The following is a 144,179-nucleotide window of genomic DNA, read 5'->3' as shown; positions in this document are numbered from 1 at the left end:
GGTTATTGGTAAGGGCAGGTAGGTACCTACACTTAGCAATAGGCCACTAACCTCCACTAAGGTTCAGTTGGGTCTCAGTAAATTAACCCCAGCTCAACCCTTGGTAGCTTGGCAACGAGCGTCAAGGCTTAACTTAGGTGACAGAGTGTAAAGCATTCAAATATCACAAAACAGTAATTGAATAAAACACAGGAAACAGTTTAAAAATCCAAAACCAATTAATAAAAATAGATTATATTTTTCTTTAAAATGACACCAAAACAAATAAAATCAGATAAGGGGAACCGGAGATATGAATTTTTAAAGAATTATTTTTTTTTTAGCGCCTAGAAACAAAAAGCGCCAATCGGGTCATCTGGTTGCACCTCGACAGGGGCAAACTCAAAGTTTCCGGCCGACCGCGATGGAGCCCTGCTCAGCTACAGGCCGCGGAAGGCCTCGGTTAAAAGTTTACCTTCACACTTAGGGGGTGATTCTCACCCTGGCGGGCGGCGGAGGCCGCCCGCCAGAGTTCCCCCCTCCAAAATACCGCTCCGCGGTCGAAAGACCGCTGAGGGTATTTTGGCTTTTGCACTGGGCTGGCGGGCGACCGCCAAAAGGCCGCCCGCCAGCCCAGTGCAAAAGACCCTTCCCACGAGGACGCCGGCTCAGAATTGAGCCGGCGGAGTGGGAAGGTGCGACGGGTGCAGTGGCACCCGTCGCGTATTTCAGTGTCTGCAAAGCAGACACTGAAATACAAAGTGGGGACCTCTTACGGGGGCCCCTGCAGTGCCCATGCCATTTGCATGGGCACTGCAGGGGCCCCCAGGGGCCCCACGATAACCCATACCGCCATCCTGTTCCTCGCGGGAGAACCGCCAGGAACAGGATGGCGGTATGGGCAGTCAGAATCCCCATGGCGCTGCCGCGGTCAGAATGCCCTGCGGGGCACCGCCAGCCTGTTGGCGGTGCTCCCGCCAACCCTGGCCCCGGCGGTCCATGACCGCCGGGGTCAGAATGACCCCCTTAGTCTTTTTTTTGAAGATTTTCTTCAGCGGGACGAACCTACCAGTCCAATCCGACCTCCTGGAGCCCTTCTCCAGATACGCGATGCTGGAATCCTCTGTGGAGATTTTTACCTTCGGACTTAGTCATTTTTTCGAGGTGAAAATCCTTCGACCGGGGTAAACCTGGATCTTGATCCGACGTCCATGGAGCCCTCCTCGGATACGCTGGCTGGGAGGTCCCGGTCAACTTTTTACCTTCGGACTTAGTCTCTTTTTCGGAGATTTTCTTTACCGGGGCGAACCAGCAAATCAGGCCGGGTCGCGGTTGAGGCAAGCCGGCTAGAGTTGCCGCAGCGGGTTGGTCCCTCTATTTAGCTTTTTTACAAAAGTTGTCCAAACTTCTCCAAACTTCTGGGGCTTCTCCCAGATGTCCTTTTAAGGTTCTTTTGAGGTCCACAGCTCACCCTAAGGGTCCAGAAGTTCTGAGATGGTCCTTGGGGGTGCGGACTACAACTCCCAGAATGCACCTGGCGCAAACTCCTTTGTGGCCACTGGACAGTGGTCAGCTGGTCGCTTTCTTCAGGAGTTGGTGCAGGGGACTCTGGTTAGCAATTTTTCACCTGTAGCAAACAGGGAGTCCCTCCTTGAACCAGTTGAAGCCAGGCAAAGTCCTTCTTGTGGTGAAGCCCAAGAGTGCAGCTGGTGCAGTCCTTCTGAGTGCAGGTTCCAGGTGCAGGCCAGGGGTCCAGCAGGGCAGTCCTTCTTCTTCTGTTGTTCTTCCTTGTTGGATGTGGTAGGGAACTGAGGTGTGGGTGCAGGTCTGCCAGTTTTATCCTTGCTCCTGGGTGAAAAGCAGGGGGGTCCTGGTTCACCATTCAGGTGCAGGGTCCTTCCCCCTGTGATGACCACTTCCTGGGAAGTGTGGCAAAAATCAATCCCAGGAGGCAACATTCTCTAAAAATCCATCATGTCTGAATCTGATTTTTGGAGGTTACATCTGGCTGAGCCCACCCACTGGTGTGGCTAAAAATCATAAACACACCCCTCTCCTGCCCTCTCCTAATCCAATCAAGGGGGCACCTAGTTGTCTGGGGTTGCAGGATGTGGGGGTGTTGCTGGTTGCTCCAAATGTCCTTCTCTGCCTTTGAAGACCGGTTTGGCAGCCCTCCCCTTCCTGCCTCACCATCTGCTGAGGGGAGATTCTCTCCCACAGGCACATTCCTTTGTGTGAAGCCAGGCCACTTCACACCTCATCAAGGCAGCCTGGCCAGGCTGCTGGAGGCTGGCCAATCAGAGCACAGCAGCAAAAACAATGCAGGGCTGAAATGGGCAACTTTTCAGGTAAAGTTTAAAACTCTTTACCTGAACAAGTTATATTTAATCCAACAACTGGAAGTTGTGGGATTTATTACAACAATTAATTTGATACCAAACTCTTGGTATGCATCATTTAAGGAGACTTAAAAAATTAAAATAAAGTCTCCCCATTCTAGCCTATAAAGGCCATTTACTACAATGAGGGAAAAACAAATTTGGCTGTTTTTACCTCACCACGGCTTATAAAACTATTTTTATAAAGTCCCTGCTTATAGTTACATGGCACCCAGCCCTAGGGGCACATAGGGCACACCTTAGGGGTGGATTATATGTAAAAATAAGGTAGTTTAAGACTTTGGAACTACTTTTAATTCCAAAGTCGAATTTGCATATCACTTTAATTTAAAAGCAACTAGCAAGGCAGGCCTGCCTTTAAAATGACACTGGGCACCTCAGCAGTGCACCTATGGGTGCACCACCTATGCTGTGGTCCCTAAACCTACATGCCCTACCATATACTAGGGACTTATAGGTAGGTTAACTTAGCCAATTATAATTAGCCTAATTTGCATATCCATTTTACACAGAGCACAGGCCCTGGGACTAGTTAGCAGTACCCAGGGCACCATCAGAGTCAGGAAAACACCCGCAAAAAGTGGAAAATGGGGGCAAAAAGTTAGGGGCCTCTGCAATCATTCCTGTTTTCTCACACAAGCCCCCCCCCCCCAGCCCACACGCCCAGGAGACTCAGCCCAACCCTGGGAGAGTCTTCCTCACTTGTTAGGCGAGGAAGACAGTGAAGTAAAGTGGCTGTCCCTTTGCAGGGCCTACTCTGCCTTACATCCTCCTGTCATGGTCACTCCCTCTGGGTAGTGAACCCATCCCAACAGTGAAAGGACCCATCTCAAACTGAAACTTCCCTCTAGGGGGTCTTCCTCCTCTCTCTCTGCCAACTTGGGTAGTGAGGTGCCCACCTCCCCTACTCCTAACTTTGCTAGGGCAGCACCTAGCTTACCCAAAGAGGTCACCCAACACTTGAGCAACCCCACCATGACCAACAGGGTCAGGGGGCCTACTTTGCTATTGGCCCTGGGGTCTGCCTCCCAGGCCAAGTACAGTGCTGCCAGGAAGACTAGCACCCAGCAGAGGCTGCTGACAGCTGTCAGTACCCAGAACCACACCCTAAGCTCTCCACTGACAAGTGGCTGAGCTGCTTTAGGGGCAACTGTGGGGTCCAGGCACCTCTCTTGCTGTCTAGAGTGGGGGGCTACCACCTCCTGTGGCAGACACCCTCCTTCCACTCTCCCTTCTGACAGTGCAGGGGCAACACCCTGCATCTGGACAGCTGCCTGACTACTCAGGACTTCCTTGGGGTCAGGTGAGGCCTCACCAGTGCCAACTCTGGGCTCCCCCCCTACTGGGGCAGAAGGCCTTTGGCTCCCTGGAACTCTCTTTAAGAGTGGCCTACCCTTCCTTTTCTTCTTTCCTTTTCTTGGGGACCCCTGTCTCCTAACTGTAGGGACTGACTCCCCAGGACTTTGGTTTGGGGGGGCGCCCTGTGCAACCGCCCCATCTAGGACCAGACTCACCTCTGGGAGGTCATTGCCCAGGATACAATCTAGGGGGAGGTCAGCACTGACTACCACCCTAATCCAGTCAAGGATACCCTCCCTCTCTAGGGGCACTATGGCTACAGGTTTGGAGGTGACCTCCCCTGTGGCTATCCTGGCTTTCCTAGTCTCTCCTGGGACATACATGTCTGGGGTCACTAACCGCTCACTCACTATAGTGTGACTGTCACAGGTGTCTCTCAGGCCAGTGGTAGGGATCCCATTCACCTCAATGGGGTGGAAGTGCCTACTTCCACCCCCAGGGATCACCAGCTTACCATCTGGTCCTGTCTCCCAGCTCAATGCTAGGAGGACTTCATCATCTGAGGAGTCCTCCTCCATGGCTACACTGGACAGCCGAGTACTAACCACCTTTTTTGGACAGGCTGCATCTCCTCTGAAGTGACCTGTCTGCTGACAGTCAAAGCAAGCCTTACTGTCCAAGAGCTTTTTAACCCTGGGTCTCCCTATCTCTGCTTGTCAGAGTGGGAGTGGGATTTACTCTCCTCCTTCTTAGGGTTCTGGGGTACAGAGGGAGTCTCTGTGGTGGGCTCCTTAGGTTTTTGGGAACCCGATCCCCCCTTCTTGGAGTCTCCCCCCTGGGACTTGACAACCACCCTGGTTCTCAACCACTCATCAGCTGCCTCCCCTAGCTCTCTAGGGTTGGTCAGCTTAGAGTCCACTAGATGCTGGCGTAACCTTTCTTGGATACAATTGGTCAAGATGTGCTCTCTCATGATCAGATTGTATAACCCCTCATAAGTATTTACTTTGTTACCAATAATCCAGCCCTCTAGTGCCTTAAGTGAGGTGTCTACAAAGTCAACCCAAGACTGGGTACTGACCTTCTGGGTGTCCCTGAACTTCATTCTATACTGCTCTGGGGTCAGACCAAACTTCTTGGCTAAGCACCTCTTCATACTAGGGTATGAATCTGCCTCCTCCCCCCTTAAGGTCAAAAGCCTATCCCTCCCTGAGTTGGGGATCAACCAACTCCCACAAAAGGGAACCCCAGTATTGAGGCCTACCCCTTCTCATTTGGAGTGCCCTCTCAAAGGCCTCCAACCTCTTGTCTATGTCATCCCCCTCTACATAAGCAGGAACCACCACTTTGGGTAATCTGGGGCAAAACCCCCCACCCAGGGACACCTCAGCTTCTCTGTCGCTGCCACCATCTCTTTTCACTCTCTTTGCCCACTTTTTCTTTTCTAGGGCCAGCTTCTCTGCCTCCAAAGCTATGAATGCTAGCTGGCCCTCCAGCTCTCTTTCTCTGAGGGACAGGTTCTCTCCTCCTGAAGGGACCCCCTTCCCCCAACTAGCTTTGGGACTGCCCCTAGTGACTGTGTGTAATGAGGACCGGTCTTCATCATCCTCACTTAGGCTCAGATGCCCTCCCTCCCCTGAGTGGTTAGAGCTAGCATCTTCCCCTTTTTCTTCCTCCTCTGGAGCTTCCTCTGTGCCTAGCTCTTGGGTCTCAGCCCATGCTGTCACGGATTTGATCAGGACTTGCTTCCTGAGGTCAGTGGTTGCAGGCAACCCTCTTTCAGTACACAACCCCCTAAGCCGGACTACTGTCAGTGTGGGTAGGCTAGCCAGATCAAGCTCCATGGTTCCCTAGTTTTGTGTCAACAAAAACTTTTTGCAAAAATTGGAAACAAGAATTTAGACAAATCACAAAAATTCAATAATTGAATTTAATCCAAATTAAAAATTAAAAACAATTTTTGCACTAGGACAATTTAAAGGATTTTTAATTTGTTTAACTTAAAACTGTAACGTGATACTGAACACAAGTACAGGATCCCACCACTGCTCACCAAAAATGTTGGAAAATGGGTTATTGGTAAGGGCAGGTAGGTACCTACACTTAGAAATAGGCCACTAACCTCCACTAAGGTTCAGTTAGGTCTCAGTAAATTAACCCCAGCTCAACCCTTGGTAGCTTGGCAACGAGCGTCAAGGCTTAACTTAACAGACAGAGTGTAAAGCATTCAAATATCACAAAACAGTAATTAAACAAAACACAGGAAACAGTTTAAAAATCCAAAACCAATTTATACAAATAGATTATATTTTTATCTTTAAAATGACACCAAAATGAATAAAAAGGGGAACCGGAGATATACATTTTGAAAGAATTATTATTTTTTTAGCGCCTAGAAACAAAAAGCGCCAATCGGGTCATCTGGTTGCACCTCGACCGGGGCAAAGTCAAAGTTTCCGGCCGACCACGATGGAGCCCTGCTCGGCTACAGGCCGCGGGAGGCCTCGGTAAAACGTTTACCTTCACACTTAGTCTTTTTTTTTGAAGATTTTCTTCAGCGGGACGAACCTGCCAGTCCAATCCGACCTCCGGGAGCCCTTCTCCGGATAGGCGATGCTGGAATCCTCGGTGGAGATTTTTACCTTCGGACTTAGTCGTTTTTTCGAGGTGAAAATCCTTCGACCGGGGTAAACCTGGATCTTGATCCGACGTCCATGGAGCCCTCCTCGGATACCGTGGCTGGGAGGTCCCGGTCAACTTTTTACCTTCGGACTTAGTCTCTTTTTCGGAGATTTTCTTTACCGGGACGAACCAGCAAATCAGGCCGGGTCGCGGTTGAGGAAAGCTGGCTGGAGTTGCCGCGGCGGGTCGGTCCCTCTATGGAGCTTTTTTACAAAAGTTGTCCAAACTTCTTCAAACTTCTGGGGCTTCTCCCAGATGTCCTTTTAAGGTTCTTTTGAGGTCCACAGCTCACCCCAAGGGTCCAGAAGTTCTGAGATGGTCCTTGGGGGTGCGGACTACAACTCCCAGAATGCACCTGGCACAAACTCCTTTTTGGCCACTGGACAGTGGTCAGCTGGTCGCTTTCTTCAGGAGTTGGTGCAGGGGACTCTGGTTAGCAATTTTTCACCTGTAGCAAACAGGGAGTCCCTCTTTGAACCAGTTGAAGCCAGGCAAAGTCCTTCTTGTGGTGAAGCCCAAGAGTGCAGCTGGTGCAGTCCTTCTGAGTGCAGCTTCCAGGTGCAGGACAGGGGTCCAGCAGGGCAGTCCTTCTTCTTCTGTTGTTCTTCCTTGTTGGATGTGGTAGGGAACTGAGGTGTGGGTGCAGGTCTGCCAGTTTTATCCTTGCTCCTTGGTGAAAAGCAGGGGGGTCCTGGTTCTCCAATCAGGTGCAGGATCCTTCCCCCTGTGATGACCACTTCCTGGGAAGTGTGGCAAAAATCAATCCCAGGAGGCAACATTCTCTAAAAATCCATCATGTCTGAATCTGATTTTTGGAGGTTACATCTGGCTGAGCCCACCGACTGGTGTGGCTAAAAATCATAAACACACCCCTCTCCTGCCCTCTCCTAATCCAATCAAGGGGGCACCTAGTTGTCTGAGGTTGCAGGATGTGGGGGTGTTGCTGGTTGCTCCAAATGTCCTTCTCTGCCTTTAAAGACCAGTTTGGCAGCCCTCCCCCTTCCTGCCTCACCATCTGCTGAGGGGAGATTCCCTCCCACAGGCACATTCCCTTGTGTGAAGCCAGGCCACTTCACACCTCAACAAACAGCCTGGCCAGGCTGCTAGAGGCTGGCCAATCAGAGCACAGCAGCAAAAACAACGCAGGGCTGAAATTGGCAACTTTTCAGGTAAAGTTTAAAACTCTTTACCTGAACAAGTTATATTTAATCCAACAACTGGAAGTTGTGGGATTTATTACAACAATTAATTTGATACCAAACTCTTGGTATGCATCATTTAAGGAGACTTAAAAAATTAAAATAAAGTCTCCCCATTCTAGCCTATGAAGGCCATTTACTACAATGAGGGAAAAACGAATTTGGCTGTTTTTACCTCACCAGGGCTTATAAAACTATTTTTATAAAGTCCCTGCTTATAGTTACATGGCACCCAGCCCTAGGGTCACATAGGGCACACCTTAGGGGTGACCTATATGTAAAAATAAGGTAGTTTAAGACTTTGGAACTACTTTTAATTCCAAAGTCGAATTTGCATATCACTTTAATTTAAAAGCAACTAGCAAGGCAGGCCTGACTTTAAAATGACACTGGGCACCTCAGCAGTGCACCGATGGGTGCACCACCTATGCTGTGGTCCCTAAACCTACATGCCCTACCATATACTAGGGACTTATAGGTAGGTTAACGTAGCCAATTATAATTAGCCTAATTTGCATATCCATTTTACACAGAGCACAGGCCCTGGGACTGGTTAGCAGTACCCAGGGCACCATCAGAGTCAGGAAAACACCAGCAAAAAGTGGAAAATGGGGGTAAAAAGTTAGGGAGCCTCTGCAATCAGCCCTGTTTTCTCACACATAGGTTTGGGGTCCATTCGTGGTTCGCATTCCACTTTTGGAGTATATGGTTTGTGTTGCCCATATACCTATGTGCTCTCATTGCAATCTATTGTGACTGTACATTGCTTGCATTGCTTTCTATTGCTATTACTGCATATTTTTGGTATTGTGTACATATATCTTGTGTATATTTTCTATCCTCATACCGAGAGTACTCACTGAGACCCCTTTGGCATATTGTCATAAAAATAAAGTACCTTTATTTTTAGTATATCTGGGTATTGTGTTTTCTTATGATATTGTGCATATGACACCAGTGGTATAGTAGGAGCTTTGCATGTCTCCTAGTTCATCCTAAGCTGCTTTGCCATAGCTACCTTCTCCTTCTATCAGCCTAAGCTGCTAGAAACACCTCTTCTACACTAATAAGGGATAACTGGACTTGGTGCAGAGTGTAAGTACCCCTTGGTACCCACTACAAACCAGACCACCCTCCTACACATGGCGGCTCTGAATTCAGCACCATCATGCTGATCACAACTCCACTTTTTGCCAGCCCTTCCATGGCGGAGACCTGCCATGAAAAGGCTTATAGACAGCAAGTGCTGAGGGCCACAGGGGGCCCATGACCATGTGCAGAGCATGGGGCCCTCGTGCCCAGCACACCCAGAATGCACACTCTCTGCAGTGTACATTCCTAGGGTGCTGGGACAATCCTCTGTGCAACGGCATTAGTCTTGGCTCCACAATGAGCTGAGTCAATGCCGCAGCTCGATTTCCACTTGACTGATTGGCGGAAACCTCCGATTTCTGAGATCTCCACTGGTCAGCTCAATGGAAACTTGTAATGGGGCTGGTGGGAGACTGACAAATCTGCAGCGGTCTCCTGCCCATAGGGCTGGTGGGCCTACGGTCAGCACTCCAACCTCAGAATGAGGCCCTAAACCTGCCCATAGGGCTGGTGGGCCTACGGTCGGCACTCCAACCTCAGAATGAGGCCCTAAACCTTTTAGCTATCTGGGAATCACTTTTAGTTCATTTTGTAGTTGGGTCCCGTTATTAACCTTAAGATGATAATAACATAATGGGATTATTGTGGCCATTTCTAGACGAAAAGTCAAGCAGTGGCGCTGAGACTTCTGCTCGAACAAGTGCTTGGAGATGGCCCAGCAAGAGGAGAATGCCGTGAGGTATCCGCTGCTTTCAACAACTCGGATCATGGAACCCTATCTAGCCTGGTGTCCGAAGGCTTCTGAGCGCTTCGTAAGAGAGGCTTTTAACTTTAGAAAACGCTATGAATCTTTATGCTTGTGATGTTAGTATGCTCTATTAAATGACCTTTTGTGTTTGTTGAAATAGTTTTACATGTATGCACTTTCAGATTGCATTGCATTTTTATGTGTGTGTTTCTTTTATGGCATTGGCCGAATAAAGATTTGAATTGACTTGACTTAACGTGAATAATATAACCAATTCTGTTTTAATTGAAGCAAAAATAATGTTCAAAATAATAAACAGTGTCAAACTTTCAGAAACAACAAAAACAGTGAAAGATGTCTTGCAGGGGCCAATAAATCCCCATGGTTACATTGAAGAGGGGGCGAGGATGAGAATAGAAGTAGGTAATATATAGAGATCGCAAACTCATGGGCTCTTTTAAAGTTGGGTCCATGAACAGTTGCTCACTTTGTCAATGCCTTAAACCACCTCAGCATCCTACACTACATTAGTTCATATTGCACTACCCTTGTGAACACATCTCGTTGTCAGAAGTTTGCATCTTATTGTTTCAAACTCAGGCCCGTCAAAACCGGACTGAAATAGGCATCTGCTGTTCTCAAAACCTGGCTGATATAGGTATCTGCTGTCCTCAAAACCTGACTGCAATAGGCATCTGCTGTCCTCAAAACCTGGCTGAAATAGATATCTGCTGTCCTCAAAACCTGGCTGAAATAGGCATCTGCTGTCCTCAAAACCTGACTGCAATAGGCATCTGCTGTCCTCAAAACCGGATTGCAACAGGCATCTGCTGTCCTCAAAACCGGACTGCAATAGGCATCTGCTGTCCTCAAAACCGGACTGCAATAGGCATCTGCTGTCCTCAAAACCTGGCTGATATAGGTATCTGCTGTCCTCAAAACCGGACTGAAATAGGCATCTGCTGTCCTCACAACCATCTGCTGTCCTCAAAACGTGGCTGGAATAAGCATCTGTTGTCCTCAAAACATGACCGAAATAAGCATCTGCTGTCCTCAAAAACGTACTGAAATAGGCATCTGCTGTCCTCAAAACCGGACTGAAATAGTCCTCTGCTGTACTGAAAACCGGATTGAAATAGTCCTCTGCTGTACTGAAAACCGGACTGAAATAGGCATCTGCTGTCCACAAAACCATCTGCTGTCCTCAAAACCTGGCTGGAATAGTCATCTGCTGTCCTCAAAACCATCTGCTGTCCTCAAAACCTGGCTGGAATAGGCATCTGCTGTCCTCAAAACCGGACTGAAATAGGCATCTGCTGTCCTCAAAACCAGACTGAAATAGTTATCTGCTGTCCTCAAAACCATCTGCTGTCCTCAAAACCTGGCTGGAATAGGCATCTGCTGTCCTTAAAACCGGACTGCAATAGGCATCTGCTGTCCTCAAAACCTGGCTGATATAGGTATCTGCTGTCCTCAAAACCTGACTGAAATAGGCATCTGCTGTCCTCAAAACCATCTGCTGTCCTCAAAACCTGGCTGGAATAGGTATCTGCTGTCCTCAAAACCAGACTGAAATAGTCATCTGCTGTCCTCAAAACCGGACTGAAATAGGCATCTGCTGTCCACAAAACCATCTGCTGTCCTCAAAACCTGGCTGCTGTCCTGAAACCCGGACTGCAATAGGCATTTGCTGTCCTCAAAACCTGGCTGAAATAGGGATCTGCTGTCCTCAAAACCATCTGCTGTCCTCAAAACCTGGCTGGAATAGGTATCTGCTGTCCTCAAAACCAGACTGAAATAGTCATCTGCTGTCCTCAAAACCATCTGCTATCCTCAAAACCTGGATGGAATAAGCATCTGTTGTCCTCAGAGCATGACCGAAATAAGCATCTGCTGACCTCAAAACCAGACTGAAATAAACACATAGCTGAAATATGCATCTGCTGTCCTCGACCACACCAACAACTGTCCCCCCTTAACTCATTTGTCTTTCCTGTCCAAGGACAGCAAGAGTTGTGTGCATCTCAACTGGTAAATGACATCTCAGAAAATAACTTTCCAACAACTTCCACTGTGGCTGCAGGCTGAGCACTGAAACAGTTGTGTTCCATACTGCAGATCTTGCCATCTTACTGGACACCTTTAGGAAGTGCTCCTTTAAAAGGTCCCTTCCAAGGATTTGCAGAGAGGGACAGGCGCCCCTATGTAATGTACGTAACCTGCATGTTAACCAGACCCCCTCTCCTTTGGTCCATCTGGGAGGAGTCCTTGCAGGCTCGGAGAGGCGAGGGACCAGTGCATGTGAACATGGATTGAACATGTCTGTTAGAGTCACACATTTAACAAAGAGCTTTCTGAAGTTCCATATGGACACAACCCTGTAAATAATTCTACTAACGCTGTCTCTCTTTTACTTCCTTTTAGGGTAACCTTCCTGTTGTGGTAAGTCATGACCCCCCCAACCACTGAGCTGTAAGTACAGACCTGAGGAATCAGGAACAAGGCTGTCAGCTCAAAATGACTCTTGCAAATTCTAGAAATGACTAATCTGTATGCGCAGTTCTGATCATGCCGCCTCACTAAGTGTACTGGTCATGGGATTTGTTAATTACTTTCAGTGTACAGACTAAAAAAATCCAGGTAGATTTTCCATAACTCTTTTGAATGTTCTTTATCCTCAATACCTCAATCCAATCAATTTATTATGTTGATGTGTGTAAAATCATATCCACACCGCCATCGGATTCTTCCCTTCACTTGGTCTAGTTCTTATTCTGTTATGTAGATTTGTTAAGTGCATTTGTCACCAGCGAGGGTGTCCAAGAGCCCAGCTGTGTCTTCCAAGTACCTTGGGTTTAGATGAAAAGCCAGGTTTTCTGTTTCTCAGAGTTCAAGAAGCAATGGAGGGCCTGCTGTGTTGGACAAGGTCCTTCCAGGTCTTGGCAGCGATGTATGAAAATAAACAAACTCTGACTCTACTTCTGTGGAGTGCAGGGTGCGCACGAGTGACGCCGAGCACAACTGTCTCATAGGTTTGTGATAGTGTGGAGAGTGGTTGAGGTAGGCAGGTCCTATGTTGGGAAGAGACTTGAATTTGTGGGTGAGAAGATTGAACAGATTGTATTTCTGGATGGGGAGCCAATGGAACTCCCTGAAGTGAGACGAAATGTGGGAGCAGAACAACTAGGGAGTAGATTTATCATAAATTTATCATTTATCACAATGCAACACAGCAAGACAATTCCCTGCTCTGCATTGCATGCCAGGGAGTGGGCAGGAACGCGCCATATCTAGGAAGATATGACGTATCCCTGCTCTCTCCCTTCACTGGCACACTAAGGGCCACATTTACAAGCCCCAAGTGCCTTGCTGTACTGCCCTGCACCACCAGGAAAGGGCAGAAATGCACCATATCTCCAATATACAGCACATTTGTGTCTTCTCCTCATGCTAGCGCACAAATGCCTGTCATGCGCCAATGCGAGTGTGTCTGCATTGTGGGGATGATTTTCTTTATGCCGAAAGGGACATCTTCCTGCACAAAATCAATCAATGGAGGCAATTTGGTCCAAAATGCACCACACATAGAAAGAGGAAAAAACAAGAAGAAATAAGGGGGCAGATTTCAGAAAAATGCAGCCCAGCGCCGATGCAAACACTATTGCACCGTGGTGCGAGAGTGTCTGCATTAGAAGCAGAATTGTTTTTGCGCATGTTCCTGCATGAAGCCATTCCCTCTATATGTGTTTCATGATACAGCACATGTAGCAAGAGGAGATAACAAGGGGAAACATACAAATATTTCTCCTCATTTTGCCTCTGCTGGGAAGGTGTACGATTTTGATGCATTCTTAGGCTTATAAGTCTTTGCAAATCTGTAAATGAACCAGAATCCATGTGTGAATGCATGAGAACGCCCATGCTCCACCGCTGCAATGCTTTCCCAATGCAGAGTAACATAAGGAAGCAGGTCACGCTACCTTCCCTTGCGCTAGATTTCCTAAGCCATGAAGGGCCTAGTCGGCAGGCACATCGAAGGCGGCCGTGAGACATTCATATGCATCAAGCCAGTGGTTAATCTCTCTGTAAGTCAAATTCAGGGGAAGTCACAAAATATTACTTGTCCCTACTAAGGATAATGTGAACGTCACCCTCAATGAAGCTAAACTGAGAATATAAAGGGTTTAATAGCTATGCTACAGCAGGGGTGTCCAACCACGGTCCATTAGAGCCACATCAGGCCTTCTCAGATTCCCACATGTGGCAATGGTATCAGGTTGGAACTGAGAGTCATCACCACATATATGAAACCAATTTTATTTCGGTGTAGGAGGACAGCCATGAGCCAACACAAGCGCTGAATGGTACTGACGAGAAAGCGAAGCCTGGGGTAAAGCCTAGGTGATGATGGTGGATCTCAAGAGGAATGGGCCCCATTTCACCAGACTCATGCAGTTGTGCAGGAAGGAGGAGAACCATGCCAGCGTGGTACCACTGATTCCCACTGATGAGGACAGTCTATCAGTACTCGATGGCTAAAGGCATCAAAGACAGTTGAACGAGTCGCAGTGCACGGAGGCGGCCTCGATCATCTGACTGTAGGAGCTCTTCTTGTATGTTGGTGAGTTCCGTGCACCTCGAGTGTATAAGTCCAGAAGAGACATTAATGGGAAGGACAGTAGACTCAAGATGGTTGGACAGTTGACAATCTAAGACTTCCTTCCAATGCCTTGTCAACACAAGGAAGCCCAGGGGGGCTCTCTAATTCTTCCTGTTATCAGAGTCTACATTGGTTTTCTTTAATGCAGGGCAGCAAGCAAAGTTTCTGAGCTTCGTTGCTTTAAAAGGAGAGATTGGAAATATTTACATTGATATGGAGCGTCTTTGCTGCCTTCTTGCGCCTGTACACCGAGGGGCGTATTTACAGCCCTTGCAATGCAGGTGCGTCAGTGTTCATATGGGAAAGAGTTACGCCCCAGCGGTTGAAGGGGCTTGTAAATACGCCCGAGTTCTGCCAAGCACGAACACAGTCACCCTTGCACCGTAGTTGAAGGATGACCGGGTTACGCTCCTGACTGTTTCTGTGCAGAAAGGGACACTCTCCTGCGCGGCAATCCTTGGAGGCGTTTTCCTCTTTCTACGTGTGTTGCAGACTTAAAGGCGTCGCCCCCCTCAGCAGCTCCTCTCAGACGAACCAAAATGCCTCCTAAGTCACTGGGAATATGTTTACAAAAATAAACCAGAGTGGAAGGTAGGTCGCTTGACACTCAGCGGGATTCTCTCTGGCTCCGGGCCACAACCCACAATTCAGCTCGCCACGGGGAACAGTTCAGACTCGGGCATCCCGCGCTCTGGGGGACCTCCGGGCCACCAAGGACAGTGGGGAGCATCCTCTACTGCAATGTTTTACCACACAATGCTGTTGCAATTCATTTATTACATTAAAGGTACTTTCCCCATGCAAGTCTAGGGGTGTTTGGGGATTCTTCCCCCAAAATTATAAAATGTAAAAATAGTACTAAACATGTAATGAACATAGATGTAGTTCTTTAAGTATGTATAATATGTTTACAATGACAAATGAAGATTTATGGTATAATTTCATAGGTTTTGCTAATATTATTTACATGGAACATTAGATAGCAGTGTTAGACTGACTGGCTTTTTCAGTAACTACTATCACTGTAATTTTAAGTCTTTTAATTAACATTTAAAAAATAACAATGTAACAGTAAGCATGGTAACATCATGTGTGTGCCCTAAAAAGATCATTTATTGCTACATTTAACAACAGTGTCACATTTATGTAATGATACAAATGACAATGTAACAGTAAGCGTGGTAAGAGTATGTGTGGTAGTGGGTTGAGGGGTAACTGTATTTCACATGTGAGTGAATGTAAGTGGGTGGTAGCCTTGTAATATCTGCGTTGTTTACACGCGCATGAGGGGTTCACCGGGATCTGTTGTCATATCCCACTATAACCCCCAACCACTAATCCACACTGGGGCCCACATGCGCCGCTGCCCCACCTCAGCAGAGGCAAGACCACAACTGCATCCATGTGTAAAGCATTTTACATACATGATTTAGCATTACTAAGCGGTGTATCTCAGTGTCTGACCTCTGCGTCATCTGAAGTCTAGAGAACTCACCATCCACCATGTGTTCATAAATTAGCGAAAAGTGAGAACATACATAAGTGGTACTTCAGAGACCTATAGTACCCTGAAAATACCATATATTGCTAAATTTCACAACTGTGCCACATTTATGTAATGATAAACACCAGAACTCATTAATAACAGCAAAACCATTGTTCTCCCTCTGATTCAAGTTCTAAGTATGTGTGAAATATGATGTCATTGTAAACATTTGATTGACAATGTAACTGGTGATTCAAATGTGTTCACTTCACTTGATTGACCCCCCTTGTATTCCTTCCCAGATCTCCCATGAACATTCACACATACAGTTCTGAGTTCCTCCCAAGTTATTTTCAAAACGATATAAATATCACCACATATATGTGTCCATATATAGTCTGCGATTCCACACTGCTCCTGATACAGCGGTAGCTCACATGTGTAGACAGGCGTGATCCCCAGCAGAGGAGTACTTACCTTTACAATGACTCAGTTACATAGAGTTACATTTACTACATTAACGTTGCATTTTTTACAACGTATTGTAATTTCGTGTTTCGTTTTCGTTGCATGCTTTGACGGTCATTACTTATTAAAACCATGGGGTATATTTACAAAGCATTGGTGCAAGTCAGCGCAGGAAATCCTTTTGCTGCACTGCCTTACGCCAATTTGAAAAGGCAGGAATGCACCATATTTATGAGGTACGGCGCACTCCCGTCCTTCCAGAGCGGGTGCACAATTTGGTGCGTAGCGCCATGAAGGCTTTCTCCTCTTTCCATGTGTGCTGCAGAATGCAGAATGCAGCACACACGGAAAGAGGAAAAACAAGGCGAAATAAAGATATTTCTCCTCATTATGCCTCCCCTGAGGAGGCTCACGGTTTTGAGGTATTTCAAGGTTTACACGTCCTTGTAAATCTTGGAAGGGGTCAAAAACCATAGTTGTTGCACGGTAAAACCTACCAATGCCCATGAAACTCCCCCCTGGCACAGAGTACGGCATTGCAGAGACTTGCGCAGTGTTGCCATACACTATTGGCCTCATTACGAGTTTGGTGGTCCCACAGTGGGACCCCCAAACTCGCAGGGAGGACGCCACAACCATGGCAGTGGAGTCCCCCCGCCCTATTACAACGCATACATTGCGACAGAGTATTCCCACCAGTCAGACCGGCAGGAACAGTGCTACGAGATTGCACTTGACTCCCTTAAAGAAGACAAGTGCTATCTTAAAGCAGAGAGGCGGCACAGTAGCACCCGCGGAATGCGCATTCTGAGGGTGGGGGGCAAGGGGTTCCCTGCACTGGCCTGTCCTGTGGCCCCCATCACACCCTCACTGCAGCCTTTCCATGTCAGTGAAACCGCCATGGAAAGGCTGCCGGTGAGGGGAGTTGCAATCAGCCAGGCGGCGCTGAATTCCACACAGCCCTGGCCGAGTACAACTCTGACCGCAGTCATGCCATAAGCCGTGTTCCTGGCTGGGACGGAGGTCCCCTTGCGGGTCTTTCTGCCAGGGTTGTAATTGGGCAGTCAGACTACCCAGGGTGCAGCGGTCCAACAGTCAACACGAGGCCGAGAAAAGCCACCCAATTTGGTTTTGTGTGGCCTCGAATATATGGGTCGGCACTCAGCGTCACCAGATCGTCAAAAAAAGTGATCGACCAGTTGCAGAAGCCGCTTGTATACATGCCCCTAAGTTTGCTTTCTATTTATAGGAGAAATGTGATCTGTTTAATACATTTTTATTTATTTATATAACCTAGTTATTAAAGAATACCTTTTATTTTAGAACAGGGTTCAGAAAAGTGATATGGGCAAAGAGTGGGAATTGGAAATTTGTTTTTTTTGTTTATTATAAGCTTTTATCTTCTACAATTGACTTAAGAAAGAGTCAAGTAACATTTTGGGGGCAAACGGTGTGAAGCAATTTATTTACCAAAGTTAAGGTAAAAGTAGTCACTTTATTTATTATTTATTAAATGATCGTTCTATTTTAAAATAGGTAATTATTATTTTATTTTTTTAAATTGCAAGCACTTTAAGCTTGAGTAACTAAATTGCTATAGGGGCTAAGTGTGTGTAGTCATTTATTTAGAAAAACAAGTATAATAAAAATTCAAATAACATCACATTTTAATTCACATGAATTTATTCTATGTTAAATATATAATTTGTTCAAATATATTTTAACAAATGTTGCACTGTTTATGAAGTGGTTGATCAATTGGTTTAGGTGCAAAGAGTGGGTAGTAATTTAAATATAAATATGTAGAGAATGTATTATCACAATGTACATCAAAGGCATGTTAATGTGTGTAGTGGGAATGTCATTTCCATAGAAGTATATGACAATACAGTGTTATTGCTGTATTGAATGTGTTGTGATGTATCTTGATGTGAATGTTTTCATTGAAAGTTCTGTATATGTGCCCATGTCTCGTCCGCTCCTGATACACACAGCAGCTCACACGTGTGATACCAGCAAAGCCATAAACTGGGAACCAGGATCTGTCTGGTGGTCATCTTAACAACTTTCAAACAAGGAAGCATTCAAGGAGCAACACAGAAACCTCTCTTATACATGATGTCCTGCAAATGTTAAGCATTGGTAAAAGCACTACTCCTCACATTGATGCATCTGAAAGCAGGGAACTTGAATTTCTGCAAATATCCCACCTCTCAGGCCCAGATTTCAGCTCAGATTCACAAACATGTTGCTCTGGGTTTCCATTAACACAGACCCACTGCTGAGTGTTTGGTGGATTTTTACAATCCAACGGAAATCATGGTTTGCATTGGATTGTAACCGAAAGGAAAGCCGCACAGTGCCAAGCACCGGCTTACGCGACTGTGAGTCAATGATGTGTTCCATGGGGGGACGTGGGCGTTCCCAGGCGTCCCCCACTGGGTGCTAAATCAGATCTATGGCTACAAAGGCTTGTAGACATTAACTTGTTACAAACCCTGAGCCCCCCCGAGGCGGGTGCACTGAGTAGAAGTATTGTCATTTCTCCTGGTTTTTCCCTCTTTTCTTGAGTATTGCATTCTGCAGCACACACACACAGAGGACGTTGACCTTCAGCACAGTTTTCGTGCAGGGATGGTCAGCTTCCCATGGGCATGGGGAGCTCTGGCCCAGGGCCTCCAGCCTTTCAGGGCCCCTGATGGAGCCAGCTCTGTTCTGCAGAAGAACTTGAACAATTCTTAAACAGCTGTGCATTTACTTGTAGTGTGGGTCATGCGTGAGAGTCTGTTTCAGACATTTTGCAAAGAAAGTTGTTTATATTTCAGGCAAAATCCATTGAAAAGTTTAAAGCAGAGGACCTCATATATGAGAAGTGGTAGGGAGTCAAAGACATTATTTGCAGTGATATTTGTGAGCTGCTGCTGTGTTACAGCATTAAAAGAACATGTCACTATACCTGACTATTAGGTGTAAACACAATAATAACTTGGATGTGCCTGTGCACTGCCAGTGACTGGCCAAAGAGGGCATGAAAGAGTGGAAAAAAGATCATAAACCCAAAGCTATTCAGAACAGGGGCCCACAAAATAAGTGTCACCCAGGGACCCTATGGGAGTCTGGCCCTCTATGTAGTGTGCAAAGCTGGGCACACTGTGCAGGGGTCCAGGCAACCACATGTTGGTTTACAGAAGTAAAAACTAGACCACCTAATGCTGTAATTTCATAATAGCTTGATCGGGCGGTTAGGCCAATCCTGGGGAAGTGCTCACAGCATCAATCTTGCAACTCACACACTCAAAGGAATGACTTGAGACCAATTTATAAAAATACTTCAGATTTTTATATACATTTTAAAACCAAGATCATCAGAATTACTTAAGTACTTTTCGAGATATTAATTTTTGAATTTTAATAAAGTTGGTCTTTCTGTGCATAGAGACCCACCATAGGTATCAATTAAAAATACACAGAAAATCACACAGTGGGTTTACCAAGTTTTTGTTTTGCAGGTTGGTGGAAGTCATTGGTGGGCACTTTGTGCCAGCAGAAGAAGTTCAGGTGGCTCCTGGTTCCGGTGAAAGCAGCGTGAAAAGGTCTTTAAAGCAGGCGCAGGGCCACTGCGAGGAACCACTTGGAATAGCACTGCACAGGTAAGTTTAAAGGTGAATCCTGGGTGTCCCCTTGAACTGTCGAAGTTGCAAGAGGTGGGGGAACCTTAGGGCTTAGCAGGTTCTTTGGTGCAGGGCACAGGGTGGCAGAGTGAAGAGCGAATTGGTGAGACGAGTGCTGTGCACAAAGGCACCCTCAGAGCCACATGTTCCGCTGGGTCAAGGGTCATTTTCAGGACAACGGGGGCACTCTAGTGGGAGGTCCAGGTTGTTTCTGAAGTCCTTTGATTGGGGCTTCGTCCTGATATTTTTCAACCCTGGGTGGGCTGTCCTTCTTGATGTCTGAAGTGGGCTGACCAAAACCCCTAGTATTGGCATGGTTTGGCCGCTGGAGGTCACACTGGCAAGGTTCATTTTCGCAGTTGTCGGGTTGCAGTTTGGTCCAGCTGTGGTGTCTGGTTTGGGAGTTAGCAGCTGGTCAGCGAGGTGACCCATACTGGCTTGATGGTTTATTGTGGTTTTAGAGTGGTACCTCCACTCAGAAGAGGGTTCTCTGGCAATCCGTGAATACTGGAGGTCCTCTGGGGTTTCTTTAGAGTTGTCCACTCTTCCAGCAGCTCTTTAGCTGTGATTGTTGGGTCCTGGGTGCAACAGGCAGAGTTTGGTGCCTTTTCTTTGTGCACCAGGTCCACAGTTCTCAGGCCAATGGATCTTCTTGTTGGAGGTCTTGGAATCTGAATCTCTGGTCTACGGTTGCCCACTAAATACTTATTTATTGGGAGTTTTAGGGGGCCTTGTAGTGACCAATAGGTCATTCACCTTAGGGTAGCTTCACCCCTAAAGTGACCACTTCCGGTGGGCAAAGGTCACATCCCTACACCTGATTGGCTATGTTCCTCCCATCCAAGATAGGCGAAACTGAAATGGAGTGTCCACCTCGTCAAACACCTCAGGGGTGGTGTATGATAGGTAGGGGCACTCCCCCGTCCTAGGTTTGAATTTCTCATTGTTGCTCCCTCCAAAAGTGGGGATTTGAAACAGGACAGTCCTCTGCTGCTAGCAGTGGGCCCGGAGGTCAAGTTTCAATGGCGGTAAGCCCTTTAAAGCTCGCCAACAAGGCAGTGCACATTCCTGAGGGACTGGGGTTAGCACCTCCACCCAAGAAGGGCTTTGTCTTGTATCCCAGAGGACTGAAGCCATCAACCCAGGGGTACAGACTTGTGTCTGGAAGTGGCAGGCTGGATAGAATCAGTCAGCAACTAGGTCAGGGTACTTCGCTTTTGCAGGGGACACCTCTAAATTGACCCCTGGGTACATTTAGGGATAAATCCAATACTGGTACTAGTTTGGATTTATCATTCTGAGTTGTTTGATACCAAACAACTCAGGGCTCAGAGTGGACATCAGGTAGCTCTGTTCACTCACTGTGACCAAGAATTGGCAAAGAGACAGTGGAGGCATATTACTCATGCAGCTATGTCTTCACATACATTTTGGTGCACCCTGCCTTTTTGTGCTGGAAGGCCGCCACCCAGTGTCTTACCCATAGTGCATGCAGTGTACTGTGGACAGGGCACACAAGCAGTGTGACATGTCGAGTTTGTGTTTTTGATTTGCACCAGAGCTCTTAGTCTAAAATATTATGACTGGGTGCCTGACCCTTGAGGGTGGCACAATCAGTGCTGGTGCCCTCAGGGGTTTACCTTAGTACCTCATGCCCTGGGTACCTAAGTACCATTTGCTAGGGGCTTATAGTGGCAGTTAAAGGTATTGCCAATTGTGCCAATACATCACAACGGTTTAGGGAAAGAGCTCTGGCCCAGAGAAGCTGGTTAGAAGAGGCCCTGGGCACTACAACTTCTAGGCTACATCATACATCAGGCAAAACGTGGGGGCTAGCCATGTCAGAATGAGGATACTCCACATAGACCCAACAATTCTTAAGATAGCCCTGCTGCTTCCTTCACAAGATCTATGCTGATCACACCACAGACATCCTTGCCTTATGGAACAAAGGTGCCTGCATTGCCGTGTAGCTGCCAAAACTGCATCAATGCAGGGAGAGAGCAGAACAATGCCACATCTTAGTAGGTGTTATGCTCGTTCCCTTGCTGTGCTGTGTTGCATGATTTGTTTGTAGATTTGGGCCTCTGTGTGTATGGATGGGTTTAATGCACTGCAAAGGGACTGTGGAGTCCTATGTCAACTTCTTTTGGCTAGATACCTTTGCCGAAACCTGCAGGGACCAGGAGCCTCCAGAGACCAGGAGCTTGCATGGACCAGGAGCCTTGAGGCACCAGGAGTAGGGGTCAGGAGTGTGCAGGGACCATCAGGAAGCCTGCAGGGATAATGACCCTGCATGGAGCAGAAGCCTGCAGGGACCAGGAGTCTGAATGGATTAGGAGCCTGCAGGTGCCTTGAGCCAGCAGGGACGAGGGGCCTGCAGGGAGCAGGAGAGATCCTGCAGGGACCACAATCCTGCATGGAGCAGGAGCCTGCAGGGGCCAAGAGCCTGCATGGAGCAGGAGCATGCAGGGGCCAGGAGCCTGTATGGAGCAGGAGTCTGCAGGGGCCAAGAGCCTGCATGGAGCAGGAGTCTGCAGGGGCCAGAAGCCTGCAGGATCCAGGAGTTTGCAGGGATCAGGAGCTAGCAGGGACCAGGAGCCAGCAGAGACCAGGAGAAGCCGCAGTTGTTCACTGACAGGTGACTGTTTGAGGTGCATTTGACTGCAGCATGGATGTGTCACGCTCCAAAAGTAGTTGGTGCTTGATAGAAGCCTGCGCTGGCCACCGCCTTCCTTGTTTTCAATCCATCATGAATGTAAAGCTTCATTGGGAGGGCATGTGTACTTGTGCACACACCCCAGCTCCTGCTGCCCTTGTGACCAGCAGGCTGGAGAGCTGTGTGACCCATGAAGCACCCCCTCCCTGTGCAGGATCTCTGTTGCTACAGAAGTGACCCTGCAAGCACTGTTTATGGATTGAACTGTGTATTAACTGTGTATAAACAAAGGATGATTGCAAGCAGTCTGCTTAGCTATTGACCCGAAGTAGCAATGGTGATGTCACCTTTAACATATCTGTATACGTTGAGGACACACTACAGTCACAGAGTAACCAGAGATACGTGGTCGAAGATAAAGTGTTAATGACCACTCATGGAGTAGTCTGAAGTAGAGAAGTTTAAGGCTGTACTCTGAGGGACTCTATCTTGGCTCTGCAGTAGGGACCCCCAGTCACTTGGGTCTATTCCCTGTCGAGGGCCATCCACCACGTGATGCAGGTCTGGCTGAAGTTTCACCCTGAGTGCGTTCTGTTTAGAAGGACCCCAAATAATGCAGAGTCCAGTCTTATCTATCCCTCCAGAGCAGTGGCGTGACAAAACGTGAGAGGCCTTCCTGCAAGATATGCTGAAGGGACTCCCATGCTTACATGAGTAGGGGCTGAGGGGGGCCCCTCCAGTATAGGTAACCCTGGGGGCCTCCCTGTCCTGCAGGGGTTGTGGGAGACCTCTGTTACTTCTGTCGGTGGCCACTGTTCACATGAATAGCAAGATATCAAAGCCCCTCCGATTCCCACCTCATGCATCCACCACAGAGCCACACATGATAGCCACTCTGCACCCTGGGATGTTTGAAATCAAACAACTCAGAATGATTATATCCAAACTGTTACCAGTATTGGATTTATCCCTATTGTACTTAGGGGTCACCTTAGAGGTGCCCCCTACAAAAGCTAACAACCCTGGCATGGTTGCTGACTGGTCCTATCTAGCCTGCCACCTACAGGCACCCAATCTACAAACCTTGGGGGAGAGATCCGTCTCTCTCTCTGGGTTGTAGAACAATGTTCTCCCTCAGTATTGTGCACAGCCCTGGCGGCGTGCTTCAAAGGACTTACCACCTCTGAAACTTGAACCCTAGGCCTGCTGCTAGTAGCAGATGGTCAACTCCTTTGCAGACCCCAACTTTTGGTGATGGCGAAGGTGGGAAACGACTCAAAGGGTAGGAGGAATGGCCCTACCTTGCATGCACCGCCCCTAAGGTGTTGCCTGCGACGTGAACACTCCATTTCATTTTCCTCCATTATAGATGGAAAGAAAATAGGCAATCAAGGATAAGGAAGTGACCCTTACCACAGGAAGTGATCACTGGAGTGGCTGTAGCCACCCACAGGTAGGTGCCCATTGGAAACTGCCAGGTTCCCCCTAAAATGCAAACTGAATTCATTATTTTGTGTGAATTCCTAGACCAGGTAATCCGATTTGACAGACAAAAGAAGACCAGCACCAAGAAGATCCAAGGCCTGAGAATTGTAGAACTGCTACAACAAGAAAAAGGTGCCAAACCCTGCTTGCTGCACCCAGGACCCGACAATCTCCGCTGAGGAGCTGTTGGAAAACTAGAAAAACTCTAAGATATCCCAGAGGATCTCCAGGCTTCAGAAATCACCCAAGAACCCCCTCCAGAGTGAAGGTACCACTCTGCAACAAGAAGAAACCAGCAAACGAGTGAGGATCACTTCACTGACCAGCTGCTAACTCCTGAACCAGAAGTCACAACTGGGCCCAACAACAAACTCACGACCGCGAGGGAAAACCCTGAAAGTATGCTAACTTTGGTGGCACTGTGCCTTCTAATAGTCAGACCATACCAATATCCTGTGTAGTGGTCATCTCACGTCGAACACAGGAAAACCAGCTCGCCCGGGGCTGAAAAAAGACCAGGAGAAAACCCCAGTCCAGGGACCTCAGGAACACCCCAGACCTACTGCCAGAGTGCCCCTGTTGTCTTGCAAACGGCCCTTGAACTGACGTACCTCCAGCCCCAAAGGGCATCTTTGCGCACAGCTCCTGGCTCACCGATTCGCCCTGCACCTGGCTGCCCTGGGCCCTGCAACGAAGAACCTGCTGAGCCCTCAAGGGTCCCTCATCCCTTGTAAGCTCGACACGCCAAGGGGAACCCAAGTAATCACCTCTAAACTTACCTGTGTAGTCCTTTTCCAAGTGGTCCCTCGCAGTGGCCCTGCACCAGCCACCAGAATCAGGAGCCATCCAAACTTCTCCAGTTAGCTCAGTGTGCCCACCGACGACCTCAACCAACCTGCAAAAGAAGAACCTGGTAAAATAACTGTACGATTTTATATGTATTTTTAAAGGTGACTTTCCATTGATTCCTATGGTGCATAATTACGCACAAAAACACTATGGGCCATATGTACAAACACTTTTTTCCATAGACACAGAATGGGTAAAAACCTTTGCTACATATGGTCCTATATTTATTAAACTCCAAAAATCCATATCTTAAAAAGTACTTAAACAACTTTGATAATCGTGGTCTTAAAAATTACATAAAAATCTGAAGTGTTTTTTTTAAATTAGTCTTGAGTTATTCTTTTGAGTGTGTCAGTTGCAAGATTTGTCCTGTGAGTACAACAAATGCTTTGCACTTCTCCAAGATTAGCCTAACTCTTGGAAGAAGCTACCTTAAAAATGAGTGCATTAGTTGATCTAGTTTTTACCCCTGTAAGCCAATGTGTGGTTGCCTGGACGACCTGCACAGTGTGCCTAGCTGTAGAGGACCAGCCTCCTATAATGTCGCAGTAAAATTTACTAGATTACACGGTTCCATTTTTCCCATAATTTTTAACGCCTGCCCAAGGCAGGTGTTAAAGTGACTCTCCCATTGTTTTCAATGGGCCTCCCCAGGCATTGCTGGACTAGCACCATCATTTTTGGTGCTAGTCAACCAATGCACCACAATGGCGTCAACAATTTTGGCGCTATTGAGCTAATGTGCACCGTATTGTATTTTGACGTTAGGGGGTGCGGGGCGCAGGAAAAGTGCTGCATCATAGATGATGTGCCACTTTCTTGTAAATCTGCCCCTAAGTGCTCATGTCGGTTTGGCCAGCTGTCTTAGGCCAGCCAAACCGACATGAACACTTGAGCTCTCCACCCGGGCTGTATTGCACAGCCGAGTGGAGAACCAGCACAGGCTCTAAGGCCTTAACAGAGTGGCATTTAAGCCTGCTCAGACCTATCCCGGTGATTCTCTCATGCTGGGTAACAGCATGAGAGTAGAGTTTGGATTGGGTGGGGAGAGGAGCAAGCACAGAAGTACCGAGGGGGCGGGAGCAGAGGCACACTGAGGCGGCAGGTAAGCATCTGCTTTTTTATTATTTCTCCTTCTCCCTTCTACCCCGCTCTGCGTGCTGCTCCTCCAAGAGTTAATGGCGGCAGCCGCCACTGAAAGAGATTTTCATAAAAAAGAGTAAATGTTTGAGTGACATATTCAACGCTGAACACTGTGATGCTTTTCACCAGTGCCTGTATGCCTGCAGCACAGTCACATTGGGTCTCAAGAACTTGGTCTTATGTTTGATTTTCAGTGTCTTGTTTTCTGTTCCTAACGTTTCTGCTTGTCTGTTCTCCCTTTCTAGGGTGACCTCCTTGTAAGTACAGACCCTTCTTTATCTCTCTCAGCTGTGGCTTAGCAACTGATTAGCAATGTGAGGTGTTTCACTTACTGCGGCGGAGATAAGATCCAGATGACTAGCATGAGAAACGTTGACACAAATTCAAATTAGGGGGCGTATTTATTAAATATTCACACACAGCAGCAAGACATCTTGCTGCATGATAGAGAGAGGGAAGATGTGCACCATATTTAACATTAGACGGTGCATTTCCCCCTGCGCTGGTGCACACTGTACTGCCATGCGCCAACGCAGGCACTCTTCCACCATGGTGCAAGGGTGTCTGCGTTGTAGGGTTGATTGTTATTGTGCAGAAATGTGCACCTTCCTGCACAAAAACCATCATAGGAGGATGCAGCACACATAGAGGAAATAATGAGGACAAGTAAAGATGTTTCACCTTGTCACGTCACGCCTTACCCAGGGAGGTACAGGATTTTGACGCATTCCTAGGTCTACAAGTAATGGTAACTCTGGAAATGCACCAAAATCCATGGGTGGATGCATGGGGACACCCATGCTCCACCCATGGAACATCTTCCCAGGATGCAACGCAGAGACTTGCCCTCCATAGCATTATTTTAGGATTTATCAAGCCACACACCAGGGCCATGCAAGGTGGCCTTGTGAGGCTTGGTAAGTCTCACTTAGGTTTTGCCTCACCTCTGTGCCAGTTACGCGGCACAAGAGTGACACAAAACTCTTGATAAATATGCCCCTAAGTTACTAAAAAGGTTTTGTGCTGGTTTGAGTCACTTTTGTGATGGAAAACTAGCACAAAATGTTAGTAAACTTGGAGCCACGACTCACTGAGGCATCGCTATGGATTGGATGATGTCCAGCAGCGGAGGTGTGCTAAGCAAGTCTTGTCACATTCTGAGGTTGTGAAAAGTAGAGATAGGATTCTGAGGAATTCTCTGGTACCTAAAGAAGTGGGAAAAAATAATAGTAAACATTTCCCACAAATCATTTCTGCCATGAGGTGCTGAGCAGCTGATAACACAACACAAGGTACCTGGTCAGAGCTGCTTCCCGCCCCCTTCCCGTTCCCTTGTGAGTGATGAGTTTGCCTCACGTGTGACTCCATCATCCTGTTTCCTTCCATGTGTGATTGTGATTGTTTGGTGGTCGTTGATGTGGTGGCATCCACAGGGAAAGGATTGATGGGTTACCTTTGTGGGGCTGGAGTCCTTCCGGTGAAGACCTTTACCTAACACTGTTCTCTTCATCCTTCTAGGGTGGAAGAGCTGGTTATGCGGTTAAGTCTGGTTTTAAAGCTCCCTAATGGTGCATTCGGTGCATCTCTCATCATTGAATGAGATACGCATGAGCCGTCTGTAGGTGAGGGGGTCCCAAGCGCGCCTTTGGTAATGACCAGACTCAACGGGTACAAAGAGGAGGCCTGATTTAGACTTTGGCGGACAGTGTGGTGAAGGATTCCCCCCGCCACCCTGACGGACAAGCACCTGCCACATGTGGGTGGTCGTCGGGCCACGTCAGCTCTGTTTGGCAGCTCCCGTAAGGTTTTAAACGTTTTTAGGACACTGCTATTGGTTTCAACGGTCAACCACCAAACGTTTCACATTTTTGTTTTTCGAAAAAAATTCCCACAGTGAAAGCTTGTTTTGGAAAACAAAAACCTAATGCCCCCCACCCTCTTTGGAGCCTTCTCCCAGAGTGTGGGGGTGTCACTATTTTTTTTTTTCTTTCCCTCATTGATAGATTTCTAGGCAGTGATAGACAAAAAAAAGGGCATAAAACCATCCATCCTAAAAAGGACAGCCCATGTAATATCCTTCCTCTGACGGCCTCCACAGTGTCGGATCATCAGAGGTAGCTCTGTCCACAGACACAATGGCGGTTCCCGTGGCAGAAGGTTTAGACTCCACTGTGTGCTAGTTACACTGCTGCAAGGCTGTGATCTTTCTATCGTATGCGCAGAGGCTGATCTGCAACCTGCCTGCGCCGCCGTGCGTCACTTCTTGTGATATAAAGTGGAGACCCATATCCACAAGGCCACATAAAAGCACTTTGCATTGCTTTTCGTGGCCTTGTAGATATGGTGCAAGGCAATGCAGCGCAAATCACTACGTTCCCTTACACTGCGTAAGGGAGGCGTGCCATGGCCTTTGGGATGGCTGTTTCCACACAACATCCGTGGGTCTTGAAACAGTCTCAAATTTACAAGAATCTGTAAATCTAGGAATCGGCACAAACTGTACGCCTCTCTAGGGCAGGCGCAGCGAGGAAAAATCCCTTTACTTCTTCCATGGATTGTTTTTGTGCAGGAAGATCTACCTTCCTGCACAACAACAATTCTACTGACAACGCAAGGGTGTCTGCAACGGAGTTAGAGTTTGTGCACCAGCACAGGGGGAATGGACAGAAATGCACCATGGCCTGGAAGTACCGTGCATCTCTGCCCTTTGCCTGTGGTGCACGAGACTGCAGCATGGCACTAGCTGCGATGCCCTGCGCCATGGGTCTTGTGAATATGCCCCACAGTGCTCTGCTGGTGATAAAGGCAGACTCACAGAAAGTTCTGATTCCTATGATATCAGACTTACTCACACCACAGGTGTTGGTTGCATGAAGGGAGATGTCTTGCATTGTGGGTGTTTTTGTCGATCCACATCTGGAATGGGACATTTGATTGAAATCAGTAGAAATTCGGAGGAGGTGGAAAACAGAGTCAGAGTTCTCAGTCATCCACAGTGACTTGGAAGGGTAGACAAAAGACCTCTGTATGGCGTCCTCTAAAGCAGTGGTTTCCATCCTGTGATCCAGGGACTCCTGGGATCCACAAAGCCTCCTTAGGGGGACAGCAACTGCTTAGAAAATTAAATAATATTAACAGATTAGGTCCCCAGCTTTCAGTAGTGACTCAGTGAGGGGGTCCCGGGCTCCAGTAAAGATAAAGTGGGGGTCCACAGAAGTCAAAAGGTTGGGAACCACTGCCCTAAAGCATGTCTGCCATGACACATGCACAACAGAGAAGAGATTAAAAGTTGCTGTTTGCTTGCGTCACTCTATCATTTTTCTCTTTTGTATTGTACTAGGGCCGAGCAGATTATGTGGTGCATTTGACTGTCCACCTCTCTAATATTCGTTGAAGTAGAGCTCTTGTAATTTAGTGCATTAGCACAGATTAATCTTCTGCACGTGAGCTAGGCGCAGGGTCCTTTGCAGCTCTGCTTTGTTGACACCTAGACTCATTCATAGCAGGGAAACCAGTGGCCACAAAGGCACCGAACAATGGCGCAAATCCTGCACATTTAGGCCCATATTTATACTTTTTGACGCAAAACTGCGCTAACGCAGTTTTGCGCCAAAAAAATTAGCGCCGGCTAACGCCATTCTGAAGCGCCATGCGGGCGCCGTATTTATTGAATGGCGTTAGCCGGCGTTAGCCGACCGGCGCTGCCAGGTGTGCGTGAAAAAAAAACGACGTACACCAGGCAGCGCCGGCGTAGGGAAAAATGCCGTTTGGGCGTCCCAAAATGGGGCAAGTCAGGCTGAGGCAAAAAAATCGTCTTAACCCGATTTGCGCCATTTTTTTTGGGCGCCCAGACGCCATTAACATGACTCCTGTCTTAGCAAAGACAGGAGTCATGCCCCCTTGCACAATGGCCATGCCCAGGTGACTTATGTCCCCTGGGCATGGTCATTGGGCATAGTGGCATGTAGGGGGGCACAAATCAGGCCCCCCTATGCCACAAAAAAAAATTAAAAAAATACTTACCACAACTTACCTTTTCTTCCCTGGGATGGGTCCCTCCATCCTTGGGTGTCCTCCTGGGGTGGGCAAGGGTGGCAGGGGGTGTCCCTGGGGGCAGGGGAGGGCACCTCTGGGCTCATTCTGAGCCCACAGGTCCCTTAACACCTGCCCTGACCCAGGCGTTAAAAAGAGGCGCAAATGCGGGGTTTTTTGCCCCGCCCACTCCCGGGCGTCATTTTTGCCCGGGAGTATAAATACCACGCACATGCCTGGGAGTCATTTTTTAAGACGGGAATGCCTACCTTGCATCTCATTAACGCAAGGAAGGTGTTCACGCCAAAAAATGACGCTAACTCCATGAACTTTGGCGCTAGACGCGTCTAACGCCAAAGTATAAATATGGAGTTAGTTTTGCGTCGAATTTGCGTCGAAAAAAACGACGCAAATTCGGCGCAAACGGAGTATAAATATGCCCCTTAAGTTGAATGATAACAAAAGCCAACATAGAAAGAGCAAACGTGTGCTGTGAAGTGCTACATAAAAACAAATGTTGATCATTACTAAAGCGAAATGCAACACATTTTGAAAATGAGTTTTCACACTGAGCAACGCAAGTGTGACCTCCAAACTGATCCACATGGCCACATTGCTTCACAAAAGTAGCTTCACTAAAGTACCATAAGTCACACCTTCAGCCTCCAGACCCCCAGGCCTGGCAAAAAGGGGTGTGGGAGGGGTCAATTTTAGAGGTGTGCAAATTTGTCATAATTTCTATTTGCATAATTATTCAACATTTGGAGGAAATTATGCAAGATTATGCATGACAACGCAAAATACAAAACGTACGTCCTGCTACATCATAGCGTGAAACATGTTCTCACTTGCATTTTGGACACAAGGATACATTTTCCACAAAATATTGTGCAAAAAACATAAGTACCGCAAGCAACAGCTCCTTCATTTATGGGGAACTCAGGGGCATATTTATACTCCGTTTGCGCCGAATTAGCGTCGTTTTTTTCGATGCAAATTAGGCGCAAAACTAACGCCATATTTATACTTTGGCGTTAGACGCGTCTAGCGCCAAAGTATGGGCAAATAGCGTCATTTTTTAGCGTGAACGCCTTCCTTGCGTTAATGAGATGCAAGGAAGGCGTTCCCGTCTAAAAAAATGACGGCGACGCAAATGCGTCGTATTTATACTCCCGGGCAAAAATCACGCCCGGGAGTTGTCGGGTCAAAAAACCCCGCATTTGCGCCACTTTTTAACGCCTCGGTCAGGGTAGGCGTTAAGGGGCCTGTGGGCTCAAAATGAGCCCACAGGTGCCCTCCCCCGCCCCCAGGGACCCCCCCTGCCACCTTTGCCCACCCCAGGAGGACACCCAAGGATGGAGGGACCCATCCCAGGGACATTCAGGTAAGTATACATTTTTTTTTTTGGGTGGCATAGGGGGGCCTTATTTGTGCCCCCCTACATGCCACTATGCCCAATGACCATGCCCAGGGGACATAAGTCCCCTGGGCATGGCCATTGGGCAAGGGGGCATGACTCCTGTCTTTACTAAGACAGGAGTCATGTAAATGGCGTCTGGGCGTCGTTTAAAATGGCGCAAATCGGGTTAAGACGATTTTTTAGCGTCAACCTGACTTGCGCCATTTTAAGACGCCCTAACGCCATTTTTCCCAACACCGGCGCTGCCTGGTGTACGTGGTTTTTTTCCACGCACACCAGGCAGCGCCGGTCTGCTTGCGCCGGCTAACGCCATTCAATAAATACGGCGCCCGCATGGCGCTTCAGAATGGCGTTAGCCGGCGCAAAATATTTTGACGCTAAACTGCGTTAGCGCAGTTTAGCGTCAAAAAGTATAAATACGGGCCTCAGTACTCTCCGGTATTCCAGCACTGTGAGATCAGTTGTTCATTCATGCGGAACTCAGTACTCTCCGGTATTCCAGCACAGTGGGATCAGTTGTTCATTCATGCAGAACTTAGTACTCTCCGGTGTTCCAGCACAGTGAGAGCAGTTGTTCATTCATGCTGAACTCAGTACTCTCCGGTATGCCAGCACCGCAAGAGCAGATGTTCATTCATACGGAACTCAGTCCTCTCCGGTATTCCAGCACCGCTGGAGCAGTTGTTCATTCATGCGGAACTCAGTCCTCTCGGTATTCCAGCACCGCGAGAGCAGTTGTTCATTCATGTGGAACTCAGTCCTCTCAGGTATTCCAGCACCGCTGGAGCAGTTATTCATTCATGTGGAACTCAGTCCTCTCCGGTATTCCAGCACAGCGAGAACAGTTGTTCATTCATGCGGAACTCAGTCCTCTCAGGTATTCCAGCACAGTGAGAGCAGTTGTTCATTCATGTGGAACTCAGTCCTCTCAATGAGAGCAGTTGTTCATTCATGCGGAACTCAGTCCTGTCAGGTATTCCAGCACAGCGAGAACAGTTCTTCATTCATGAGGAACTCAGTCCTCTCAGGTATTTCAGCACAGCGAGAACAGTTGTTCATTCATGTGGAACTCAGTCCTCTCAGGTATTCCAGCACAGCGAGAACAGTTGTTCATTCATGTGGAACTCAGTCCTCCCAGGTATTCCAGCACCGCTGGAGCAGTTGTTCCTCCAGATCAGACTCCATGTAATTCCCCTCACCTCAGTGCGGCTGCCAGGTGGACACCACATGCGGTTGCACAGTACTCCTCCGAGTACTCTTCGAAGTATTCCAGGCTTGGTCTGAGAGAACCTGAGAAAGAACAACACACAGGGGAGCCCCTCCCGCTCTCAGGCAGGGGGTGTGTATTTTCATTCAGGATCAGTTTGGGGTGGTTCTTCTTTCATGTGTTTCCAGGCTCTTTCCAGGCTCAGCCTTTGCTTGGAATGATGCTCTTCATAGCAGGGTCATCTCTTAAGAACACCCAGAAGAGAGGCCCTCAGAGGTGCGAGAAGTCAGCACTGACTGTCATGGTCACTCCTGACAACGAGAAGTATACTCACCCTCTTAACTCCTATTGTCGGTCCCAAGGAGAGCCAGTCAGCAGTCCTCGGCACCAAAGGATCTCCATCTCCAAGGCAGAGCCTGCCTCACCTGATCCACTTCAAAGTCCAGGATCCCTCCCACCAGCCCCAGGATTGTCAGCAACACACTCCACCTGTCTGGGAAAATAACACACCTCGTGCACATGAGTAGGTGAGGGATCCTCACAGGCATGTACTTCTCTGGTCCACCCGTAATATCCTACGCCAGGTAACTCACTCACGCAATATCCCACGGCAGGTAACTCACTCACGTAATATCCTACGCCAGGTAACTCACTCACGCAATATCCTACGGCAGGTAACTCACTCATCACTCCCGTAATATCCTACGGCAGGTAACTCACTCCCGTAATATCCTACGCCAGGTAACTCACTCACGCAATATCCTACGACAGGTAACTCACTCATCACTCCCGTAATATCCTACGGCAGGTAACTCACTCCCGTAATATCCTACGGCAGGTAACTCACTCACGCAATATCCTACGGCAGGTAACTCGCTCATCACTCCCGTAATATCCTACGGCAGGTAACTCCCTCATCACTCCCGTAATATCCTACGGCAGGTAACTCGCTCATCACTCACGTAATATCCCACGGCAGGTAACTCACTCACGTAATATCCTACGCCAGGTAACTCACTCACGCAATATCCTACGGCAGGTAACTCACTCATCACTCCTGTAATATCCTACGGCAGGTAACTCACTCCCGTAATATCCTACGCCAGGTAACTCACTCACGCAATATCCTACGGCAGGTAACTCACTCATCACTCCCGTAATATCCTACGGCAGGTAACTCGCTCATCACTCCCATAATATCCTACGGCAGGTAACTCACTCACGCAATATCCTACGGCAGGTAACTCGCTCATCACTCCAGTAATATCCTACGGCAGGTAACTCCCTCATCACTCACGTAATATCCCACGGCAGGTAACTCACTCACGTAATATCCTACGGCAGGTAACTCACTCACGTAATATCCTACGGCAGGTAACTCGCTCATCACTCCCGTAATATCCTACGGCAGGTAACTGTAGGAAAGCACCATCTTGCCTGGCATGTTACCCCCATTTTTCACTGTATATATGTTGTTTTAGTTGTATGTGTCACTGGGACCCTGCCAGCTAGGGCCCCAGTGCTCATAAGTGTGCCCTGAATGTGTTCCCTGTGTGATGACTAACTGTCTTACTGAAGCTCTGCTAACCAGAACCTCAGTGGTTATGCTCTCTCTGCTTTCCAAATTGTCACTAACAGGCTAGTGACCAATTTCACCAATTCACATTGGCATACTGGAACGCCCTTATAATTCCCTAGTATATGGTACTGAGGTACCCAGGGTATTGGGGTTCCAGGAGATCCCTATGGGCTGCAGCATTTCTTTTGCCACCCATAGGGAGCTCTGACAATTCTTACACAGGCCTGCCACTGCAGCCTGAGTGAAATAACGTCCACGTTATTTCACAGCCATTTACCACTGCACTTAAGTAACTTATAAATCACCTATATGTCTAACCTTTACCTGGTAAAGGTTGGGTGCTAAGTTTCTTAGTGTGTGGGCACCCTGGCACTAGCCAAGGTGCCCCCACATCGTTCAGGGCAAATTCCCCAGACTTTGTGAATGCAGGGACACCATTACACGCGTGCACTGTACATAGGTCACTACCTATGTACAGCGTCACAATGGTAACTCCGAACATGGCCATGTAACATGTCTAAGATCATGGAATTGTCACCCCCATGCCATTCTGGCATTGGGGAGACAATTCCATGATTCCCCAAGTCTCTAGCACAGACCCGGGTACTGCCAAACTGCCTTTCCAGGGGTTTCACTGCAGCTGCTGCTGCTGCCAACCACTCAGACAGGTTTCTGCCCTCCTGGGGTCCAGCCAGGCGTGGCCCAGGAAGGCAGAACAAAGGACTTCCTCAGAGAGAGGGTGTTACACCCTCTCCCTTTGGAAAAAGGTGTCAGGGCTGGGGAGGAGTAGCCTCCCCCAGCCTCTGGAAATGCTTTGATGGGCACAGATGGTGCCCATCTCTGCATAAGCCAGTCTACACCGGTTCAGGGATCCCCCAGCCCTGCTATGGTGCGAAACTGGACAAAGGAGAGGGGAGTGACCACTCCCCTGACCTGCACCTCCCCTGGGAGGTGCCCAGAGCTCCTCCAGTGTGCTCCAGACCTCTGCCATCTTGGAAACAGAGGTGCTGCTGGCACAATGGACTGCTCTGAGTGGCCAGTGCCCGCAGGTGACGTCAGAGACTCCTCTTGATAGGCTCTTACCTGTGTTGCTAGCCTATCCTCCTTCCTAGGTAGCCAAACCTCCTTTTCTGGCTATCTAGGGTCTCTGCTTTGGGGAATTCTTTAGATAACGAATGCAGGAGCTCACCAGAGTTCCTCTGCATCTCTCTCTTCACCTTCTGCCAAAGAATCGACCGCTGACTGCTCAGGACACCTGCAAAACCGCAACAAAGTAGCAAAGACGACTACTGCAACCTTGTATCGCTGATCCTGCCACCTTCTCGACTGCTTTCCTGGTGGTGCATGCTGTGGGGGTAGTCTGCCTCCTCTCTGCACTAAAAGCTCTGAAGAAATCACCCGTGGGATGACGGAATCCTCCCCCTGCAACCGAGGCAACAAAAGAACTGCATCACCGGTCCTCTGGGTCCCCTCTCAGCACGACAAGCGTGGTCCCTGGAACTCAACAACTCTGTCCAAGTGACTCCCACAGTCCAGTGACTCCTCAGTCCAATTAGGTGGAGATAAGTCCTTGCCTCCCCACGCTAGACTGTATTGCTGGGTACTGCGTGATTTGCAGCTGCTCCGGCTCCTGTGCACTCTTCCAGGATTTCCTTTGTGCACAGCCAAGCCTGGGTCACCGACACTCTAACCTGCAGTGCACAACCTCCTGAGTTGTCCTGCGGCATCGTGGGATCTCCTTTGGTGACTTCGGGTGAGCTCCGGTTCACTCCTCTTTGTAGTGCCTGTTCCATCACTTCTGCGGGTGCTGCCTGCTTCTGTGAGGGCTCCCTGTCTTGCTGGGCACCCCCTCTGTCTCCTCACACAAATGGTGATATCCTGGTCCCTTCTGGGCCACAGCAGCATCCAAAAACCCTAACAGTGACCCTTGCAGCTAGCAAGGCTTGTTTGCAGTATTTCTGCGTGGGAACACCTCTGCAAGCTTCTTCTTGACGTGGGACATCCATCCTCCAAAGGGGAAGTTTCTAGTCCTCTTCGTTCTTGCAGAATCCACAGCTTCTACCATCCGGTGGCAGCTTCTTTGCACCCTCACCTGGCATTTCCTGGGCATCTGCCCAATCTCGACTTTCTTGCGACTCTTGGACTTGGTCCCCTTGTTCCACAGGTACTCTTGTCCGGAAATCCACTTTGGTTGCATTGCTGGTGTTGGTCTTCCTTGCAGAATTCCCCTATCACGACTTCTGTGCTCTCTGGGGAATCTAGGTGCACTTTACACCTACTTTTCAGGGTCTTGGGGTGGGCTATCTTTCTAACCCTCACTGTTTTCTTACAGTCCCAGCGACCCTCTACAAGCTCACATAGGTTTGGGGTCCATTCGTGGTTCGCATTCCACTTCTAGAGTATATGGTTTGTGTTGCCCCTATACCTATGTGCTCCTATTGCAATCTACTGTAACTTTACATTGCTTGCATTACTTCCTTTTGCTATTACTGCATATTTTTGGTATTGTGTACATATATCTTGTGTATATTTGGCATCCTCATACTGAGGGTACTCACTGAGATACTTTTGGCATATTGTCATAAAAATAAAGTACCTTTATTTTTAGTATATCTGTGTATTGTGTTTTCTTATGATATTGTGCATATGACACCAGTGGTATAGTAGGAGCTTTGCATGTCTCCTAGTTCAGCCTAAGCTGCTCTGCTATAGCTACCTTCTATCAGCGTAAGCTGCTAGAAACACCTCTTCTACCCTAATAAGGGATAACTGGACCTGGTACAGAGTGTAAGTACCCCTTGGTACCCACTACAAGCCAGGCCGGCCTCCTACATTGGTGGCAGCGGTGGGATAAGTACTTGCAACTACTTACCACTTTGTCATTTGTACTTTTCATCAGAGTATAATATACAAAACAAGTTCAGTGTATGTACACCTAACCAAAGAGTTTTGCTTTTCTTCTCTTACTCTGTTTGCTGAGTGCTGAAAAGTACCTCTAAAACTTTCAAAAAGTTTCTAAAAAGTTGAAAATGTTTTTCTGTTCCCTTAAAAAGTTCTAAAACTTGTTCTTTCTTTTTCTGTCCCTTAAACCTTTTCCTATCATGTCTGCTACAGGTCAAACTCTGGATCTGACCAGCACAGCATATGATCTCCTTAGCTCGAAAGGTTTGAGGAGTCTCTGCATTGATAGAGGTTTAGGGGTAGGGAAGAATCCCTCTAGAGAATTGTTGATTAACATGCTCATTGAAAATGATAAGGCCTTAGCTGGCACATCTGTTGAGAAGTTAGGAGATGGTTCACACTCTGATTCTGGGGCAGCCCCAGCAAGAATGTTAGATGGTATTCTTTCCAACCTGCCCCTTAGCAGACCTCCTAGCGTAACTTGTACTAATGTGAGCTCTCATCACAGTAGGGATGTCATTCCTTTAGGCCAGGTTGTTAGGGTGCCAACTGTGAGGGACAGGTCTCCTTCTGTTCATTCACATCATTCTTCTGTGTCAAAGCATGCCCAACCCACCCACCCTGATTACAGAATGTTAGAAAGGGAGCTCAATAGATTGAGAGTGGAAGAGACCAGACTGAAGCTTAAACAGCAACAGTTGGCTCTAGACAGGGAATCTTTAGACTTAGAAAAAGAAAGACAGAAGTTGGGGTTTGGACCCCATGGAGGCAGCAGCAGTATTACAGATAGTAATCCTGTAAAAGAGCATGATTCTAAGAATCTGCATAAGATAGTTCCCCCTTACAAGGAGGGGGATGACATTAACAAGTAGTTTGCTGCACTTGAGAGGGCCTGTGTTGTACAGGGGGTCCCTCAAAGGCAGTGGGCTGCTATCTAATGGCTATCTTTCAGTGGAAAGGGTAGGAATAGGCTCCTTACTGTGAAGGAAAGTGATGCCAATAATTTTACAGTTTTGAAGAATGCACTCTTGGATGGATTTGGCTTAACCACTGAATAATACAGGATTAAGTTCAGAGAAACCAGAAAAGAGTCCTCACAAGACTGGGTAGACTTTGTTGACTATTCAGTGAAGGCCTTGGAGGGGTGGTTACATGGCAGTAAAGTTTCTGACTATGAAAGCCTGTACAATCTAATCTTGAGAGAGCATATTCTGAATAACTGTGTGTCTGATTTGCTACACCAATATCTAGTGGACTCAGATCTGACCTCTACCCAAGAATTGGGAAAGAAGACACAAAAATGTGTCAGAACAAGAGTGAACAGAAACGTTCATACAGGGGGTGACAAGGATGGCAAGAAGAAGGATGGTAAGTCTTCAGACAAGGGTGGGGACAAATCTAAAAATGAGTCTTCATCAGGCCCACAAAAACACTCTGGTGGGGGTGGTGGGTCCAAATCCTCTTCTAACCAAGGAAAGAAACCATGATGCTATTTATGTAAAGTAAAAGGCCATTGGACAACTGATGCCAGTTGTCCAAAGAAAAGCACCAAGCCTCCCACTACCACAACCCCTACTGCTACACCTAGTGTCCCTACTAATAGCAGTGGTGGTGGGAGCAAACCTACTAACAGCCAATCCAAGGGAGTAGCTGGGCTCACTTTTGGTAATTTAGTTGGGGTTGGTCTTGTTAGGGAGACCACAGAGGCTGTGCTGGTCTCTGAAGGTGCCATTGATTTGGCCACCTTGGTTGCTTGGCCCCATAATATGGATAAGTACAAGCAACTTCCCCTAATAAATGGTGTTGAGGTTCAGGCCTACAGGGACACAGGTGCCAGTGTTACCATGGTAATAGAGAAACTGATACAACCTGAACAACACCTACTTGGTCACCAGTACCAAGTAACTGATGCTCATAACAACACTCTTAGCCACCGCATGGCTGTTGTAAATCTCAACTGGGGGGGGGGGTTACTGGTCCAAAGAAAGTTGTGGTTGCCTCAGATTTACCTGTAGACTGTCTACTAGGGAACGATTTAGAGACATCAGCTTGGGCAGAAGTGGAGTTGGAGGCTCATGCAGCAATGCTGGGCATTCCTGGGCATATTTTTGCTTTGACAAGGGCTCAGGCCAAAAAGCAAAAAGGACAGGGTGACTTGGATCCTGGAACAATGGACCAAGTGCTTCCTAAAGCTAGGGTTAGTAAAGGTAAATCCCTACCTACTATCCCTCCCTCTACAGATGATTCAACTTCTGAGGAAGAAGAATTTCCCCCCTGTGCAGAACCTTCACCAGAGGAGCTGGAAGCAGACACTGCTGAGCTTTTGGATGGAGGGGGGCCTGCCAGGGAGGAGCTGAGTGTGGCACAGCAGACCTGTCCCACACTAGAGGGTCTAAGACAGCAAGCTGTCAAACAGCAAAATGGGGATGTCAGTGACTCACACAGAGTTTACTGGGAGGACAACCTCTTGTATACAGAGGCAAGGGACCCAAAACCTGGAGCAGCCAGGAGATTGGTCATTCCCCTGCAATACAGAGAGTTCCTCCTAACTCTAGCCCACGACATTCCCTTAGCTGGACATCTTGGGCAAATTAAAACATGGGAAAGGCTTGTCCCCCTGTTTCATTGGCCTAGGATGTCAGAGGACACAAAAGATTTTTGTAAGTCCTGTGTCACCTGTTATGCCAGTGGCAAGACCGGTGGCACCCCAAAGGCTCCCCTTATTCCACTACCTGTGGTTGGGGTCCCCTTTGAAAGGTTAGGGGTTGACATAGTTGGCCCCCTTGACCCTCCTACTCCTTCAGGCAATAGGTTTATCTTGGTGGTAGTGGACCATGCCACAAGATATCCTGAAGCAATTCCTCTTAGGACCACTACAGCACCTGCAGTGGCAAAGGCCCTCCTGGGAATCTTTTCCAGGGTGGGCTTCCCAAAAGAGGTGGTATCAGACAGGGGTAGCAACTTTATGTCTGCATACTTAAAGGCCATGTTGAAGGAATGTGGCGTAACTTACAAATTCACCACACCTTATCATCCACAAACAAATGGACTGGTTGAGAGATTTAACAAAACTCTCAAAGGAATGATAATGGGACTCCCTGAAAAACTCAGGAGGAGATTGTAGGAGGCTGGACTGGCTTGTAGTGAGTACCAAGGGGTACTTACACCTTGCACCAGGCCCAGTTATCCCTTTTTAGTGTATAGGGTGTCTAGCAGCTTAGGCTGATAGATAATGGTAGCTTAGCAGAGCAGCTTAGGCTGAACTAGTAGACGAGTGAAGCTCCTACAGTACCACTAGTGTCATATGCACAATATCATAAGAAAACACAATACACAATATATACTAAAAATAAAGCTACTTTATTTTTATGACAATATGCCAAAAGTATCTCATTGAGTACCCTCAGTATGAGGATAGCAAATATACACTAGATATATGTATACAATACCAAAAATATGCCGTATAGTATTAGAAAACAGTGCAAACAATGTATAGTTACAATAGGAAGCAATGGGGACACATAGGGATAGGGGCAACACAAACCATATACTCCAAAAGTGGAATGCGAACCACGAATGGACCCCAAACCTATGTGACCTTGTAAAGGGTCGCTGGGACTGTAAGAAAACAGTTAGGGTTAGAAAAATAGCCCACCCCAAGACCCTGAATAGTGAGTGCAAAGTGCACTAAAGTTCCCCAAAGGACATAGAAGTCGTAATAGGGGAATTCTGCAGGAAAGACACAAACCAGCAATGCAACAACAATGGATTTCCAGTCGAGTGTACCTGTGGAACAAGGGGACCAAGTCCAAAAGTCACAAGTAAGTCGGAGATGGGCAGATGCCCAGGAAATGCCAGCTGTGGGTGCAAAGAAGCTGCTACTGGACAGTAGAAGCTGAGGATTCTGCAGGAACGACAAGGGCTAGAGACTTCCCCTTTGGAGGAGGGATCCCCCACGCCCTGGAGAGTCGTGCAGAAGTATTTTCCTGAAGAGAGACTGCCAACAAGCCTTGCTAGCGGCAAGTCGTGCAGTTAGCGTTTTTGGATGCTGCTGTGCCCCAGGAGGGACCAGGATGTCGCCAATTGCATCAGGGGACAGAGGGCACGCCCAGCAAGACAAAGAGCCCTCTCAGAAGCAGGCAGCACCCGCAAAAGTTCCGGAACAGGCACTACAAAGAGGAGTGAAACTGTGCTCACCCGAAGTCGCACAAAAGAGTCCCACGTCGCTGGAGGACAACTTAGAAAGTTGTGCAATGCAGGTTAGAGTGCCGTGGAACCAGGCTTTGCTGTGTACAAAGGATTTCCACCGGAAGTGCACAGAGGCTGGAGTAGCTGCAAAAGTCACGGTTCCCAGCAATGCAGTCTGGGGTGGGGAGGCAAGGACTTACCTCCACCAATCTTGGACTGAAGAGTCACTGGACTGTGGGAGTCACTTGGACAGAGTTGCTGGATTCAAGGGACCTCGCTCGTTGTGCTGAGAGGAGACCCAGGGTACCGGTGATGCAGGTCTTTGGTGCCTGCGGTAGCAGGGGGAAGATTCCGTCGACCCACAGGAGATTTCTTCGGAGATTCTAGTGCAGAGAGGAGGCAGACTACCCCCACAGCATGCACCATCTGCAAAACAGTCCAGAAGGCGGCAGGATCAGCGTTACAGAGTTGCAGTAGTCGTCTTCGCTACTTTGTTGCAGTTTTGCAGGCTTCCAGCGCGGTCAGCAGTCGATTCCTTGGCAGAAGGTGAAGAGAGAGATGCAGAGGAACTCTGATGAGCTCTTGCATTCGTTATCTAAGGAAATCCCCAAAGCAGAGACTCTAAATAGCCAGAAAAGAGGGTTTGGGTACTTAGGAGAGAAGATAGGCTAGCAACACCTGAAGGAGCCTATCAGAAGGAGTCTCTGACGTCACCTTCTGGCCCTGGCCACTCAGAGCAGTCCAGTGTGCCAGATGCACCTCTGTTTCCAAGATGGCAGAGGTCTGTAGCACACTGGAGGAGCTCTGGGCACCTCCCAGGGGAGGTGCAGGTCAGGGGTGTGGTCACTCCCCTTTCCTTTGTCCAGTTTCGCGCCAGAGCAGGGCTGAGGGGTCCCTGAACCGGTGTAGACTGGCTTATGCAGAAATGGGCACCATCTGTGCCCATGAAAGCATTTCCAGAGGCTGGGGGAGGCTACTCCTCCCCAGCCCTGACACCTTTTTCCAAAGGGAGAGGGTGTAACACCCTCTCTCTGAGGAAGTCCTTTGTTCTGCCATCCTGGGCCAAGCCTGGCTGGACCCCAGGAGGGCAGAAACCTGTCTGAGGGGTTGGCAGCAGCTGCAGTGAAACCCCGGGAAAGGTAGTTTGGCAGTACCCAGGTCTGAGCTACAGACCTGTGGGATCATGGGATTGTGCCAACTATGCCAGGATGGCATAGAGGGAGCAATTCCATGATCATAGACATGTTACATGGCCATATTCGGAGTTACCATTGTGAAGCTACACATAGGTAGTGACCTATGTGTAGTGCCCGCGTGTAATGGTGTCCCCGCACTCACAAAGTCCGGGGAATTTGCCCTGAACAATGTGGGGGCACCTTGGCTAGTGCCAGGGTGCCCACACACTAAGTAACTTTGCACCTAACCTTTACCAGGTAAAGGTTAGACATATAGGTGACTTAAAAGTTACTTAAGTGCAGTGGTAAATGGCTGTGAAATAACGTGGACGTTATTCCACTCAGGCTGCAGTGGCAGGCCTGTGTAAGAATTGTCAGAGCTCCCTATGGGTGGCAAAAGAAATGCTGCAGCCCATAGGGATCTCCTGGAACCCCAATACCCTGGGTACCTCAGTACCATATACTAGGGAATTATAAGGGTGTTCCAGTATGCCAATGTAAATTGGTGAAATTGGTCACTAGCCTGTTAGTGACAATTTGAAAGAAATGAGAGAGCATAACCACTGAGGTTCTGGATAGCAGAGCCTCAGTGAGACAGTTAGTCATAACACAGGTAACACATTCAGGGCACACTTATGAGCACTGGGGCCCTGGCTGGCAGGGTCCCAGTGACACATACAACTAAAACAACATATATACAGTGAAAAATGGGGGTAACATGCCAGGCAAGATGGTACTTTCCTACAGAGATGGGATGTCCTGTTACCTTGCCTCCTTTTTGCTTACAGGGAGGTACCCCAGAAAGGAGTGGGCTTCAGCCCCTTTGAACTCCTATTTGGACATCCTGTTAGGGGTCCACTAACACTTGTCAAGGAGGGTTGGGAACAACCTTTAAAAGCTCCAAAACAAGATATTGTGGATTATGTACTTGGCCTCAGATCTAGGATGGCTGAGTATATGAAAAAGGCCAGCAAAAAACTTCAGGCCAGCCAACAGCTCCAAAAGCAATGGCATGACCAGAAGGCTGTTCTGATTCAGTTCCAACCAGGGCAGAAAGTGTGGGTCTTGGAGCCTGTGGCCCCAAGAGCACTCCAAGATAAATGGAGTGGACCCCACATTATTGTTGAAAAGAAGGGAGAAGTCACCTACTTGGTTGACTTAGGCACTGCCAGGAGTCCCTTTAGGGTGCTCCATGTCAATCGCCTAAAACCCTACTATGACAGGGCTGATCTCACCCTGCTCATGGCAACAGATGAAGGACAGGAAGAAGAGAGTGACCCTCTCCCTGATCTCTTCTCTTCCACAGAACAAGATCCTCTATTGGATGTAGGAGGCTGGACTGGCTTGTAGTGAGTACCAAGGGGTACTTGCACCTTGCACCAGGCCCAGTTATCCCTTATTAGTGTATAGGGTGTCTAGCAGCATAGGCTGATAGATAATGGTAGCTTAGCAGAGCAGCTTAGGCTGAACTAGGAGACGAGTGAAGCTCCTACAGTACCACTTAGTGTCATATGCACAATATCATAAGAAAACACAATACACAGTTATACAAAAAATAAAGGTACTTTATTTTTATGACAATATGCCAAAGTATCTCAGAGTGTACCCTCAATGAGAGGATAGGAAATATACGCAAGATATATATACACAATACCAAAAATATGCAATATAGTCTTAGAAAACAGTGCAAACAATGTATAGTTACAATAGGATGCAATGGGGACACATAGGGATAGGGGCAACACAAACCATATACTCCAAAAGTGGAATGCGAACCACGAATGGACCCCAAACCTATGTGACCTTGTAGAGGCTCGCTGGGACTATTAGAAAATAGTAAGGGTTAGAAAAATAGCCCACCCCAAGACCCTGAAAAGTGAGTGCAAAGTGCACTACAGTTCCCCAAAGGACATAGAAGTCATGATAGGGGAATTCTGCAGGAAAGACACAAACCAGCAATGCAACAACGATGGATTTCCAGTCGAGGGTACCTGTGGAACAAGGGGACCAAGTCCAAAAGTCACAAGCAAGTCGGAGATGGGCAGATGCCCAGGAAATGCCAGCTGTAGGTGCAAAGAAGCTGCTACTGGACAGTAGAAGCGTAGGTTTCTGCAGGAACGACAAGGGCTAGAGACTTCCCCTTTAGAGGACGGATTCCACACGCTGTGGAGAGTCGTGCAGAAGTGTTTTTCCGCCGAAAAACCGCCAACAAGCCTTGCTACCTGCAAATCATGCGGAAAGGATTTTTGGACACTGCTGTGGCCCAGGAGGGACCAGAATGTCGCAAATTGCGTCAGGAGACAGAGGGGACGTCGAGCAAGAAAAAGAGCCCTATCAGCAGCAGTTAGCACCCGGAGAAGTGCCAGAAACAGGCACTACGAAGATGTGTGAAACGGTGCTCACCCGAAGTTGCACAAAGGAGTCCCACGTCGCCGGAGAACAACTTAGGAGGTCGTGCAATGCAGGTTAGAGTGCCGTGGACCCAGGCTGGACTGTGCACAAAGGATTTCCGCCGGAAGTGCACGGAGGCCGGAGTAGCTGCAAAAGTCGCGGTTCCCAGCAATGCAGTCTGGCGTAGGGAGGCAAGGACTTACCTCCACCAAACTTGGACTGAAGAGTCACTGGACTGTGGGAGTCACTTGGACAGAGTTGCTGGATTCAAGGGACCTCGCTCGTCGTGCTGAGAGGAGACCCAGGGGACCGGTGATGCAGTTCTTTGGTGCCTGCGGTTGCAGGGGGACGATTCCGTCGACCCACGGGAGATTTCTTCGGAGCTTCTAGTGCAGAGAGGAGGCAGACTACCCCCACAGCATGCACCACCAGGAAAACAGTTGAGAAGGCGGCAGGATCAGCGTTACAGAGTTGCAGTAGTCGTCTTTGCTACTATGTTGCAGTTTTGCAGGCTTCCAGCGCGGTCAGCAGTCGATTCCTTGGCAGAAGGTGAAGAGAGAGATGCAGAGGAACTCGGATGAGCTCTTGCATTCGTTATCTAAAGTTTACCCAGAGACAGAGACCCTAAATAGCCAGAAAAGGGGGTTTGGCTACCTAGGAGAGAGGATAGGCCAGCAACACCTGAAGGAGCCTATCAGAAGGAGTCTCTGACGTCACCTGGTGGCACTGGCCACTCAGAGCAGTCCAGTGTGCCAGCAGCACCTCTGTTTCCAAGATGGCAGAGGTCTGGAGCACACTGGAGGAGCTCTGGACACCTCCCATGGGAGGTGCAGGTCAGGGGAGTTGTCACTCCCCTTTCCTTTGTCCAGTTTCGCGCCAGAGCAGGGCTAAGGGGTCCCTGAACCGGTGTAGACTGGCTTATGCAGAAATGGGCACCAAATGTGCCCATTAAAGCATTTCCAGAGGCTGGGGGAGGCTACTCCTCCCCTGCCTTCACACCATTTTCCAAAGGGAGAGGGTGTAACACCCTCTCTCAGAGGAAGTCCTTTGTTCTGCCATCCTGGGCCAGGCCTGGCTGGACCCCAGGAGGGCATAAGCCTGTCTGAGGGGTTGGCAGCAGCAGCAGCTGCAGTGAAACCCCTCAAAAGGCAGTTTGGCAGTACCAGGGTCTGTGCTACAGACCACTGGGATCATGGGATTGTGCCAACTATGCCAGGATGGCATAGAGGGGGCAATTCCATGATCATAGACATGTTACATGGCCATATTCGGGGTTACCATTGTGAAGCTACATATAGGTAGTGACCTATATGTAGTGCACGAGTGTAATGGTGTCCCCGCACTCACAAAGTCCGGGGAATTGGCCCTGAACAATGTGGGGGCACCTTGGCTAGTGCCAGGGTGCCCTCACACTAAGTAACTTTGCACGTAACCTTTACCAGGTAAAGGTTAGACATATAGGTGACTTATAAGTTACTTAAGTGCAGTGTAAAATGGCTGTGAAATACTGTGGACGTTATTTTACTCAGGCTGCAGTGGCAGGCCTGTGTAAGAATTGTCAGAGCTCCCTATGGGTGGCAAAAGAAATGCTGCAGCCCATAGGGATCGCCTGGAACCCCAATACCGTGGGTACCTCAGTACCATATACTAGGGAATTATAAGGGTGTTCCAGTAAGCCAATGTAAATTGGTAAAATTGGTCACTAGCCTGTTAGTGACAATTTGTACAGAGAGAGCATAACCACTGAGGTTCTGGTTAGCAGAGCCTCAGTGAGACAGTTAGGCACCACACAGGGAACACATACAAATAGGCCACAAACTTATGAGCACTGGGGTCCTGACTAGCAGGGTCCCAGTGACACATAACAAACATACTGAAAACATAGGGTTTTCACTATGAGCACTGGGCCCTGGCTAGCAGGATCCCAGTGAGACAGTGAAAACACCCTGACATACACTCACAAACAGGCCAAAAGTGGGGGTAACAAGGCTAGAAAGAGGCTACTTTCTCACACAACCCCCCCCCAAACGAAGGACAATAAGGCTAACCTTGGCCAGTTGAGACCTTATTGTCGAAGTGGTGATAAGTAGAGAGTAGCTCTGCAATAGACAGGTTACTCCCTTTATCATCCACTATATGGTTACTTCCCTGTGGGGATGTAAACCACCCTGTTTGAAGTTCTTTAGCTAAGCAACAATGTGAAGATGTATTTTCAGAGTTTCTATCAGTAAGTTTTAGTTTAGAGCAGTGGGAATTATCCACTGAACCTATTTGTAATGATGGAAATGCCAGACAGGGATGCTGTCTCAGTAAAGCCATAGCTGGGCAAAAACTTTGTCCATATGGCTGGAAGAGAGAACAGGGATGCTGTTTCTCTTGAGTTGGAGCAGGGCAGGGGTGCTGTCCTATCAGCTCCACACTAGGGCAGGGATGCTGTCCTAAGTGTTGTGAGGCAGTGCAGAGTTTCTGCACTAAAGTTTCTCTGGGAGGGTTGGAGGGATGCTCCATGTTAACTAAAATGGTGCTCTTTTTCTCACCAATGTTAGTTATCCCACAGAGAGGTACTTCTACCTCAGGGAGTCCAGCTTTGCCAGCTGATGATTCCCTTGGGACAGGTGCCACCCCAGGAGAGGTTTCTCCCACCACAGGAATGGTATCCTGAATGGTAGGGTGGATAGGGGATACTGTGATACCCTTTTTACCTGTTGATGGAGAGGGATCCTGAGTTTTCAGGCCTTCTCTCCTTTGCTTTTTCATTTCAGTAGAAATGAGAGGGAACAATTCCTCCTGGATGCCCAGCATGACTGCATGGGCATAAAACTCTACATCAGCCCAACCTGAGGCCTCTAGGTCATTACCGAAGAGACAGTCTACAGGTAAGCTAGGTGATACCACCACCTGCTTAGGGCCAGTAACTCCACCCCAACTAAACTGAATTATAGCTAAGGGAAGAAACTTAGTGGAGTTATGGACATCAATAATCTTATACTGTTGTCCAATGATGTGTTGATCAGGGTGCACTAGGTTTTCAGTCACCAAAGTGATACTGGCACCTGTGTCCCTGTAGGCCAAGGCCTCAACACTATTTATTGAAACTGTCTGCCTGTACTTATCCATTGTAAGGGGACAAGCAGCCAGTGTGGCAAGGCCAATGCCACTAGGTGTGACAGAAACTGTCTTGGGAGTGACTACCCCAGTTTCTACTATGGACCCATAAGTGAACCCAACTACACCCTTAACTTGAAAGTTGCCAGCAGTCCCACCACTAGTACCACTACTGCTAGGGGCACTAGAGCTTGATGTATTAGTGGTGGTAGGCTCAGGGGGTTTACCTGGACAGGACTTATCCCCTGGCCTATGGCCTCTGTTTTTACACACAAAGCACCAAGGCTTTTTAAATTGTGTAGGTTGAGAAGAAGAGGAAGAATTTGTTTTATCCCCACCCCCTGAAGAGTGTTTAAGATTTGAAGTGGGATCTTTGGTTTTACCCTTGTCCCCATGCTTATCTTGAGATTTTTCACCATCTTTCTTCTTATTGTTCTCTTTGTCACCCCCTGTATGAACTTTTCTGTTCACCCTTGTTCTGACCCATTTGTCTGCCTTCTTTCCCAATTCTTGGGGAGAGGTCAGATCAGAGTCTACCAGGTACTGGTGCAACAAATCAGACACACAATTATTAAGAATATGCTCTCTCAGGATCAAGTTATACAGGCTGTCATAATCAGTAACTTTACTGCCATGTAACCACCCCTCCAAGGCCTTAACTGAATGGTCAATGAAATCAACCCAGTCTTGTGAAGACTCCTTTTTGGTCTCTCTGAACTTTATCCTGTATTGTTCAGTGGTTAAGCCATAACCATCCAGGAGTGCATTCTTAAGAACTTTGTAATCATTGGCTTCATTTTCTTTCACAGTAAGGAGCCTATCCCTACCTTTTCCACTAAATGATAGCCATAGGATAGCAGCCCACTGCCTTTGAGGGACATGCTGTACAGCACAGGCCCTCTCAAGTGCAGCAAACCACTTGTTAATGTCACCCCCCTCCTTATAAGGGGGAACTATCTTGTGCAGATTCCTGGAATCATGCTCTTTTGCAGGATGACTATGGGGAATACTGCTGCTGCCACCATGGGTTTCTAAACCCAGTTTCTGTCTCTCCTTCTCTACTTCTAAGGTCTGTCTATCAAAATCCAGCTGTTGCTTCTTGAGCTTCAGTCTGGTTTGTTCCACTCTCAATCTATTGAGCTCCCTTTCTAACAATCTGTCATCAGGGTGGGTGGGAGGGACATGTTTTGAAACAGAAGTATGATGAGAATGGACAGAAGGAGACCTGTCCCTTACAGAGGGCACCCTAACAGCTTGGCTAACAGAAACATCATTTCTACTGTGATGAGAATGAATGCTCTTGCTATGATGTGAGACAACACTATCTGTATGGTGTGACTCAACATCAGTACCAACTATGCTAGACTGTCTAGTAATGGGCAGGTTTGGATGTTTCTTTCCTGAATCTTTTCCTGGGGGAGTCCTTGGATCAGATTGGGAACCATTAGCCACTTTTTCAACAGATGGGGCACTTTTAGCCTTATCTTGTTCTCTAAGCATGTTAAGCAATAATTCCAAGGAAGGATTCTTCCCAACACTCCAACCTCTCTCTATGCAGAGACTCCTTGCTCCTTTCCAGCTAAGGTGATCATATGCAAGTTTGGACAGATCAACATTTTGGCCTGTGCCAGACATTTTTTAGAGAAAGTTAAAGTGATAGAAAAAGTGAAAAAAAGTTTTCAGAACTTTTAGAAAGACAGAAAAAACTTTTTAAACCTTTAAGAACTTTTTAGAAAGTTTAGAAGTACTTTTCAGCACTTAGAAAAGAGTGAAAAGAGGAAATGCAAAACTTTTTGGTTATGTGCATATACACTGAACTTGTTTTGTATATTTTTCTCTTATGAAAAGTACAATGACAAGAGTGGTAAGTAGTCTCAAAGCACTTATCCCACCGCTGCACAACCAATGTAGGAGGCTGGACTGGCTTGTAGTGAGTACCAAGGGGTACTTGCACCTTGCACCAGGCCCAGTTATCCCTTATTAGTGTATAGGGTGTCTAGCAGCATAGGGTGATAGATAATGGTAGCTTAGCAGAGCAGCTTAGGCTGAACTAGGAGACGAGTGAAGCTCCTACAGTACCACTTAGTGTCATATGCACAATATCATAAGAAAACACAATACACAGTTATACTAAAAATAAAGGTACTTTATTTTTATGACAATATGCCAAAGTATCTCAGAGTGTACCCTCAGTGAGAGTATAGGAAATATACACAAGATATTTATACACAATACCAAAAATATGCAGTATAGTCTTAGAAAACAATGCAAACAATGTATAGTTACAATAGGATGCAATGGGGACACATAGGGATAGGGGCAACACAAACCATATACTCCAAAAGTGGAATGCGAACCACGAATGAACCCCAAACCTATGTGACCTTGTAGAGGCTCGCTGGGACTATTAGAAAATAGTAAGGGTTAGAAAAATAGCCCACCCCAAGACCCTAAAAAGCGAGTGCAAAGTGCACTACAGTTCCCCAAAGGACATAGAAGTCGTGATAGGGGAATTCTGCAGGAAAGACACAAACCAGCAATGCAACAACGATGGATTTCCAGTCGAGGGTACCTGTGGAACAAGGGGACCAAGTCCAAAAGTCACAAGCAAGTCGGAGATGGGCAGATGCCCAGGAAATGCCAGCTGTAGTTGCAAAGAAGCTGCTACTGGACAGTAGAAGCGTAAGTTTCTGCAGGAACGACAAGGGCTAGAGACTTCCCCTTTGGAGGACGGATCCCTCACGCCGTGGAGAGTCGTGCAGAAGTGTTTTCCCGCCGAAAGACCGCCAACAAGCCTTGCTAGCTGCAAATCGTGCGGTAAAGGTTTTTGGACGCTGCTGTGGCCCAGGAGGGACCAGGATGTCGCAAATTGCGTCCGTCAGGAGACAGAGGGGACGTCGAGCAAGACAAGGAGCCCTCTCAGCAGCAGTTAGCACCCGGAGAAGTGCCAGAAACAGGCACTACGAGGATGCGTGAAATGGTGCTCACCCGAAGTTGCACAAAGGAGTCCCACGTCGCCGGAGAACAACTTAGGAGGTCGTGCAATGCAGGTTAGAGTGCCGTGGACCTAGGCTGGACTGTGCACAAAGGATTTCCGCCGGAAGTGCACGGAGGCCGGAGTAGCTGCAAAAGTCGCGGTTCCCAGCAATGCAGTCTGGCGTGGGGAGGCAAGGACTTACCTCCACCAAACTTGGACTGAAGAGTCACTGGACTGTGGGAGTCACTTGGACAGAGTTGCTGGATTCACGGGCACCTCGCTCGTCGTGCTGAGAGGAGACCCAGGGGACCGGTGATGCAGTTCTTTGGTGCCTGCGGTTGCAGGGGGACGATTCCGTCGACCCACGGGAGATTTTTTCGGAGCTTCTAGTGCAGAGAGGAGGCAGACTACCCCCACAGCATGCACCACCAGGAAAACAGTCGAGAAGGCGGCAGGATCAGCGTTACAGAGTTGCAGTAGTCGTCTTTGCTACTATGTTGCAGTTTTGCAGGCTTCCAGCGCGGTCAGCAGTCGATTCCTTGGCAGAAGGTGAAGAGAGAGATGCAGAGGAACTCGGATGAGCTCTTGCATTCGTTATCTAAAGTATCCCCAGAGACAGAGACCCTAAATAGCCAGAAAAGAGGGTTTGGCTACCTAGGAGAGAGGATAGGCCAGCAACACCTGAAGGAGCCTATCAGGAGGAGTCTCTGACGTCACCTGCGGGAACTGCCCACTCAGAGCAGTCCAGTGTGCCAGCAGCACCTCTGTTTCCAAGATGGCAGAGGTCTGGAGCACACTGGAGGAGCTCTGGGCACCTCCCCTGGGATGTGCAGGTCAGGGGAGTGGTCACTCCCCTTTCCTTTGTCCAGTTTTGCGCCAGAGCAGGGCTGGGGGATCCCTGAACCGGTGTAGACTGGCTTATGCAGAGATGGGCACCATCTGTGCCCATCAAAGCATTTCCAGAGGCTGGGGGAGGCTACTCCTCCCCAGCCCTGACACCTTTTTCCAAAGGGAGAGGGTATAACACCCTCTCTCTGAGGAATTCCTTTGTTCTGCCTACCTGGGCCAAGCCTGGCTGGACCCCAGGAGGGCAGAAACCTGTCTGAGGGGTTGGCAGCAGCAGCAGCTGCAGTGAAACTCCGGGAAAGGTTGTTTGGCAGTACCCGGGTCTGTGCTAGAGACTCGGGGGATCATGGAATTGTCTCCCCAATGCCAGAATGGCATTGGGGTGACAATTCCATGATCTTAGACATGTTACATGGCCATGTTCGGAGTTACCATTGTGACGCTGTACATAGGTAGTGACCTATGTACAGTGCACACGTGTAATGGTGTCCCCGCACTCACAAAGTCCGGGGAATTTGCCCTGAACGATGTGGGGGCACCTTGGCTAGTGCCAGGGTGCCCACACACTAAGTAACTTAGCACCCAACCTTTACCAGGTAAAGGTTAGACATATAGGTGACTTATAAGTTACTTAAGTGCAGTGGTAAATGGCTGTGAAATAACGTGGACGTTATTTCACTCAGGCTGCAGTGGCAGGCCTGTGTAAGAATTGTCAGAGCTCCCTATGGGTGGCAAAAGAAATGCTGCAGCCCATAGGGATCTACTGGAACCCCAATACCCTGGGTACCTCAGTACCATATACTAGGGAATTATAAGGGTGTTCCAGTATGCCAATGTGAATTGGTGAAATTGGTCACTAGCCTGTTAGTGACAATTTGGAAAGCAGAGAGAGCATAACCACTGAGGTTCTGGTTAGCAGAGCCTTAGTGAGACAGTTAGTCATCACACAGGGAACACATACAGGGCACAATTATGAGCACTGGGGCCCTGGCTGGCAGGGTCCCAGTTAAACATACACTAAAACAACATATATACAGTGAAATATGGGGGTAACATGCCAGGCAAGATGGTACTTTCCTACACAACCACCCCCCCCCAAACGAAGGACAATAAGACTAGCCATGACCTGATGAGTCTTCATTGTCTAAGTGGAAATATCTGAAGAGTCCATCTGCATTGGAGTGGGTACTCCCAGGTCTATGTTCCACTGTATAGTCCATTCCCTGTAGAGATATGGACCACCTCAACAATTTAGGGTTTTCACCTTTCATTTGTTTTAGCCAAAGTAGAGGTTTGTGGTCTGTCTGAACAATGACGTGAGTGCCAAACAGGTATGGCCTCAACTTCTTCAGTGCCCAGACCACAGCAAAGGCCTCCCTCTCTATGGCAGACCAACGCTTTTCTCTAAGGGTCAACCTCCTGCTGATAAAAGCAACAGGTTGATCCTGGCCCTCAGAATTGAGTTGTGATAACACTCCCCCTACCCCTAATTCAGATGCATCAGTTTGGGACAATGAATTGTTTGGAGTAACATGGGCTTTTTAGGACAGGTGCAGAGCACATGGCCTGTTTCAGCTCCTCAAAAGCTTTCTGACAGCAAGCTGTCCACAATACCTTTTTAGGCATTTTCTTAGAAGTGAGGTCATTAAGAGGGGCTGCAATGGAGCCATCATTCTTTATGAACCTCCTGTAGTACCCTGTGAGGCCTAAGAAGGCTCTCACCTGGGTCTAAGTTGTAGGGGGAACCCAATCTATGATAGTTTGGATTTTACCCTGAAGTGGTGCAATCTGTTCTCCACCTACAAGGTGTCCCAGATAAACCACTTTCCCCTGCCCTATCTGGCACTTTGAAGCCTTGATAGTGAGGCCTGCCTTTTGCAGGGCCTCCAAAACTTTCCACAGGTGGACCAGGTGATCATCCCAGGTGGAGCTAAATACAGCTATATCATCTAGATATGCTGCACTGAAATCCTCCAACCCTTGCAGGACTGTATTCACTAACCTCTGAAAAGTGGCAGGTGCATTTTTCAAACCAAAGGGCATTACTGTGAATTGGTAGTGCCCTCCAATAGTCGAAAATGCAGTTTTTGCTTTTGCATCCTCTTATAACTTGATCTGCCAATACCCTGCAGTCAAATCAAAGGTGCTTAGATAGTTGGCAGATGCCAGTGTATCTATGAGCTCATCTGCCCTGGGTATAGGGCGAGCATCAGTTTTAGTTACCTGGTTGAGACCTCTGTAGTCTATACAAAACCTCATTTATCTTTTCCCGTCTTTAGAGTGAGGCTTTGGTACAAGTACCACAGGAGAGGCCCATGGACTTTCAGAGTGCTCAACCACTCCCAGTTCAAGCATTTTCTGAACTTCTTGTTTTATGCATTCCCTGACATGGTCAGGCTGCCTATAGATCTTACTTTTAACAGGCATGCTGTCTCCAGTATCTATATTGTGCTCACACCAAGAAGTGGTGCCTGGAACAGTAGAAAAGAGTTCAGAAAAGTGACCCAGGAGATTTATGCAGTGGTCTTTCTGCTCAGCAGTAAGACAATCTGGCAAAACTACACCTTCCACTGTGAGAAAGTAGCCTCTTTCTAGCCTTGTTACCCCCACTTTTGGCCTGTTTGTGAGTGTATGTCAGGGTGTTTTCACTGTCTCACTGGGATCCTGCTAGCCAGGGCCCAGTGCTCATAGTGAAAACCCTATGTTTTCAGTATGTTTGTTATGTGTCACTGGGACCCTGCTAGTCAGGACCCCAGTGCTCATAAGTTTGTGGCCTATATGTATGTGTTCCCTGTGTGGTGCCTAACTGTCTCACTGAGGCTCTGCTAACCAGAACCTCAGTGGTTATGCTCTCTCTGTACAAATTGTCACTAACAGGCTAGTGACCAATTTTACCAATTTACAGTGGCTTACTGGAACACCCTTATAATTCCCTAGTATATGGTACTGAGGTACCCAGGGTATTGGGGTTCCAGGAGATCCCTATGGGCTGCAGCATTTCTTTTGCCACCCATAGGGAGCTCTGACAATTCTTACTCAGGCCTGCCACTGCAGCCTGAGTGAAATAACGTCCACGTTATTTCACAGCCATTTTACACTGCACTTAAGTAACTTATAAGTCACCTATATGTTTAACCTTTACCTGGTAAAGGTTAGGTGCAAAGTTACTTAGTGTGAGGGCACCCTGGCACTAGCCAAGGTGCCCCCACATTGTTCAGGGCCAATTCCCCGGACTTTGTGAGTGCGGGGACACCATTACACGCGTGCACTACATATAGGTCACTACCTATATGTAGCTTCACAATGGTAACTCCGAATATGGCCATGTAACATGTCTATGATCATGGAATTGCCAACTCTGTCCAAGTGACTCCCACAGTCCAGTGACTCTTCAGTCCAAGTTTGGTGGAGGTAAGTCCTTGCCTCCCCACGCTAGACTGCATTGCTGGGTACAGCGTGATTTGCAGCTGCTCCGGCTCCTGTGCACTCTTCCAGGATTTCCTTCGTGCACAGCCAAGGCTGGGTCCCCGACACTCTAACCTGCAGTGCACAACCTTCTGAGTTGTCCTCCGGCGTTGTGGGACTCCCTTTTCTGACTTTGGGTGGACTCTGGTTCACTCCTCTTCTAAGTGCCTCTTCCGGTACTTCTGCGGGTGCTGCCTGCTTTTGTGAGGGCTCCCTGACTTGCTTGGCGCCCCCTCTGTCTCCCCATCCAAGTGGCAACATCCTGGTCCCTCCTGGGCCACAGCAGCATCCAAAAACCCTAATTGCAACCTTTGCAGCTAGCAAGGTTTGTTTGCGGTTTTTCTGCGTGGGAACACCTCTGCAAGCTTCTTCACGTTGTGGGACATCCATCCTCCAAAGGGGAAGTTCCTAGTCTTCTTCGTTCTTGCAAAACACCAAGCTTCTTCCATCCAGTGGCAGCTCCTTTGCACCCTCAGCTGGCATTTCCTGGGCATCAGCCCACTCTCAACACTGTCGCGACTCTTGGACTTGGTCTCCTTGTCTTACAGGTACTCAGGTCCGGAAATCCACTGTTGTTGCATTGCTGGTGTTGGTTTTCCTTGCAGAACCCCCCTATCACGACTTCTGTGCTCTCTGGGGGTTGTAGGTGCACTTTACACCTACCTTACAGGGTCTTGGGGTGGGCTATTTTTCTAACCCTCACTGTTTTCTTACAGTCCTAGCGACCCTCTACAAGCTCACATAGGTTTGGGGTCCATTCGTGGTTCGCATTACACTTTTGGAGTATATGGTTTGTGTTGCCCCATACCTATGTGCTCCTATTGCAATCTACTGTAACTTTACACTGCTTGCATTACTTCCTTTTGCTATTACTGCATATTTTTGGTATTGTGTACATCTATCTTGTGTATATTTGTCATCCTCATACTGAGGGTACTCACTGAGATACTTTTGGCATATTTTCATAAAAATAAAGTACCTTTAGTTTTAGTATATCTGTGTATTGTGTTTTCTTATGATATTGTGCATATGACACCAGTGGTATAGTAGGAGTTTTGCATGTCTCCTAGTTCAGCCTAAGCTACTCTGCTATGGCTACCTTCTATCAGCCTAAGCTGCTAGAAACACCTCTTCTACACTAATAAGGGATAACTGGACCTGGTACAAGGTGTAAGTACCTCTGGTACCCACTACAAGCCAGGCCACCCTCTTACAGTCACTGATCCTGCCCCAGTGGGAATGGTTGAGCTCAAAGTGCAAGGCCATTTCCTCCCTGAACAGGAAAACAAGTAACTTGGGACCAGTGTTGCCATTATTAGGGCTCATCAGTCAGGTATAGATTGGTTCCAGTGGCAGAATGTACTCAATACCCACATCTGGGCATACCAGTCCCACTTTGAGTGCCGCACTCAAGAGTACAAAAAAGTGATTGATACAATGCTTGAATTAATCTCAGTCATTGGTAATTACTAGGGGTAGGTGGTAAAATCCACTCAGCTGGCGGAGTTGGCAGAATTTTGGCCACTCCGCATTACGCCTATAACACAGAGTTCTGGCCAAATTCAACTGCGATGTGGTGGGGTTTTTTCTCACCGGGGTTCGACCAACAGTAAGGTGGTGAGCCACAATGAGAATTGGCATCCCCTAGCATTATTTTCCTGTGCAAGGAGGGCACCTGGTGAAATTTTCCCTACGTGGGTGGTTGGTCACAACTGTTTGCAGTGAGAAATCTGCAGCTCGAATAGAAATTCTACTCAAGAAGCAGTGCCCTCTGGCACACTGCGTGATGCCATTTGCATGGATTTGTCAGTGCGGAACAGGATCCCAGCACAAAAAATCAGCAAGAGCAGTGCGACATGTTGATTTCCACCCATTTGTGGAACTCCACTGAATCTTGCAGAGTTTTCATGATTCTCCACAGAATTCCACTGAGCGAAACTCAGCGAGTTCCACCCACACTTAGTAATTACTTGGGGCGCCTTCCAGTAAATCGTCATTTTCCACACCATGCCACCTTAGTTTGGACCCAACCATATGCAAATCAGTCTTGACCCTGCCTCAATTAGAACAGTCCAGCCCGAACTTCAAGATAGGCCCACTCAGTCATCCATGTCAGAGGCTCATTTTAAAACCCTGAACTACAGCGGGAACAGATACACTATACACGCACAACTGGCATTTCACAGGTAGAACCGATGATCAGAAGAAACATCAAGACTAAAATACTACGTCTTCCTGATGAGCCTGGTTCTTAACCACCAGGAGAAGTGGGGGCCTGTGATGCAGTCAAAAAGGATACCACGAAGATCTAAGTAGTTAAGAAAGACATGCCAGAACATCTAGCCTGTGTCAAGGTGATTTGGCATTATTCATATGCCTCAGAACTCACAAGGATGATCCAAACTATGATCCCTTGCCCTGGCTGATCAAAGCTCTGAGGGACCACGATCTCTGAAAGGTGAGACATTCAGGTCATCACCCCAAACTTCTTGTACTTCTAGATCTTGCATGGTGATCCCAGTGAGTTGTTCTTGTACACTGTATACTGCTAATGCTACACCTTCTGAAGAAGTTCACACCATCACTTAAGAAGATGCTTTTGAAGAAGATGTCAATTTGTCTCATCCAAAAGTGAATTAAGACTCTGATTCTCATTCATCTATGAACCTTGACTTGGGGTCTAATTTAGAGCTTGGTTGACAGGGATTTACTCTGACTGGGCAATGGGGTAAAGTACTTAGGAGTTCTTTACTTCAGAACCCTGAGGCAGTAGCCATGCCCCAAATTTAGAGATACCCTCCAGGTATCTCTTGCACTGTCAGGAACCACTCTCATGGTATTTCCTGTAAATGCGTTCAAAGTTTGACTGGCAAACCTGTCATCTCCACTTGTCTGCACAAAACACCAAACCTAATAAACATTTAATCACCATCTAAGACACTGCATGGGAGCATGAGCCAGGAGCAATCTCAGCAACGCTAGTCTGCCGCTGCTCGCAGCATAGTCAAATCTCTCTCTGGTGATGTTACTGACACTTTAAGCAGGACTGCTCAAATAAATAAATAAAGCATCCTATATCTCAGCCTCTTGTCCTCCTGATCATGTTTAAGTAAGGATATGACACTTTGCTATGATTTCATGAGCAGAGAGGCTTGTATTTTGAAAGTCCTAATTCGGGAACAGGATTCTTCACAACCCCATTTGGGATCTCATCCCAGTGCTGTCCTAGGACTTCTGAGCCAGATGCCACAATGATGGTGTCAGGGAAAAGAAAGGGGAGGCCGGGGGTCACTGCTGCTACCTCTGGTGACCTCCCCTAAATGACGTCCATGGACCAAAGCATGTACTGAGCACCTTCTATGGAGTCTGCTTGTCACACATATGTTGCTGAGATTCCATCACTGCAATGGAGCACCCAACACATAGGCAGACTCTCTAGTCCCATAGTATTGACATATTCTGTATAATGTATACCAGCCATAGCCTATGTTCTGTAGACCATTTATACACACTGTACTAGTCATATACAATGTGCTAGAGATATGCTACATGGATGTTCTTCATGTCACACTTTTCTCTTCTTTTTCCTCCTAGAATGCACCTCAAGCATCGGTAAGTGGGAACTTAAATCTCAGCTCTATTTACATTGAGCCCAGCTCTGAACCACAACCAGTAGCACATTGGGGATAAGTTATAGGTTACTTCTTTTGTGCAAAATAATAAAAGTTTCAGCCACTCAGCAGCAAGGAGAAAGCCCATAAGAAAGAAATAGAAAATGTAAGTGATTTAAGTACAGACTGGTGACAGGTCCTGTGAGAGACGGCTAGAGTTCACCTCTACTGAACTTAGGCCCATGTTTATACTTTTACATGCAAGACTGCATTACTGCAGTTTTGCGTGTAAAAGTATGGCGCCGGCTAGCGTCATTCCTGGACGCCGACCGGGCGCCATATTTATAGAATGGCGCTAGCCGGTGCTAATGCCCAGTTAGCATCCTTGTAAAGTACGCTAACAGGGTGGGGGAGGCGTAGTGCAAACCGGAGCTTATGTGCCGAAATATGGAGCTACACTGTTTAGAGGCAAAAAAATGCCTCTAAGCAGTGTAATGCCATTCTCTGGCGCACAACCCTCATGGACATAGCTTATAACTTAGTAAAGACAGGAGCCATGCCCACCACCCCAATAGCCATGCCCAAGGGACAGATGTCCCCTGGGCATGGCCATTGGGGCCAGTCCCATGCATGGGGCCCGAAGTCAGGGCCACCGAGCGGGAAAAATACTTACCGGGACTTACCTGGGTTGGTTCCCCCATCCTGTGGTATTCCTCTGGTGTGGGTGGGGGTGGGTGGGGGTGTCCCTAGGGCCAGGGAAGGGCACCTGTGGGCACTTTCCATGGTCTGTGACCATGGAAATATGGACACAGGTCCCCTTACGCCTGCCCATACCCAGGCGTTATATAATGGCACTAGGCAAGCTTAGCACCATTATTTAAGGCCCCCATACCCCTGTGCTAAATTTTAGCATGGGGAACATTTATGGCGCTAAGGCCATATCGGCCTTTTCTGGACGGGAACACCTACCTTGCATCTCATTGACACACGGTATGTTTTCATGTCCAGAAAATGACGTACACTCCATAAATTTGGTGCTAGACGTGTCTAGCGCCAAAGTATAAATATGGAGTTAGGTTTGCGCTGAATTAGCATTAAAAAAATGACACTTATTCAATATGGGCCTTAGATTGTTGTGACACGTAACATCTCTACTAATCACAAACCATGACAGTGTCCTCCGGTGACCAGTGTTATTAATATCTGAGTCTGGTTGAAGGGTCACTCCCTCTTGAATGGTTCATGTGTTGCTATAGATGCTGCTAAACAAAGAGGATTCCTCTAGACTGATCTTCCACCTCCTTGATTTGAAGAAAGAGAGTGCTTGATTTCTGAGCCGACCATCACCATGATACTGACATCGGAAGCGGACCTCTCTCAGGGTTAGTTCTATGAATGACATTGTGTAGACCTCATCTGAGGACACTCAGGCCCTGATTTATGCTTTTTTTGCACCACATTACCGTCATTTTTGTACGCAAAAGTGGCACAACCTTACAGAATATAATTGTATTTTGTAAGTATAAAGTAAAGTATAAAGTATAAAACAGGGCCTTAGAGTGCTGAGAAGACTGAGAGTGAGAGAATAAATCCAACATTTCCATGGAGGTCTCTGTGAGAACCATAAAGAAACCTGGAATGGATAAGAAATATACATAGCAGCACCTGTAAACTGAGTAAGGATAATTCATAAACAGACTGCAGAACTCCAAGATGAAGCAAGAATACTAAATATACATAGCAGCACCTGTAGACTGAGTAATGATACTTCATAAACAGACTGCAGAACTCCAAGATGAAGCAAGAATACTAAATATACATAGCAGCACCTGTAAACCGAGAACGGATACTTCATAAACATACCAACACCCTACAGAAAGAATATTACATACACCTAGCAACAACCCAAATCTCAGTAGGAGTACTATGTGCACTCAGCAGCACCCCAAATCCAAGCAGGAATAGTACATGACCAAAGCAGAACCCCAAAATCAAGCAAGAATACTAAATATACATAGCAGCACTTCAACACAAAGCAAGAACACTGTGCACACACCAGCATCTGAAAACCTAGCAAAAACGTTAAATCTCCCCAATCAACATGACATGAGGCTTGAATTCCATAAAAAACACAGAAGTAAATATCACTAATTCTTGTTTAATGCGAATTCCAGAGGCAAAGTCAAATAAACATACGCAGTAAACAATTGTAAGAGATAAATATGAAAATAGAATGAAAAACTTTTGCACAAAGACTAGCACAGCAGTCATTCATAGAATATGACATAACAGGTGGCCTTCAGGCATATTTGAAAGAGCACTTCTGTTCTTTGACAGTGACCTTAGTAACAGAATGAAAGATTTCATATGAGAAACTTTCTGAATAGGAACCATAATCCTTGCCTCTGTGTCCTTCGTAGAAGCCAGTCCTCCTGTGACGTCAGTGGGGAGGATCTACCATTCTATTAAACGACCAGACACTCGGGTATGGAAAGTGACCATCTTCTCCACACTACAGTGAGACATACGTTAACAGTGTATGTTCTAAAGGGAGATTCCCGAGACTGATCCACCACTTCCAAAACGTGCTCAAGGTGTCCTGAAGAAATGGAAGCTTGTGACACCTCGGCTCCTGCAGGAGACCGGCTCCACGGACTGAGGTGTCATTACTAGGGGTGGACCATAAATGCCCCTCTGCTGGCGGGGTTGGCGGAATTTTGGCCACTCAGCATTATGCTTGTAGACAAAGTTCCAGCCACATTCTGCCATCCTCTCAGTGGCAGGGTTTACCCTCATGTGCAGCTCGCCAGGGGCAAGTTGGCGGGCAGGCTTTGGGAACACCAAGCATCATTGCTTGTCACTAGGGGGGCACCCGATGAGATTTCTTCAAGCGGGCTGTCATGACCGTTCACGAGTGGAAAATCAATTCAGGCGGCAACAAAATCAACTTGGGAAGCAGTGCCCTCTTGCATGCTCCTTGGTGATATCTGTCCTGATTGTTCAGCTCGGAACAAGCTTCCAGTGCTAAAAATCAGAGCTAGCAGCACAACATGCCTCTTCCCCCTTCACTGAACTCCGTGAAGTTTGCGAGTTCCGCCCTCCTAATTATTCCTTGCCTCCCTCATGATCCATTCCATCACTTTGCTAGACTAGGCTGAGAGGTAAGGTTTCTTAAAATATATTAACACCTGAGAAACAGAGAGAGGAAGGAAAACAGCAATTTGGGCTTCTTACACTGAACAAAACATAATTTTGCACAATCTGTGAAAAGAGCATTTCACAACATTTGTGCACACCTCATGATGTAAAAGTCGCTTCCTGTAGAGAAAAGGTTTTTTCTATTCGTATCTAAACATTTGACATTGGACACCCTCTTGAAAGAAAGCAAGAATAACAGCATAGTAATTTTAGTTGACAACTATTTAAGAAAAAAAGTCAGGTTCTGCAAAAGAAAATTCAAGACCACTTTAACATCCTATAACAAAGTGTGTATGGTCTAGGAATTATTTGAAGGTAAATATAACTCAATGATCTACATACCAGGAAATGTTTCTTTGCAAGCCCCTCCTTTATGTCAACATCCCTTGACAAAATTGCTAATCTATATGCATTAATGTATATTATATGCAGTAAAAATTGAAAGCCACAAGTTCACTGGTGATACCGGAGGGCATATATGGGAACAAACTGTTGTCCGCACACAGCAGCTTACCAAGCCTGACTGTGCATATTCGTACCCAAACCTAATGGACAGAGCCCAAGTGACTGATGATTGACAAAGCTTTTTGCAAAAAGGCCTCAGAAAATCCCAAGATACTCAGAAAACCTTCATGCCATTAGACGTAGATGGCCCAGGAAAATGAAATTGTGGGCATTGCCTAATGGATTGTAGAGGATGTGAGTGAAGAAGGAAGGAGCCATGGAAGGTACACATCAAGCTCCAACAAACAACCTCAGCTGTCCAGAACAACATCAGTAGGACCTGGGAGACCTTCTCCCTTCTGATGTGAACCAGAGACCTGAGGATCACGACAAAAGGCAGAAATGCTTAACCCTGAAGGTCCCTCCAGGACTGGAGAAAAGCATCCGCTACCTTCAATTCCAGTCTCCAATAGAAGAAGTAGGGAAGCTTGTGGTTCAGCCATATGACAAAGAAGTCCACCAGAAGGGAAACCCAAAGAGGACCTATGTGACCACTGAAGAGACCATTGGTTTCTGTCTTGAAAAACCCTTGACCCCCAGTGTCCTGCTCAGGAGAAGATTTACGGAAAGTGGTGCTGCGCCACTTTTCTTGTGCCCCTTAGAGCCCCATTCCGCAACCGTGTGTGTGCCGTATTTAAAGAAAGGCGCACCATGGCACAGTGTAGGGGGCAATAGCATCATTCTATGTGATGCTATTGATGTACTCTGCAGGAGTAGCACCAAAATGTTGGTGCTATTCCTGCAGAGTAATTAAGGGCCCATTCTAAACAATGAAAACCCCCTTTTAACGCCTGCTCTTGAACAGGCATTAAAAGTGCTGTAAAAAATTGCACAAGGAAATCTCATAGATTTCCTTGCACCATTTTTCCGGCTACCTTAACAGGGGAACGCCCCCTTTGCATACATTATGCTTGGCGCAGGAATAATGTAGCGCAAACGGCATGGGGATTTCAGCCCTGTTGGGCCACATTAACGTTAAGAATGATGACGTTGCTATAGATGCTGGGAATGGAGAAAAAGTTGAAGCCCTGAGGGACACAGGAGCTAGTGTCACCATGGTGACCGAGCACTTGGTCCACTCAAATCACTTCCTGATGGGAAAGTCTTACCGTGTCCCCAGTGCTGACAATGAGACAAAGTTCCATCCCATGGCTATGGTAATCTTTAATTGGGGGGAATCGTTGGACAAAAAGAAGTGGTTGTGTCCCCATTCAGCCCAGTACATTGCCATGCTTGAAAAAGTCCTGGAGCATTCACCCTGGGCTAAAGTAGAACTGAACACCCATGCAGCCATGCTTGGGATCCTGGAAAGGGCCTGTGTTAAGGCTAGGGCACAGAGCAAACTTCAGAGAGTGGACCATGAGAAAAGGCAAGACGTCTGGGGAGCCAGCCTCTAAACATATCATAGGTCAGAACCCCTCTTCTCATGAACAGGACTTGTTATTCTCAGAGGGAACTGACCCTTCAGAGATTGGGCCTTACCACCCAGAGCTCTTTGGTGCAGGGGGACCCACTACGGAGGATCTGTGCCAGGGACAAAAAACCTGCCACACTTTTGAAGGCCTGAGGCAGTAATCTGCACTGGAAGAAAAGGGTAGTGTCAGTGGGACTCACAGGTGTTTATTGGGAGGATGGGCTGCTGTTCACTGAGGCCAGAGACCTCAAGTCTAGTACAACCAGGAGAGTGGTAGTACCTCAGCAGCGCAGATAGTTTCTCCTCAGTCTAGCCAATGCCATTCCCCTAGCTGGGCATCTGGACCAAAATAAAACTTAGAGCGGACTAGTAAAGCATTTTTACTGGCCTGGCATGTCTCGGAAATTGAGGGACGTTTGCAAGTCCTGTGTCACCTACCAATCCAGTGGTGAAGCAGGTGGCCACTTAAAGGCCCCCTTAATTTCACTATGTGTGGCTGGGGTAACCTTTGAAAGGATAGGGGTTGATGTTGTCGGCCCCCTTAACCCTCAAACAGCATCAGGACACAGATAAATCCTAGTGGTAGTGCATCATGCCACTAGATATCCTGAGGCTATACCCTTTAGGACCATCACTGCTCCTGCCCTCCAGGGTATTTTACCAGAGTGGCGTTCCCTAAGAAGGTACTATCAGACAGAGGCTGTAACTTAATGTCTGCATACTGTAACTTATTTTCACAACCCCATACCATCGACAGACAAATGGGTTGGTTGAAAGATTTAACCAGGCCCTAAAGGGCATGATTGGAGGACTCCTGAAAATCTCGGAATGAGATGGGATGTCTTACTTCCATGTCTACTTTTGCCTACAGGGCAGTGCCACAGAAGGGAGTAGGATTCTCTCCATTTGAACCTTTGTTTGGGCATTCTTTTAGGGAACCATGAATTATTTTCTTGTGTCGGAAAGCTGGGAGAGACCTCTACTAGAGCACAAACAGGACATAGTGGACTATGTTATTAGCCTATGTTCATGACAGAGTACATCAAGAAAACAAGCTAAAACCTTCAGGCCAGCTGCAAACACACTGATATGACCAAAAAGCTGCTATAGTGGAGCTCCAAACAGGGCAGAAAGTTTGGATGTTTGAGCCTGTGACTCCTAGGGCTCTCCAGGACAAATGGTCTGGGTCCTGTCCCATTCTTGAAAAGAAAGGGGAAGTCATCTACTTGGCTGACGTAGGCAGTTGCAAAAACCTAAGAGAATTAAAACTCTATTATAACAGAGCTGATGTGACCATGTTCATGGCTACAGATGAGGGACAGAAAGAAAAATGTGAGCATCTCCTCTCCAGCAACCTACAAGATTGTTCAGTGGATGGAGTGGACTTCTGAGACACCCTCACAGAGCAACAGGAGGCTGACCGCAGGCAAGTCCTCAAACAGTATGCTGAGTTATTCTCTCTGACACGTGGAAACACTGATTGGTGTGCCCATGATGTGGATACTGGTGACAGCTTGCCTGTCAAAAACAAAATTTACAGACACTCAGACCATGTCAGAGAGAACTTCCAAAAAGAAGTCAAATAAATGTTGGATTTGGGTGTCATTGAGCCTTCAGAGAGCCTCTGGGGTAGCCCAGTAGTTTTAGTCCCTAAACCTTACGACAAAGAAGAGAAAAAGGAAATGAGGTTCTGTGTGGATTAAAGCGGCCTCAATTCAGTAACCCAGACAGATGCACACCCACTCCCAAGAGCTGATGAGCTCATTGACAGACTAGGGGCAACTAGATATCTGAGTACTTTTGGTTTCACATCTGGGTACTGGCAGATTGGCCTGACCCCAGGAGCAAAAGAGAGGTCTGCATTCTTCACTCCAAGTGGGCATTGTCAGTTTACTGTTATGCTTTTTGGATTAAATAATGCTTCTTCCACCTTCCAAAGGTTGGTGAACCAGGTCCTTGCTGGGCTGAAATCCTTTAATGCAGCTCATTTGGATGATATATCTGTCAACAGCTCTACCTGTCAGGATCACCTGATCTACCTGCACAAGACAGGCCTCACTATCAATGCCAGTAAGCGCCAGAAAAGGTAGGGTAAAGTTGTTTACTTGGGCCACCTGGTAGGTGGAGGCCTAGCCCAGCCCGTCCAAACCAAGAGCCAGACCATTCTGGCTTGGGAAGCTCCCACAACCCAGACTCAGGTCAGAGTATTTCTTGGCTTGACTGGATACTATAGGAGATTTCTGAAGGATTATGGCACCACAGTGACCCCCTTCACAGAACTGACCTCCAAGAAAATGTCCAAAATGGTTAAGTGGACAGTGAGTTGTCAAAGGGACTTTGACACTCTGAAGAATTCTATGTGCTCTGCTCTAGTACTGCAAGCTTGTAGGAGGCTGGACTGGCTTGTAGTGAGTACCAAGGGGTACTTGCACCTTGCACCAGGCCCAGTTATCCCTTATTAGTGTATAGGGTGTCTAGCAGCTTAGGCTGATAGATAATGGTAGCTTAGCAAAGCAGCTCAGGCTGAACTAGGAGACGTGTGAAGCTACTACAGTACCACTTAGTGTCATATGCACAATATCATAAGAAAACACAATACACAGTTATACTAAAAATAAAGGTACTTTATTTTTATGACAATATGCCAAAGTATCTTAGAGTGTACCCTCAGTGAGAGGATAGGAAATATACACAAGATATATATACACAATAGCAAAAATATGCAGTATAGTCTTAGAAAACAGTGCAGACAATGTATAGTTACAATAGGATGCCATGGGGAAACATAGGGATAGGGGCAACACAAACCATATACTCCAGAAGTGGAATGCGAACCACGAATGGACCCCAAACCTATGTGACCTTGTAGAGGGTCGCTGGGACTATTAGAAAATAGTGAGAGTTAGCAAAATAACCCTCCCCAAGACCCTGAAAAGTGAGTGCAAAGTGCACCAAAGTTCCCCTAAGGACAAAATAGTCGTGTTAGAGGGAAAATGCAAGGAAAACACAAATCAGCAATGCAACAACGATGGATTCCTGACTGAGGGTACCTGTGGAACAAGGGGACCAAGTCCAAAAGTCACAAGCAGCTCGGAGATGGGCAGATGCCCAAGAAATGCCAGCGGTTGGTGCAAAGAAGCTCTTACTAGGCTGAAGAACTGTGAATACTGCAGGAACGACAAGGGCTAGAGACTTCCCCTTTGGAGGATGGATCCCCCACGCCTTGGATAGTCGTGCAGAAGTGTTTTCCTGCCGGAAGGACGCCAACAAGCCTTGCTACACGCAAATCGTGCGTTTGGCGTTTTTGGACGCTGCTGGGGCCCAGGAGAGACCAGGAGGTCGCAAATTGGACCTGCGGAGAGAGGGGACGTCGAGCAAGAAAAAGAGCCCTCACTGAAGCAGGTAGCACCCGGAGAAGTGCCAGAAACAGGCACTACGAGGATGCGTGAAACGGTGCTCGCCGAAGTTGCACAAAGGAGTCCCACGTCGCCGGAGACCAACTTAGAAAGTCGTGCAATGCAGGTTAGAGTGCCGTGGACCCAGGCTTGGCTGTGCATGAAGGATTTCCGCCGGAAGTGCACAGGGGCCGGAGTAGCTTGCAAAGTCGCGGTTCCCAGCAATGCAGCCCAGCGAGGTGAGGCAAGGACTTACCTCCACCAAACTTGGGCTGAAGAGTCACTGGACTGTGGGGGTCACTTGGACGGTGTCGCTGGATTTGAGGGACCTCGCTCGTCGTGCTGAGAGGAGACCCAAGGGACCGGAGATGCAGCTTTTTGGTGCCTGCGGTTGCAGGGGGAAGATTCCGTCGACCCACGGGAGATTTCTTCGGAGCTTCTGGTGCAGAGAGGAGGCAGACTACCCCCACAGCATGCACAAGCAGGAAAACAGTCGAGAAGGCGGCAGGATCAGCGTTACAGAGTTGCAGTAGTCGTCTTGGCTACTATGTTGCAGGTTTGCAGGCTTCCAACGCGGTCAGCGGTCGATTCCTTATCAGAAGGTGAAGAGGGAGATGCAGAGGAACTCGGCTGAGCTCATGCATTCGTTATCTAAAGTTTCCCCAGAGACAGAGACCCTAAATAGCCAGAAAAGAGGGTTTGGCTACCTAGGAGAGAGGAAAGGCTACTAACACCTGAAGGAGCCTATCAGCAGGAGTCTCTGACGTCACCTGGTGGCACTGGCCACTCAGAGTAGTCCAGTGTGCCAGCAGCACCTCTGTTTCCAAGATGGCAGAGGTCTGGAGCACACTGGAGGAGCTCTGGACACCTCCCAGGGGAGGTGCAGGTCAGGGGAGTGGTCACTCCCCTTTCCTTTGTCCAGTTTCGCGCCAGAGCAGGGGCTAAGGGGTCCCTGAACCGGTGTAGACTGGCTTATGCAGAATTGGGCACATCTGTGCCCAACAAAGCATTTCCAGAGGCTGGGGGAGGCTACTCCTCCCCTGCCTTCACACCATTTTCCAAAGGGAGAGGGTGTCACACCCTCTCTCAGAGGAAGTTCTTTGTTCTGCCATCCTGGGCCAGGCCTGGCTGGACCCCAGGAGGGCAGCTGCCTGTCTGAGGGGTTGGCAGCAGCAGCAGCTGCAGTGAAACCCCAGGAAGGGCAGTTTGGCAGTACCAGGGTCTGTGCTACAGACCACTGGGATCATGGGATTGTGCCAACTATGCCAGGATGGTATAGAGGGGGCAATTCCATGATCATAGACATGTTACATGGCCATATTCGGAGTTACCATGGTGAAGCTACATATAGGTAGTGACCTATATGTAGTGCACGCGTGTAATGGTGTCCCCGCACTCACAAAGTTCAGTGAATTGGCTCTGAACAATGTGGGGGCACCTTGGCTAGTGCCAGGGTGCCCTCACACTAAGTAACTTTGCACCTAACCTTTACCAGGTAAAGGTTAGACATATAGGTGACTTATAAGTTACTTAAGTGCAGTGTAAAATGGCTGTGAAATAACGTGGACGTTATTTCACTCAGGCTGCAGTGGCAGGCCTGTGTAAGAATTGTCAGAGCTCCCTATGGGTTGCAAAAAAAATGCTGCAGCCCATAGGGATCTCCTGGGACCCCAATACCCTGGGTACCTCAGTACCATATACTAGGGAATTATAAGGGTGTTCCAGTAAGCCAATGTAAATTGGTAAAATTGGTCACTAGCCTGTTAGTGACAATTTGAAAGTAATGAGAGAGCATAACCACTGAGGTTCTGGTTAGCAGAGCCTCAGTGAGACAGTTAGGCACCACACAGGGAACATATACATGCACACCTATGAGCACTGGGGCCCTGTGTGACAGGGTCCCAGTGACACATACATATAGGCCACAAACCTATGAGCACTGGGGTCCTGACAAGCAGGATCCCAGTGACACATAACAAACATACTGAAAACATAGTGTTTTCACTATGAGCACTGAGGCCTGGCTATCAGGATCCCAGTGAGACAGTGAAAACAGTGACAAACACCCTGACATACACTCACAAACAGGCCAAAAGTGGGGGTAACAAGGCTAGAAAGAGGCTACCTTCTCACAAAGCTCCAGACTACTCCAGGCAGTTTATTGTCTAAACAGATGGCTCAAAACTGGGAGTAAGAGTAGTCCTAGCCCAGAAAGATGATGAGGGACATCACCAGCCTTTTGCTGTTATAAGCAGAAGACTACTCCCTAGGGAAAACAAATTCAGTGCTATAGAGAGGGAAGCCTTTGCTGTGGTCTGAGCCTTGAAGAAGATGAGGCCATACACCTTCGGTGCTCACTTCATAGTTCAGGTAGACCACAGGCCTCTCAGATGGTTGCAACAAATGAAAGGTGAAAAACCCAAACTTTTTAGGTGGTCTATTTCCCTACAGAGAATGGACTTTCAAGTGGAGCACAGACCTCGGTCTACCCATGCAAATGCAGATGGCCTTTCCAGGTTCTTCCACTTAGATGATGAAGACTCGCTAGAGAAATGGTAGTCTCAGCCTCGGGGTAGCATGAGAAAATACCTCTTTTTTCGGATTAGCACCTACATTTTGCCTGGTACTTGATGTGGTTTCAAAGCTGTTAGTGCCTAGGGCCCCTGCTAAACAGGTTCTGTGGGCCAGATCTGTTTTCCAAAACTGTTATGATGCATTGGCACAATTGGAGACACCTTTAGGTGCCTCTATAAGTCCCTAGTAAATGGTGCTGAGGTGCCCATGGCATGAGGTACTAAGGGTAGGCCCCTGAGTGGAACAGCACAGATTGTGCCACATTCAGAGACCATGTATACAAGTACACCCAGTACTGCCATTGTAGGCTCAGTGCCCTGGTGTAATCCTAATTTTTCAAAACTGACATGGAACACAAACTGTGTGCCCTGTACTCTGTACACTGCATGCAATATAGGTAAGTCACCATTGCATGTGAATGGCATGGAAAACATTTTTTCAGAGCATAGGACCACTGCCTGCTCTGTAAAAATGAAACAAAAACGTTTCATTTTTCCGTTTTGTAATGCATCTCATTTTCTTTTAAGGAAAACGGGCTGCATTACAAAAAAAAAAACAGCTTTATTTAAAAGCAGTCACAGACATGGTGGTCTGCTGTCTCCAGCAGGCCACCATCCCTGTGAGTGCCGCGAGTCTCAAGGGCCTTTGCGACCCCCTTGTGAGTCACAAATGGTGTCAGGGACACCATCCTGCATACTGAATTGCGATGTGCAAATTGCGAGTCGCAATTCAGGAATTACGTCCATCTGGCCCTAAACTCCCTCTTGGAATGACTGGGTGACATAACTAGATGTTGGATCAATTCCGCCAGGTGGTATTACTTTCTGATTATGCATTTTGCAGGTAAGTGAGGGACACATATTTAAATCACACATTTTCTTTACTATGACCTTCAAAACTTTGAATAAGGAGCTTGTTTCCACCTGTAAATTCATCCTGCACCTGGGGGGATGTGGACTGGGGAAATCTACTGGTCAAGGACGACTTAGGTTTGGGATTAGATATTTATAGAGCACATCCTGCCCAAGGGCTTCCCAGCACTAGATGAGTTATGCTGACTGTGAGGAAATGCCTCTTTTGTCATGGTTTGACCCCAATTTCTGCCTGGTTTATGATGTAGCCTCAAAGTTGTTAGTGCCCAGGGCCCCTTCTACCTGGTTCCCTGGGCCAGATCTCTGTCCCAAAACGGTTTTGATGCATTGGCACAATTAGAAACACCTTTAGCTGCCACTATAAGGCCCCAGTAAATTATACTTAGGTACCCATGGGGTGGGGTACTAAGGGTAGGCCGCTAGGGGCAGCAGCACAGATTGTGAAGCCCTCACGGGCCATGCATTTAGATGCACCCAGCACTGCCATTGCAGGCTCAGTGTTTTGAAGCAAACCTAAAATGCAAAGTCAACATGGCACACAGGATGTGTGCCCTGTCCACCATACACTGCATGCTCTATAGGTAAGCCACCCCTCTGGCAGGCCTTCCAGCCCTAAGTCAGGGTGCAGTATACTATATGTAAGGGCATTGCTGCATGAGCAATTTGCCCTCACTGTGTCCTTGCCAAACCTGGGACATAGTAAGTGAACAAAGCAGCCATTTAAATGCATGTGCGGGACACTGGTCAGTACAAGTTTCACAGCTACATGATGGCCACTCTAAACCATGGATTTTTTGGTACCCAACAACTCAGAATGATAAATCCACCCCAGTGACTTCTTTTGATGCTAAGGCGGTGCTAAATAGGCCATTCCCCCACGCTATGTTTACAAAGTGCCACAATGCATTCATTGTGCCACTTTGCAACCCCTTGCACTACATTATGCCTGTGCCAGGCATATTGTATGCAAGCGAGGCGTTCCCCCCCAGCTGGCCCTGAAAAAATGGTGCTGTGAAATTTACAAGATTTCACCATGCCATTTTTTCCATCGTTTTTTATGCCTCCCTCCCAAGGCAGGCGTTAAAGTGGCACTCCTATATTGGCCTATGGGCCTCTCTGTGCTTCGCTGCACTAGCACCAAAATGTTTGGCACTAGTGCAGCAAAGCACCACAATAGCATCAAACATGTTGACGCTGCTGTGGGAAGAACTGCTATGGTGCAGTGTACTGCAGCCATGGTGTCGTTAGGGGAGTCCGGGAAATGCCAAAAAAGTGGGGCATTGGGACCGATGCACCACTTTCTTGTACATATGTCCCTGAGTGTAAAAGTGGATTCCCAAAATTAAGCAATGATTTGAGGTATACACATCAGCACCCCACCACCACGATCCTCCGAGGATATTTCACAACCATCATCCGTAGCTGGATACCCACAGTAAGCAGCAGCATCTAACACTGATGCCAGTACACGTAGCTACACCCCAAAGCAAGCAATGATAAGTATTTCCATACCAAGACCCTTAGGGGATATATGTAGGAGGCTGACCTGGTTTGTGGTGGGCACCTGTGGTACTTACACCTTATACCAGGTCCAGTTATCCCTTATTAGTGTAGTGTAGGCAGTGTCTAGAAGCCAGGCTCTCTAGGGGTAGCTGTGGATGAGCAGCAAAGACCTAACTAGGAGACATGCAAAGCTCATGCGATATCACTACAGTCACACAGTATTCACACACAGGAAAGAAAATAGTGAGTGTTACAAAAATAAAGGTACTTTATTTTGGTGACACAAATACTACAAATACCATAAAGACTACACTCCCTTAGGAGGTAAGTAATACGCAAAATATATACACTAGTATGCAGACATAGGCATAAAACAGCTAGAAAACAGTGCAATTAGTGAAAATCACAATAGTTAGAAATGGGCCTGGGGGAGCATAAACCATACTACAAAAGTGGAATGCGAAAGTTGTTCCCCCACCTAGGCAAGTGTAGTATGTAGAGGGGATCTGGGAGTACTAGAGAACCCCAAAAGTAAGTACTAGGACCCACCCCAGTGACCAGGAAAGCAGGAGTAATTCACAGGAACTTTCCCAGAACACACAGAAATACGGGAAAGAAGATTCTGCAAGAACCAGAAGAGACTGCAAGACACCAACAGTGGATTCCTAGACCTGAGGACCTGTGGAAGAAGGGTACCAAGTCCAAGAAGCACAGAAGAGTCCAGGAAGAACAGGAGCCTCTACTAACCCTGATGAAGATGCAAAAGAAGAACCACTGGTGCAGAAGAATAGTCTGGATTGCACCCAAGAAGAAAGAGTCGGGTTCCTGGTTGCTGCAAATGATGTCCTACGCCAGATGGAAAAGTGCAGTCTGGTTTGCATTGCTGAAGTCCGCCAACAAGCCTTGGCAAATGCAAAGCTTGTGGTTAGCGGAAAATGGAGCTGCCCAACACCAGGAAGGGCCAGGTGGACTCTATCCAGGAGGGGGAGTCAGAGGGGACTCTCAGCAACTCAGAGTACCCAAAGAAGCACAGGTAGCACGCACAGGAGTCCCACAGTGTGGGGACAAAGGAGGTGCAAAAGGAGGCCCATGCAACACTGCGACAAAGGCTCCCACGCCGCTGGGGAACCACTCAGGAAGGTGTGTGTCACAGGATAGAGTGCTGGGGGCCGGAGTTCCACGGTCAACTTTGTGGAAGGATGCCAACAAGCCTTGGCAACTGCAAAACACATGGTGCACAGGGGTGCTGTCTTGCGTGGGGAGGCAAGCTCTTACCTCCACCAAAGTGGGATAGTAGGACGTCAGGAACGTCAGAACCACTTCAGTCTACCACCCGTGATGCAGGATCCATGCAGCACAGCAGGAGAGGGGATCCACAAAGCCGGTCGTTGATGCAGTAGGTACCTGCCCGGCCAGGGGAGTGACTCCTTCACCCAAAGGGAGATTCCTTCCCTCTTCTGATGCAGCCTGAAGACAGGCTGTCCTCTGAGGATGCACAAATGGGAAACAGTAGCAGTTGTTGGCAGGAGCTGAAGATACAATATTGCAGAAGTCATCCTTGCTTCTTTGTTGCAGTTTGTAGAGTTCCTGGAGGGTCCAGATGCAGTTTCTTTGGTGACAATGTGAAGTGGAGGATGCAGAGGATTCCTGCTGGGGTCTTGCTATCCAAATCTGAAGAACCAGCCAAAGGAGAGACCCTAAATAGCCTTGAAAGAGGTATTGGTCAGCTAAACAGGTAGCACCTATCAGGGGAGGGCTCAGGCATCACCTCCTGGCACTTGCCACTCAGATGTTCCCAGAGTTTCCTGACAACCTTGGAAACAAGATAGCAGAAGCCAGGGACCCTCTAGAGGAGCTATGAGCACCACTCCTGGGGTGGTGAAGGACAGGGGAGTGGTCACTCCCCTTTCCTTTGTCCAGTTCCACGCCAGAGCAGGGCCTGGGGGTCCCTGAACCAGTGTAGACTGGATGATGCAAGGAGGGCACCAAATGTGCCCTCTAAAGCATTTCCAGTGGCTTGAGGAGGATACCCCTCCCAAGCCTGTGACACCTATTTCTAAAGAGAGAGGGTGTAACACCCCTCTCCCAAAGGAAATCCTTTGTTCTGCCTTCCTGGGCTTGAGCTTTTCATGCAACAGGAGGGCAGAAACCTGTCTGGGAGATGGCAGTAGCTGGGGCTGACTGGAAAACCTTCAAAGGCTGGAATGGCAATACTGGTGGTCCTCTAAGCAGCACCCAGAGTGCATGGAATCATACAACCAATGCTTGCAAAAGCCTTGGGGTATGATTCCAACATGTTTGATACCAAACATATCTATGTTCTGAGTTACCATTATGTAGCTGGACATAGGTAGTGACCTAGGTCCAGTACACGCATAAAATGTTGTCCCTGCACTCACGAAGTCCGGGAAAATGGTCCTGGAGTCGTGGGGGCACCTCTGTGAGTTCAGGGGTGCCCGCCCTCACACACGGGTACTCTGCACTCTGCCCTCAGGGCTGGAGAGCCTGCTATAAGGATGACTTATAAGTGACCTTGTGCAGAGTAAATGGCAGTGAAAGTGTGCAGTCACCTTTTCACAGAGGCTGGAATGGTAGTCCTGCAGAAGCCTTTGCAGAGCTCCCTATGGGTGGCAAAGATATGCTGCAGCCCATAGGGATCCCCTGGAACCCCAATGCCCTGTGTACCTAAGTAACATATACTAGGGACTTATAAGGGGACACCAGTATGCCAATTGTTGGTGAAATACTGGATTACCAGTATGCAACAACCACATTTAGAGGAGAGAGAGCATAATCACTGGGGTCCTGCTTAGCAGGATCCCAGTGAATACAGTCAAGCACACTGACATCAGGCAGAAAATGGGGGTAACCATGGCAAAAAGAGGGTACTTTCCTACACGATATCACAACCATCAACATTACGTAAATACCCACAGTAAGCAGCAGCATCTAACACATAGCTGCACCCCAAAACAATCACTGATAAGCACTCCTGTAAGCACTCCTGTGCCAAGATCCTCAAAGGATATATCACAACCATCAACCATAGCTGGATACCCACAGTAAGCAGCAGCATCTAACACTGGTGCCAGTACACATAGCTGCACCCCAAAGCAACCAATGATAAGCACTGTACATGTCAGACCTCCTACACAAAGGGATTGGTCGACCAGCTTTTCCAACACTGCTGCCCTCAGCAATAGGTGACAGTCTTTAGGATACGCGTTGCCTATTCTATCTATAAAATGAGGCTGCAAGCTTCACTGAATGGAAAAAACATGTTTATTGTATTTTTACTGTTATAAAAGCATCATACACATCACAGTCCAGAAACTGATCACTTGTCATGATACTTTACATTTCCAGTCCATATGTAGTGGTAAATGAGTTGTGCACCCACAGGTGGGAAACTCATTAAACTTTGGAACTATAAGAATGAAGCCACAGTGCTTAACTCAGAGGCTTAGAGGTGCACCTCCCTCAGCGCCCCCCATATCTGCCTGCTCAGCGCTGCGTCACTCTTACTGCTTTCCATCCTCTTCCTGCCGGTGCTGTGGGCGAGCATCCCATCTGTTATATTCTTCCCCTAAAGACTGAGGCTAGGCTGCGATGTAGTCGACACCCCCATATGCCTTGTGAGCATCCATCACATCCTAGGAAGCGGGGTTTAGAAAAGCCTTGAGTGGTCTTTCCAAAGGACCACAAGAGGTGTTTTCTTTATTCATCTATGCTCGTCCTCTGGCAGCGCCACCGCCTCCACTTCTATATTTCCATCTACTATGAGGTGGCCCTTCGGGGGCTCTCAGAGTATTACTATGTCTCTGCGAGCCACAACCATAGCGAAGACCAGGAATCTACTGGCCACTTGTTTTTGCCATTCATGCTTATACAAGCTCAGCAGGAATATTTCTATTAAAAAAGTGCATGTCTATTTCAAGTTGATTCCATTACACTCATGACCTTCTGCCAGTATGGAGCCAGTACCAGACAACCACCCACGTGTAGGAACCCAAGATCAACCTTTGTACACATGGAGCAGCTTCTATCAGTGGATTGCGCCATGACTTTAATACAGTGTAAGGTACGTTCTGTGAAAGTAATTACCTTGTGTATACCAGGATCAAGTGTTTCTATACACCTAGTGCATATGTTCCAAAAACCCCTGCTATTCTTTATCCTGAAATGTTGCCTTGCCTCTTTCTCTCAGCAGCCCCCCATCACCACCACAAGTAGTGCCTAGTAGAAGCACAAGATCAGACTCCTACCTCCACCAAACATCAGTAATACCTGCAGGAAGTTATTTGTGGGTGGCTACTGGGATCCCGCATCCCATATGTTTCTGAATGCTCGTGCCATCATCCCATATGTCAGGAACTGCGCATTTGTAAGCCCATCCTCTTCTATCATGGTTTAAAATGCGTAAGTTCCCCCTCAGCATATCAGTGACCTGATCTATTCCAGTCCAACAGTCCTCTCCGTATAAAAACCACCCCCAGGCCATAGGTTATCCGGGGAAGGGCTGACACCTATAAGATGCCTACTGCCATCTTCTTATCTGGTACCTTCCAACCGCTGAGTGCTACAGCCAGCAGTCTGGTCTGCCACAGCAGATGAAACCAAATCCCCATCATCAACACTATCAGGGTACCTTCATGTCTTAGTACCCCAACAGCTCCAATCTCTTCCCTGTGAAGACCTCCCAAACACTTCACAGGCCATTACAGTTTACCACCAGAAAGTACAACTTTTAATCCAAGATCCCAAGGCCACCTTTTTCTAGCTGAACATCTCAAGGCTAACACCTCCATCCCAGATGAGTACCCTGAGAAAGGCATTGAGGGGCCTGAACCAGGGCTACGTCTCCCTTATGGAAATATTGGCATAATAGTAGAGCATCCGTGGTAAGATTATCACCTTGGCGAGGGCTAGCCTGACCATGAAAGACAACTTCAAGGTTCACCAGTTGTTTATTTTCCAGGCCATCTCCACCCTCCTGCGTGCTAGTACCAAGGCCAGGTCAGTGAACCTGTTCCCCACCTTTTTGGGAGAAGGCCTACCAAAGAGGCCCAGTAAACATACAGCTGGCTCATTATCTAGTTGCCTATCTAATGCTCTGTTTATCTGTGCATTAACTCTACCCCAGTAGATTCTTGGTGTCGGGCATTTCCATGTGATGTGACAAACGTCAGCATCCAACAGCTGGCACCGGGGGCATGCCCCAATATCACTCCATATATCTGGTTAATTCTAAGTGGGCTGAGGTAGGTCCTGTGAATGTAATTTGTATTGTATGTATTTAAGGCGTGTATCTCATGAGACCGTGTGTGCGTAGGCTAGCGTCCTGGCACATTCAGCGTCTTTTATGCTACTGCCTATATCTGTGTCCCATTTATATCACAGTACTCCCTGTGACCTCTGAATCATCCTGTTCAGTGCTCTGTAAATACATGTGACCAGATTAGATCCCCACGACAGTCAACATGGTTTGAAGAACTGCAGCCGTGGGAGGTTACTCATCACTGTGTCCCCATAGCTCCTTCAGGGCTCATACTAGGGCCTCATATATTAAGAGTTGACTGGGGAGTAGGCCTGTCTGTTCTGTTAGATCCCCAAAAGGGGTCAGCATCCCCCCTTGATAGTAATCCCCCACAGTCTGCAGCCCGACTTCCATCCAGGGTTTTAGTTGTCCATGTGTAAAGTAGGAATAACGTTCACCATGGTGCAATCTGATTAATGGCAGGGCCGCGGCATATGGGGCAGTCATGTGTGCTCTCTGAAGGGCTCTATGCCAGGCAGTCAGGGCCATTGACACCAATGTATTCGGTCTGGGGGGTACCCACAAAGTAGTAGGGCCAGGAAACCCTCCCCTGCAAATTCTCCCCATCCAGGGTAGAAGCCGATAAATCCGACCCCTTGAGCCACCGCACCAGCCACTGGAGCTGGGCCGCTAAGTAATACAACTCAAAGTCGAGGACCCCCAGTCCCCACTCTGCTGGGGGGCAGACACAGCACCACCAGCGCCATATGGTGGTGCCCCCGTCCCACACCAATTCTTGTAGGAGCATGTCCAGGGTTCAAAACCATGACGCTAGGGTATCCAACGGCAAGTTAGCAAAATAATAAAGGAGTCTGGGGAGCATCACTGTGGGAGGCTGGCCCTTAATGTAGTGTGCAAAACCAGGCATACTATGCAGGGGGTCCAGACAACCACACATTGGTTTCCAGAGGTAAAAATTAGACCACCTAATGCTCCAATTTTTAAGGTAGCTAGACGAGGACTTAGGCTGATCCAGGAGATGTGCTAAGCATTTACTGTACTCACAAATCCAATTGTGCACCACACACACTCAATGAATAACTGGAGACCAAATTTTATAAAAATACTTCAGACTTTTATATACATTTTAAAACCAAGATCTTTAAGATACGTTAAGTACTTCTCAAGTTATGATTTTCCAAACTTTTAGCAAATTTCATCTTTCTGTGTGAAATTACGCACCATAGGAATCAATGCACAGTCAGTTTTAAAAATGCATAAAAAATCGTACAGTTGAGTTACTTGCCTCTTCTTTTGCAGGATGGTCGCAGCAGTCGGTGGGTGCCTTATGCCAGATGGAGAGTCTCAGGCAGCTTCCGGGTCGGGCGGGAGCAGCGTTAAAGAGGATCTTGGCAAAGGCACATGGCCACCTGGATGAACCACCTGGAACAGGAGCTGGTTTGCAGATTTAAAGATGGTGCCTGGGGGTCCCCTTGGACTGTCGAGGTTGCAAGGGGATGGGAACCCAGGGCACACAGCAGGTCCTGTGATGAATGGCCCAGGACGGCCAATGGCAGGGCGTTTTTGAGGTCTTGGATGAGGTGCACAACTGAGTCCTTTGGAACTAGAGGTGAGTCTCCTTGAGGGCCATTTACAGGACAACAGGGGCACTCTGGTTGGAGGTCTTGTGTGTTCATTAAGTCCTCCAACTGGGGCTTCCTCCTGATCCTTTTTCAGCTCTGGGGGATCTGTATTTTTGCTGGTCCGATGTCTGCTGAGCAGTACTCAGGGTATTGTCATAACTCGGCCACTAGAGGGTGCAGTGCCACCAAACCTGGCACAGATGTGGGTCACGTCTGGGCAGTTATCGGTGTGTTGTTGGCTCTGGCTGCAACTTACAGTCACAGAGATATTGGTCAGTCAGTGAAGTGACCCTCACTGGTTTGCTGGTTCTTGTTGGGTTGTTGAATGATACCTCTACTCAGAAGGGAGATCTGGGATGGATCTTGAAACCTAGCGGTCCCCTGGGTTTCTTGGGGTTGGTCCAGTGTTCAGCTCCTCCGCTGCAGCGATTTTCAGATCCTGGATGCAATAGGCAGGGTCTGGTGCCTTTTCTTTGTGCAGCAGGTCCTCAGTTCTCTTGCTGTGTTCTTCTTTAGGTGCTTTGTTGTTTCCAATCTGAATTCTTGGTCTAGGGGAGCCCACTAAATACTGAATTTAGTGGGCATTTTAGGGGAACCTGGTAGTGTCCAATGGGACCACTTCTTGTGGGACAGGTCACTTCCCTAAACCTCATTGGCTATTTTCTTCCATTCCAACATGGAGGAAAATGAAATGGAGGGTCCACTTCGCATGCAAGCCCTTATGGGTGGTGCATGCTCAGTGAGGCCACTCCTCCTACCCTTTGTCTGGTTTGCAGCCTCTGCTCCCAGCAAAAGTGGGGGTTTGCATTCCTGAGGGAGAGGGTGTTAGCTCCTCCACCCAGGAAGGGCACTGTTCCCAAACCAGAGCCCCTGGGCTCTCCCCCAAGGTTTGTGGATTGGCTGTCTGCAGGTGGCAGGTGGCTAGAACCAGTCAGTAACCATGCCAGTTAGGATATCTTTTGTAGGGGACGCCTCTAAGGTGACACCTGGGCACATTTAGGAATAAATCCAATACTGGTAGAAGTTTGGATTTATCATTCTGATTTGTTTGATACCAAAAACCCCACGGTGCAGAGTGACCATTATGTAACTGGGAAACTCGTGTTTGACCAGTGTCCAGTACATGCATTTAAAATGGCTGCTCTGTTCACTCACTATTTCCCAGGTTTGGCAAGTACACAGTGGGGCATATTGCTCATGCATCTATGGCCTCACATATAGTATGGTGCACCCTGCCTTAGGGCTGGAAGGCCTGCCAGAGGGGTGACTTACCCAAAATATATGCAGTGTAGGGTAGACAGGGTAAACAGAGAGTGTGCCATGTTGAGTTTGTCTTTTTAGGTTTGTTACAGTACACTCAGCCTGCAATGGCAGTGCTGGGTGCATCTGGGTGCAGGGTCCTTGAGGGTGGCACAATCAGTGCTGCTGTCCTCAGGGTCATACTCTTAACATTTCTTGCCCTGGGTACTGAGGTACCCATTTACTAGGTACTTATGGGGATATTTAAGAGTGTATCCAATTGTGCCAAGCATAGCAACAGGTTTAGGGAAAGAGCTCTGGCCCAGGGATCCTCTTTAGCAGGGGCCCTGGGCACTGTCAACTTCTAGAACACATCAACATCAGGCAAAAAGTTGAGGCTAGCTATGGAAAAAGAGGCCTCCTCTCACAATCACCATTTTTGAAAGTGTGATCCGTGCCATGGTTGAGAGCCTCAAAGAGCTCCAGAAAGCCACTGCTACCCTCAATGTGTGGCACCCTCTGCCCAGACTGCCCTCTCAGAGGTCCCTCAAAGGCCATGATAAATCTGGATTCCCAGGTAGAAAAACATTCGGGGAACCCGGGTCACATCTTCTGGGCACGAGAGCAGGCGTGGAACCCTTTCAACCATTGGAAAAACATAGGTATTCCATTTGTTTAGCCGTAGGCCAGAGTGCCTGCTGAAGTCTTCCAGTAACTAGAGCACCTGAGGCAGAGCTGCATCCGGGTTCTGTGGATAAATAAGGTGGTTGTCTGCATAGAGGGAAATAATGCTTAGGACTCCTCCTCTGAGCACACCCCACTCACGGCCCATTGCTCCGAACCTCTCTGCCAGCGGCTCTATAGCTAAGGCAAATAATAGGGGTGAGAGTGGGCAGCCCTGTCTGCTCCCCCTGTATATCTCATAGCTGCTTGAGATCGTGTGCCTGTCTTAACTCTTGCTGTGCGGTGGAAGTAAAGTAAGTTGACCCATCTCACCCATCTAGGCCCTAATCCCACTTGGAGCATGACAGCCTCGAGATAGTCCCAGTGCACTGTGTCGAAGGCCTTCTCTAGGTCTACTGACACTATCACTGCTGCTGGGTCTGGCGGGTATAAGTCATCATAAAGTATCGAATGGAGCTGTTGTAGGTTGTGTGACGTACGCATGTAGGTATGAACCCATTCTGATCTTCATGAATGAGGGTCTGCATTTCTGGGAGCAATCTATTAGACAGCGCTTTGTTGAGCACCTTAAAATCAGTGTTGAGAATTGAGAGTGCGTGGAAGTCAATGACTGCCACATCAGCTTGCTTATTCTTTGGGAGAGGTATCACCAAGGCCTCCCTAATGAAGGGTGGCAGTTATCCTTTCTAATAGGCTTCCAGATACATCTCCTCAAGTCCTGGCGACAGGGCTCCCGTGAACATTTGATAGAATTCTAGTAGGAGTCCTTCAGTTCCTGGGGCTTTTCCTGCTCCAGGGCTTTGATAGCAGCTTACACTTCCTGAACATTCTCTGAAGCCCCAAGGGTATCACAATTTGGCTCTGCAAGTGTACTCAAACGCAGGCCCCCAGGACGTTCAGGAGTGACCCCACGTCCTCTGTCAGCGGTAAGCTGTAAAAGGACATATAGTAAGATCTGAACTTGTCATTGATGTGTACTGGTGGGAATAGTGGTGTCCTGTCCCGGGATGTCAGGTGGGTAATCAGAGTGCCCCTACCCTCTGGGCTGATCAACCAGGCCAATAGTCTCTCCGCCCTCTCCTCTTCTAAATGCACTCTACTCGTGTAGGTTTAATAATCATGAAAGCGAAGGTGCTCTAGTGCTACGTTGTGGTGCTCATGTGTTACTGAGAGCTGCCATGGGGCCTCTAGGTCAACTTCCAGTACAGATTCCCAACTACGTAGGTCTGTTTCAAGATGGATGAGGTCAGTTTCTAGATCCCTCCAGATCCCCACTGTTTGTCCCAGACAGTGGCTCCTGACTAAGCCTCCCACTCAGTTCTGTCTGAGGCTGGTCCCAAATTCAGTGAGAAGTAAAACTGGTCTCTAATGTGCTCCAATAGACCTCGTCCTCCATGGCTTTATGATATAGATGCCACAGTGGGATTGGTGGGTGCTTTTCTATTGGCTGCATCGTCAGTATCTGTGGGCTATGGTTGGACTTCGTGCGACCCAGATACTCGGGGTGTGAAAAAGCGGTGTGTCTATTGTAGTATGCACCTGATAGAGGGGGGATTAGTATAAGAATTCTTTACTGTGGGGTTGTTGCGTATGCCAAACATCTCCCATACCCACCGAGACACCCACAACACCAGTCCCGTTGCCACCCTCATAGTTACCGCATCCCGCATTGGAGGATGGAACAGTCTAAGTCCGGGTCAAATACACAGTTGAAATCGCCTCCCAGGAGATAAGGATCGTCCGGGTAGCACGCCATGTGGGCAGAAAGCGCATGCAGGAAGGAAATCCGGTCTTGACTGGGGACATATGTACTCCTCAGAACCACCAGTCGACCACAGAGATGTCCCTCCACCAGGACATAGCGACTCTCTTTCTCAGCATCTATTGAAGTGGCCTCAAGACACTCCCACCTGACCTACACTAGTGCTGCCTGTGCATACACAGAATAGGTGTTGGCATATATTTGTCCCCACCAACGTCTGCAGAGGTGGTGTGCTTTGGTCTTGGTAAGGTGGGATTCCTGCAATGTGGACCTCTCTCCTATTCATTTTATGTCGTTTTGATGGTGTGCCAATCCCCCGAATGTTCCAGGACATCAGCTTAAGGGTGGTATTATTTTTTTACATACATTCACAATGTCTCTTGTCCTATAATCATGTCCCCTCCTCTGTGCACAGCACAGTGACACAGCCTCGCACCAAATACATACATGGGAATCAGCAACAATAATAATAATAATCAACCCCCAACTCCCCTTCCCGAGAGCAGCACGGGAACGGCTGGCCGGCTGCCCAAACCAGCAGAGTAAACATTTGCATTCCGTCACCCTGTTGGCCTAGTGCGCATGTGAGTTGGGAGTGAGATAGTTGTGGATCTGTAATAGTCACTGATGTTGCTGGGATCAGCCCAGGCCTGTAGTTTAGATGATGCTTCTGGTTAAAAGTCATCCGCAAAATTGACAGTTGCTGCCTACTAAATAATGTCTTCTGCTGTTTGGGGTGTCAATTGAGGGGTCTCTTTTAGCGCACTATGGACCGATTCAAGGTCAAAGGTGTCCTCCATCTTGTGGACAATAGTGAAGTCATTTCTCTCCCTATCGGAGTTGGGTGACTTCGTCAGGGATGCTGCAACCTGGATCACCGCTCTCTTCTCCTTGCGTGCCTACAGCTGCGTATGTTTTGTCATGCCCTTGTTGCAGGGGTGGTCCTTAGAGCGTCGTCTCTTCCTACTGCGCCTGGATGTTGAGAGCTGTTCTTTTCATGAACCATCTTCCCCAGTTTTATAAGCTTCGAGCCAGGCCCAGGCTTCATCGGGGGTTCTGTCAGAAATGGGTGTGGCCATCCTACATTATCTTCAAATATGAGGGAAACAACAAAACATACCTAATCCCTTCTGCTTGTAATGTTTTCTTCACTTCCAGGTAGGATGCCCATTTAGCCTGTACTGCTGCCGTGTAGTTGGAGAACATATTTACTCTGCCATACTCCACCACGGAGGGGCCTGTCTCTAGCACTCTCTGCACAAGTAGGTCCCGGTCCCTGTAGTGCAGTAACTTGGCCACAACTGGCCTGGGTGGTCCTCCCTGTGCAGGGGGTTGGGCCGGGACTCTATGTGCTTTTTCCAGTGCAAATTTTTTTGTAAGTTGTTGCATGTCCATGAGAGATTTCATCCAGGGTTCCAAGAAGGCCAGCATGTCCAAAACATCGGCCCCCTATGAGAGCCTGATGATGCATACATAGTTGCACTGACTTCAGCCCTCTGCGTCCTCTGCCCATTGTTCTAGATGCTGTACTCAGTCTGTGAGGTGGGCTAATTGGGTCTGGTGGGCTTGATGTGAAGTTTCCTGGTCTGCCAGTGCATCCTGAGTATTCTTCACCCTTTCTGACAGTTTCCGGTGGTCGGTCCCTGAGAGACTTAGCTCGATCTACACCTTCCCGATCTATTGTTGAATGGTGTTCTTAGAGTCCTCAATTGCCTCCAAAATCTTGTGTAGAGTGTCCTGCATTTGAGGTGGTTGGGCCTCCGGTTGCAGTGTCATTTCTCCAGTAGGTTGCCCACATTCGGGGCTAACCGCCCGTGACCCTTGGGGCTTAGGGTGCTGCTTCCCCGTTGGTGTCAGTAGCCAGTAACTTGTTGCTTCCAGGCAGAGCTGCAAAGTCTATGCACGCACGTGCAGGGGGACCACTTGCATCAATGTTGGTCACCCCCTGCCGCATGGAAGTCTGGGCGTCCCGGCAGTCTGCGCGGTACTTCAGTAGTGCATTGCCCCCGAGCTCAGAGGTCCCTGTCTTTGCATATCAGTAAGTGCCCTGTGTTGCCGGACACCTGCCACTTCCGGTCACTCAGGCCGGCATAGGGATGAGAGGTCCGCCACTTGGTGCAGGGTCCTCCCCAATTCAAAATCCCAGTGGGCCTCCCAGAAGATGCACTGGCACAGGCCAAGGTTCTCTGCGAACACAGTGCAGTGTCGTCCCCCTAAAGCCAGTCTGCCCAATCCTCCAGTGGTCACTCTAGCAAACTGGACCCCCTATGGGCGTCGACTCTTCCTCAGGAGGTGCCTCGTGCCCAGCGTTTCCCCCTGCATTGGTATTCAAGTGCTGTGACCTAGTTCTAGGCACTGTGCGGAGCCGCAGTCTGCCCCTCACATGCTCGGGGGCAGTCATTCAAGTCCTAACCAGGTGGGAGATAAATAGCGCTGCAGGCACTCCGTCCCCAGGTCCCCCTTCAGGAATCCCTGGCTGTGCACTGGGAGATCGATATTTCTGCATGTCCGGGATCCCCCTAGGTATGCTGAGACGGTGCGGCTACCCAAGTCCCACGGTCTGCACAGGTCCGGCCGCTGCACGGTCTTTCCTCACCTCCTCCCTCGTGCTGACTACTGCCTCTCTGCAGGAGTCACCATCTGCGCCTGTGTCACCAAGTGTCCAGGTGTCTTACCACTCCTTTTGCACCCGCCGATGTCCAGTCAGTCGGGCTCGGTCGCTGTAGCTGCAAATCCTGCCCCCTCCAGTCTTGGGCAGTGTTCAAATACGCCATGGGATGCCATTTTGTCTGATCCCACTGTAATCGTTCCCCAGATGTCTTTGTTGTGCAGCACGTCTGGGGGGGTTCACTGCCAGTTTCTTCCTCTTCAAGCCTCCAGGCACTCTCTCCCGGGCTTGATACCCACTTGCAGCACTATTATTGCAGGATCATTTTCAGGTCGACCCGGAGCTTCACTTTCATGCTGCTGCCATTCTCAGTGGCTAGCCCCGCCCGCCCATCCTCCAAGTACTTGACCATAGCTGTACCTTCAATGTTTTCAGGCAGGACCACTATGTGGATATTGTTCCCTTTGCTTTGTTTTTCCACATCTTCCGCACTTCTGTCCAACTGTTCCAACCTGCAGGTGAGTTGAATGTGCATTATTTTACCTGATGGGAGCACCTCACTTAAAACGTGTTCATTAGCTATTATTGGAGGCACACGTTTGTAGTGCTTACCTTTCAGGACACCCAGCTCAATTGAAATGTAATCTATTTTCCTTTCAAGGATCACCTGGGACCTAATGACAGCCTCCAAAATTTGCGTCAATTTTCCCTGTGTGTTGCCCTGGTGATCCTAGGGGACCACCAGATGAGGGAGCACACAGGGTATCTTCCAAGTGTGGTAGTCTGCTGCCAGGTCGATCTGCCACCTCCCATAGTTTCCTGTGTAGCTCTAGTGTGGCCCATTGTGGATGCATGCAAACTGGTCAACAGCTGTATAGTCCCATTTCTCCAAGGTTTCAGTACTCCTGTCTGCCGGTATGTCGGGTGCTGGGAGAACCAGGCTGCCTGACAGCATAGGCTGGTCTCTTATCACCTGGTCTGAGGCAGTCAAGGAAGAAGAAGCTATCTGAAAATGGAGGTAGTGATCCCTCCGTGTCCAGGAGCAGCCTCTGTTTCCTGGCCAATCCAGAAACAGGCCCTAAACAGCACTAGGCTCACCCACCTAGGGTGGGCATGGTATTGCCTCCTTCTAAGCAGGTTTCTCCTGCCAATCACAGTAACTAGCCGCAGACTGGTCAGCCAGGGCCCAAGTCCATCGTCACACACAAAGTGTGAGGGTCTTCATGGTCCAATATGCCAAGGGCCTCTGCTTCCGATCCAATGAGCGTGCTTAATTAAACTTAAGAGAACAAGTGCCAGGGGCCCAGGAGGACAGGAAGCAGATGCCACACAGTGTTTTATCATCTCTACTACAGCCACGCAGAGTGCTCCCCTCAGCCGAGCATTACCCCAGGCCACTCCAGTGGTATCACCAATCCTAATAGGAATATCGAACGTGCAACACTTAAAGTAGAACAATTAATTCCACATAGTCCATATCATCATGAGAATATCTTCTCTTTCATTAAATTTTCCAAATACGTAAAAATACAACAGCCAACGCGTTTCGTCCTTTCACAAGGACTTCTTCAGGGCTTAAATAGATAAGCGTTTTGATGTTTCTTCAACTTCTGATAATATTAGGCTATTGTTCTCAAATAACCACTGGGGGACAATATCAAAATAGTGTACTGATGAATGTGGATAGGAACAGAATTGCACAAGTTGGGCACAGCAACTGATGGCTCGACCTCTCACTCTAGCGCTTTCGGAATGCAGAACCGTCAATACTGACAGCGAACTGGACAGGAGAGGGCACAGGTGGTAGTACCTTTCCTCATGGGAAATGAGACAGTAATACTTCATCAGGCAGGATGGTCACTTTCTTCTGGCATCAGTTGACAACAGCATCAGTACAGTTTAGAACAAGGGTTTTCCAGCTGTATCCGTATTCCTTGTGTGAACTTCTTTCTTGTTGCCAGCAATCACCAATCCTGCTGGTCCGCCATTCCTCTCTTGGCAGTAACTACAGCCCCAGCCCCCGATCACAGCATCGGCGCCATCGTCCTGGTGCCAGACACAGCCTTGGGTGCTCAGTGCCAAGCGTGTGCAGGGCCTCAAAGGCACTCAGTCGCTCAAGGCTGCTCCTCCACAGCAGCCCCCACGCATACACTAGTCAGACCAATGAATGCTGGGGGTCTGGAACGGAGCAATGGGGTTCCCAACAAGCCAGGATGGTCAAAATGAAGGGCCAGCAGGTGTGAGCTTTCCCAGGATGCGGCCGCTTGCTTCTGCGATAAGCACTGGAAGGGCTCACCAGCATGCAAGAACTGTCTTTGCTGGGCTTTCAATATCAGGGGCAAGAGAGTCTGAGGAGTCAAGGCTTAATCTTAGCAGATGCTGCAGGCTTAGAAACGTAGCTCTAATGAAAAGATTAATAACGCACAAAAAATACTGCCCACTGTGCGATATTTCTTTTACAAAATGATGAAGGGTGGTGTTTCCATGCTTACCTGCCTCTGGTGGCTCCAAACTGCTTATCAATTTGCAGCATGAGCAGAATCACTTTATAGTTTTGATGATTTTGGTTTGATTGTTGTTGATTTAACCATAAACATTCAGTTTGTGGTGCAGAGCTTCTGAAGGCAGCACTTGGGCTAGATGCAGTCAGGATGTGCTCTCTTTCTCTGGTCTCCTGTCGGGGTTGGTGTGACTAGCGGTGGGTGCATCTCTGCTCACGCTGGCTATAAGCAGCCAGGATGTGCACTCTCTCTCTGGTCTCCTGTCTGGGTTGGTGTGAATAGAGGTGGGTGCATCTCTCCTCACTTGGGCTATAAGCAGTCAGGATGTGCACTCTATCTCTGGTCCCCTGTCGGGGTTGGTGTGAATAACGGTGGGTGCATCTCTGCTCACTTGGGGTTATAAGCAGCCAGGATGTGCTCTCTCTCTGTTCTCCTGTCGGGGTTGGTGTGCCTAGTAGTGGGTGCAACTCTGCTCACTTGGGCTAGATGCAGTCAGGATGTGATCTCTCTGTCTGGTCTCCTGTCGGGTTGGTGTGACTAGCAGTGGATGTATCTCTGCTAATTCAGGCTAGATGCAGCCAGGATGTGCACTCTCTCTCTGGTCTCTTGTCGGGGTTGATGTGACTAGCGGGGATGCATCTCTGCTCACTCGGGCTAAATGCAGTCAGGGTGTGCTCTCTCTCTCTGGTCTCCTGTCGGGGTTGGTGTGATCACTTGGGCTAGATGCAGTCAGGACGTGCACTCTCTCTCTGGTCTCCTGTCGGGGTTGGTGTGATTAGCGGTGGATGCATCTGTCCTCACTCGGGCTAGATGCAGTCAGGATGTGCTCTCTCTCTGGTCTCCTGTCATGGTTGGTGTGACTAGCGGTGGGTGCATCTCTGCTCACTAGGGCTATAAGCAGTCAGGATGTGCTCTCTCTCTGGTCTGCTGTCGGGGTTGGTGTGACTAGCGGTGGGTGCATCTCTGCTCACTTGGGCTATAAGAAGTCAGGATGTGCTCTCTCTCTGGTCTCCTGTTGGGGTTGGTGTGACTAGCAGTGGATACATCTCTGATCACTCGGGCTAGATGCAGTCAGGATGTGCACTCTCTCTCTGGTCTCCTGTCGGGGTTGGTGTGACTAGCAGTGGATGCATCTCCACTCACGTGGGCTAGATGCAGCCAGGATGTGCTCTCTCTCTGGTCTCCTGTCGGGGTTCGTGTGACTAGCGGTGGGTGCACCTGTCCTCACTTGAGCAAGATGCAGTCAGGATGTGCACTCTCTCTCGGGACTCCTGTTGGGGTTGGTGTGACTAGGGGTGGATGCATCTCTGCTCACTTGGGCTATAAACAGCCAGGATGTGCACTCTCTCTCTAGTCTCCTGTCGAGGTTGGTGTGACTAGCGGTGGGTGCATCTGTCCTCACTCGGGTTAGATGCAGTCAGGATGTGCACTGTCTCTCTGGTCTCATATCGGGGGTTGGTGTGACTAGCAGTTGGTGCATCTCTGCTCACTTGGGCTAGATGCTGCCAGCATGTGCACTCTCTCTCTGTTCTCCTGTGGCGGTTGGTGTGACTAGCAGTGGGTGCATCTCTGCTCACTTGGGCTAGATGCAGTCAGGATGTGAACTCTCTTTCTGGTCTCCTGTCGGGTTGGTGTGACTAGCGATGGGTGCATCTCTGCTCACTTGGGCTATAAGCAGCCAGGATGTGCACTCTCTCTGGTCTCCTGTCGGGGTTGGTGTGACTAGCGGTGGGTGTACCTCTGTTCACTTGGGCTAGATGCAACCAGGATGTGTACTCTCTCTCTGGTCTCCTGTCGGGGTTTGTGTGACTAGCGGTGGGTCATCTCTGCTCTCTTGGGCTAGATGCAGCCAGGATGTGCAATCTCTCTCTGGTCTCCTGTCGGGGTCGGTGTGACTAGCGGTGGGTGAATCCCTCCTCACTCGGGCTAGATGCAGTCAGGATGTACACTCTCTTTCTGGTCTCCTGTCGGGATTGGTGTGACTAGCGATGGGTGCATCTCTGCTCACTTGGGCTATAAGCAGCCAGGATGTGCTCTCTCTTTCGTATCCTGTCGGGGTTGGTCTGACTAGCGGTGGGTGCATCTGTCCTCAGTTGGGCTAGATGCAGTCAGGATGTGCACTCTCTCTCTAGTCTCCTGTCGGGGTTGGTGTGATTAGCAGTGGATGCATCTCTGCTCACTTGCGCTAGATGCATCCAGGATGTGCTCTCTCTCTGGTCTCCTGTAGGGGTTGGTGTGACTAGCGGTGGGTGCTTCTGTCCTCACTTGTGCTAGATGCAGTCAGGATGTGCACTCTCTCTCTGGTCTCCTGTTGGGGTTGGTTTGACTAGGGGTCGATGCATCTCTGCTCACTTGGGCTACAAGCAGCCAGGATGTGCACTTTCTCTCTGGTCTCCTGTCGGGGTTGGTGTGAATAGCGGTGGGTGCATCTGTCCTCATTCGGGCTAGATGCAGTCAGGATGTGCACTTTCTCTCTGGTCTCCTGTCGGGGTTGGTGTGACTAGCGGTTGGTGCATCTCTGCTCACTTGGGCTAGATGCAGCCAGGATGTGCACTCTCTCTCTGGTCTCCTGTCATGGTTGGTGTGACTAGCAGTGGGTGCATCTCTGCTCACTTGGGCTAGATGCAGCTAGGATGTGCACTCTCTCTCTGGTCTCCTGTAGGGGTTGGTGTGACTTGCGGTGGATGCATCTCTGCTCACTTGGGCTAGATGCAGCCAGGATGCGCAATTTCTCTCTGGTCTCCTGTAGGGATTGGTGTGACTAGCGGTGGGTGCATCTCTGCACACTTGGGCTAGATGCAGTCAGGATGTGCACTGTCTCTCTGGTCTCCTGTCGGTGTCAGTGTGACTAGCGGTGGATGCATCTCTCCTCACTTGGGCTATAAGCAGCGAGGATGTGCTCTCTCTCTATGGTCTCCTGTCGGGGTTGGTGTGACTAACTTTGAGTGCATCTGTCCTCACTTGGGTTATAAGCAGCCAGGATGTGCAATCTCTCTCGTCTCCTTTCAGGGTTAGTGTGACTAGCAGTAGATGCATCTCTGCTCACTTGGGCTAGATGCAGCCAGGATGTGCTCTCTCCCTGGTCTCCTGTCGGGGTTGGTGTAACTAGCAGTGGGTGCATCTGTCCTCACTTGGGCTAGATGCAGTCAGGATGTGCTCTCTCTCTCTGGTCTCCTGTTGGGGTTGGTGTGACTAGCGGTGGGTGCATCTCTGCTCACTTGGGCTATAAGCAGCCAGGATGTGCTCTCTCTCTGGCCTCCTGTCGGGGTTGGTGTGACTAGCGGTGGGTGCATCTCTCCTCACTTGGGCTATAAGCAGCCAGGATGTGCTCTCTCTCTATGGTCTCCTGTCGGGGTTGGTGTGACTAGCAGTGGGTGCATCTGTCCTCACTTGGGCTATAAGCAGCCAGGATGTGCTCTCTCTCTGGTCTCCTGTCGGGGTTGATGTGACTAGTGGTGGGTGCATCTCTCCTCACTTGGGCTATAAGCAGCCAGGATGAGCTCTCTCTCTGGTCTCCTTTCGGGGTTGATGTGACTAGTGGTGGATGCATCTCTGCTCACTTGGACTAGATGCAGTCAGGATGTGCACTCTCTCTCTGGTCTCCTGTCAGGGTTGGTGTGACTAGCAGTAGGTGCATCTCTGCTCACTTGGGCTAGATGCAGTCAGGATGTGCACTCTCTCTCTCTGGTCTCCTGTCGGGGTTGGTGTGATTAGCAGTGGGTATATCTCTGCTCACTTGGGCTATAAGCAGCCAGGATGTGCTCTCTCTCTCTGGTCTCCTGTCGGGGTTGGTGTGACTAGTGGTGGGTGCATCTCTGCTCACTTGGGCTATAAGCAGCCAGGATGTGCTCTCTCTCTCTGGTCTCCTGTCGGGGTTGGTGTGACTAGCGGTGGGTGCATCTCTCCTCACTTGGGCTATAAGCAGCCAGGATGTGCTCTCTCTCTCTGGTCTCCTGTCGGGGTTGGTGTGACTAGCAGTGGGTGAATCTGTCCTCACTTGGGCTATAAGCAGCCAGTATGTGCTCTCTCTCTGGTCTCCTGTCGGGGTTGATGTGACTAGTGGTGGGTGCATCTCTCTTCACTTGGGCTATCAGCAGCCAGGATGAGCTCTCTCTCTGGTCTCCTGTCGGGGTTGATGTGACTAGTGGTGGATGCATCTCTGCTCACTTGGACTAGACACAGTCAGGATGTGCACTCTCTATCTGGTCTCCTGTCAGGGTTGGTGTGACTAGTAGTAGGTACATCTCTGCTCACTTGGGCTTGATGCAGTCAGGATGTGCACTCTCTCTCTCTGGTCTCCTGTCGGGGTTGGTGTGACTAGCGGTGGGTGCATCTCTGCTCACTTGGGCTATAAGCAGCCAGGATGTGCTCTCTCTCTCTGGTCTCCTGTTGGGGTTGGTGTGACTAGTGGTGGGTGCATCTCTGCTCACTTGGGCTATAAGCAGCCAGTATGTGCAATCTCTCTATGGTCTCCTGTCGGGGTTGGTGTGACTAGCAGTGGGTGCATCTCTGCTCACTTGCGCTATAAGCAGTCAGGATGAGCTCTCTCTCTGGTCTCCTGTCGGGGTTGATGTGACTAGTGGTGGATGCATCTCTGCTCTCTTGGACTAGATGCAGTCAGGATGTGCTCTCTCTCTGGTCTCCTGTCAGGGTTGGTGTTACTAGCGGTGGGTGCATCTCTGCTCACTTGGGCTATAAGCAGTCGGGATGTGCTCTCTCTCTGGTCTCCTGTCGGGGTTGGTGTGACTAGCACTGGATGCATCTCTGCTCACTCGGGCTAGATGCAGTCAGGATGTGCTCTCTCTCTGGTCTCCTGTCGGGGTTGGTGTGACTAGCAGTGGATGCATCTCTGCTCACTCGGACTAGATGCAGCCAGGATGTGCACTCTCTCTCTGGTCTCCTGTCGGGGTTGGTGTGACTAGCGGTGGGTGCATCTCTGCTCACTTGCGCTATAAGCAGCCAGGAATTGCACTCTCTCTCTGGTCTCCTGTCGGCGTTGGTGTGACTAGAGGTGGGTGCATCTCTCCTCACTTGGGCTATAAGCAGCCAGGATGTGCTCTCTCTCTCTGGTCTCCTGTCGGGGTTGGGGGGACTAGCAGTGGGTGCATCTGTCCTCACTTGGGCTATAAGCAGCCAGGATGTGCTCTCTCTCTGGTCTCCTGTTGGGGTTGACGTGACTAGTGGTGGGTGCATCTCTCCTCACTTGGGCTATAAGCAGCCAGGATGAGCTCTCTCTCTGGTCTCCTTTCGGGGTTGATGTGACTAGTGGTGGATGCATCTCTGCTCACTTGGACTAGATGCAGTCAGGATATACACTCTCTCTCTGGTCTTCATTCAGGGTTGGTGTGACTAGCAGTAGGTGCATCTCTGCTCACTTGGGCTAGATGCAGTCAGGATGTGCACTCTCTCTCTCTGGTCTCCTGTCGTGGTTGGTGTGACTGGGTGCATCTCTGCTCACTTGGGCTATAAGCAGCCAGGATGTGCTCTCTCTCTCTGATCTCCTGTCGGGGTTGGTGTGACTAGTGGTGGGTGCATCTCTGCTCACTTGGGCTATAAGCAGCCAGGAAGTGCACTCTCTCTCTGGTCTCCTGTCGGGGTTGATGTGACTAGTGGTGGATGCATCTCTCCTCACTTGGGCTATAAGCAGCCAGGATGTGCTCTCTCTCTCTGGTCTCCTGTCGGGGTTGGTGTTACTAGCGGTGGGTGCATCTCTGCTCACTTGGGCTATAAGCAGCCAGCATGTGCAATCTCTCTATGGTGTCCTGTCGGGGTTGGTGTGACTAGCGGTGGGTGCATCTCTGCTCACTTGGGCTATAAGCAGCCAGGATGTGCTCTCTCTCTCTGGTCTCCTGTCGGGGTTGGTGTGACTAGTGGTGGGTGCATCTCTGCTCACTTGGGCTATAAGCAGCCAGGACGTGCACTCTCTCTCTGGTCTCCTGTCGGGGTTGATGTGACTAGTGGTGGATGCATCTCTCCTCACTTGGGCTATAAGCAGCCAGGATGTGCTCTCTCTCTCTGGTCTCCTGTTGGGGTTGGTGTGACTAGCGGTGGGTGCATCTCTGCTCACTTGGGCTATAAGCAGCCAGCATGTGCAATCTCTCTATGGTCTACTGTCGGGGTTGGTGTGACTAGCAGTGGGTGTATCTCTGCTCACTTGCGCTATAAACAGTCAGGATGAGCTCTGTCTCTGGTCTCCTGTCGGGGTTGGTGTGACTAGCACTGGATGCATCTCTGCTCACTCGGGCTAGATGCAGTCAGGATGTGCTCTCTCTCTGGTCTCCTGTCGGGGTTGGTGTGACTAGCAGTGGATGCATCTCTGCTCACTCGGACTAGATGCAGCCAGGATGTGCACTCTCTCTCTGGTCTCCTGTCGGGGTTGGTGTGACTAGCGGTGGGTGCATCTCTGCTCACTTGGGCTATAAGCAGCCAGGAAGTGCACTCTCTCTCTGGTCTCCTGTCGGCGTTGGTGTGACTAGCGGTGGGTGCATCTCTCCTCACTTGGGCTATAAGCAGCCAGGATGTGCTCTCTCTCTCTGGTCTCCTGTCGGGGTTGTGTGACTAGCAGTGGGTGCATTTGTCCTCACTTGGGCTATAAGCAGCCAGGATGTGCTCTCTCTCTGGTCTCCTGTCGGGGTTGATGTGACTAGTGGTGGGTGCATCTCTCCTCACTTGGGCTATAAGCAGCCAGGACGAGCTCTCTCTCTGGTCTCCTTTCGGGGTTGATGTGACTAGTGGTGGATACATCTCTGCTCACTTGGACTAGATGCAGTCAGGATGTGCACTCTCTCTCTGGTCTCCTGTCAGGTTTGGTGTGACTAGCAGTAGGTGCATCTCTGCTCACTTGGGCTAGATGCAGTCAGGATGTGCACTCTCTCTCTCTGGTCTCCTGTCGGGGTTGGTGTGACTGGGTGCATCTCTGCTCACTTGGGCTATAAGCAGCCAGGATGTGCTCTCTCTCTCTGGTCTCCTGTTGGGGTTGGTGTGACTAGTGGTGGGTGTAGCTCTGCTCACTTGGGCTATAAGCAGCCAGGAAGTGCACTCTCTCTCTGTTCTCCTGTCGGGGTTGATGTGACTAGTGGTGGATGCATCTCTCCTCACTTGGGCTATAAGCAGCCAGGATGTGCTCTCTCTCTCTGGTCTCCTGTTGGGGTTGGTGTGACTAGCGGTGGGTGCATCTCTGCTCACTTGGGCTATAAGCAGCCAGCATGTGCAATCTCTCTATGGTCTCCTGTCGGGGTTGGTGTGACTAGCAGTGGGTGCATCTCTGCTCACTTGCGCTATAAGCAGTCAGGATGAGCTCTCTCTCTGGTTTCCTGTCGGGGTTGATGTGACTAGTGGTGGATGCATCTCTGCTCACTTGGACTAGATGCAGTCAGGATGTGCTCTCTCTCTGGTCTCCTGTCAGGGTTGGTGTTACTAGCGGTGGGTGCATCTCTGCTCACTTGGGCAATAAGCAGTCAGGATGTGCTCTCTCTCTGGTCTCCTGTCGGGGTTGGTGTGACTTGCACTGGATGCATCTCTGCTCACTCGGGCTAGATGCAGTCAGGATGTGCTCTCTCTCTGGTCTCCTGTCGGGGTTGGTGTGACTAGCAGTGGATGCATCTCTGCTCACTCGGACTAGATGCAGCCAGGATGTGCACTCTCTCTCTGGTCTCCTGTCGGCGTTGGTGTGACTAGCGGTGGGTGCATCTCTCCTCACTTGGGCTATAAGCAGCCAGGATGTGCTCTCTCTCTCTGGTCTCCTGTCGGGGTTGTGTGACTAGCAGTGGGTGCATCTGTCCTCACTTGGTCTATAAGCAGCCAGGATGTGCTCTCTCTCTGGTCTCCTGTCGGGAGTTGATGTGACTAGTGGTGGGTGCATCTCTCCTCACTTGGGCTATAAGCAGCCAGGACGAGCTCTCTCTCTGGTCTCCTTTCGGGGTTGATGTGACTAGTGGTGGATGCATCTCTCCTCACTTGGGCTATAAGCTGCCAGGATGTGCTCTCTCTCTCTGGTCTCCTGTTGGGGTTGGTGTTACTAGCGGTGGGTGCATCTCTGCTCACTTGGGCAATAAGCAGTCAGGATGTGCTCTCTCTCTGGTCTCCTGTCGGGGTTGGTGTGACTAGCACTGGATGCATCTCTGCTCACTCGGGCTAGATGCAGTCAGGATGTGCTCTCTCTCTGGTCTCCTGTCGGGGTTGGTGTGACTAGCAGTGGATGCATCTCTGCTCACTCGGACTAGATGCAGCCAGGATGTGCACTCTCTCTCTTGTCTCCTGTCGGGGTTGGTGTGACTAGCGGTGGGTGCATCTTTGCTCACTTGGGCTATAAGCAGCCAGGAAGTGCACTCTCTCTCTGGTCTCCTGTCGGGGTTGTTGTGACTAACGGTTGATGCATCTCTGCTCACTTGGGCTATAAGCAGCCAGGATGTGTGCTCTCTCTCTGGGCTCCTGTCAGGGTTGGTGTGACTAGCGGTGGGTGCATCTCTGCTCACTCGGGCTAGATGCAGTCAGGATGAGCACTCCCTCTCTGGTCTCCTGTCAGGGTTGGTGTGACTAGCAGTGGATGCATCTCCGCTCACTCTGGCTAGATGCTGTCCGGATGTGGTCTCTCTCTGGTCTCCTTTCGGGGTTGGTGTGACTAGCAGTGGATGCATCTCTGCTCACTTGGGCTATAAGCAGCCAGGATGTGCAGTCTCTCTCTGGTCTCCTGTCAAGGTTGGTGTGACTAGCGGTTGATGCATCTGTCCACACTCAGGCTAGATGCAGTCAGGAGGTGCTCTCTCTCTGTTCTCCTGTCGGGGTTGGTGTGACTAGCGTGGCTGCATCTCTGCTCACTCGGGCTAGACGCAGTCAGGATGTGCACTCTCTCTCTGGTCTCCTGACGGGGTTGGTGTGACTAGCGTTGGGTGCATCTATGCTCACTCGGGCTAGACGCAGTCAGGATGTGCTCTCTCTCTCTGGTCTCCTGTCGGGGTAGGTGTGACTAGCGGTGGGTGCATCTCTGCTCACTTGGGCTATAAGCAGCCAGGATGTGCTCTCTCTCTCTGGTCTTCAGTCGGGGATGGTGTGACTAGCGGTGGGTGCATCTCAGCTCACTTGGGCTATAAGCAGCCAGGATGTGCTCTCTCTCTCTGGTCTCCAGTCGGGGATGGTGTGACTAGTAGTGGATGCATCTCTGCTCACTTGGGCTTGATGCAGTCAGGATGTGCTTTCTCTCTCTCTGGTCTCCTGTTGGGGTTGGTGTGACTAGCGTTGGGAGCATCTCTGCTCACTCGGGCTAGACGCAGTCAGGATGTGCACTCTCTCTCTGGTATCCTGTCGGGGTAGGTGTGACTAGCGGTGGGTGCCTCTCTGCTCACTAGTGCTAGATGCAGTCAGGATGTGCACTCTCTCTGGTCTCCTGTCGTGGTTGGTGTGACTAGCGGTGGGTGCATCTCTGCTCACTTGGGCTATAAGCAGCCAGGATGTGCTCTCTCTCTCTGGTCTCCAGTCGGGGATGGTGCGGCTAGTAGTGGATGCATCTCTGCTCACTTGGGCTAGACGCAGTCAGGATGTGCACTCTCTCTCTGGTCTCCTGTCGGGGTAGGTGTGACTAGCGGTGGGTGCCTCTCTGCTCACTAGTGCTAGATGCAGTCAGGATGTGCACTCTCTCTGGTCTCCTGTTGGGGTTGGTGTGACTAGCGGTGGATGCATCTCTGCTCACTTGGGCTATAAGCAGTCAGGATGTGCTCTGTCTCTCTGGGCTTCTGTTGGGGTTGGTGTGACTAACAGTGGATGCATCTCTGCTCACTTGGGCTATAAGCACTCAGGATGTGCTCTTTCTCTGGTCTCCTTTTGGGGATGGTGTGACTAGCAGTGGATGCATCTCTGCTCACTTGGGCTATAAGCAGCCAGGATGTGTAGTCTCTCTCTGGTCTCCTGTTGGGGTTGGTGTGACTAGGGGTGGATGCATCTCTGCTAACTTGTGCTATAAGCAGCCAGGACGTACACTCTCTCTCTCTGGTCTCCTGTCGGGATTGGTGTGACTAGTGGTGAATGCCTCTCTGCTCACTTGGGCTATAAGCAGTCAGGATGTGCTCTCTCTCTAGTCTCCTGTCGGGGTTGGTGTGACTAGCAGTGGGTGCATCTCTGCTCACTTGGGCTAGATGCAGTCAGGATGTGCACTCTCTCTCTGGTCTCCTGTCGGGGTTGGTGTGACTAGCGGTGGGTGCATCTCTGCTCACTTGGGCTAGAGGCAGTCAGGATGTGCTCTCTCTCTCTCTCTCTGGTCTGCTGTCGAGGTTGGTGTGACTAGTGATGGGTGCATCTCTGCTCACTTGGGCTATAAGCAGCCAGGATGTGCACTCTCTCTCTGGTCTCCTGTCAGTGTTGGTGTAAATAGCGGTGGGTTCATCTCTGCTCACTTGGACTAGATGCAGCCAGGATGTGCACTCTCTCTCTGGTCTCGTGTCGGGGTCGGTGTGACTAGTGGTAGGTGCATCCCTCCTCACTTGGGCTAGATGCAGTCAGGATGTGCACTCTCTCTCTCTGGTCTCCTGTCGGGGTTGGTGTGACTAGCGGAGGGTGCAACTCTGCTCACTTGCGCTATAAGCAGTCAGGATGAGCTCTCTCTCTGGTCTCCTGTCGGGGTTGATGTGACTAGTGGTGGGTGCATCTCTCTTCACTTGGGCTATAAGCAGCCAGGATGTGCACTCTCTCTCTGGTCTCCTGTCAGTGTTGGTGTAAATAGCGGTGGGTTCATCTCTGCTCACTTGGACTAGATGCAGCCAGGATGTGCACTCTCTCTCTGGTCTCGTGTCGGGGTCGGTGTGACTAGTGGTAGGTGCATCCCTCCTCACTCGGGCTAGATGCAGTCAGGATGTGCACTCTCTCTCTCTGGTCTCCTGTCGGGGTTGGTGTGACTAGCGGAGGGTGCAACTCTGCTCACTTGCGCTATAAGCAGTCAGGATGAGCTCTCTCTCTGGTCTCCTGTCGAGGTTGATGTGTCTAGTGGTGGATGCATCTCTGCTCACTTGGACTAGATACAGTCAGGATGTGCACTCTCTATCTGGTCTCCTGTCAGGGTTGGTGTGACTAGTAGTAGGTGCATCTTTGCTCACTTGGGCTTGATGCAGTCAGGATGTGCACTCTCTCTCTCTGGTCTCCTGTCGGGGTTGGTGTGACTAGCGGTGGGTGCATCTCTGCTCACTTGGGCTATAAGCAGCCAGGATGTGCTCTCTCTCTCTGGTCTCCTGTTGGGGTTGGTGTGACTAGTGGTGGGTGCATCTCTGCTAACTTGGGCTATAAGCAGCCAGGAAGTGCACTCTCTCTTTGGTCTCCTGTCGGGGTTGATGTGACTAGTGGTGGATGCATCTCTACTCACTTGGGCTATAAGCAGCCAGGATGTGCTCTCTCTCTCTGGTCTCCTGTTGGGGTTGGTGTGACTAGCGGTGGGTGCATCTCTGCTCACTTGGACTATAAGTAGCCAGCATGTGCAATCTCTCTATGGTCTCCTGTCGGGGTTGGTGACTAGCAGTGGGTGCATCTCTGCTCACTTGCGCTATAAGCAGTCAGGATGAGCTCTCTCTCTGGTCTCCTGTCGGGGTTGATGTGACTAGTGGTGGATGCATCTCTGCTCACTTGGACTAGATGCAGTCAGGATGTGCTCTCTCTCTGGTCTCCTGTCAGGGTTGGTGTTACTAGCGGTGGGTGCATCTCTGCTCACTTGGGCTATAAGCAGTCAGGATGTGCTCTCTCTCTGGTCTCCTGTCGGGGTTGGTGTGACTAGCACTGGATGCATCTCTGCTCACTCGGGCTAGATGCAGTCAGGATGTGCTCTCTCTCTGGTCTCCTGTCGGGGTTGGTGTGACTAGCAGTGGATGCATCTCTGCTCACTCGGACTAGATGCAGCCAGGATGTGCACTCTCTCTCTGGTCTCCTGTCGGGGTCGGTGTGACTAGCGGTGGGTGCATCTCTGCTCACTTGCGCTATAAGCAGCCAGGAAGTGCACTCTCTCTCTGGTCTCCTGTCGGCGTTGGTGTGACTAGCGGTGGGTGCATCTCTCCTCACTTGGGCTATAAGCAGCCAGGATGTGCTCTCTCTCTCTGGTCTCCTGTCGGGGTTGGTGTGACTAGCAGTGGGTGCATCTGTCCTCACTTGGGCTATAAGCAGCCAGGATGTGCTCTCTCTCTGGTCTCCTGTCGGGGTTGATGTGACTAGTGGTGGGTGCATCTCTCCTCACTTGGGCTATAAGCAGCCAGGATGAGCTCTCTCTCTGGTCTCCTTTCTGGGTTGATGTGACTAGTGGTGGATGCATCTCTGCTCACTTGGACTAGATGCAGTCAGGATGTGCACTCTCTCTCTGGTCTCCTGTCAGGGTTGGTGTGACTAGCAGTAGGTGCATCTCTGCTCATTTGGGCTAGATGCAGTCAGGATGTGCACTCTCTCTCTCTGGTCTCCTGTCGTGGTTGGTGTGACTGGGTGCATCTCTGCTCACTTGGGCTATAAGCAGCCAGGATGTGCTCTCTCTCTCTGATCTCCTGTCTGTGTTGGTGTGACTAGTGGTGGGTGCATCTCTGCTCACTTGGGCTATAAGCAGCCAGGAAGTGCACCCTCTCTCTGGTCTCCTGTCGGGGTTGATGTGACTAGTGGTGGATGCATCTCTCCACACTTGGGCTATAAGCAGCCAGAATGTGCTCTCTCTCTCTGGTCTCCTGTCGGGGTTGGTGTGACTAGCGGTGGGTGCATCTCTGCTCACTTGAGCTATAAGCAGCCAGCATGTGCAATCTCTCTATGGTCTCCTGTCGGGGTTGGTGTGACTAGCGGTGGGTGCATCTCTGCTCACTTGGGCTATAAGCAGCCAGGATGTGCTCTCTCTCTCTGGTCTCCTGTCGGGGTTGGTGTGACTAGTGGTGGGTGCATCTCTGCTCACTTGGGCTATAAGCAGCCAGGAAGTGCACTCTCTCTCTGGTCTCCTGTCGGGGTTGATGTGACTAGTGGTGGATGCATCTCTCCTCAATTGGGCTATAAGCAGCCAGGATGTGCTCTCTCTCTCTGGTCTCCTGTTGGGGTTGGTGTGACTAGCGGTGGGTGCATCTCTGCTCACTTGGGCTATAAGCAGCCAGCATGTGCAATCTCTCTATGGTCTCCTGTCGGGGTTGGTGTGACTAGCAGTGGGTGCATCTCTGCTCACTTGCGCTATAAACAGTCAGGATGAGCTCTGTCTCTGGTCTCCTGTCGGGGTTGATGTGACTAGTGGTGGGTGCATCTCTGCTCACTTGGACTAGATGCAGTCAGGATGTGCTCTCTCTCTGGTCTCCTGTCAGGGTTGGTGTTACTAGCGGTGGGTGCATCTCTGCTCACTTGGGCTATAAGCAGTCAGGATGTGCTCTCTCTCTGGTCTCCTGTCGGGGTTGGTGTGACTAGCACTGGATGCATTTCTGCTCACTCGGGCTAGATGCAGTCAGGATGTGCTCTCTCTCTGGTCTCCTGTCGGGGTTGGTGTGACTAGCGGTGGGTGCATCTCTGCTCACTCGGGCTATATGCAGTCAGGATGTGCACTCCCTCTCTGGTCTCCTGTCAGGGTTGGAGTGACTAGCAGTGGATGAATCTCTCCTCACTCTGGCTAGATGCAGTCAGGATGTGGTCTCTCTCTGGTGTCCTTTCGGGGTTGGTGTGACTAGCAGTGGATGCATCTCTGCTCACTTGGGCTATAAGCAGCCAGGAAGTGCACTCTCTCTCTGGTCTCCTGTCGGCGTTGGTGTGACTAGCGGTGGGTGCATCTCTCCTCACTTGGGCTATAAGCAGCCAGGATGTGCTCTCACTCTCTGGTCTCCTGTCGGGGTTGTGTGACTAGCAGTGGGTGCATCTGTCCTCACTTGGGCTATAAGCAGCCAGGATGTGCTCTCTCTCTGGTCTCCTGTCGGGGTTGATGTGACTAGTGGTGGGTGCATCTCTCCTCACTTGGGCTACAAGCAGCCAGGACGAGCTCTCTCTCTGGTCTCCTTTCGGGGTTGATGTGACTAGTGGTGGATACATCTCTGCTCACTTGGACTAGATGCAGTCAGGATGTGCACTCTCTCTCTGGTCTCCTGTCAGGGTTGGTGTGACTAGCAGTAGGTGCATCTCTGCTCACTTGGGCTAGATGCAGTCAGGATGTGCACTCTCTCTCTCTGGTCTCCTGTCGGGGTTGGTGTGACTGGGTGCATCTCTGCTCACTTGGGCTATAAGCAGCCAGGATGTGCTCTCTCTCTCTGATCTCCTGTCGGGGTTGGTGTGACTAGTGGTTGGTGCATCTCTGCTCACTTGGGCTATAAGCAGCCAGGAAGTGCACTCTCTCTCTGGTCTCCTGTCGGGGTTGATGTGACTAGTGGTGGATGCATCTCTCCTCACTTGGGCTATAAGCAGCCAGGATGTGCTCTCTCTCTCTGGTCTCCTATTGGGGTTGGTGTGACTAGCGGTGGGTGCATCTCTGCTCACTTGGGCTATAAGCAGCCAGCATGTGCAATCTCTCTATGGTCTCCTGTCGGGGTTGGTGTGACTAGCAGTGGGTGCATCTCTGCTTACTTGTGCTATAAGCAGTCAGGATGAGCTCTCTCTCTGGTTTCCTGTTGGGTTGATGTGACTAGTGGTGGATGCATCTCTGCTCACTTGGACTAGATGCAGTCAGGATGTGCTCTCTCTCTGGTCTCCTGTCAGGGTTGGTGTTACTAGCGGTGGGTGCATCTCTGCTCACTTGGGCAATAAGCAGTCAGGATGTGCTCTCTCTCTGGTCTCCTGTCGGGGTTGGTGTGACTAGCAGTGGATGCATCTCTGCTCACTCGGGCTAGATGCAGTCAGGATGTGCTCTCTCTCTGGTCTCCTGTCGGGGTTGGTGTGACTAGCAGTGGATGCATCTCTGCTCACTCGGACTAGATGCAGCCAGGATGTGCACTCTCTCTCTGGTCTCCTGTCGGGGTTGGTGTGACTAGCGGTGGGTGCATCTCTGCTCACTTGGGCTATAAGCAGCCAGGAAGTGCACTCTCTCTCTGGTCTCCTGTCGGGGTTGTTGTGACTAACGGTTGATGCATCTCTGCTCACTTGGGCTATAAGCAGCCAGGATGTGTGCTCTCTCTCTGGGCTCCTGTCAGGGTTGGTGTGACTAGCGGTGGGTGCATCTCTGCTCACTCGGGCTAGATGCAGTCAGGATGAGCACTCCCTCTCTGGTCTCCTGTCAGGGTTGGTGTGACTAGCAGTGGATGCATCTCTGCTCACTCTGGCTAGATGCAGTCCGGATGTGGTCTCTCTCTGGTCTCCTTTCGGGGTTGGTGTGACTAGCAGTGGATGCATCTCTGCTCACTTGGGCTATAAGCAGCCAGGATGTGCAGTCTCTCTCTAGTCTCCTGTCAGGGTTGGTGTGACTAGCGGTTGATGCATCTGTCCACACTCGGGCTAGATGCAGTCAGGAGGTGCTCTCTCTCTGTTCTCCTGTCGGGGTTGGTGTGACTAACGGTGGGTGCATCTCTGCTCACTCGGGCTAGACGCAGTCAGGATGTGCTTTCTCTCTCTCTGGTCTCCTGTCGGGGTTGGTGTGACTAGCGTTGGGTGCATCTCTGCTCACTCGGGCTAGACGCAGTCAGGATGTGCACTCTCTCTCTGGTCTCCTGTCGGGGTAGGTGTGACTAGCGGTGGGTGCCTCTCTGCTCACTAGTGCTAGATGCAGTCAGGATGTGCACTCTCTCTGGTCTCCTGTCGGGGTTGGTGTGACTAGCGGTGGGTGCATCTCTGCTCACTTGGGCTAGACGCAGTCAGGATGTGCACTCTCTCTCTGGTCTCCTGTCGGGGTAGGTGTGACTAGCGGTGGGTGCCTCTCTGCTCACTAGTGCTAGATGCAGTCAGGATGTGCACTCTCTCTGGTCTCCTGTTGGGGTTGGTGTGACTAGGGGTGGATGCATCTCTGCTAACTTGGGCTATAAGCAGCCAGGACGTACACTCTCTCACTCTGGTCTCCTGTCGGGATTGGTGTGACTAGTGGTGAATGCCTCTCTGCTCACTTGGGCTATAAGCAGTCAGGATGTGCTCTCTCTCTAGTCTCCTGTCGGGGTTGGTGTGACTAGCAGTGGGTGCATCTCTGCTCACTTGGGCTAGATGCAGTCAGGATGTGCACTCTCTCTCTGGTCTCCTGTCGGGGTTGGTGTGACTAGCGGTGGGTGCATCTCTGCTCACTTGGGCTAGAGGCAGTCAGGATGTGCTCTCTCTCTCTCTCTCTGGTCTGCTGTCGAGGTTGGTGTGACTAGTGATGGGTGCATCTCTGCTCACTTGGGCTATAAGCAGCCAGGATGTGCACTCTCTCTCTGGTCTCCTGTCAGTGTTGGTGTAAATAGCGGTGGGTTCATCTCTGCTCACTTGGACTAGATGCAGCCAGGATGTGCACTCTCTCTCTGGTCTAGTGTCGGGGTCGGTGTGACTAGTGGTGGGTGCATCCCTCCTCACTCGGGCTAGATGCAGTCAGGATGTGCACTCTCTCTCTCTGGTCTCCTGTCGGGGTTGGTGTGACTAGCGGTGGGTGCAACTCTGCTCACTTGCGCTATAAGCAGTCAGGATGAGCTCTCTCTCTGGTCTCCTGTCGGGGTTGGTGTGACTAGCGGTGGGTGCATCTCTGCTCACTTGCGCTATAAGCAGTCAGGATGAGCTCTCTCTCTGGTCTCCTGTCGGGGTTGATGTGTCTAGTGGTGGATGCATCTCTGCTCACTTGGACTAGATGCAGTCAGGATGTGCTCTCTCTCTGGTCTCCTGTCAGGGTTGGTGTTACTAGCGGTGGGTGCATCTCTGCTCACTTGGGCTATACGCAGTCAGGATGGGCTCTCTCTCTGGTCTCCTGTCGGGGATGGTGTGACTAGCACTGGATGCATCTCTGCTCACTCGGGCTAGATGCAGTCAGGATGTGCTTTCTCTCTGGTCTCCTGTCGGGGTTGGTGTGACTAGCAGTGGATGCATCTCTGCTCAATCGGACTAGATGCAGCCAGGATGTGCACTCTCTCTCTGGTCTCCTGTCAGGGTTGGTGTGACTAGCGTTGGGTGCATCTCTGCTCACTTGGGCTATAAGCAGCCAGGAAGTGCACTCTCTCTCTGGTCTCCTGTCGGGGTTGTTGTGACTAACGGTGGATGCGTCTCTGCTCACTTGGGCTATAAGCAGCCAGGATGTGTGCTCTCTCTCTGGGCTCCTGTCAGGGTTGGTGTGACTAGCGGTGGGTGCATCTCTGCTCACTCGGGCTATATGCAGTCAGGATGTGCACTCCCTCTCTGGTCTCCTGTCAGGGTTGGTGTGACTAGCAGTGGATGAATCTCTCCTCACTCTGGCTAGATGCAGTCAGGATGTGGTCTCTCTCTGGTGTCCTTTCGGGGTTGGTGTGACTAGCAGTGGATGCATCTCTGCTTACTTGGGCTATAAGCAGCCAGGATGTGCAGTCTCTCTCTGGTCTCCTGTCAGGGTTGGTGTGACTAGCGTTGGATGCATCTGTCCACAATCGGGCTAGATGCAGTGAGGAGGTGCTCTCTCTCTGTTCTACTGTCGGGGTTGGTGTGACTAGCGGTGGGTGCATCTCTGCTCACTCGGGCTAGACGCAGTCAGGATGTGCACTCTCTCTCTGGTCTCCTGACGGGGTTGGTGTGACTAGCGTTGGGTGCATCTCTACTCACTCGGGCTAGACGCAGTCAGGATGTGCTCTCTCTCTCTGGTCTCCTGTCGGGGTAGGTGTGACTAGCGGTGGGTGCATCTCTGCTCACTTGGGCTATAAGCAGCCAGGATGTGCTCTCTCTCTCTATGGTCTCCAGTCGGGGATGGTGTGACTAGCGGTGGGTGCATCTCTGCTCACTTGGGCTATAAGCAGCCAGGATGTGCTCTCTCTCTCTGGTCTCCAGTCGTGGATGGTGTGACTATTAGTGGATGAATCTCTGCTCAATTGGGCTAGATGCAGTCAGGATGTGCTTTCTCTCTCTCTGGTCTCCTGTCGGGGTTGGTGTGACTAGCGTTGGGTGCATCTCTGCTCACTCGGGCTAGACGCAGTCAGGATGTGCTCTCTCTCTCTGGTCTCCTGTCGGGGTAGGTGTGACTAGCGGTGGGTGCCTCTCTGCTCACTAGTGCTAGATGCAGTGAGGATGCGCACTCTCTCTGGTCTCCTGTCGGGGTTGGTGTGACTAGCGGTAGGTGTATCTCTGCTCACTTGGGCTATAAGCAGCCAGGATGTGCTCTCTCTCTCTGGTCTCCAGTCGGGGATGGTGTGACTAGTAGTGGATGCATCTCTGCTCACTTGGGCTAGACGCAGTCAGGATGTGCACTCTCTCTCTGGTCTCCTGTCGGGGTAGATGTGACTAGCGGTGGGTGCCTCTCTGCTCACTTGGGCTATAAGCAGTCAGGATGTGCTCTGTCTCTCTGGGCTCCTGTTGGGGTTGGTGTGACTAACAGTTGATGCATCTCTGCTCACTTGGGCTATAAGCACTCAGGATGTGCTCTCTCTCTGGTCTCCTTTTGGGGTTGGTGTGACTAGCAGTGGAGCATCTCTGCTCACTTGGGCTATAAGCAGCCAGGATGTGCAGTCTCTCTCTGGTCTCCTGTTGGGGTTGGTGTGACTAGGGGTGGATGCATCTCTGCTAACTTGGGCTATAAGCAGCCAGGACGTGCACTCTTTCTCTCTGGTCTGCTGTCGGGATTGGTGTGACTAGTGGTGAATGCCTCTCTGCTCACTTGGGCTATAAGCAGTCAGGATGTGCTCTCTCTCTCTAGTCTCCTGTCGGGGTTGGTGTGACTAGCAGTGGGTGCATCTCTGCTCACTTGGGCTAGATGCAGTCAGGATGTGCACTCTCTCTCTGGTCTCCTGTCGGGGTTGGTGTGACTAGCGGTGGGTGCATCTCTCCTCACTTGGGCTAGAGGCAGTCAGGATGTGCTCTCTCTCTCTCTCTGGTCTGCTGTCGGGGTTGGTGTGACTAGTGATGGGTGCATCTCTGCTCACTTGGGCTATAAGCAGCCAGGATGTGCATTCTCTCTCTGGTCTCATGTCAGTGTTGGTGTAACTAGCGGTGGGTTCATCTCTGCTCACTTGAGCTAGATGCAACCAGGATGTGCACTCTCTCTCTCGTCTCCTGTCAGTGTTGGTGTGACTAGCGGTGGGTGCATCTCTGCTCACTTGGACTAGATGCAGCCAGGATGTGCACTCTCTCTCTGGTCTCCTGTCGGGGTCGGTGTGACTAGTGGTGGGTGCATCCCTCTTCACTCGGGCTAGATGCAGTCAGGATGTGCACTCTCCCTCTCTGGTCTCCTGTCGGGGTTGGTGTGACTAGCGGTGGGTGCATCTCTGCTCACTTGGGCTATAAGCAGCCAGGATGTGCTCTCTCTCTCTCTGGTCTCCTGTCGGGGTTGGTGTGACTAGCGGTGGGTGCAACTTTGCTCACTTGCGCTATAAGCAGTCAGGATGAGCTCTCTCTGTGGTCTCCTGTCGGGGTTGATGTGACTAGTGGTGGATGCATCTCTCCTCACTTGGGCTATAAGCAGCCAGGATGTGCTCTCTCTCTCTGGTCTCCTGTGGGGGTTGGTGTGACTAGCGGTGGGTGCATCTCTGCTCACTTGCGCTAAAAGCAGTCAGGATGAGCTCTCTCTCTGGTCTCCTGTCGGGGTTGATGTGACTTGTGGTGGATGCATCTCTGCTCACTTGGACTAGATGCAGTCAGGATGTGCTCTCTCTCTGGTCTCCTGTCAGGGTTGGTGTTACTAGCGGTGGGTGCATCTCTGCTCACTTGGGCTATAAGCAGTCAGGATGTGCTCTCTCTCTGGTCTCCTGTCGGGGTTGGTGTGACTAGCACTGGATGCATCTCTGCTCACTCGGGCTAGATGCAGTCAGGATGTGCTCTCTCTCTGGTCTCCTGTCGGGGTTGGTGTGACTAGCAGTGGATGCATCTCTGCTCACTCGGACTAGATGCAGCCAGGATGTGCACTCTCTCTCTGGTCTCCTTTCGGGGTTGGTGTGACTAGCGGTGGGTGCATCTCTGCTCACTTGGGCTATAAGCAGCCAGGAAGTGCACTCTCTTTCTCGTCTCCCGTCGGGGTTGGTGTGACTAGCAGTGGATGCATCTCTGCTCATTTGGCCTATAAGCAGTCAGGATGTGCTCTCTCTCTGTTTTCCTGTCGGGGTTGTTGTGACTAACGGTGGATGCATCTCTGCTCACTTGGGCTATAAGCAGCCAGGATGTGTGCTCTCTCTCTGGGCTCCTGTCGGGGTTGGTGTGACTAGCAGTAGATGCATCTCTTCTCACTCGGGCTAGATGCAGTCAGGATGTGCATTCTCTCTCTGGTCTCCTGTTGGGGTTGGTGTGACTAGTGGTGGGTGCATCTCTGCTCACTCGGGCTAGACGCAGTCAGGATGTGCACTCTCTCTCTGGTCTCCTGTTGGGGTTGGTGTGACTAGCGGTGGGTGCATCTCTGCTCACTCGGGCTAGACGCAGTCAGGATGTGCTCTCTCTCTCTGGTCTCCTGTCGGGGTAGGTGTGACTAGCGGTGGGTGCCTCTCTGCTCACTAGTGCTAGATGCAGTCAGGATGTGCACTCTCTCTGGTCTCCTGTCGGGGTTGGTGTGACTAGCGGTGGGTGCATCTCTGCTCACTTGGGCTATAAGCAGCCAGGATGTGCTCTCTCTCTCTGGGCTCCTGTCGGGGTTGGTGTGACTAGCTGTGGGTGCATGTCTGCTCACTTGGGCTATAAGCAGCCAGCATGTGCAATCTCTCTATGGTCTCCTGTCTGGGTTGGTGTGACTAGCGGTGGGTGCATCTCTGCTCACTTGGGCTATAAGCAGACAGCATGTGCAATCTCTCTCTGGTCTCCTGTCGGGGTTGGTGTGACTAGCGGTGGGTGCATCTCTCCTCACTTGAGCTATAAGCAGCCAGGATGTGCTCTCTTTCTGTGGTTTCCTGTCGGGGTTGGTGTGACTAGCGGTGGGTGCATCTCTGCTCACTCGGGCTAGACGCAGTCAGGATGTGCTCTCTCTCTCTGGTCTCCTGTCAGGGTTGGTGTGACTAGCAGTGGATGAATTTCTGCTCACTTGTGCTATAAGCAGCCAGGATGTGCTCTCTCTCTCTGGTCTCCAGTCGGGGATGGTGTGACTAGCGGTGGGTGCATCTCTCCTCACTTGGGCTAGATGCAGTCAGGATGTGCTCTCTCTCTGGTCTCCTGTCGGGGTTGGTGTGACTAGCGGTGGGTGCATCTCTGCTCAATTGGGCTATGAGCAGTCAGGATGTGCACTCTCTCTCTGGTCTCCTGTCAGGGTTGGTGGGACTAGCAGTGGATGCATCTCTGATCACTCGGGCTTGATGCAGTAAGGATGTGCTCTCTCTCTGGGCTCCTGTCGTGGTTGTTGTGACTAACAGTGGATGCATCTCTGCTCACTTGGGCTATAAGTAGCCAGGATGTGCGCTATCTCTCTGGTCTCCTGTCAGGATTGGTGTGACTAGCAGTGGATGCATCTCTGCTCACTCGGGCTAGATGCAGTCAGGATGTGCACTCTCTCTCTGGTCTCCTGTCGGGGTTGGTGTGACTAGCGGTGGGTGCATCTCTGCTCACTTGGGCTATAAGCAGCCAGGACGTCCACTCTCTCTCTGGTCTCCTGTCGAGGTTGGTGTGACTAGCAGTGGGTGCATCTGATGCAGTCAGGATGTGCTCTCTCTCTGTTCTCCTGTATGGGTTGTTGTGACTAGCGGTGGGTGCATCTCTGCTCACTTGGGCTAGATGCAGTCAGGATGTGCTCTCTCTCTCTGGTCTCCTGTCGGGGTTGGTGTGACTAACAGTGGATGCATCTCTGCTCACTTTGGCTATAAGCATCCAGGATGTGCTCTCTCTCTCTGGTCTCCTGTCGGGGTTGGTGTGACTAGCGGTGGGTGCATCTTTTCTCACTTGAGCTATAAGCAGCCAGGATGTGCTCTCTCTCTCTCTGGTCTCCTGTCGGGGTTGCTGTGACTAGCGGTGGGTGCATCTCTGCTCACTTGGGCTATAAGCAGCCAGGAGGTGCACTCTCTCTCTGGTCTCCTGTCAGGGTTGGTGTGACTAGCAGTGGATGCAACTATGCTCACTTGGGCTATAAGCAGCCAGGACGTGCACTCGCTCTCTGGTCTCCTGTCAGGGATGGTGTGACTAGCAGTGGATGCAACTATGCTCACTTGGGCTATAAGCAGCCAGGACGTGCACTCTCTCTCTGGTCTCCTGTCGGGGTTGGTGTGACTAGCGGTGGGTGCATCTCTACTCACTTGGGCTATAAGCAGCCAGGACGTGCACTCTCTCTCTGGTCTCCTGTCGGGGTTGGTGTGACTAGTGGTGGGTGCATCTCTGCTCACTCCGGCTATATGCAGTCAGGATGTGCGCTCTCTCTCTGGTCTCCTGTCGGGGTTGGTGTGACTAGCAGTGGATGCATCTCTGCTCACTTGGGCTATAAGCAGCCAGGACGTGCACTCTCTCTCTGGTCTCCTGTCAGGGTTGGTGTGACTAGCAGTGGATGCAACTATGGTCACTTGGGCTATAAGCAGCCAGGACGTGCACTCTCTCTCTGGTCTCCTGTCGGGGTTGGTGTGACTAGTGATGGATGCATCTCTGTTCACTCAGGCTAGATGCAGCCAGGATGCGCACTCTCTCTCTGGTCTCCTGGCGGGGTTGGCGTGACAAGCACTGGATGCATCTCTGCTCACTCAGGCTAGATGCAGTCAGGATCTGCACTCTCTGGTCTCCTGTGGGGGCTGGTGTGACTAGCGGTGGATGCATCTCTTCTCACTCGGGCTAGATGCAGCCAGGATGTGCACTCTCTCTTTGGTCTCCTGTCCGGGTTGGTGTGACTAGTGATGGGTGCATCTCTCCTCACTTGGGCTATAAGCAGCCAGGATGTCCACTCTCTCTCTGGTCTCCTGTCGGGGTTGGTGTGACTAGCAGTGGGTGCATCTGTCCTCACTCGGGCTAGATGCAGTCAGGATGTGCTCTCTCTCTGTTCTCCTGTATGGGTTGGTGTGACTAGCGGTGGGTGCATCTCTGCTCACTTGGGCTAGATGCAGTCAGGATGTGCTCTCTCTCTGGTCTCCTGTCGGGGTTGGTGTGACTAACAGTGGATGCATCTCTGCTCACTTTGGCTATAAGCATCCAGGATGTGCTCTCTCTCTCTGGTCTCCTGTCGGGGTTGGTGTGACTAGCGGTGGGTGCATCTTTTCTCACTTAAGCTATAAGCAGCCAGGATGTGCTCTCTCTCTCTGGTCTCCTGTCGGGGTTGCTGTGACTAGCGGTGGGTGCATCTCTGCTCACTTGGGCTATAAGCAGCCAGGAGGTGCACTCTCTCTCTGGTCTCCTGTCAGGGTTGGTGTGACTAGCAGTGGATGCAACTATGCTCACTTGGGCTATAAGCAGCCAGGACGTGCACTCTCTCTCTGGTCTCCTGTCAGGGTTGGTGTGACTAGCAGTGGATGCAACTATGCTCACTTGGGCTATAAGCAGCTAGGACGTGCACTCTCTCTCTGGTCTCCTGTCGGGGTTGGTGTGACTAGCGGTGGGTGCATCTCTGCTCACTTGGGCTATAAGCAGCCAGGACGTGCACTCTCTCTCTGGTCTCCTGTCGGGGTGGGTGTGACTAGTGGTGGGTGCATCTCTGCTCACTCCGGCTATATGCAGTCAGGATGTGCGCTCTCTCTCTGGTCTCCTGTCGGGGTTGGTGTGACTAGCAGTGGATGCATCTCTGCTCACTTGGGCTATAAGCAGCCAGGACGTGCACTCTCTCTCTGGTCTCCTGTCAGGGTTGGTGTGACTAGCAGTGGATGCAACTATGCTCACTTGGGCTATAAGCAGCCAGGACGTGCACTCTCTCTCTGGTCTCCTGTCAGGGTTGGTGTGACTAGCAGTGGATGCAACTATGCTCACTTGGGCTATAAGCAGCTAGGACGTGCACTCTCTCTCTGGTCTCCTGTTGGGGTTGGTGTGACTAGCGGTGGGTGCATCTCTGCTCACTTGGGCTATAAGCAGCCAGGACGTGCACTCTCTCTCTGGTCTCCTGTCGGGGTGGGTGTGACTAGTGGTGGGTGCATCTCTGCTCACTCCGGCTATATGCAGTCAGGATGTGCGCTCTCTCTCTGGTCTCCTGTCAGGGTTGGTGTGACTAGCAGTGGATGCAACTATGCTCACTTGGGCTATAAGCAGCTAGGACGTGCACTCTCTCTCTGGTCTCCTGTCGGGGTTGGTGTGACTAGCGGTGGATGCATCTCTGCTCACTTGGGCTATAAGCAGCCAGGACGTGCACTGTCTCTCTGGTCTCCTGTCAGGGTTGGTGTGACTAGCAGTGGATGCAACTATGCTCACTTGGGCTATAAGCAGCCAGGACGTGCACTCTCTCTCTGGTCTCCTGTCGGGGTTGGTGTGACTAGTGATGGATGCATCTCTGTTCACTCAGGCTAGATGCAGCCAGGATGCGCACTCTCTCTCTGGTCTCCTGGCGGGGTTGGCGTGACAAGCACTGGATGCATCTCTGCTCACTCAGGCTAGATGCAGTCAGGATCTGCACTCTCTGGTCTCCTGTGGGGGCTGGTGTGACTAGCGGTGGATGCATCTCTTCTCACTCGGGCTAGATGCAGCCAGGATGTGCACTCTCTCTTTGGTCTCCTGTCCGGGTTGGTGTGACTAGTGATGGGTGCATCTCTCCTCACTTGGGCTATAAGCAGCCAGGACGTCCACTCTCTCTCTGGTCTCCTGTCGGGGTTGGTGTGACTAGCAGTGGGTGCATCTGTCCTCACTCGGGCTAGATGCAGTCAGGATGTGCTCTCTCTCTGTTCTCCTGTATGGGTTGGTGTGACTAGCGGTGGGTGCATCTCTGCTCACTTGGGCTAGATGCAGTCAGGATGTGCTCTCTCTCTGGTCTCCTGTCGGGGTTGGTGTGACTAACAGTGGATGCATCTCTGCTCACTTTGGCTATAAGCATCCAGGATGTGCTCTCTCTCTCTGGTCTCCTGTCGGGGTTGGTGTGACTAGCGGTGGGTGCATCTTTTCTCACTTAAGCTATAAGCAGCCAGGATGTGCTCTCTCTCTCTGGTCTCCTGTCGGGGTTGCTGTGACTAGCGGTGGGTGCATCTCTGCTCACTTGGGCTATAAGCAGCCAGGAAGTGCACTCTCTCTCTGGTCTCCTGTCAGGGTTGGTGTGACTAGCAGTGGATGCAACTATGCTCACTTGGGCTATAAGCAGCCAGGACGTGCACTCTCTCTCTGGTCTCCTGTCAGGGTTGGTGTGACTAGCAGTGGATGCAACTATGCTCACTTGGGCTATAAGCAGCTAGGACGTGCACTCTCTCTCTGGTCTCCTGTCGGGGTTGGTGTGACTAGCGGTGGGTGCATCTCTGCTCACTTGGGCTATAAGCAGCCAGGACGTGCACTCTCTCTCTGGTCTCCTGTCGGGGTGGGTGTGACTAGTGGTGGGTGCATCTCTGCTCACTCCGGCTATATGCAGTCAGGATGTGCGCTCTCTCTCTGGTCTCCTGTCGGGGTTGGTGTGACTAGCAGTGGATGCATCTCTGCTCACTTGGGCTATAAGCAGCCAGGACGTGCACTCTCTCTCTGGTCTCCTGTCAGGGTTGGTGTGACTAGCAGTGGATGCAACTATGCTCACTTGGGCTATAAGCAGCCAGGACGTGCACTCTCTCTCTGGTCTCCTGTCAGGGTTGGTGTGACTAGCAGTGGATGCAACTATGCTCACTTGGGCTATAAGCAGCTAGGACGTGCACTCTCTCTCTGGTCTCCTGTCGGGGTTGGTGTGACTAGCGGTGGGTGCATCTCTGCTCACTTGGGCTATAAGCAGCCAGGACGTGCACTCTCTCTCTGGTCTCCTGTCGGGGTGGGTGTGACTAGTGGTGGGTGCATCTCTGCTCACTCCGGCTATATGCAGTCAGGATGTGCGCTCTCTCTCTGGTCTCCTGTCGGGGTTGGTGTGACTAGCAGTGGATGCATCTCTGCTCACTTGGGCTATAAGCAGCCAGGACGTGCACTCTCTCTCTGGTCTCCTGTCAGGGTTGGTGTGACTAGCAGTGGATGCAACTATGCTCACTTGGGCTATAAGCAGCCAGGACGTGCACTCTCTCTCTGGTCTCCTGTCGGGGTTGGTGTGACTAGTGATGGATGCATCTCTGTTCACTCAGGCTAGATGCAGCCAGGATGCGCACTCTCTCTCTGGTCTCCTGGCGGGGTTGGCATGAGTAGCTCTGGATGCATCTCTGCTCACTCAGGCTAGATGCAGCCAGGATGTGCACTCTCTCTTTGGTCTCCTGTCGGGGTTGGTGTGACTAGTGTTGGGTGCATCTCTCCTCACTTGGGCTAGATGCAGCCAGGATGTGCTCTCTCTCTGGTCTCCTGTGGGGGCTGGTGTGACTAGCGGTGGATGCATCTCTGCTCACTCCGGCTAGATGCAGTCAGGATGTGCACTCTGTCTCTGTTCTCCTGTTGGGGTTGGTGTGACAAGCGGTGGATGCATCTCTGCTCACTCAGGCTAGATGCAGTCAGGATGTGCCCTCTCTCTGGTCTCCTGTCGGGGTTGGTGTGACTAGTGGTGGGTGCATCTCTCCTCACTTGGGCTAGAGGCAGCCAGGATGTGCTCTCCCTCTGCTCTCCTGTCGGGGTTGGAGTGACTAGCAGTGGGTGCATCTCTCCTCACTCGGGCGCTGATGACCTGATCCTGGTGCTGGAGAATTCCAGAGGTTCAAAAACATGGGAGGGTGGTCGCACTCCACCCCATGGAGGCGTGAAACAGATGAAGCCTTTGGGTGTCAGTGTTTATGTTGTGGCAGGCATCAGTAATCCAGTATGGTATGGACTGTGCATTACGGGGTGGGATGGGAACCAATGACGTTATGAGGGTTTTCAGGCTGCTTGGGTCTGATTCTCTGCAGTACAGGGCAGCAGCTGGGACGTGTAGGGAGAGAGACAGGACAGGCCATTGAAAGGTGCACGGCAGCACCAGCAATACTAATCTTCAGCTTGTAAACATTGGCCCAGGCAGGAGTACATATCTGCAACATGCCCTTATCATCATTATACCTACGGCTTTCCATCTTCCCCCAAGATATTACAACCTGGACAAGTAAGTAGCCTCCCCCACACCTGGGGTGCAGGTAAAACGCTGAGTCCCCTAGAAACACCAGTGGCTCCCAGCCTCGTCAAGAAGGTTAGTGATCTCTCAAGTGCTTACCCTGCAGACTTCATCCTCAGCACAGAAGCTGCCAGACTCAAACTGAGGGTTCTTACACATTTCAGATGTCACTTGTACAGGAGCAGCCTGTACATGAGCTCAGAAATCATGCACTTCCCTGGCTCCGGAGTACAAATAGTTGTATTCTTAGTTACCCAATACTTTAATTGGCTTATGTCTGAACCTATGTCATGGAATCCATGGAGTGGACGCTTTAATGTAGAGAGTCTCTTTGGGATTTAAACCTGCAGTGGCGGTAAAATAAAGAAATTCATGTGCTGTGAATGAAAGCCATTGTCACTAATATTGTTTTATTATGTCGCTGTCACGTTCTACCTCTATCCCTCTCATATTCCTCCTCTGTCCCTCTCATGTCACTCCTCTGTCTCTCTCATATCCCTCCTCTATTCCTCTCATGTCCCTCTTCTGTCCCTCTCATGTTCCTCCTCTGGCCCTCTGATATCCCTCCTCTGTCCCTCTCATGTCCCTCCTCATGTCCCTCTTCTGTCCCTCCCATGCTCCTCCTCTGTCCCTCTCATGCTCCTCCTCTGTCCCTCTCTTGCTTTTTCTCTACACCATTATTCTTTCTGTTCTTGGCCTCCCTTTGTCTGCTTCTCACCTGCATTTCTTCTCTTCCTCCTCCAGGGTGGCCTGCTGGTGAGTATAATTCAAACACTTCTCATTACAGAGCTCACATGGCTCTATGAATAATAAATAAGGTTGTTTTTCTTTTTCTCTGGCAATAAAGTAAAATGCATGGTTATTTAGTTTTGTTGAACCCATAAAAACACACATTTTAAAAAGAAAAATGTAAAGAGAGGGGTGATTTCTCAACTGCAACTTTCAGTGAACCCCGCTCAGGGGGTGCCATATAGTGATCTTCAGAGCGGGTCCAGCGCTTGTTGTTTAACTCACTAAACATGTACCACATATAGCAGGAAAATACACGTGTGCAGTGTACTGTTGCACATGATGCTAGGCCCGCCCTAGGCACAAACAATATCGGAATGGAAGGGGGGGGGGGTGTCACTAGGACTGGGTTCTCCTCTCAGAAGTCAGGGCTGCTGTAGCCCCCAGAGCAGGCGGAGCCTTCAGGGTTCATCCAGAGATCAAGGCGAGCGAAAATAAATGTGGTGAGTTTTAGGTCTCGCCTAAAGCAGCGCATGCGCTGTCTCCTGTGAGACATAGTTTCATCATACAGTGGGCTTGGAGCCCACCTATCGCTGGCTGCTGGTCAGCTTTAGGGTCACTCTCATTTGCTTACTTCTGATATTGTCAGCTGTGTGGCTTCTCTTCCGCTTCGTATGTTTCCCTGCCACTGGATCTTGTGCTCTTCCACTGCTCCCATTTTGAGAGACACTTTTTTCTTTGGTTGATTCACTCCATGTGTGCTCATGGGTTTTCAATCTGTCTCCCTTGTGCGCTTCTCATTCCTCTCCCACCACCATTCATGCTGCTCTCGCACCTGCTTCGAGGCCCCACCTACACTCATGCTAGGAGTTGTCGATTTGTGTAGTGCACCAATCACCTGAGAGGATAATCAGGAGTTGGGCAGGTGTGTAGGTGTGCAGTCCCCAAGGTGCTCATACGAAGAGCCATGTCTCCAGCTTCCTCCTGAACTCAAGAAGTAAGGAGGAGGATGTGTGGATGGAGCTTGTTCCATGTCTTGGGTGCGATGTAGCAGAAAGAGTGGCTTCTAGTTTTGCTTTGCAGATGTGGTGAATGCACGCAAGTGAGAGTGAGACAGATAGTAGGGGTCCGGTGGGTTGGTGAAAGTATATGCGGCTGGTCAGGTATTCTAGTCCTGTGTTGTGTAGGGCTTTGTATGCGAGTGTGAGAAGTTTGAATTGGCTGTGCTTGTGAATGGGGAGCCAGTGAAACGTCCTGTGGTACACTGTGATGTGGGTGCAGCATGGGAGGATGCATATGAGTCTGTGTTCTGTATGGTCTGGATGGTCTGGAGTCTTTGTAGGAGTATTTTAGAGATTCCCGTGTAGAGAATGTTGCATTAGTCCAGCCTCCTGGTGATGAGTGCTTGATTGATTGTCCATCTGTGGTTCTGAGGCATACTTAGGTTGTGGAATCAGAAGGTGCACACTGCGTTGACCTGAGTCGTCATGTTGAGCTTGTCTTCTAGGATAATCTCTTTATTTCTTACATGGCCTGTGGGTATTAGTCCTAGCTCCAATGGCCACCAGGTGGAGTTCCATGAGGCGGTTGTGTTCCCTTAGACCATTACTTCTGTCTTGTTAGAGATGAGCTTCAGGCAGTTGGTTTTCAACCAGTCTGCTACCTTGGTCATGCAGTTGAGGAAGTTGGTTCTGGTTGTGGTTGTCTTGTCCCTCAGGGAGAGAATGAGTTGGGTATAGTCGGTGTAGGAGATGACGGCTATGTCTTGTGATTGGGCGATGATAGCAAGCACTGGCATGTATATGTTCAAAAGGGTGGGGCTGAGGGACAATCCCTGTGGGACAGTCCTTTTCAGTTTCTTGGTCTGTGATGTGAAGGGTGGCACCCTAACCCTGCAGGTTCTTCTCATGAGGAAGTGACAGATTCATTTCAGAGAGGATCTTTGTATGCCAATCTTGTGGAATCTTCTGATGAGGGTTTCATGGGAGACAAAGAGGTCGAGCAGGATGAGGGCTGCTGTTTAGCCTCCGTCCCTGAGGATTAAAATGTCATTGGTGGCCACGAGTGCTGTTTCAGTGCTGTTTTTTTCTGGATCCTAATTGAGTGTTGTCTAGAAGATAGTGAAGCTCGAGGTGGGTTGTTAGTTGCTAATTGATGACCTTCTCAATAACTTTTGATGGATAGGGAACACAGAGAGGGGTCAGAAGTTGCTCAGTTGATTCAGGTTGGCTATAGTGTTCTTGAGGAGGGTGTTGATTTCTTCAAGTTTCCATTGATCCAGAGTGTGGTGGGTGTAATGGAGTGTAGTGTTGATTGGTGATGTTCCCAGATTGTAGATGTGGTGGAGGCATGGGTCCAATATTGCCCCAGAGTGGGTAGTCTGAACGATTGCCGCTGTGTCATTTCTGGTAATGTCTCTGCTTAAGGTGAGTGGAAAACTTGCTCTGGTACTATTTGAACACTTCCTTTCTGTTTGCAAGACTAGTTAAGCATACTCTGGGAAACTTGTTGTATGAGTGAAGCAGGATACACTTCTTTGTTCAAAGTGTGCTTTGCATGTGAGGGAAGCTTGCTCTGCTGCAGTCTGAACTCTACCTTTCTGTTTGCAGGAATAGTTAATCACACTCTGTGAAACCCTTTGCCTGAGTTAGTGAAGCTGGATACACATCTCTGTGCGAGCTGTGCCTTGCATGTGAGGGAGACTTGCACTGCTGCTGCTTTTGCAGACATTCTACTGTCTGTAAGGGAAGCTTGAACTGCCTCTGTTTCCGCCTACTGACTTGGTGTGCTTAACCTCTTGTGTGTCAAGAGATGCTTACACTGCTGCTGGAAGTAAATAAGTGACATGTCTCTGTAGACTTTGTGTTAGACAATTGTAGGAAAGTACCATTGTGCCTGGCATGTTACCCCCATATTGCACTGTATATATGTTGTTTTAGTGTATGTATCACTGGGACCCTGCCAGCCAGGGCCCCAGTGCTCATAAGTGTGCCCTGTATGTGTTCCCTGTGTGATGACTAACTGTCTCACTGAGGCTCTGCTATCCAGAACCTCAGTGTTATGCTCTCTCTCTGCTTTCCAAATTGTCACTAACAGGCTAGTGACCAATTTTGCCAATTCACATTGGCATACTGGAACACACTTATAATTCCCTAGTATATGGTACTGAGGTACCCAGGGTATTGGGGTTCCAGGAGATCCCTATGGGCTGCAGCATTTCTTTTGCCACCCATAGGGAGCTCTGACAATTCTTACACAGGCCTGCCACTGTAGCCTGAGTGAAATAACGTCCACGTTATTTCACAGCCATTTACCACTGCACTGTAGGAGGCTGGACTGGCTTGTTGTGAGTACCAAGGGGTACTGGCACCTTGCACCAGGCCCAGTTATCCCTTATTAGTGTATAGGGTGTCTAGCAGCTTAGGCTGATAGATAATGGTAGCTTAGCAGAGCAGCTTAGGCTGAACTAGGAGACGTGTGAAGTTACTACAGTACCACTTAGTGTCATATGCACAATATCATAAGAAAACACAATACACAGTTATACTAAAAATAAAGGTACTTTATTTTTATGACAATATGCCAAAGTATCTTAGAGTGTACCCTCAGTGAGAGGATAGGAAATATACACAAGATATATATACACAATAGCAAAAATATGCAGTATAGTCTTAGAAAACAGTGCAAACAATGTATAGTTACAATAGGATGCAATGGGGAAACATAGGGATAGGGGCAACACAAACCATATACTCCAAAAGTCGAATGCGAACCACGAATGGACCCCAAACCTATGTGACCTTGTAGAGGGTCGCTGGGACTATTAGACAATAGTGAGAGTTAGCAAAATAACTCTCCCCAAGACCCTGAAAAGTGAGTGCAAAGTGCACTAAAGTTCCCCTAAGGACAAAATAGTCGTGTTAGAGGAATAATGCAGGAAAGACACAAACCAGCAATGCAACAACTGTGGATTTCCAATCTAGGGTACCTGTGGAACAAGGGGACCAAGTCCAAAAGTCACAAGCAAGTCGGAGATGGGCAGATGCCCAGGAAATGCCAGCTGCGGGTGCAAAGAAGCTTCGACTGGACAGAAGAAGCTGAGGTTTCTGCAGGAACGAAAAGGGCTAGAGACTTCTCCTTTGGTGGACAGATCCCTCTCGCCTTGGAAAGTCGTGCAGAAGTGTTTTCCCGCCGGAAGGATGCCAACAAGCCTTGCTACACGCAAATCGTGTGTTTGGCGTTTTTGGACGCTGCTGGGGCCCAGGAGGAACCAGGAGGTCGCAAATTGGACCTGAAGAGAGAGGGGACGTCGAGCAAGACACAGAGCCCTCACTGAAGCAGGTAGCACCCGGAGAAGTGCCAGAAACAGGCACTACGAGGATGCGTGAAATGGTGCTCGCCGAAGTTGCACAAAGGAGTCCCACGTCGCCGGAGACCAACTTAGAAAGTCGTGCAATGCAGGTTAGGGTGCCGTGGACCCAGGCTTGGCTGTGCACGAAGGATTTCCGCCGGAAGTGCACAGGGGCCGGAGTAGCTGCAAAGTCGCGGTTCCCAGCAATGCAGCCCAGCGAGGTGAGGCAAGGACTTACCTCCACCAAACTTGGGCTGAAGAGTCACTGGACTGTGGGGGTCACTTGGACAGCGTCGCAGGATTCGAGGGACCTCGCTCGTCGTGCTGAGAGGAGACCCAAGGGACAGGTAATGCAGCTTTTTGGTGCCTGCGGTTGCAGGGGGAAGATTCCGTCGACCCACGGGAGATTTCTTCGGAGCTTCTGGTGCAGAGAGGAGGCAGGCTACCCCCACAGCATGCACAAGCAGGAAAACAGTCGAGAAGGCGGCAGGATCAGCGTTACAGAGTTGCAGTAGTCGTCTTTGCTACTATGTTGCAGGTTTGCAGGCTTCCAGCGCGGTCAGCGGTCGTTTCCTTATCAGAAGGTGAAGAGAGAGATGCAGAGGAACTCGGCTGAGCTCATGCATTCGTTATCTAAAGTTTCCCCAGAGACAGAGACCCTAAATAGCCAGAAGAGAGGGTTTGGCTACCTAGGAGAGAGGAAAGGCTACTAACACCTGAAGGAGCCTATCAGCAGGAGTCTCTGACGTCACCTGGTGGCACTGGCCACTCAGAGCAGTCCAGTGTGCCAGCAGCACCTCTGTTTCCAAGATGGCAGAGGTCTGGAGCACACTGGAGGAGCTCTGGACACCTCCCAGGGGAGGTGCAGGTCAGGGGAGTGGTCACTCCCCTTTCCTTTGTCCAGTTTCGCGCCAGAGCAGGGGCTAAGGGGTCCCTGAACCGGTGTAGACTGGCTTATGCAGAATTGGGCACCTCTGTGCCCAACAAAGCATTTCCAGAGGCTGGGGGAGGCTACTCCTCCCCTGCCTTCACACCATTTTCCAAAGGGAGAGGGTGTCACACCCTCTCTCAGAGGAAGTTCTTTGTTCTGCCATCCTGGGCCAGGCCTGGCTGGACCCCAGGAGGGCAGCTGCCTGTCTGAGGGGTTGGCAGCAGCAGCAGCTGCAGTGAAACCCCAGGAAGGGCAGTTTGGCAGTATCAGGGTCTGTGCTACAGACCACTGGGATCATGGGATTGTGCCAACTATGCCAGGATGGTATAGAGGGGGCAATTCCATGATCATAGACATGTTACATGGCCATATTCGGAGTTACCATGGTGAAGCTACATATAGGTAGTGACCTATATGTAGTGCACGCGTGTAATGGTGTCCCCACACTCACAAAGTTCAGGGAATTGGCTCTGAACAATGTGGGGGCACCTTGGCTAGTGCCAGGGTGCCCTCACACTAAGTAACTTTGCACCTAACCTTTACCAGGTAAAGGTTAGACATATAGGTGACTTATAAGTTACTTAAGTGCAGTGTAAAATGGCTGTGAAATAACGTGGACGTTATTTCACTCAGGCTGCAGTGGCAGGCCTGTGTAAGATTTGTCAGAGCTCCCTATGGGTGGCAAAAGAAATGCTGCAGCCCATAGGGATCTCCTGGAACCCCAATACCCTGGGTACCTCAGTACCATATACTAGGGAATTATAAGGGTGTTCCAGTAAGCCAATGTAAATTGGTAAAATTGGTCACTAGCCTGTTAGTGACAATTTGAAAGTAATGAGAGAGCATAACCACTGAGGCTCTGGTTAGCAGAGCCTCAGTGAGACAGTTAGGCACCACACAGGGAACATACACATGCACACATATGAGCACTGGGGCCCTGTGTGACAGGGTCCCAGTGACACATACATATAGGCCACAAACCTATGAGCACTGGGGTCCTGACCAGCAGGATCCCAGTGACACATAACAACCATACTGAAAACATGGTGTTTTCACTATGAGCACTGAGGCCTGGCCATCAGGATCCCAGTGAGACAGTGAAAACAGTGACAAACACCCTGACATATACTCACAAACAGGCCAAAAGTGGGGGTAACAAGGCTAGAAAGAGGCTACCTTCTCACACAACCCCCCCCCAAACGAAGGACAATAAGGCTAACCTTGGCCAGTTGAGACTTTATTGTCTAAGTGGTGATAAGTAGAGAGTAGCTCTGCAATAGACTGGTTACTCCCTTTATCATCCACTATATGGTTACTTCCCTGTGGGGATGTAAACCACCCTGTTTGAAGTTTTTTAGCTAAGCAACAATGTGAAGATGTATTTTCAGAGTTTCTATCAGTAAGTTTTAGTTTAGAGCAGTGGGAATTGTCCACTGAACCTATTTGTAGTGATGGAAATGCCAGACAGGGATGCTGTCTCAGAAAAGCCATAGCTGGGCAAAAACTTTGTCCATGTGGCTGGAAGAGAGAACAGGGATGCTGTTTCTCTTGAGTTGGAGCAGGGCAGGGATGCTGTCCTATGAGCTCCACACTAGGGCAGGGATGCTGTCCTAAGTGTTGTGAGGTAGTGCAGGGTTTCTGCACTAAAGTTTCTCTGGGAGGGTTGGAGGGATGCTCCATGTTAACTAAAATGGTGCTGTTTTTCTCACCAATGTTAGTTATCCCACAGAGAGGTACTTCCACCTCAGGGAGTCCAGCTTTGCCAGCTGATGATTCCCTTGGAACAGGTGCCACCCCAGGAGAGGTTTCTCCCACCACAGGAATAGTATCCTGAATGGTAGGGTGGTTAGGGGATACTGTGATACCCTTTTTACCTGTTGATGGAGAGGGATCCTGAGTTTTCAGGCCTTCTCTCCTTTGCTTTTTCATTTCACTTGAAATGAGAGGGAACAATTCCTCAGGGATGCCCAGCATGGCTGCATGGGCATAAAACTCTACATCAGCCCAACCTGAGGCCTCTAGGTCATTACCTAAGAGAGAGTCTACAGGTAAGCTAGGTGATACCACCACCTGCTTAGGGCCAGTAACTCCACCCCAACTAAACTGAATTATAGCTAAGGGAAGAAACTTAGTGGAGTTATGGACATCAATAATCTTATACTGTTGTCCAATGATGTGTTGATCAGGGTGCACTAGGTTTTCAGTCACCAAAGTGAAACTGGCACCTGTGTCCCTGTAGGCCAAGGCCTCAACACCATTTATTGAAACTGTCTGCCTGTACTTATCCATTGTAAGGGGACAAGCAGCCAGTGTGGCAAGGCCAATGCCACTAGGTGTGACAGAAACTGTCTTGGGACTGATGACATCAGTTTCCACTATGGACCCATAAGTGAACCCAACTACACCCTTTGCTTGACTGTTGCCAGCAGTCCCACCACTAGTACCACTACTGCTAGTGGCACTAGAGCTTGATGTATTAGTGGTGGTAGGCTCAGGGGGTTTACCTGGACAGGACTTATCCCCTGGCCTATGGCCTCTGTTTTTACACACAAAGCACCAAGGCTTTTTAATGTGTGCAGGTTGGGAAGAAGAGGAAGAATTTGTTTTATCCCCACCCTCTGAAGAGTGTTTAAGATTTGAAGTGGGATCTTTGGTTTTACCCTTATCCCCATGCTTATCTTGAGATTTTTCACCATCTTTCTTCTTATTGCCATCTTTGTCACCCCCTGTATGAACTTTTCTGTTCACCCTTGTTCTGACCCATTTGTCTGCCTTCTTTCCCAATTCTTGGGGAGAGGTCAGATCAGAGTCTACCAGGTACTGGTGCAACAAATCAGACACACAATTATTAAGTATATGCTCTCTCAGGACTGTGTTATACAGGCTTTCATAATCAGTAACTTTACTGCCATGTAACCACCCCTCCAAGGCCTTCACTGAATGGTCAATGAAATCAACCCAGTCTTGTGAAGACTCCTTTTTGGTCTCTCTGAACTTTATCCTGTATTGTTCAGTGGTTAAGCCATAACCATCCAGGAGTGCATTCTTAAGAACTGTAAAATTATTGGCATAATTTTCTTTCACAGTAAGGAGTCTATCCCTACCCTTTCCACTAAATGATAGCCATAGGATAGCAGCCCACTGCCTTTGAGGGACATCCTGTACAACACAGGCCCTCTCAAGTGCAGCAAACCACTTGTTAATGTCATCCCCCTCCTTATAAGGGGGAACTATCTTGTGCAGATTCCTGGAATCATGCTCTTTTGCAGGATGACTATGGGGAATACTGCTGCTGCCACCATGGGTATCTAAACCCAACTTCTGTCTTTCCTTCTCTAATTCTAAAGACTGTCTATCCAAATCCAGCTGTTGCTTCTTGAGCTTCAGTCTGGTTTGTTCCACTCTCAATCTATTGAGCTCCCTTTCTAACAATCTGTCATCAGGGTGGGTGGGAGGGACATTTCTAGATACAGAGGTATGATGGGAATGAACAGAAGGAGACCTGTCCCTTACAGAGGGCACCCTAACAGCTTGGCTACCAGTATAATGTGAGAGCACACCATCAGTATGGTGTGATTCAACCTCTGTACCAACTATGCTAGACTGTCTAGTAATGGGCAGGCGGAGAAGTTTCTTTCCTGAACCTTTTCCTGGGGGAGTCCCTGGATCAGATTGAGAACCATTAGCTACTTTTTCACCAGATTGGGCACTTATGGCCTTATCCTGTACTCTAAGCATATTAATTAACAGTTCTAAGGAAGGATTCTTCCCTACACTCAAACCTCTCTCTATGCAGAGACTCCTTGCTCCTTTCCAGCTAAGGTGATCATATGCAAGTTTGGACAGTTCAACATTTTTGCCTGTGCCAGACATTTTTTAGAGAGAGTTAAAGTGATAGAAAAAGAGAAAAAAGTTTTCAGAACTTTTTGGAAAGACAGAAAAAACTTTTTAAACTTTTAAGAACTTTTTGAAAGTTTTAGATGTACTTTTCAGCATTTAGAAAAGAGTGAAAAGAGGAAATGCAAAACTTTTTGGCTATGTGTATATACACTGACCTTGTTTTGTATATTTTTCTCTTATGAAAAGTTCAATGACAAGAGTGGTAAGTAGTCTCAAGCACTTATCCCACCACTGCACACCAATGTAGGAGGCTGGACTGGCTTGTAGTGAGTACCAAGGGGTACTTGCACCTTGCACCAGGCCCAGTTATCCCTTATTAGTGTATAGGGTGTCTAGCAGCTTAGGCTGATAGATAATGGTAGCTTAGCAGAGCAGCTTAGGCTGAACTAGGAGACGTGTGAAGTTACTACAGTACCACTTAGGGCCTGATTCTAACTTTGGAGGACGGTGTTAAACCGTCCCAAACGTGGCGGATATACCACCTACCGTATTACGAGTTCCATAGGATATAATGGACTCGTAATACGGTAGGTGGTATATCCGCCACTTTTGGGACGGTTTAACACCGTCCTCCAAAGTTAGAATCAGGCCTTTAGTGTCATATGCACAATATCATAAGAAAACACAATACACAGTTATACTAAAAATAAAGGTACTTTATTTTTATGACAATATGCCAAAGTATCTTAGAGTGTACCCTCAGTGAGAGGATAGGAAATATACACAAGATATATATACACAATAGCAAAAATATGCAGTATAGTCTTAGAAAACAGTGCAAACAATGTATAGTTACAATAGGATGCAATGGGGAAACATAGGGATAGGGGCAACACAAACCATATACTCCAAAAGTGGAATGCGAACCACGAATGGACCCCAAACCTATGTGACCTTGTAGAGGGTCGCTGGGACTATTAGACAATAGTGAGAGTTAGCAAAATAACCCTCCCCAAGACCCTGAAAAGTGAGTGCAAAGTGCACTAAAGTTCCCCTAAGGACAAAATAGTCGTGTTAGAGGAATAATGCAGGAAAGACACAAACCAGCAATGCAACAACTGTGGATTTCCAATCTAGGATACCTGTGGAACAAGGGGACCAAGTCCAAAAGTCACAAGCAAGTCGGAGATGGGCAGATGCCCAGGAAATGCCAGCTGTGGGTGCAAAGAAGCTTCGACTGGACAGAAGAAGCTGAGGTTTCTACAGGAACGAAAAGGGCTAGAGACTTCCCCTTTGGTGGACGGATCCCACTCGCCTTGGAGAGTCGTGCAGAAGTGTTTTCCCGCCGGAAGGACGCAAACAAGCCTTGCTACACGCAAATCGTGTGTTTGGCGTTTTTGGACGCTGCTGGGGCCCAGGAGGGACCAGGAGGTCGCAAATTGGACCTGAAGAGAGAGGGGACGTCGAGCAAGACACAGAGCCCTCACTGAAGCAGGTAGCTCCCGGAGAAGTGCCAGAAACAGGCACTACGAGGATGCGTGAAATGGTGCTCGCCGAAGTTGCACAAAGGAGTCCCACGTCGCCGGAGACCAACTTAGAAAGTCGTGCAATGCAGGTTAGAGTGCCGTGGACCCAGGCTTGGCTGTGCACGAAGGATTTCCGCCGGAAGTGCACAGGGGCCGGAGTAGCTGCAAAGTCGCGGTTCCCAGCAATGCAGCCCAGCGAGGTGAGGCAAGGACTTACCTCCACCAAACTTGGGCTGAAGAGTCACTGGACTGTGGGGGTCACTTGGACAGCATTGCTGGATTCGAGGGACGTCGCTCGTCGTGCTGAGAGGAGACCCAAGGGACCGGTAATGCAGCTTTTTGGTGCCTGCGGTTGCAGGGGGAAGATTCCGTCGACCCACGGGAGATTTCTTCGGAGCTTCTGGTGCAGAGAGGAGGCAGGCTACCCCCACAGCATGCACAAGCAGGAAAACAGTCGAGAAGGCGGCAGGATCAGCGTTACAGAGTTGCAGTAGTCGTCTTTGCTACTATGTTGCAGGTTTGCAGGCTTCCAGCGCGGTCAGCGGTCGTTTCCTTATCAGAAGGTGAAGAGAGAGATGCAGAGGAACTCGGCTGAGCTCATGCATTCGTTATCTAAAGTTTCCCCAGAGACAGAGACCCTAAATAGCCAGAAGAGAGGGTTTGGCTACCTAGGAGAGAGGAAAGGCTACTAACACCTGAAGGAGCCTATCAGCAGGAGTCTCTGACGTCACCTGGTGGCACTGGCCACTCAGAGCAGTCCAGTGTGCCAGCAGCACCTCTGTTTCCAAGATGGCAGAGGTCTGGAGCACACTGGAGGAGCTCTGGACACCTCCCAGGGGAGGTGCAGGTCAGGGGAGTGGTCACTCCCCTTTCCTTTGTCCAGTTTCGCGCCAGAGCAGGGGCTAAGGGGTCCCTGAACCGGTGTAGACTGGCTTATGCAGAATTGGGCACCTCTGTGCCCAACAAAGCATTTCCAGAGGCTGGGGGAGGCTACTCCTCCCCTGCCTTCACACCATTTTCCAAAGGGAGAGGGTGTCACACCCTCTCTCAGAGGAAGTTCTTTGTTCTGCCATCCTGGGCCAGGCCTGGCTGGACCCCAGGAGGGCAGCTGCCTGTCTGAGGGGTTGGCAGCAGCAGCAGCTGCAGTGAAACCCCAGGAAGGGCAGTTTGGCAGTACCAGGGTCTGTGCTACAGACCACTGGGATCATGGGATTGTGCCAACTATGCCAGGATGGTATAGAGGGGGCAATTCCATGATCATAGACATGTTACATGGCCATATTCGGAGTTACCATGGTGAAGCTACATATAGGTAGTGACCTATATGTAGTGCACGCGTGTAATGGTGTCCCCGCACTCACAAAGTTCAGGGAATTGGCTCTGAACAATGTGGGGGCACCTTGGCTAGTGCCAGGGTGCCCTCACACTAAGTAACTTTGCACCTAACCTTTACCAGGTAAAGGTTAGACATATTGGTGACTTATAAGTTACTTAAGTGCAGTGTAAAATGGCTGTGAAATAACGTGGACGTTATTTCACTCAGGCTGCAGTGGCAGGCCTGTGTAAGATTTGTCAGAGCTCCCTATGGGTGGCAAAAGAAATGCTGCAGCCCATAGGGATCTCCTGGAACCCCAATACCCTGGGTACCTCAGTACCATATACTAGGGAATTATAAGGGTGTTCCAGTAAGCCAATGTAAATTGGTAAAATTGGTCACTAGCCTGTTAGTGACAATTTGAAAGTAATGAGAGAGCATAACCACTGAGGCTCTGGTTAGCAGAGCCTCAGTGAGACAGTTAGGCACCACACAGGGAACATACACATGCACACCTATGAGCACTGGGGCCCTGTGTGACAGGGTCCCAGTGACACATACATATAGGCCACAAACCTATGAGCACTGGGGTCCTGACCAGCAGGATCCCAGTGACACATAACAACCATACTGAAAACATGGTGTTTTTACTATGAGCACTGAGGCCTGGCCATCAGGATCCCAGTGAGACAGTGAAAACAGTGACAAACACCCTGACATACACTCACAAACAGGCCAAAAGTGGGGGTAACAAGGCTAGAAAGAGGCTACCTTCTCACATGCACTTAAGTAACTTATAAGTCACCTATATGTCTAACCTTTACCTGGTAAAGGTTGGGTGCTAAGTTACTTAGGGGGTCATTCAGACCCCGGCGGGCGGCGGGAGCCGCCCGCCTGGAGGGAGCCGCCATATGGCCGCTCGGAGGCCATTCTGGCTTTCCCGCTGGGCTGGCGGGCGACCACCAGAAGGCCACCTGCCAGCCCAGCGGGAAACCCCTCCCCACGAGGAAGCCGGCTCCGAATGGAGCCGGCGGAGTGGAGGATGTGCGACGGGTGCAGTGGCACCCGTCGCGAATTCCAGTGTCTGCAAAGCAGACACTGGAATTCAAAGTGGTGCCCTCTTACGGGGGCCCCTGCAGTGCCCATGCCATTGGCATGGGCACTGCAGGGGCCCCCAGGGGCCCCACGACACCCCTCACCGCCATCCTGTTCCTGGCGGTCGGAACCGCCAGGAACAGGATGGCGGTGAGGGGGTCGGAATCCCCCGGAAAACCTGCGGGACACCGCCGGTTTTCCTGGTCTCACCGCGGCCAAACCGCCGCGGTCAGAATGCCCTGCGGGGCACCGCCAGCCTGTTGGCGGTGCTCCCGCATCCCCGTCCCCGGCGGTCCTTGACCGCCGGGGTCGGAATGACCCCCTTAGTGTGTGGTCACCCTGGCACTAGGCAAGGTGCCCCCACATCGTTCAGGGCAAATTCCCCGGACTTTGTGAGTGCGGGGACACCATTACACGCGTGCACTGTACATTGGTCACTACCTATGTACAGCGTCACAATGGTAACTCCGAACATGGCCATGTAACATGTCTAAGATCATGGAAATGTCACCCCAATGCCATTCTGGCATTGGGGAGGCAAATCCATGATCCCCCGAGTCTCTAGCACAGACCCGGGTACTGGCAAACTACCTTAACCGGGGTTTCACTGCAGCTGCTGCTGCTGCCAACCCCTCAGACAGGTTTCTGCCCTCCTGGGGTCCAGCCAGGCCTCGCCAAGGAAGGCAGAACAAAGGACTTCCTCAGAGAGAGGGTGTTACACACTCTCCCTTTGGAAAAAGGTGTCAGTGCTGGGGAGGAGTTGCCTCCCCCAGCCTCTGGAAATGCTTTGATGGGCACAGATGGTGCCCATCTCTGCATAAGCCAGTCTACACCGGTTCAGGGATCCCCCAGCCCTGCTCTGGCGCGAAACTGTACAAAGGAAAGGGGAGTGACCACTCCCCTGACCTGCACCTCCCAGGGGAGGTGCCCAGAGCTCCTGCAGTGTGCCCCAGACCTCTGCCATCTTGGAAACAGAGGTGCTGCTGGCACACTGGACTGCTCTGAGTGGCCAGTGCCAGCAGGTGACGTCAGAGACTCCTCCTGATAGGCTCTTACCTCTGTTGCTAGTCTATCCTCCTTCCTAGGTAGCCAAACCTCCTTTTCTGGCTATTTAGGGTCTCTGCTTTGGGGAATTCTTTAGATAACAAATGCAAGAGCTCATCAGAGTTCCTCTGCATCTCTCTCTTCACCTTCTGCCAAAGGATCGACCGCTGACTGCTCAGGATGCCTGCAAAACCGCAACAAAGTAGCAAAGACGACTACTGCAACCTTGTATCGCTGATCCTGCCGCATTCTCAACTGTTTTCCTGGTAGTGCATGCTCTGGGGGTAGCCTGCCTCCTCTCTGCACTAGGAGCTCTGAAGAAATCTCTCATGGGTCGATGGAATCTTCCCCCTGCAACCGCAGGCAACAAAAGACTGCATCACTGGTCCTCTGGGTCCCCTCTCAGCACGACGAGCGTGGTCCCTGGTACTCAGCAACTCTGTCCAAGTGAGTCCCACAGTCCAGTGACTCTTCAGTCCAAGTTTGGTGGAGGTAAGTCCTTGCCTCCCCACGATAGACTGCATTGATAGGCACTGCGTGATTTGCAGCTGCTCCGGCTCCTGTGCACTCTTCCAGGATTTCCTTCGTGCACCGCCAAGCCTGAGTCCCCGACACTCTAACCTGCTGTGCACAACCTCCTGAGTTGTCCTCCGGAGTCGTGGGACTTCCCTTTGTGTCTTCGGGTGAGCTCTAGTTCACTCCTCTTCGTAGTGCCTGTTCTGGCACTTCTGCGGGAGCTGCCTGCTTCTGTGAGGGCTCCCAGATTTGCTGAGCGCCCCCTCTGTCTCCTCATCCAAGTGGTGACATCCTGGTCCCTCTTCGGCCACAGCAGCATCCAAAAACCCTATCAGCGACCCTTGCAGCTAGCAAGGCTTGTTTGCGGTCTTTCTGCGTGGGAACACCTCTGCAAGCTTCTTTATGACGTGGGACATCCATCCTCCAAAGGGGAAGTTTCTAGCCCTCTTTGTTCTTGCAGAATCCACAGCTTCTACCATCCGGTGGCAGCTTCTTTGCACCCTCAGCTGGCATTTTCTGGGCATCTGCCCAATCTCGACTTTGTCGCGACTCTTGGATTTTGTCCCCTTGTTCCACAGGTACTCTCGTCCGGAAATCCACTTTGGTTGCATTGCTGGTGTTGGTCTTCCTTGCAGAATTCCCCTATCACGACTTCTGTGCTCTCTGGGGAAAATAGGTGCACTTTACACCTACTTTTCATGGTCTTGGGGTGGGCTATTTTTCTAACCCTCACTGTTTTCTTGCAGTCCCAGCGACCCTCTACAAGCTCACATAGGTTTGGGGCCCATTCGTGTTTCGCATTCCACTGTTGGAGTATATGGTTTGTGTTGCCCCTATACCTATGTGTTCCTATTGCAATCTACTGTAACTTTACATTGCTTGCATTACTTCCTTCTGCTATTACTGCATATTTTTGGTATTGTGTACATATATCTTGTGTATATTTGGCTTCCTCATACTGAGGGTACTCACTGAGATACTTTTGGCATATTGTCATAAAAATAAAGTACCTTTATTTTTAGTATATCTGTGTATTGTGTTCTCTTATGCTATTGTGCATGTGACACCAGTGGTATAGTAGGAGCTTTGCATGTCTCCTAGTTCAGCCTAAGCTGCTCTGCTATAGCTACCTCTATCAGCCTAACCTGCTAGAAACACCTCTTGTACACTAATAAGGGATAACTGGACCTGGTACAGAGTGTAAGTTCCCCTTGGTACTCCACTACAAGCCAGGCCAGCCTCCTACATTGGTTGAGCAGCGGTGGGATAAGTACTTGCAACTACTTACCACTTTGTCATTGTGTACTTTTCATAAGAGAATAAAATACAAAACAAGTTCAGTGTATGTACACCTAACCAAAAAGTTTTGCTTTTCTTCTCTTACTCTATTTGTTAAGTGTTGAAAAGTACTTCTAAACTTTCTAAAAGTTTCTAAAAAGTTGAAATTTTTTTTTTTTTGTTCCCTTAAAAGTCCTGAAACTTTTTCTTTCTTTTTTCTGTCCCTAAATCCTTTTCTATCATGTCTGACACAGGCCCTACTCTTGATCTGGTCAGCTCGGCTTATGACCACCTTAGCTGGAAAGGTTTGAGGAGTCTCTGCATTGATAGAGGTTTAGGGGTAGGGAAGAATCCCTCTAGAGAACTGTTATCTAACATGCTTATTGTAGGAAAGTACCATCTTGCCTGGCATGTTACCCCCATTTTTCACTGTATATATGTTGTTTTAGTTGTATGTGTCACTGGGACCCTGTCACCCAGGGCCCCAGTGCTCATAAGTGTGCCTGAATGTGTTACCTGTGTAGTGACTAACTGTCTCACTGAGGCTCTGCTAATCAGAACCTCAGTGGTTATGCTCTCTCATTTCTTTCAAATTGTCACTAACAGGCTAGTGACCAATTTTACCAATTTACATTGGCTTACTGGAACACCCTTATAATTCCCTAGTATATGGTACTGAGGTACCCAGGGTATTGGGGTTCCAGGAGATCCCTATGGGCTGCAGCATTTCTTTTGCCACCCATAGGGAGCTCTGACAATTCTTACACAGGCCTGCCACTGCAGCCTGAGTGAAATAACGTCCACGTTATTTCACAGCCATTTTACACTGCACTTAAGTAACTTATAAGTCACCTATATGTCTAACCTTTACCTGGTAAAGGTTGGGTGCTAAGTTACTTAGTGTGTGGGCACCCTGGCACTAGCCAAGGTGCCCCCACATTGTTCAGGGCCAATTCCCCGGACTTTGTGAGTGCGGGGACACCATTACACGCGTGCACTACATATAGGTCACTACCTATATGTAGCTTCACAATGGTAACTCCAAATATGGCCATGTAATATGTCTATGATCATGGAATTGCCCCCTCTATACCATCCTGGCATAGTTGGCACAATCCCATGATCCCAGTGGTCTGTAGCACAGACCCTGGTACTGCCAAACTGCCTTTCCCGGGGTTTCACTGCAACTGCTGCTGCTGCCAACCCCTCAGACAGGCATCTGCCCTCCTGGGGTCCAGCCAGGCCTGGCCCAGGATGGCAGAACAAAGGACTTCCTCTGAGAGAGGGTGTTACACCCTCTCTCTTTGGAAAATGGTGTGAAGGCAGGGGAGGAGTAGCCTCCCCCAGCCTCTGGAAATGCTTTCTTGGGCACAGATGTGCCCAATTCTGCATAAGCCAGTCTACACCGGTTCAGGGACGCCTTAGCCCTGCTCTGGCGCGAAAATGGACAAAGGAAAGGGGAGTGACCACTCCCCTGACCTGTACCTACCCTGGGAGGTGCCCAGAGCTCCTCCAGTGTGCTCCAGACCTCTGCCATCTTGGAAACAGAGGTGCTGCTGGCACACTGGACTGCTCTGAGTGGCCAGTGCCACCAGGTGACGTCCGAGACTCCTTGTGATAGGCTCCTTCAGGTGTTGCTAGCCTATCCTCTCTCCTAGGTAGCCAAACCCTCTTTTCTGGCTATTTAGGGTCTCTGTCTCTTGGGATTCCTTAGATAACGAATGCAAGAGCTCATCCGAGTTCCTCTGCATCTCTCCCTTCACCTTCTGCCAAGGAATCGACTGCTGACCGCGCTGGAAGCCTGCAAAACTGCAACATAGTAGCAAAGACGACTACTGCAACTCTGTAACGCTGATCCTGCTGCCTTCTCGACTGTTTTCCTGGTGGTGCATGTTGTGGGGGTAGTCTGCCTCCTCTCTGCACTAGAAGCTCCGAAGAAATCTCCCGTGGGTCGACGGAATCTTCCCCCTGCAACCGCAGGCACCAAAAAGCTGCATTACCGGTCCCTTGGGTCTCCTCTCAGCATGACGAGCGACGTCCCTCGAATCCAGCAACTCTGTCCAAGTGACTCCCACAGTCCAGTGACTCTTCAGTCCAAGTTTGGTGGAGGTAAGTCCTTTCCTCCCCACGCCAGACTGCATTGCTGGAAACGTGACTTTTGCAGCTACTCCGGCCCCTGTGCACTTCCGTCGGAAATCCTATGTGCACAGCCAAGCCTGGGTCCTCGGCACTCTAACCTGCATTGCACGACTTTCTAAGTTGGTCTCCGGCGACGTGGGACTCCTTTGTGCGACTTCGGGTGAGCACCATTTCACGCATCTTTGTAGTGCCTGTTTCTGGCACTTTTCCGGGTGCTACCTGCTGTTGAGAGGGCTCCTTTTCTTGCTCGTCGTCCCCTCTGTTCTCTGACGCAATTTGCGCCATCCTGGTCCCTCCTGGGCCACAGCAGCATCCAAAAATCCTTACCGCACCATTTGCAGCTAGCAAGGCTTGTTGGCAGTCTTTCGGCGGGAAAACACTTCTGCACGACTCTCCAAGGCGTTTGGGATGCGTCCTCCAAAGGGGAAGTCTCTAGCCCTTGTCGTTCCTGCAGAAACCTCAGCTTCTTCTGTCCAGTAGAAGCTTCTTTGCACCCACAGCTGGCATTTCCTGGGCATCTGCCCATCTCCGATTTGCTTGTGACTTTTGGACTTGGTCCCCTTGTTCCACAGGTACCCTCGACTGGAAATCCATTGTTGTTGCATTGCTGGTTTGTGTCTTTCCTGCAGAATTCCCCTATCACGACTTCTATGTCCTTTGGGGAACTTTAGTGCACTTTGCACTCACTTTTCAGGGTCTTGGGGTGGGCTATTTTTCTAACCCTCACTATTTTCTAATAGTCCCAGCGACCCTCTACAAGGTCACATAGGTTTGGGGTCCATTCATGGTTCGCATTCCACTTTTGGAGTATATGGTTTGTGTTGCCCCTATCCCTATGTGTCCCCATTCCATCCTATTGTAACTATACATTGTTTGCACTGTTTTCTAAGACTATACTGCATATTTCTGGTTTTGTGTATATATATCTTGTGTATATTTGCTATCCTCATACTGAGGGTACACTCTGAGATACTTTGGCATATTGTCATAAAAATAAAGTACCTTTATTTTTAGTATAACTGTGTATTGTATTTTTCTTATGATATTGTGCATATGACACTAAGTGGTACTGTAGGAGCTTCACTCGTCTCCTAGTTCAGCCTAAGCTGCTCTGCTAAGCTACCATTATCTATCAGTCTATGCTGCTAGACACCCTATACACTAATAAGGGATAACTGGGCCTGGTGCAAGGTGCAAGAACCCCTAGGTACTCACTACAAGCCAGTCCAGCCTCCTACACTTATTGAAAATGATAAGGCCTTAGCTGGCACATCTGTTGAGAAGTTAGGAGATGGTTCACACTCTGACTCTGGGGCACCCCCAGTAAGAGTGTTAGATGGGAACCTTCCCAATCTGCCCCTTAGCAGACCACCTAGCATAGCTGGTACTAATGTGAGCTCTCATCACAGTAGGGATGTTATTCCAGCAGGCCTGGTTGTTAGGGTGCCAGCTGTTAGGTACAGGTTTCCCTCTGTTCAGTCACACCATTCTTCTGTGTCAAAGCATGCCCAACCCACCCACCCTGATGACAGAATGTTAGAATGGGAGCTCAATAGATTGAGAGTGGAAGAGTCCAGGTTGAAGCTTAAACAGCAACAGCTGGCTCTAGACAGGGAATCTTTAGACTTAGAAAAAGAAAGACAGAGGTTGGGGTTAGGACCCCATGGTGGCAGCAGCAGTATTCCAGATAGTAATCCTGTGAAAGAGCATGGTTCTAGGAATCTGCATAAGATAGTTCCCCCTTACAAGGAGGGGGATGACATTAACAAATGGTTTGCTGCACTTGAGAGGGCATGTGTTGTACAGGGGGTCCCTCAAAGGCAGTGGGCTGCTATCCTGTGGCTATCTTTCAGTGGAAAGGGTAGGGATGGGATCCTTACTGTTAAGGAAAGTGATGCCAATAATTTTACTGTTTTGAAGAATGCACTCTTGGATGGATTTGGCTTAACCACTGAACAATACAGGATTAAGTTAAGAGAAACCAGAAAAGAGTCCTCACAAGACTGGGTAGACTTTGTTGACTATTCAGTGAAGGCCTTGGAGGGGTGGTTACATGGCAGTAAAGTTTCTGACTATGAAAGCCTGTACAATCTAATCCTGAGAGAGCATATTCTGAATGACTGTGTGTCTGATTTGTTACACCAATATCTAGTGGACTCAGATCTGACCTCTCCCCAAGAATTGGGAAAGAAGGCAGACAAATGGGTCAGAACAAGAGTGAACTGAAAAGTTCATACAGGGGGTGACAAGGATGGCAAGAAGAAGGATGGTAAGTCTTCAGACAAGGGTGGGGACATGTAGGAGGCTGGACTGGCTTGTAGTGAGTACCTAGGGGTACTTGCACCTTGCACCAGGCCCAGTTATCCCTTATTAGTGTATAGGGTGTCTAGCAGCATAGGCTGATAGATAATGGTAGCTTAGCAGAGCAGCTTAGGCTGAACTAGGAGACGAGTGAAGCTCCTACAGTACCACTTAGTGTCATATGCACAATATCATAAGAAAACACAATACACAGTTATACTAAAAATAAAGGTACTTTATTTTTATGACAATATGCCAAAGTATCTCAGAGTGTACCCTCAGTGAGAGGATAGGAAATATACACAAGATATATATACACAATACCACAATATGCAGTAATAGTCTTAGAAAACAGTGCAAACAATGTATAGTTACAATAGGATGCAATGGGGACACATAGGGATAGGGGCAACACAAACCATATACTCCAAAAGTGGAATGCGAACCACGAATGGACCCCAAACCTATGTGACCTTGTAGAGGGTCGCTGGGACTATTAGAAAATAGTGAGGGTTAGAAAAATAGCCCACCCCAAGACCCTGAAAAGTGAGTGCAAAGTGCACTAAAGTTCCCCAAAGGACAAAGAAGTCGTGATAGGGGAATAATGCAGGAAAGACACAAACCAACAATGCAACAACGCTGGATTTCCAATCTGGGGTACCTGTGGAACAAAGGGACCAAGTCCAAAAGTCACAAGCAAGTCGGAGATGGGCAGATGCCCAGGAAATGCCAGCTGCGGGTGCAAAGAAGCTTCTACTGGACAGAAGAAGCTGCGGTTTCTGCAGGAACGCAAAGGGCTGGAGACGTCCCCTTTGGAGGACGGATCCGTCTCGCCTTTTAGAGTCGTGCAGAAGTGTTTTCCCGCCGAAAGAACACCAACAAGCCTTGCTAGCTGCAAATCGTGCTGTTAGCGTTTTTGGACGCTGCTGTGGCCCAGGAAGGACCAGGAGGTCGCAAATTGGACCAGGAGGTAGAGGAGACGTCGAGCAAGACAAGAAGCCCTCTTAGCAGCAGGTAGCACATGGAAAAGTGCCAGATACAGGCACTACGAGGATGCGTGAAACAGTGCTCACCCGAAGTCGCACAAAGGAGTCCCACGTCGCCGGAGAACAACTTAGGAGGTCGTGCAATGCAGGTTAGAGTGCCGTGGACCCAGGCTTGGATGTGCACAAAGGATTTCCACCGGAAGTGCACAGGGGCCGGAGTAGCTGCAAAAGTCGCAGTTCCCAGCAATGCAGTCTAGCGAGGTGAGGCAAGGACTTACCTCCACCAAACTTGGACTGAAGAGTCACTGGAGTGTGGGAGTCACTTGGACAGAGTTGCTGTATTCAAGGGACCTCTCTCGTCATGCTGAGAGGAGACCCAAGGGACTGTTAATGCAGCTTTTTGGTGCCTGCGGTTGCAGGGGGAAGATTCCGTCGACCCACGGGAGATTTCTTCGGAGCTTCTAGTGCAGAGAGGAGGCAGACTACCCCCACAGTATGCACAAGCAGGAAAACAGTCGAGAAGGCGGCAGGATCAGAGTTACAGAGTTGCAGTAGTCGTCTTTGCTACTATGTTGCAGGTTTGCAGGCTTGCAGCGCGGTCAGCAGTCGATTCCTTGGCAGAAGGTGAAGAGAGAGATGCAGAGGAACTCGGATGAGCTCTTGCATTCGTTATCTAAAGTTTCCCCAGAGACAGAGACCCTAAATAGCCAGAAAAGAGGGTTTGGCTACCTAGGAGAGAGGATAGGCTAGCAACACCTGAAGGAGCCTATCACAAGGAGTCTCGGACGTCACCTGGTGGCACTGGCCACTCAGAGCAGTCCAGTGTGCCAGCAGCACCTCTGTTTCCAAGATGGCAGAGGTCTGGAGCACACTGGAGGAGCTCTGGACACCTCCCAGGGGAGGTGCAGGTCAGGGGGGTGGTCACTCCCCTTTCCTTTGTCCAGTTTCGCGCCAGAGCAGGGCTAAGGGGTCCCCTGAACCGGTGTAGACTGGCTTATGCAGAATTGGGCACATCTGTGCCCAAGAAAGCATTTCCAGAGGCTGGGGGAGGCTACTCCTCCCCTGCCTTCACACCATTTTCCAAAGGGAGAGGGTGTAACACCCTCTCTCAGAGGAAGTTCTTTGTTCTGCCATCCTGGGCCAGGCCTGGCTGGACCCCCGGAGGGCAGATGCCTGTCTGAGGGGTTGGCAGCAGCAGCAGCTGCAGTGAAACCCCAGGAGAGGCAGTTTGGCAGTACCAGGGTCTGTGCTACAGACCACTGGGATCATGGGATTGTGCCAACTATGCCAGGATGGCATAGAGGGGGCAATTCCATGATCATAGACATGTTACATGGCCATATTCGGAGTTACCATTGTGAAGCTACATATAGGTAGTGACCTATATGTAGTGCACGCGTGTAATGGTGTCCCCGCACTCACAAAGTCCGGGGAATTGGCCCTGAACAATGTGGGGGCACCTTGGCTAGTGCCAGGGTGCCCTCACACTAAGTAACTTTGCACCTAACCTTTACCAGGTAAAGGTTAGAAATATAGGTGACTTATAAGTTACTTAAGTGCAGTGTAAAATGGCTGTGAAATAAAGTGGACGTTATTTCACTCAGGCTGCAGTGGCAGGCCTGTGTAAGAATTGTCAGAGCTCCCTATGGGTGGCAAAAGAAATGCTGCAGCCCATAGGGATCTCCTGGAACCCCAATACCCTGGGTACCTCAGTACCATATACTAGGGAATTATAAGGGTGTTCCAGTAAGCCAATGTAAATTGGTAAAATTGGTCACTAGCCTGTTAGTGACAATTTGAAAGAAATGAGAGAGCATAACCACTGAGGTTCTGGTTAGCAGAGCCTCAGTCAGACAGTTAGGCACCACACAGGGAACACATACATATAGGCCACAAACTTATGAGCACTGGGGTCCTGACTAGCAGGGTCCCAGTGACACATAACAAACATACTGAAAACATAGGGTTTTCACTATGAGCACTGGGCCCTGGCTAGCAGGATCCCAGTGAGACAGTGAAAACACCCTGACATACACTCACAAACAGGCCAAAAGTGGGGGTAACAAGGCTAGAAAAAGGCTACTTTCTCACAGGACAAATCTAAAAATGAGTCTTCATCAGGCCCACAAAAACACTCTGGTGGGGGTGGTGGGTCCAAATCCTCTTCTAATCAAGTAAGGAAACCATGGTGCTATTTATATAAAGTAAAAGGCCATTGGACAACTGATGCCAGTTGTCTAAAGAAAAGCACCAAACCTCCCACTACCACAACCCCTACGGCCCCTAGTAATAGCAGTGGTGGTGGGAGCAAACCTCCTAATAGCCAATCCAAGGGAGTAGCTGGGCTCACTTTTGGTAATTTAGTTGGGGTTGGTCTTGTTAGGGAGACCACAGAGGTTGTGCTAGTCTCTGAAGGTGCCATTGATTTGGCCACCTTGGTTGCTTGTCCCCTTAATATGGATAAGTACAAGCAACTTCCCCTAATAAATGGTGTTGAGGTTCAGGCCTACAGGGACACAGGTGCCAGTGTTACCATGGTAATAGAGAAACTGGTACACCCTGAACAACACCTACTTGGTCACCAGTACCAAGTGACAGACGCTCATAACAACACTCTTAGCCACCCCATGGCTGTTGTAAATCTCAACTGGGGGGGGTTTACTGGTCCAAAGAAAGTTGTGGTTGCCTCAGAATTACCTGTAGACTCTCTACTAGGGAATGAATTAGAGACATCAGCTTGGGCAGAAGTGGAGTTGGAGGCTCATGCAGCAATGCTGGGCATTCCTGGGCATATTTTTGCTTTAACCTGGGCTCAGGCCAAAAAGCAAAAAGGACAGGGTGACTTGGATCCTGGAACAATGAACCAAGTGCTCCCTAAAGCTAGGGTTAGTAAGGGTAAATCCCTACCCACTATCCCTCCCTCTACAGATGATTCAACTTCTGAGGAAGAAGAATTTCCCCCCTGTGTAGAACCTTCACCTGAGGAGCTGGAAGCAGACACTGCTGAGCTTTTGGGTGGAGTGGGGCCTGCCAGGGAGGAGCTCAGTGTGGCACAGCAAACCTGTCCCACGTTAGAGGGTCTAAGACAGCAACCTGTCAAACAGCAAAATGGGGATGTCAGTGACTCACATAGAGTTTACTGGGAGAAAAACCTCTTGTATACAGAGGCCAGGGACCCAAAACCTGGAGCAGCCAGAAGATTGGTCATTCCCCTGCAATACAGAGATTTCCTCATAACTCTAGCCCACGACTGTGAGAAAGTAACCTCTTTCTAGCCTTGTTACCCCCACTTTTGGCCTGTTTGTGAGTGTATGCCAGGGTGTTTTCTCTGTCTCACTGGGATCCTGCTAGCCAGGGCCCAGTGCTCATAGTGAAAACCCTATGTTTTCAGTATGTTTGTTATGTGTCACTGGGACCCTGATAGTCAGGACCCCAGTGCTAATAAGTTTGTAGCCTATATGTATGTGTTCCCTGTGTGGTGCCTAACTGTCTCACTGAGGCTCTGCTAATCAGAACCTCAGTGGTTATGCTCTCTCATTTCTTTTAAATTGTCACTAACAGGCTAGTGACCAATTTTACCAATTTACATTGGCTTACTGGAACACCCTTATAATTCCCTAGTATATGGTACTGAGGTACCCAGGGTATTGGGGTTCCAGGAGATCCCTATGGGCTGCAGCATTTCTTTTGCCACCCATAGGGAGCTCTGACAATTCTTACACAGGCCTGCCACTGCAGCCTGAGTGAAATAACGTCCACGTTATTTCACAGCCATTTTACACTGCACTTAAGTAACTTATAAGTCACCTATATGTCTAACCTTTACCTGGTAAAGGTTAGGTGCAAAGTTACTTAGTGTGAGGGCACCCTGGCACTAGCCAAGGTGCCCCCACATTGTTCAGAGCCAATTCCCTGAACTTTGTGAGTGCGGGGACACCATTACACGCGTGCACTACATATAGGTCACTACCTATATGTAGCTTCACAATGGTAACTCCGAATATGGCCATGTAACATGTCTATGATCATGGAATTGCCCCCTCTATGCCATCCTGGCATAGTTGGCACAATCCCATGATCCCAGTGGTCTGTAGCACAGACCCTGGTACTGCCAAACTGCCCTTCCTGGGGTTTCACTGCAGCTGCTGCTGCTGCCAACCCCTCAGACAGGCATCTGCCCTCCTGGGGTCCAGCCAGGCCTGGCCCAGGATGGCAGAACAAAGAACTTCCTCTGAGAGAGGGTGTGACACCCTCTCTCTTTGGAAAATGGTGTGAAGGCAGGGGAGGAGTAGCCTCCCCCAGCCTCTGGAAATGCTTTCTTGGGCACAGATGTGCCCAATTCTGCATAAGCCAGTCTACACCGGTTCAGGGGACCCCTTAGCCCTGCTCTGGCGCGAAACTGGACAAAGGAAAGGGGAGTGACCACTCCCCTGACCTGCACCTCCCCTGGGAGGTGTCCAGAGCTCCTCCAGTGTGCTCCAGACCTCTGCCATCTTGGAAACAGAGGTGCTGCTGGCACACTGGACTGCTCTGAGTGGCCAGTGCCACCAGGTGACGTCAGAGACTCCTTCTGATAGGCTCCTTCAGGTGTTGCTAGCCTATCCTCTCTCCTAGGTAGCCAAACCCTCTTTTCTGGCTATTTAGGGTCTCTGTCTCTGGGGAAACTTTAGATAACGAATGCAAGAGCTCAGCCGAGTTCCTCTGCATCTCTCTCTTCACCTTCTGATAAGGAATCGACTGCTGACCGCGCTGGAAGCCTGCAAAACTGCAACAAAGTAGCTAAGACGACTACTGCAACTCTGTAACGCTGATCCTGCCGCCTTCTCATCTGTTTTCCTGCTTGTGCATGCTGTGGGGGTAGTCTGCCTCCTCTCTCCACCAGAAGCTCCGAAGAAATCTCCCGTGGGTCGACGGAATCTTCCCCCTGCAACCGCAGGCACCAAAAAGCTGCATTACCGGTCCCTTGGGTCTCCTCTCAGCACGACGAGCGAGGTCCCTCGAATCCAGCAACTCTGTCCAAGTGGCCCGCACAGTCCAGTGACTCTTCAGTCCAAGTTTGGTGGAGGTAAGTCCTTGCCTCACCTCGCTAGACTGCATTGCTGGGAACCGCGACTTTTGCAGCTACTCCGGCCTCCGTGCACTTCCGGCGGAAATCCTTTGTGCATAGTCCAGCCTGGGTCCACGGCACTCTAACCTGCATTGCACGACCTCCTAAGTTGTTCTCCGGTGACGTGGGACTTCTTTGTGCGACTTCGGGTGAGCACTGTTTCACGCATCCTCGTAGTGCCTGTTTCTGGCACTTCTCCGGGGGCTACCTGCTCCTGAGAGGGCTACTTGTCTTGCACGACGTCCCCTCTCTCTCCTGGTCCAATTTGCGACCTCCTGGTCCCTCCAGGGCCACAGCAGCGTCCAAAAATGCTAACCGCACGATTTGCAGCTAGCAAGGCTTGTTGGCATTCTTTCGGCGGGAAAACACTTCTGCACAACTCTAAAAGGCGAGAGGGATCCGTCCTCCAAAGGGTAAGTCTCTATCCCTTTGCGTTCCTGCAGAAACCATAGCTTCTTCTGTCCAGTAGAAGCTTCTTTGCACCCGCAGCTGGCATTTCCTGGGCATCTGCCCATCTCCGACTTGCTTGTGACTTTTGGACTTGGTCCCCTTGTTCCACAGGTACCCTAGATTGGAAATCTACAGTTGTTGCATTGTTGGTTTGTGTCTTTCCTGCATTATTCCTCTAACACGACTTCTTTGTCCTTAGGTGAACTTTAGTGCATTTTGCACTCACTTTTCAGGGTCTTGGGGAGGGTTATTTTTCTAACTCTCACTTTTTTCTAATAGTCCCAGCGACCCTCTACAAGGTCACATAGGTTTGGGGTCCATTCGTGGTTCGCATTCCACTTTTGGAGTATATGGTTTGTGTTGCCCTATCCCTATGTTTCCCCATTGCATCCTATTGTAACTATACATTGTTTGCACTGTTTTCTAAGACTATACTGCATATTTCTGCTATTGTGTATATATATCTTGTGTATATTTCCTATCCTCTCACTGAGGGTACATTCTAAGATACTTTGGCATATTGTCATAAAAATAAAGTACCTTTATTTTTAGTATAACTGTGTATTGTGTTTTCTTATGATATTGTGCATATGACACTAAGTGGTACTGTAGTAGCTTCACACGTCTCCTAGTTCAGCCTAAGCTGCTCTGCTAAGCTACCATTATCTATCAGCCTAAGCTGCTAGACACCCTATACACTAATAAGGGATAACTGGGCCTGGTGCAAGGTGCAAGTACCCCTTGGTACTCACTACAAGCCAGTCCAGCCTCCTACATTGGTTGTGCAGCGTTGGGATAAGTGCTTTGAGACTACTTACCACTCTTGTCATTGTACTTTTCATAAGAGAAAAATATACAAAACAAGGTCAGTGTATATACACATAGCCAAAAAGTTTTGCATTTCCTCTTTTCACTCTTTTCTAAGTGCTGAAAAGTACTTCTAAACTTTCAAAAAGTTCTTAAAAGTTTAAAAAGTTTTTTTCTGTCTTTCTAAAAAATTCTGCAAACTTTTTTTTCTTTTTCTATCACTTTAACTCTCTCTAAAAATGTCTGGCACAGGCCAAAATGTTGATCTGTCCAAACTTGCATATGATCACCTTAGCTGGAAAGGAGCAAGGAGTCTCAGCATAGAGAGAGGTTTGAGTGTAGGGAAGAATCCTTCCTTGGAACTGTTACTTAACATGCTTAGAGAAGATGATAAGGCTAAAAGTGCCCCATCTGTTGAAAAAGTAGCTAATGGTTCTCAATCTGATCCAGGGACTCCCCCAGGAAAAGATTCAGGAAAGAAACTTCCAAGCCTGCCCATTACTAGACAGTCTAGCATAGTTGGTAATGATGATGAGCCACACCATACAAATAGTGTTGTCTCACATCATAGCAAAAGCATTTATTCTCACCATACTGGTAGTGATGTTTCTGTTAGCCAAGCTGTTAGGGTGGCTTCTGTAAGGGACAGGTCTCCTTCTGTTCATTCCCATCATACCTCTGTATATAGGAATGTCCCTCCCACCAACCCTGATGACAGAATGTTAGAGAGGGAACTCAATAAGTTGAGGGTGGAACAAACCAGACTGAAGCTTAAAAAGCAACAGCTGGATTTGGATAGACAGTCTTTTGAACTAGAGAAG

Source organism: Pleurodeles waltl, chromosome 5 (assembly GCF_031143425.1).
Source record: "Pleurodeles waltl isolate 20211129_DDA chromosome 5, aPleWal1.hap1.20221129, whole genome shotgun sequence".
Classification (NCBI taxonomy): domain Eukaryota; kingdom Metazoa; phylum Chordata; class Amphibia; order Caudata; family Salamandridae; genus Pleurodeles; species Pleurodeles waltl.
Note: the sequence above shows the minus strand (reverse complement) of the source record.